General features: G+C 39.3%; 10 protein-coding genes and 1 pseudogene across 13 annotated transcripts in view; 4 read left to right on the top strand and 7 right to left on the bottom strand.

Moving 5' to 3' along the window:
- The window catches only part of LOC146486268 (MAM and LDL-receptor class A domain-containing protein 2-like), an 80,452-nt gene extending 75,043 nt beyond the window's left edge, over nucleotides 1–5,409 (top strand). For both annotated transcript variants that reach the window (XM_085099734.1, XM_085099723.1), the window contains exons 51-55: nucleotides 353–524; nucleotides 931–991; nucleotides 1,347–1,539; nucleotides 2,038–2,217; nucleotides 3,165–5,409. In XM_085099734.1, coding sequence (XP_084955860.1) covers nucleotides 353–524; nucleotides 931–991; nucleotides 1,347–1,539; nucleotides 2,038–2,217; nucleotides 3,165–3,287 — 729 coding nt within the window. In that variant the 3' untranslated portion in view covers nucleotides 3,288–5,409. The remainder of the gene's footprint in view (nucleotides 1–352; nucleotides 525–930; nucleotides 992–1,346; nucleotides 1,540–2,037; nucleotides 2,218–3,164) is intronic.
- A 10,638-nt stretch (nucleotides 5,410–16,047) lies between these two features.
- Nucleotides 16,048–17,696, bottom strand: LOC146486267 (uncharacterized). Its single transcript, XM_085096992.1, has 2 exons — nucleotides 16,993–17,696; nucleotides 16,048–16,867 (listed from the first exon to the last, which is right to left on the bottom strand). Exons 1-2 carry the CDS (start codon nucleotides 17,694–17,696, stop codon nucleotides 16,048–16,050), a joined length of 1,524 nt encoding a protein of 507 aa, XP_084953118.1.
- A 4,272-nt stretch (nucleotides 17,697–21,968) lies between these two features.
- LOC146486266 (E3 ubiquitin-protein ligase TRIM45-like) lies at nucleotides 21,969–24,636 on the bottom strand. The gene has a single exon (XM_085096021.1). It carries the CDS (start codon nucleotides 24,634–24,636, stop codon nucleotides 22,462–22,464), a length of 2,175 nt encoding a protein of 724 aa, XP_084952147.1. The 3' UTR covers nucleotides 21,969–22,461.
- A 7,658-nt stretch (nucleotides 24,637–32,294) lies between these two features.
- Nucleotides 32,295–40,994, bottom strand: LOC146486265 (E3 ubiquitin-protein ligase TRIM45-like). The gene is made up of 2 exons (XM_085099716.1): nucleotides 39,103–40,994; nucleotides 32,295–33,037 (listed from the first exon to the last, which is right to left on the bottom strand). The coding sequence occupies exons 1-2, from the start codon at nucleotides 40,952–40,954 to the stop codon at nucleotides 32,685–32,687; spliced, it is 2,205 nt and encodes a 734-aa protein (XP_084955842.1). The 5' UTR covers nucleotides 40,955–40,994; the 3' UTR covers nucleotides 32,295–32,684.
- A 2,888-nt stretch (nucleotides 40,995–43,882) lies between these two features.
- On the top strand, nucleotides 43,883–45,183 carry LOC146486264 (uncharacterized). Its single transcript, XM_085096003.1, has one exon. The coding sequence runs from the start codon at nucleotides 44,007–44,009 to the stop codon at nucleotides 45,168–45,170; it is 1,164 nt and encodes a 387-aa protein (XP_084952129.1). The 5' UTR covers nucleotides 43,883–44,006; the 3' UTR covers nucleotides 45,171–45,183.
- A 1,056-nt stretch (nucleotides 45,184–46,239) lies between these two features.
- Nucleotides 46,240–48,680, bottom strand: LOC146486263 (uncharacterized; annotated as a pseudogene). Its single transcript, XR_014859386.1, has 3 exons — nucleotides 47,992–48,680; nucleotides 47,437–47,636; nucleotides 46,240–47,325 (listed from the first exon to the last, which is right to left on the bottom strand). The product of XR_014859386.1 is annotated as an uncharacterized LOC146486263 (transcript).
- Nucleotides 48,681–70,220: 21,540 nt separating this feature from the next.
- Nucleotides 70,221–83,071, top strand: LOC146486262 (serine/threonine-protein kinase 38-like). Its single transcript, XM_085099708.1, has 15 exons — nucleotides 70,221–70,454; nucleotides 70,624–70,675; nucleotides 72,607–72,729; nucleotides 74,584–74,667; nucleotides 75,319–75,442; nucleotides 75,800–75,917; nucleotides 76,177–76,213; nucleotides 77,047–77,149; nucleotides 78,656–78,720; nucleotides 78,827–78,944; nucleotides 79,486–79,518; nucleotides 80,158–80,248; nucleotides 80,436–80,525; nucleotides 81,615–81,703; nucleotides 82,087–83,071. The coding sequence occupies exons 1-15, from the start codon at nucleotides 70,330–70,332 to the stop codon at nucleotides 82,203–82,205; spliced, it is 1,371 nt and encodes a 456-aa protein (XP_084955834.1). The 5' UTR covers nucleotides 70,221–70,329; the 3' UTR covers nucleotides 82,206–83,071.
- A 3,356-nt stretch (nucleotides 83,072–86,427) lies between these two features.
- LOC146486261 (glutamine amidotransferase-like class 1 domain-containing protein 1) lies at nucleotides 86,428–95,584 on the bottom strand. Its single transcript, XM_085099696.1, has 8 exons — nucleotides 95,536–95,584; nucleotides 95,222–95,298; nucleotides 92,017–92,122; nucleotides 91,610–91,717; nucleotides 90,687–90,784; nucleotides 89,911–90,004; nucleotides 88,149–88,260; nucleotides 86,428–87,901 (listed from the first exon to the last, which is right to left on the bottom strand). Exons 1-8 carry the CDS (start codon nucleotides 95,582–95,584, stop codon nucleotides 87,880–87,882), a joined length of 666 nt encoding a protein of 221 aa, XP_084955822.1. The 3' UTR covers nucleotides 86,428–87,879.
- Nucleotides 95,585–95,683: 99 nt separating this feature from the next.
- On the top strand, nucleotides 95,684–101,513 carry LOC146486260 (protein CFAP20DC-like). 2 transcript variants are annotated; one of them, XM_085099688.1, is made up of 6 exons: nucleotides 95,684–95,819; nucleotides 95,940–96,566; nucleotides 97,005–98,198; nucleotides 98,644–98,985; nucleotides 99,513–99,621; nucleotides 100,211–101,513. In XM_085099688.1, the coding sequence occupies exons 1-6, from the start codon at nucleotides 95,799–95,801 to the stop codon at nucleotides 100,375–100,377; spliced, it is 2,460 nt and encodes an 819-aa protein (XP_084955814.1). In that variant the 5' UTR covers nucleotides 95,684–95,798; the 3' UTR covers nucleotides 100,378–101,513. The 2 variants fall into 2 exon arrangements, with proteins under 2 accessions (XP_084955814.1, XP_084955808.1); XM_085099682.1 differs by having other exon boundaries at nucleotides 100,208–101,513.
- A 3,231-nt stretch (nucleotides 101,514–104,744) lies between these two features.
- LOC146486259 (1-aminocyclopropane-1-carboxylate synthase-like protein 1) lies at nucleotides 104,745–116,448 on the bottom strand. Its single transcript, XM_085095993.1, has 15 exons — nucleotides 116,241–116,448; nucleotides 113,877–113,936; nucleotides 112,732–112,802; nucleotides 111,991–112,060; nucleotides 111,701–111,767; nucleotides 111,329–111,426; nucleotides 110,697–110,774; nucleotides 109,969–110,069; nucleotides 109,622–109,711; nucleotides 108,739–108,784; nucleotides 108,340–108,453; nucleotides 107,948–107,978; nucleotides 107,658–107,800; nucleotides 106,483–106,636; nucleotides 104,745–105,521 (listed from the first exon to the last, which is right to left on the bottom strand). Exons 1-15 carry the CDS (start codon nucleotides 116,349–116,351, stop codon nucleotides 105,235–105,237), a joined length of 1,521 nt encoding a protein of 506 aa, XP_084952119.1. The 5' UTR covers nucleotides 116,352–116,448; the 3' UTR covers nucleotides 104,745–105,234.
- A 1,229-nt stretch (nucleotides 116,449–117,677) lies between these two features.
- On the bottom strand, nucleotides 117,678–121,409 carry LOC146486258 (uncharacterized). The gene is made up of 2 exons (XM_085095984.1): nucleotides 121,252–121,409; nucleotides 117,678–119,897 (listed from the first exon to the last, which is right to left on the bottom strand). The coding sequence occupies exons 1-2, from the start codon at nucleotides 121,267–121,269 to the stop codon at nucleotides 119,499–119,501; spliced, it is 417 nt and encodes a 138-aa protein (XP_084952110.1). The 5' UTR covers nucleotides 121,270–121,409; the 3' UTR covers nucleotides 117,678–119,498.
- Nucleotides 121,410–143,222: the final 21,813 nt, after the last annotated feature.

The raw sequence follows: 143,222 nt of genomic DNA, 5'->3' as shown, positions 1-143,222 counted from the left end.
TGCCCCATTTTCAGTTATGTACTTAGTGACCTAGCCTTTGAGTAGAAGCGAGGGTGGAGTGGGCTTGGTTTGTTACAAATTAACCTTTCAGCTTTTACGAGGAAATTTTAACAAGTTAGCTTGACTTACTAATAAAAAAGCTGGAAGGTTTGTTTCAAAACAAAACCCACCTTCAATCTCGCTTCATCTCAAAAGCTAGGTTACAAATACCTAAATGTAAAATGATGCGATGCTGTTTCCATTACTTCAGTGATTTTGTTCAAGTTAATAGAGCGCAGTATTGGACTGGATAACAATTCTTAAGTTACCTTAAGTCTGCACGATATACAATCTGTGTTCCTTGTTATTTCAGGGTTACGCTCTAGCCTGGTGCGAAGAGGAAAGTACGCTTAGTATGGTGTTATTAAAATACTTTGCGAAAGAATCCAAAGAGGACTGGAGTCGAGAGACAGAAATAGCTCAAGGCCTGACTTGTAGCGGTGGACCGCCTACCAACCTACTTCGGTACCGCTGGCACTCAAAAGGCAAGAAAGATACTTAGTGTTTTCTTCGTATGACCACCTTTTATTTTTCTATATATCCTTCATTTCTTCCTCCATGTACAAATGCAAGTTAAACCGCGTGTTGTTGTTTAACCCCTATAGACGTTCCTGGCTGTTAGGGGGCCTTCGTAAAAACATCCCTAGCGGCTAGCATCCTATTCGCAGGGTATTTTTCTATGCATTCAACTCGTAAAGTATACAGTTTTGTTATCTCTCTAATCTTTTAAAGCCTTTCGCCGCCTTCATGTAGGCCGTTTTTATAGCACTGGAGTTTCATTCTGTGACGAAAAGGTTGCAATTAAAGCGAATTTGAAATGCTTCAGTAATTGCGACGATCATGTTCATGTTAGTGAAGTAAGTTGTTTATTTTTCTGTTCTTGTTCCTCAGCTCGCGACCAAAGTATCGAACATCCAAAAAAGAAAATTCGTGATTTATACCCGAACAGTTTGTAAGTTCTTTTCAACTTTTTTTCTTACATATGTTTTCCAAGCAACTGGTTTCAAGCAGTTTCTGTTTAATATAATTATGTGTCTAATTTGGTTTTTCTTTAGCTAAGCTCTCTCAGCTCTGTAACTACCTCTCGTGTCATGTTCTCTAATTAATCAATACAATTATGCTTTTACAACCAATCGAATACATATGAAAAAATACTTGACTCAAATACCTGCTGTTTATTCTAATTTCTAATTGGTTCTTTTAGTTAATAGGGTTCGTTGTTGTTTCTAGACAGTCTTAAGACAATCGTTCATTTGTAAAAAAAAATTCGGACAACTCATTCTGTGTTTTTCTCTCTTTTTCACAAGGCTTATTTGTTATGAATTTGTGTCAAGCTCCACTTTAGAGGATTTCCTTTGCGACAAAGGAACTGTTCTTAACTTCGATACAGTCTGCGCCATAGCCAGTGACGTCATCAGCGCTGTAGAGCGACTTGAGGATATTGGGATACTTCACAACAACATCACAGCAAACAACATTCTGATTGGTCAATGCCAAAGGGTAAGTTGACTAGGTTGACTCTTTTTCACTTTAACTATTTCCTTCTGTAGTCTTATTTGAGTTCGCTACTGGGACTAATCTGTTTGGAAACTGGTAATCTGCGATTTGTGAAGGATTGTGAAGGGCGAGTTAGGCAGTAGTTACAGGAGTCCAATCCGATTTCGTATTTGCCTGTACCCGGAGACTGTTATCTACACAACAAAAGAGAACACACAAACAAAATTTCGTATCCAGAGTCCCTTTGGTCACCGGTTGGTCGCCAGGAGAGACTCTGGGGATTTATTACCGCAGGATTTCTGTGATAAAACAATGCAAGCTGTTACGAGGCAGCCAAACATTTTTTTTTTCGACTTACCAAGAGTCTCTCCTGGCGATCAACCGCTGGCCAAAGAGCTTGAGGATTCTGGGTACGAGATTGACCCAACCATCTCTCACTAAATTTACCGCTGAACTACCGCGGGTTATCATTTTACTGTTACGTTTTCTTTCTTAATTTAGCTTCCGCCTATTACAGCAGTTTTGGGTGGATTTTCTCAAGTATCTAAGGTGGATGAGCGCGGTGCTGTTACAAACTGGGCGGTTGATGCGCATTGCAACTACAGCAAGGATATTGAGCAATTCGGACAATTGCTGGCTACTTTATTAGGGCACTGCCATGGCTCTATTGAGTACACTCAGGTAAGAACATTTTGTTCTAGGCATTTTAAATGGTAGTGGTTGATACAGGGATTCCTTTCCCCCTCCTCTCTCCCCTTATTTTTCAACTAAAACCGAGGCTTGTGTCGGCGAGGTGCTGATATATTTCGTTTCAGAAGAGAATCAAGTTGAGCGTTCGGTCCTCCAATTTACCTAAAGGTGTGGATCCACCACTGAATGGTTACTATTAAACTGACTTGTCGTTTTTAAATTAAATTTTAAGTTTAATGAGTACAATTAACAATTGTTCCTCGAGCGCACGTTCGATATGAGATGATAGATAGCCAACGAGGTAGCGCAGACTTTATTAACAATCAAGAAATATTGCTAGATCTTGCTGATTTCACTTTGCAAAAACTACCAGTTACTAAATGCGTTTACAAATACACTGTTACATCGACATCATGCATTACATACATCACTGCTAGAAATTTCTTTTGAAACAGTTGAATGTACTTCAACAAAACTCTTCTTGACTGTGTGAATAAACTACACCGACGGTAAAACATTGAGAAAAACAATGAAATTAAGAAGTAAACTGTTACCAAGTTGAAAACACGAAACGCTGGGAAATTAACTAAAGCCCGAAATAAATCCTATCAATCATCAAGACATGGGATTGTCCTAGCCTAACCCTTGAGGGTCATGACACGAACTTAACAGGGAGTTCGTATAGAGTGTTTTCATTCACATGACTACCGACCATATTGGTTTACTAAAACAAAAAAAAAGTATTGCATAAAAATAGAGTTCAATTCCCAGAGGTTTACGTTGGGACACCAACATGGCCGCCGTGACGTCATGTGAAAACACTCTATAAGACCTTTTCTTATGCAGCTACAATGATATGATCCATGTTCGATACTTGAGACTAGTTGCTGATTTTCTATATCAGTTTCACTAGTTTTGAATGTTTTTTTCTCTTCCAGCTGCATGAAATTATGAACCTCTGCTTCCAGGAGACATTGCAGGAAAGACAAAAGGCGTCTTACATCCGGGAACTACTGGAAGAAGCTTGGTTCTCAGTGGGAGTCTGGGATACTTGTCTTTAAATCAACTCGTTTAAAGTCTTATTTACAAGGGACTTGTATTGCTATGCTAGTATTTCTAGCGATGCTTAGATTAATTTCTTTGGAAAATTATTTCGCATATAGCGAACACTTCAATTATAAAAGATATTTACGTGAACAAGGCCACTTTTGCAAGAGCACCTCTCTAAATCCTCAATTTTGAATTGCCTATACAACGCAACCCACTAAAATGCGAGTGAATGAATGAATGAAATATTTATTTAAAACACGGTAAAATATCAGTATAACAATAGAAAATGAAGAAATTCATCTTATGAATAATATTTCTATTTACTGGTTTACATATTTGCCGTGTGGGAGTCCGATACAGAGAGCCATTTATCAATTCTTCACTTGAAGTTGCTTAGACATGTTGTAGTGCAGATATCCTCAGGAAGATCGTTCCAAAGAGAAGCTCCGCTATAACTGAAACCACGCTTCAGGTAGTCAGTTCTCGGTTTCGGCAAGTACGATTTTTGACTTGCATCACGAAGATCAAAAGACAAAGTCCTCGGAGTAAACAAGTTACAAAGATAATTTGGGGCGAGCCTATTAACGCACTTGTACATTAAATTTGCCTTTTGCTTCGTTCTTCTAACGGATAAGTTGTCCCAGCTGAGAGAATTGAGAAGATAGCTAGAGTTCGTATTATAACTTGATTTAGTAATTACTCTGGCAGGGCGATTTTGTAGTTTTTACAGTAGTTTCTCACTCAGCTGTTGAAACAAGCCATCCCAAACAACACTGCAGTAATCAAAATGTGGTACGATAAGACCTTTGTATATTTCAATAGCGGTGTGCATTGAAATAAAAGGTCTGGCTCGCTTAAGTGCACCAATACTGGAAGCGAAATTTTTTGAAATTGCGTGCATGTGCTCCTTCCAAGATAGGTTTTCATCTATGTTCAGTCTGAGAGCTTTGCTATTATCTGTTTGGTTTATTTTGACGCCATCTACATTAATATTTATTGTTTTATCATTTAAAGACTGCAGTGTTTGACGTGAGCTAATGACCATTAACTCAGTTTTTGCCACATTGAGGCCCAACTTGTTAGCTCTGAGCCAGAGATTAATGCTTTTCAGTTCAGTATTGATTTGGGTATCAAGACTAGGCATGTCAGATGCAGCAAAAGTAACATTCGTCATCAGCGTACATTCTAGGGGAGCCAAGGCTCAAGCAAAATTGGTAAGTCATTTATATAGATCAAAAAGAGTAGAGGACCAATTATTGATCCTTGGGGAACTCCGCAGTTTAAAGGGGTTGCACTGGTAGGTGATTGTTTACATTGCATCGTTGTAAACGATTTGTTAGGTAAGACATAAACTATGTCAGTGCATCTTGATCCATCCCATATTTGGTAAGTTTTTGCAAGATGATTTCGAGATCTATAGTGTCAAAGGCGTTCTTTAAATCAATGAAAATTACACCATTGAGTAGACCTCAGTCTGTCAACATTGACACACCAGTTGTTGCTAGTCTCCAACAAGGCAGTGAGCGTACTGTGTAAAGAACGAAAGCCAAACTGGCAACTGGATAATAAATCATTTACATTTAGATAATTATATAGTTGGTCATAGATAATTTTTTCAAAGATTTTGGCCACAGCAGGTATAACTGATATAGGCCGATAGTTGTTTAAGTCAGTCTTGGATCCAGTCTTAAAGTTAGATGTTACTTTAGCCAGCTTCCAGTCGGATGGGTAGATACCAGTCAGTAGTGATTGATTAAATATACACGTTAAAGAAGGCGCGACGACATCAGCGGCTATGCGGAGTGTGCTCTTTAGAGAGCTTTACTGATTCTGTTCTATCCGTAGCTCTTAGAGAACTTAACTAGTGATTTATTGTCATTTTTCAAAGTATATGTATAAGCATCTTAATTTTAGTAGAGTAAGTACCATCAGATGTTACATTTTGAATAAACTTTAATACGACAAATGTTTGTCTAGCGTACCTGTAATCGCGTAAGGAAATCAATGGAAGTCATTAACGAAGGTGCCTCCTTTCTGCTTCCGTTTCACGGGAAAGGCCGAGAAACCGTAATATAAACTTAGTCAAAGGTTTTTTAGCACGATTTATGGCTATGCGGGAAAAGAAGATCTCAGTAAGGATTATTTAAATCGAAAAAGAAAATTGGGGGTAACCCCGAATTTTTTAGAGACAATCAAGCTTGAATTTGGAAATGAAATGTCATAAGTTGCCTCCATTTACATATGTCTTCCAAAGATCTTCTTTTCCCGCATAGTGATAAGCCGAGCAAAAAATACCTCTTTATTTGGAGGCACCGTCCTTAAGAACACTTTACCAGTTGTTCATATTATGAAGACTTTTCAAAAGGAGAACTGCAACAGGAATTTGGTGTTGTTTTAAACTTAAAAATAATGTTACATTTTTGTGATAAATTAATAATAATAATAATAATAATAATAATAATAGTAATAAAGAAGATCTTTCAACAGGGAGCCCACGTCACAAAATGTGGTTTTCAGTGAGGCCCTGCATAAATTTAACGTAAGAATACAAAAAAAGAAAATACAAATATAGCTATCTAAAAATAAAGAGTAAAAAGGGTAAGATCGATAAAAGAGTCTACATGTTTCTAATAAGACGTCTAAAAACTAAAAAATTGAGAATGTTCCTAATGCCATCTGGGAGAGCGTTCCAGTCATCTACCGCATGACAAATAAAGCGATGCTGCCCCCATGAGCGCTTTGATTGTGGTTTACAGATGTTATTACTGAAACGAGTGTTATGATCATGAATTGCCACCCTAGTGTACCAAGTATGTGGCCATAAAGTTGGCCATGAGTTGGATTGGATTGCAACTTTAAAAGTTTTAGGCAAACGTTTATTAAGTTCTCGCATTTTCGTTTCCAAAATGGTCTAGAATAGATCGCAAGTTGTTCACCGAATAACTCTCCACTACAGAAAATTCGGGGAGCTTGGTACGTGTGAGGGATTATGGGATCGTTTGAGAAGACGGATGGAAATTGCACCGACGAGTGTATTTCTCGGCAGTCAGATCTAACAACAAATACTCTTTTAAGTGAAAGCTATTTAACAAGAGCTACACTACCTCTAAAAATGTAGTTATTCGTCGATGCAATTTCAATCCATCTACCCAAACGATCTCACAATCCCTGCGCTGTAACTTAGTCTTTTCACAGATTCTGAAATAGGGAATTCAATTTCAATAATTTAGTTGGCGTCTCTCTCTATTACCCCAAAACAAGACTAGAAGAGAACAGAAGTCCATTTGCAAGGCTAGAACTGAGGCATTAGAGCTCCATTTATGTGGGGGGAGGGAACATCCGTTTTGGGGTTTAGCACTGACCAACTCTGTTTAGAGAGACAATCTACTCAAGCCCGACCATCCCTAGAAGCGGTGATCGCAACCGTATCGATGACCACGAAGTCGACGAAGAAGAAGACGGTAAGTCAGCGACGAAGTGCTCCGAAAAAAGTCGAATTGAAGCCGAAACCAGCGAAGAAAAATTTGGCCTTATTTCGACAACTGACCGAATAACCTGCAAAGGAAAAAACGGGAAGCCGGATGGGAGTCTAGGGGGAAAAAACCACCCAACCCCAGGGGACCCGTTAATTAATTTAACTACAGTTAAGTTAAGCCGAATATGAAGTCCGCTGACTTCTGGCCGAACGTGTGTGCATAAAGTGTGCTTTGTAAGGTTCATCCAGAGCTCTTATTTACCCCCTCCCCCCATTCTCAGCCCACAAGAAAAAGACTAACCATGGCCTCCTGCCCATACTGAAGATGCTTTCTTTGTCTTGAGTGGTCACGGCGAAGCTGAGAGCGGTACTGCTGGTAGTAAGGCGGTAGAAACTAACTAAACGGGGTTGCGGCGGTCTGATCTGACTGGGTACTTTGAAGCTTGAGGTAAGCTGTGGTTCTTGATTTGTGCATGGGAGCGCTGTGGTCTGAGGCTGAACACTGTGTATAGTGATTCTGATGCTGATCGTTGGGGATGCTGTGGTGCTGGCTGTTTAGATTGGACTGGAGCTACTGTGATGGAAAGTTGGTTGGGGTGAATCATCAGGAAGTCAAGGAAAGCTGAAAATAACAAAACAAAGAGACTTAAAGACTTGATACTTGATCTACCTTGGCTAGTTCGCCATTTCTGTAGAAGTTGAACGAGTTGAAATAATCTTGAAGTTGCACAAATGAAATAAAGTTTATTTTCAAGTGGCGTTTTCGTTGGCGTTGCCGTCATCGCTGTTTAAACTTCAGGGCGCATTTTGTCATCTTTTAAAAGAGTGGTTTATTTTTAGTTCTTTTTACGTTTGCCATGCAAGCAGTATGCCATATACCGTAGTTCTTCGTCAGTCAGTTTTTCTTATTAAAATCTAAAACGCACAAAATTTATGATTTCTATTTTCGAGATTTTTTCTTGTTTATAGTCGTCATCATAATTAAATATCAATCCTGACAAACTTCAACTCCAAACCAATAACTGGTGTAATTTCACGGCGATCAGTATCGGAGAATACTATGAAATAGCCGGCTGAAAAAGCGAGGTATGGTCCCTCTAAAACTGTACTGAAACACCTTTTATTAAAGAAAACATTACAAAATTTATTCTGCGATAGAAAGAAAATGGCTAGCCTGCATAACAGGTGCTTATATGAGCCCAGCGGGAAGAGAGACATTAAGCGCGAAGCGCGACTGTTATGCAGGCTAGAAAATGGCAAACTCGTTTACTCGTTTCTCCAAAATTAAAATAAACAAAAACTAAATAAGGTTAAGTTGAAGTACTTAGTTTTTTTCCCACTGAATAAAGGCAAACTTTACAAAACTATATGATGCCGAGTAGCGTTTGGTATAAAAATTGCTTTTCTTACTGCACATGTCACGTGGCTCAGCACCTTGCAACTTGCCCACGTTACCGACTTATGCAAAAATGTCGGAAGATGATACAGTTGTCGAATTTGAAGTGGAAATTTAAATCGAAAAACGTTTAGGAATTTTTACGGCAATTTTCAAAGGTCATGGTCCGTGGTTACTTATTAAAGAATTTTAAATGAACTTCTGCGAAGACAGACGCGCGAATTTTCAGCAACAAATGTCTTATAATTACCATCTATATTCCCTTAATTCACTGTGGAATACCTGCTTTTTAAGACGCAAAGTTGCATGAATGAAATAACCTTTTATATTGAAGTGAGCAAGGTTTAGAACAAGAAGTCGAATATTTCATTTTGGTCCCGTTAATCCATTCAAGACAACCCCCAGAAAACCGGGAAAAATTCCACACACAATTCGTAAACTCTGCGAACTTTGAGAGATGAATGACATAAAAGTTCAACAGAATAATGATTCATTTCTTATCTGGCATCGAATTGAGATATGACGTTTGAATAAGCCTTAAACTACATGCTACATCAACAGCCATACTTTTCACCTCGTGCACGCGGTTTGTCAAACATTTTTCGAATTAAAGAAAAAATCTTGATTCTGCGTACTCTACCCAACACTCGTCTGGTATTTTTTAGAGTAAAATGTGTATATCGTAAACGTAAAGAAAACCAATGCTCCCGAGAAATATTCCACAAAAAACAAGCTCACAGAACTTTCTCATGATGCAAATATGTTTAAACTTATGACCAAACTTCAAATGAAAGAAAAAAGATACTACATGTAGGAACTTTACCTTCCTTCCTTTCGAACTTTCCCTCCTCCATAATTGTCTTCAGGCTCCTGAGTACAGTACGGTTCTCCTTTAATACTTTTTTCGAAGAAGGAATATTGGGTTTCTGCCATTTTTCCTTGCTAAAGCGTTGAGTTGTACGGCAAATTGTAATTAAAAGTTAAGAGTTTGAAAACCGCGCTTCGACACATCACGTGCCGATCTTGATACAGTTACAACATCCTCAAGTTTGGTGTTAATCAAGCTAATATTAGGAAAGATACAGCCATTCAAAAACTCCAAATTTTACTAAGAAATCTATGGAACGCCGGACGTGACGGACGATTTGTCCGGCGTTCCATACATTTCTTAGTAAATTTTTCAAGTTTTTGAATGGCTGTATCTCGCCTAACATTTGCTTGATTAACACCAAACTTGAGGATGTTGTAAAGTTCGATGTGCTCTTTCTGGCTATGTGGGTATTGAGTCCCATATCCCATAATACACAGACTTGTACCCAGACCCCCACGGTATGAAATCTGGCAATGAAAGCAATGTTGACTAGTTTCCAGTGCTGCTCATTGAAATGTTTCCTAGCAACAAAGTCAGTTTATTATTATGCGCATGCGTGACCCTCTGTTTTCCGAAACAATGTTTCCTCGTTTAGCCACCGGGGCAGCAAAACATTTTGTTTGCTTCCCGCTAATTTGGCCACCTCGAAAACATAACAAGAAACAATGTTTCCGCAACAATGTTTCCTAGTTTAGCCAGGCCATTAGTATGCATTGTATCAGTGGTGTACCGTCATTAACGGTTGAGGGTAATCAAAATAATGCATTACGTTGTCAAAGTTAGGTAGCTTGCGCTTGGGACAAATTTCACTCCTTGCTTGTGATTTTTTTTATTTTATTTTATTCTATTTTTTTATTTTTAGTTGGAGTGTCGAACACTTTCCAATCAGGCGGCTTGTCGCTTGAGGCTGATATTTGCATTTAAAAAGTATCAGTGCTCAAATGTTACTTTACTATGAAATTATAAAAAAAAAAAAAGCTAGCTCAAATGTTTTTAAAATTATTTTTGGTAAACGTTTAACCATAGGATCAAATTCTGTTATAATAGATCTATTCACAGTGAAATATTTAACAAGTAGATTATGTCGATTATGCGTGATGAATTTTTTCTTAGTTATTTTAGCGCCTCGTTTTTTACTCAAAACATTTAACTTCCCAGGTTCAATAATATTGCAAGATAATAGATCGATTCTCCGTAAAAATCCCGTCAGGCTTTCTGAATCGTAGTGATCTTGCATTGGCGTGCGTTTCTCAAAAGTCCCGATACTCTTTCGGATCCAAAAAAACATTTTACATGCACAACGTTCATTATCAGAAATGCGAGTTTTGATAGTTTTGAGTGAGGTAAAACGTTGAAAACTTCACAAGATAAAGAAACAAATGGGGCTAGTTTACACGGAAAACTACCACCAATCCGTACAAAACTGATTTCAAAAATGCCGTGCTGAATCCCGGTGATAAGCCCACTAGGGTATAGGCTTAGCTATTTGTAAACAGAAATTTTATTCCGGTTACCGAACCTCCCGCCTCCCGTTAATAACCCTCCCCCTTCTTCCGCTTATAGCTCCATCTGTATGCAAACAGCCCCTCCCCACCCCTTTCTAAGGCCGTATCGAGGTTTTCATCCTTCACTGACTAAATCTGGTCAGTTCCCGGCCTGAATACTGCGGGGCAATCGGAGTTAAACTTAGTGTCACTCTACAAGAGGTATGTACACTTATTCTTGTTGGATGGATGGAAAATTTTGAATTCCTGTAGGCTATTTTCATCAGGAAATAATTGATTCTGCGATCTATTTTTTAACATAGCATGGGGTTGCTTTCCTTCGCTTGATAACAATCGAAGCTAATTATTTTTGAAGAGAATTTGGTACACTGAATACCAGACGAATATTGGCCTGCATGAAATAAATTCTTTGTCGACTGGGGGGTCGGTGTGCTTAGCCTTCCGGCGCCGGTACGGTACGTTTATGGCGATTACTTCAGGCCAAAAAAAATATCTTTTGCGGTAGTAATTACTTATGATCATCTCTTCCACGTGAAGGTTAAAAGCTACTGACCAAACAAAATATAGTATACTTTGATACGTAGATGCTATCAAGATTCTTCAAAAAGATTTTTTGTCCCTCAGTTTTGTTTTAGACTTTTATTTATACCATTAGCTTAAAGTTAGCTTTTAAAAACATTTTTAACCTTTAATCGTTGATAAGCGTTTTCCCGCCTTCTAACAACCGGGTGCGCGGATCCTGGGCAGCATTTCAACAAACACAGAAAGGAAGCAACTCTTATTTTACACAAACCCCTGTCTGTTTTATTAGTGAACCATTGCATGCTATAATTTCAAACTGATTGTTCACTAACTGGTAGAAAATAAGGCAATTTACTCTTCGCGAATTTCCGCATAAACTCATGACCATTTTCGCTGTTTTCTAGTACTGTACATCTAAGTTTTGACGGTCTAGAAAAATAATGCTAGACTTTCTCTCATTACTTCGCCTCTCTTTTCTGGTTTTGGAGGTCCGTTGAGGTGGGACAGTTCGTTTACCTGGTAAGAAACGTTCGAATGTTGACTTGTGACCTAAAACCTTGCACAAATCTTGCCAGTTGATACATGTCGATTTCGTGCACTATTTGTGTAATTCTTCCCCATTTTTTGACCTCTTTTTTTCCACGAACCGCATTCACGTCCCCAAGGGTCTCTCGGTTTACAGTTGTCGCTCGATTCAACCGCTGACCGAAACTCGTAATGGCACTGGTAACGAGGATCCTCAACCTTCTTGGACTGTTATTTTAACTCTCTCTGGTCGAACCGGGCTTTTTTCCTCTCTGGGGCCGGGGGAGGAGGTTACGTCCCCTCCTCCAGAACTCTGAGAATAATAAAGCTATAAACTTTTACACGTGAGTTTATATTTAGACTTTTAAGAAGCAATATGTTTTTAAGCTAAGATATTTTCTTTTCAAAGAAAATATAAACGTGATAGCTACTGTGCCTATTTATAGTATCCAGTCGGATGGAGGGATTTCACGCATTGTTTTGGCTGCCACTGCCCGGGTGAAATGGCGATGCGCATGCGTAAGGCACTGGCCAGGCCGTGGGTTGGTGTCCGAGTGTGTCACTTGCTTTAATTGATTGTCTTATTGTTTTAACCCTCTGAACTGCACGGTTAAATTTTTTATTGTCACATGAGGACCCAAGTGCGAATAATCCACTGGGTTAGGAAAGTCTGGGCCGGTATAACAATCTATTTTTCAGCCCGTCAGTCCCTCTTAAGACTGAAACGCGCAGTCTTCGGACGAAAATCTGGAACAAGCAAGGAAATAGCAGGTGAGACTGGGGAGAGGGCGCGTAAATCTTCCGCGCGAGAATTCACCCTTACGGAGTGAATAATTTAAAAAGAGGATCAACGACTGATGACAGAAGTCTTTTCACTCGAATATCCAGCTTACAAACAAAATCCAGTGCATTCTTCTGTCAATAAAATTAGAGTTGAGTTTGTGGACATAGCAAAACAAAATTGACTGACACTCCCAGTCGCTGTTTGATGTTCAATAATGTTTAAAAACGTTATTGAATGTCCTTGTCCATACCAATAATTATTCAGGACAGCTCTATCTACATGAAAGCGGCTCATAAATTTAGATATAACATTGTCGATTAAGGCGACATTTAAGGCACACGTCATTTACGTAGTTACATTCCAAATTTTCTTTCTGCTTTTCCCTAAAAGTAATAAACTGCGTAAAAATATCCAGTTTGTTTTAGTTGGTACTGTCCTTAAGAAGTTTCTTGGGCCTTCTGGAGATGCGCAGAAGGTATGCGCAGTAGTAAAAAAGGCACCGTCCATAACACTGTTTGATTTCTCACTTGCCACCCATCCCCACTGATCCCACTCCCCCCCCCCCTCCCACCCCTAAACTCTGACTGAATTACCCCAGGTCACATTTGCTAGTGCTGTAACTGTATATAGATTTATTATCTGTACTGTGCGAGGCAATGGATCAGCAGCAGGCAACTTCAGACTCTTTTTCACGACTGAAAAGAATAATCAAGCCCATACCCTATTAAAATCGCTCGCCTCCATAAAAGTGGAAAGGAGTTGGACAATGAACCTTAATTTTAACATTGCAAAACTATTAATCAAAAGTACCTTGGAAATTACAGTTTGTCTACGTTTAGTGATTTTAGAGAAATTCAGTACATTTTTTAATCTGTATAAATGATTTTACGTTAATATTTTACATTAAAATCACTGTAGCAAATGAATAATCAACTAACCAATTTGCTATCAAAGAAAACATGTTAAAATTTTATTCACACAGAAATTGATGAAAAACTACCCAGTTCATTTTCAATGCACACTTGTACTTGATAATCGTGAGCTCCCAATAGATTAATAATTAGAACTGAATTGTTCATTTTCGATTTCACTTAAATCGATCACTGGATGCAAGGTATCGTTCGCGTTCCAAGTTTAACAACTAATTTGAATCCACCATTTTGGCTGGCTTAAAATGACTCAACTTTAGTATTACGCTTTAAACAATACATTTCTTAAAGTAACACATGTAAACCAATCGGTTGAATCAAGTAAGATTCTTCAAACCATTTCTATGTTGTTATTTAGGCTCCGTAGCAGGAGGGCCTGTGAGGGAAAAGAGGAGAACTCTTTTATGTCACGTGAATTCCTCGTTCCCTAATATCGCGTCCACTATAAACGCAAGCGTCTCTGATACATGCAGGCTACTTTTTACATGCACTTTATGAAGGCGTTGTCTTCTGTAATTCACTCAAGTATATATATGGCAAAATAGTAAACTTTAGAACATATTATAAAAAATCTTCCCGCTCGAACAAAGAAAAAACCTAAGCGGCATGCTTCGTGAATATTTGAATGAATCTTTGTTTTCTGTTTTATATTTGTTGTTGTTTTTGTTTGTTTGTTCGTCTTTGTTGTTTTTGTTTTTGTTTTTTATTTTTTTCTCTTTTTCATTCCCGAGCTTTCAGTAAAATCTTTCCTTTCAACAGTGAACATCAGTTGAATTCTGCCAATCAATTTGGTCTTCAAATTCCATTATTCCTACAAAGTCATGTGACCATACCTTAAAAACCAACTCAGTGTTCGTGTACCTTTGTTACATTATTACACACATTAAGTGTAAAGTATTTTAAGTAAGTAATTACATGATTAAGTTTGAAGTAAGTATTCATTTGGAATATCCACTGTGGCTGGCTTTCCGTCGCACATGACGGGAGGAGTTGCGAACAAATCAAATAGAGGCCAAAACTCGTTTATTTACAGGTCAGGTTACAGCACATGCCGTTACAATCATGATTCCCGGGATAACAATCTGCGTGACAAAAGAATACTTGCTATAACTAATCTTGAAAACTAGTGTGAAAAATAAACCAAAAAATTTTCCGTACAACACTTCTCGAACTGCTCTTACCGTTTAGGCCGTTTGAAAGGACAGCAAACATCCGATGAACTACGATTACTGCGATTACTGCATAAATATCAAACTATATGTGAACAAAAACAAAATGGCGGGTCGCTCGCAAAGAAAAACAGACGCGGCAGCTAAGCACTTGCAAAACAAACCGCTGACTGCACAGCGCTGCAGTCACATGGCTGGCTCCCCTAATTGTTGCCTAACAATTACTTTACTTAGTGTCCACGCTAGAGAGTTCAACAAACTAAACGTTCATAGACAGTCACTCGTGTCTTCTTCACTTGTCAAAGACACCTCACTGAGTAGTTGGCTCCTCGTAGGGGAATCCCTTGGTCTCCTTGCTGCTTGTGTCAACTTCCTCTTCGCCTTCGGAGGGTACCAGTAAAACGAGTTTGTGGATTGGTCTATCCAGGAAAGTAGCAGGTTTTTGACGTCTGTTTTCGACGTCTACAGGCTGTCAAGCCCTCCATCCGCTTTGACGATTTTAAGCTTTCTGACACATCCGTCGTCACTGGGGAAGACTTGAACGACTCGTGCAAGAGGCCATCGATTACGTGGTCCTTCGTCCTCCTTAGACAAGACTACATCTCCAACTGATAAGTTCCTTCTGGGATATCTCCACTCGTTCCGCGACTGCAGACTTTGAAGAAACTCGTGGCGCCATCTAAGCTAAAACTGATTGGCGAGATACTGTGCTCTGCGCCACCATTTGCGGGACTACAAATCTGCTCTCTGGAACTTTCCAGGAGGCGGAAGTACAACCTTTGGTTTGAAAGTGAGTAGATGGCTGGGTGTAAGTGGTTCGGGTGCCTCTGGGTCATTCAGGTCATTCGTAGAGAGGGGTCTGGAGTTAACGATACATTTCGCCTCAGTCATGAAGGTTCTAAAGGCTTCATCGTCCAACCGGGTTCCGGCATTTAGAAGTAGCGTCTCCAGTGCTGTACGAACAGTACGGATTACCCTCTCCCATGTACCACCCATGTGGCTCGCATGCGGCACGTTCATCCGATATGCTATCCACTCACAACCATTTTCCACCAAGCTCTCTTGTAGTCTCTTCTGATCCAGTTCCTCTAAGGCAGCTTTCAGCTCATTCTGTGCCCTTACAAAGTTTATGCCTTGGTCACAGCGGAGCTGTCTGACTGGACCACGACGATTTAAGAAATGGCTCAGCGCGTTGATGAATGAACTGGTGCTTAACGAGTTAGCTGTTTCTAAGTGAACGCCTCTGCTGGCCATGCAGCTGAAAATAACACCGTAACTCTTAACTTCACTTCTCTTCTCCTTGATCAGGAATGGTCTAAAGAAATCTACAGCACAGTATGAGAAAAGAGCTGAAGGTTCAACTCCATCCAAAGGCAAGTCGGCCATCTTCTGAAATTGCAGGGGCCCACGTACTTTTCTGCAAGTAACACACTTGGAAATACAATTTGACCTGCGGATGATCCACCAATAATCCAGTAGCCTCTCTGACGCAGTTCATTTTGGGTGATTTTTCACCCCATGTGATTCACTTTGGCATGCCAGAATCGAATCAGCAAGTTTGTAACATGGCTTTTACATGGAAGTACCACGGGATGTTATGTCGCAAAGGGAAGGTTAGCTCGTCTGATGCGGCCACCAACGCGAACGATACCATCTTCATCAAGAAATGGATGCAAACGATACAAGCAACTAGACTTCTTGATGGCTAGATTTCTTTCTCTTGCAAGCTTTCTATCTGTTGCCTCTCTAGCTGTGTTAAGTTTCTTTAGGACTTCAATCTCTTCATGGAATTGTTCACGTTGAACAATCTTTAGAACTTCTCCTTCCGCTTCAAGCAGTTCGGTCCAGGTAACTGATACCTTTGGCAAAGGTCTAATGTTCTCACAACCAGTCTGTGTCGTCCACTTCACTTCCCTACTTGCTAATCTGCTCTTCACTCGAAGACACAAGGCTAGTAATTTAAGCAAACGCTGCCAGCTTGAAATGTGAAACAAACGACTCAACATAGACGATTCAGAAGGTTGGGTAGCTGGACTCTCTGCATGAGATGTGAACACGACAGCTTTCGTCACTTCAGGATCAGACTCGGTTACTTGAAATTCTTCTCTCTTCTCAGGCTGAAAAGTCCCATTCTTCCAAAGGAATGGTGGTCCTGCTACCCAATTGTTTCCTTGAAGCAGTTGTGATGCTTTAAGGCCACGCGAGGCATGATCTGCGGGGTTAACTTCAGTACTGACATACAACCAAGGATTCGGTTTCGTGACATCACGAATTTGCTGCACGCGACTTGCCACGTACACGTGGAACCTTTTAGCTTCATTGTTGACATAACCCAGGACAATTCTACTGTCTGTCCAGAAATGTTCTTTAATGTCCGTGTACGACAATTCTTCGCGAGGAAACTCATCATTTTCGCTGAAATAGTAGCGGTTGCCAACTCAAGCCTCGGCACAGTGATTTGTTTCAAAGGGGCCACTCGGGCATTTCCAATGACGAAAGAACAGTGTACTTTGTCCTCCACATCAATTAGTCTAACATACGAACACTGCCCATATCCCTCAAGACTGGCATCCGAGAAATGGTGTAACTCGCAGGCTTTAACACGACCAAAGTTCTCGGGCTTAAAGCAACGTTGAATTTGCAGCTGGTCAAGAGTCAGAACATCCCGACGCCATTTCTCCCACTGACTTCGAAGACTATCTGGAACTGGGCTGTCCCAATCAAGTTTGTCCCGGCACATTTGCTGTAGAACTTGCTTACCCTTCAAGGTAACTGGGGCAACGAAGCCACCAGGATCGTAAATTGAACAAACTTTGGTCTGAACACCACGTCGCGTAAAGGGAAGTTCACGCAATTCGATGCGAAATTGGAAGCTGTCAGTTTCAATACACCATACAACTCCTAAAGCACGTTCCAAAGGCAATGGATCATTCTTCAAATCCAGCTCTTTCAACCCTTTTGCATGGTCTTCAGAAGGAATCACTTCAAGAACGTCTCTTTTGTTTGACGAGATTTTGTGTAGTCTCAGACCGGCTTTGGCACAGATGCCTTGACTCGCTTTCACAAGAGTAATAGCTTGATCTGCAGTTGGGACTGACGTAAGTCCATCATCTATATAGAAATCTATTCTTATGAACTCAGCAGCTTCTTCACCATACTCTTTCTCTCCATCATCTGCCGCCCTCTTGAGACCAAAATTTGCGCAGCCAGGTGAGCTAACAGCACCGAAAAGATGAACCTTCATCCTGTATTCAACAACTTCATTGGGAGGATCCCCGTCTTTCCACCACAAAGAACGCAGGAGATCTCTGTGTTCCTTTGATACCACAAACTGATGAAACATACTTTTTTATGTCAGTCATAATGGCCACACTTTCCTGTCTGAATCTGCACAAGATCCCTAACAGGGTGTTCATGAGGTCGGGTCCTTGCAGCAAGAAATCGTTAAGAGATACTCCATCATGTTGGGCCGAGCAATCGGACACTAATCTGATCTGATTGGGTTTCCTCGGGTGATAAACACCAGTGTGGGGGATGTAGTTCACCATGCCATCCTGGATTCCAAGACGGTCTGGAGGCACCTCTTCAGCACATAGCGCAATCACATCTTTCATGAACAAGCGATAATCTTCCAAGAACTTCGGTTGTCTCTTAAATCTTGCTAAGAGCTGGCGCCATCTTTTCACAGCTAGTTCACGGTTGAAAGGGAGACAATTTATCTGACTTTAAGGGAAGCGGCATTTCGTAGTGCCCATCAGGTGTCTTAACAATACCATTTTCAAGGATGTTGAGGAACCTCCTATCTTCGGCTGAACAGGGCTTGGTTTTTGCAGAGCACTCTGCAAAGTCTGACTCTAGAACTTTAAGGATGGTCTGTGGGTTGATAAATTCTTTCACTTTTGTTGTGCACGTCACTTCTTTACTATTGCATCGCTCGCAGCCTTGCACACCTTGCCAACTATGCCCCATCCCATAAGAGATCGCTGGCCATACGGGTCATCTTCATCTCCCACTAGGACTTCTCTCGGTCTAACGATACTTGGACAGTTATTGCCGATCAGTAAAGAGATATCTACACTTGGATTGTACGGCATAAGTTCGTCAGCTATAGGGCGAAGATGGTTCCATTTCCGCGCGACGCTGACTTTAGGAATCTGTGAGCGACTGGCAGGAATAATATCACGCTTGAACATCATGGGTAGCTTCACAGCATGCTCCGTTCTAAAGTCTAACACTTCAACTCCACAAATACGATTGCTTGGTACATGCACGTTTCGCTCTGGCACTGTCGTAAGGAGTAAGTCAGTTGGTGGGCCTTGTAAGTTCAATTTCTAACACAGACTCTGTGACACGAAACTCACATTAGACTGATCATCCAGCATCGCGTATTGCAAGACTTCCTTACTCGTTTGGTCAACTTGTCTGACCCACACAGGTACAATCATAGCATGATCTGAACCCCCTTCCTGCTCTGGGATGGTACAAACATTTGTACAGTTCGCAATACTTTCTGTCGGAGTTTTCTGAACATGAAGGCATGAGGGATGATTACCAGAACAGATACGACATTTAAGTCTGTTCCTACAGGAGGCTACTTGGTGCTGACTACTTGAGGCGCATCCAAGACAAAGAAATCTTTTATAAAAGAAGTCCTTTTCCTTGTGTGGCTTTTCCGCAAAACTTCTTACACTCATCTATGTGATGTTGTTCCTTACAAACCAAACAAACTTCAGTCCTTTTCTTGTCACGTTTGGTGGTTTTCTCTTTCTCGCTCAGGGCATTTACATTCTTGTCCTGATCTGATGCTTGGGTTCCAAAGGAAATGGCCTCCTCTCCCCTCGCTAATTTTCGGAATGGTGTTCGAGGTCTCACTTCCTTGGTTTTGGACAGCTCCTCAAGTTCGGGAATGTTTGCTTTCTCTGCACACTCTTTCACAAATGAAGCAAATTCAGAGAAAGTGGGATAATCACCATCTCCCCGAGAGACCCTACACTGTTGAACCATCCCTCTCCACTTATTCTGAATTTGTAAGGCAACTTATTTAGAGTCTTAACGTTCTCCTTCGCGAAGTCCAAGACAGCCAGACTAGGAATGGTCTCTCTGGCGGCAATTTTCTTTTGCAGGAAGTCAGAAAGATCTCTTAAACTTTCAGCATCTCTTATGCCAATCTTAGGCCAGTTCTCCAGTTTGTTCATAAAGGCTGTTCCAACTACGTTGCAGTTACCGTACCTTTCCTTTAACAACGACCTTGCAGATTGATAGGTATCCTCAGTTCCAATTAACATATACTGATCAACAACTTGTTTGGGCTTTCCAGAGATATACTGATGCAGAAAATTTAGTTTAATCTGAGCGTCCATTGGTTTGGAATCAATAAGAGCACTGAAGGGACTGTTCCATGTAGGATACTCTAGAGGGTCTCCACTGAACACTGGGGTTGAAATTTTAGGCAGTTGACCAGAGATTGCTAGTTGCCTATTCACTAAGTTCTGTTCCACAGTAGCTGCCACCAACTTACTACTAGTTTCAACCAGCTTATCCATTAATCTTTCTAAAACAACAGAGTGTGGTTGAAAGGGTGTGGCATTTGGACTTAATGCACTGTACACTCCATGGTTTACAAGTGGAGAACCAGAAGTGGGTTGGGCCCCATTTATCTGAGTTGAAGAATAGATAGGTTCTTGCTGACCAGGAGAGAGATCACTTTTGCTTGCGACTAGAATTGAATTAAGAAATTTATCCATGTCCTTATCCTTATCCGCTGCGGGGACAGAGTTAAGATCTTGACCTTCAAGTACATCTTCTCTCTCTGATGAAAGACATACATTAAGCCTTGCTTGATTTTGAGCTAGTTCACTTTGTACTCTTAGTTCCTTCAATTTTCTTTCTTGTTCTAATTTGGTCAACTCAGTTTTCTTGTGTTCTAATACCAGTTTACTTTCTTTCTCTATATAAGCCAGTTTACCTTTTAGAGCAGCTTCCTCCTTTTGTAATTGAATCCTTTCATCTTCAGCATCACTGATGGAACTTAGTTTTGACTTATAACTTTTCCTGGAAACTCCACTTGATACTTTAGACGTTTCAGAACTAGAATCCTCCAAGTGCTGTTCAACAAATTCCAGGTATTTAATTTCTGACCTTATGTCACAATCAAAATTCTTCCACTTTCTTTCTAGTTGATCAATGATTCTTTCAATACCTTCCATACTCCCGCCTGGTTTCACAAAAACCTTAATCTCTTCTACCATGTCTTGAAACTCAGAGTACATAACTTGAGCTTCGCTGAATTCTTTCTTAAATTCTACAAGTTTAGTTGACTGACTTCGCTTCAACAGAGTACCTCTCATAACCTTGACCAGATCACATTTCTTGGTTCTCAAGTTGCTTGTCTTTAAGTCGACTTGGTACAAATACCTTTTTTCTGTCGGTGTTCGCTCCCTAGACTCTTCGCTTTCTTCTTCCAGTGCCACTTTGGCCTGGTCTTCGGATCCGGTGTATGACATTTGCAGACTGCAGTCTGCAGTTGCAGACTGCAGACCGCAGACTGCAGACTGCAGACCACAGACTGCTAACTGCAGACTGCAGACTGTAAATTGTTTTCACCAGTTGTAATTACTCTGTGGTAAGTGTATACATAACACTGTATACTTTCGAAAATTCTCAGACCAGTGCAATAATTTATTTAGGGGCGAGATATTATAAGCTTAACAAATCTCTACGATTTTGGTTCTCACACTGAATACGCGCATTACTCATTTCATAACCAGCATCACTTTAAGAATTATACCAAAACTACCCACTAGAGCCTTTACATGATGTTATTTCCTTCGCGAAAAAACATTGGTACGGTGCGTGTTAACACAAAATGGTTCTGCGAGCGGTGTTCATATTATTAATTGCGGATCGAGCGGATAGCGTCTATTACACATGGTTTCTCATTCACAGTATTTAGATTCCATCCACATCACAAATACGGCCGACGATTTATTTGTATTCCAGGGTTTAGTTCATTTCTGCTATATTCTATCATTCCACAGACAAATTGCTCAAACAAATCGGATGTTTATATTCTGTTTCAATATTCGCTTCCCGCGCGCCGTACAAACAACGGGTTAGACGTTCTTGTGCAATATCCCACCGCATTCCGAACTTTCTTTGCTGAAGAATTACTTAATAGACAAGTCGGCTTCTTGTTATTATCATACAACGATAAAGACAACTTGAGAACGAGGCTGTTGTAACTTGACGCGGGAAAATCAACCTCGTACCCAGGGCCCCAGGCCAAGGCTGATTTCCAATTTTTTTTGACGTTGATTTATTGATGATGACGTCACCTTTATTCTTATGTTTCAATGTGTATTATTTTACAATTAACAGTCTGCAGTCTGCAAATGTCATACACCGCTTCGGATCTTGCTTCTTTGGAAGTAGACATGACATCCATTTCTTCAAACGATTGTTATTGTGGCTGGCTTCCCGTCGCACATGACGGGAGGAGTTGCGAGCAAATCAAATAGAGGCCAAAACTCGTTTATTGACAGGTCAGGTTACAGCACATGCCGTTACAATCCTGATTCCCGGGATAACAATCTGCGTGACAAAAGAATACTCGCTATAACTAATCTTGAAAACTAGTGTGATAAATAAACCGTACAACACTTCTTAGACTGTTCTTACCCTTTAGGCCGTTTGAAAGGACAGCAAACATCCGATGAACTACGATTACTGCGATTCCTGCACAAATATCAAACTACATGTGAACAAAAACAAAATGGCGGGTCGCTCGCCAAAGAAAAACAGACGCGGCAGCTAAGCACTTGCGAAACAAACCGCTGACTGCACAGCGCTGCAGTCACATCCACTATAACTGAGCTTCTACAAACTTCCAAAGCCCGCCATAAAAGTTCCGTCCGCGGTCTTCAGATTTTGAACACGCAGTAAACACGCACATTTGAATAAAGTTTCCTAATTTAAACCATCAATAAGGTTGTCTTTAACAGTTCTAGTGCTTATTTTAAGACAGATATTTTTTTCGCGTTAATATCGGTCACTAAAATCCGTCCATCTGGTGTTGTAGCTACCCCATAGGGAAATTGTAGCTCAGTAACAGTTTTTCCACTGAAAGAACCTTCCACTGAAAACTGAACAATTCGTTTATTGACAGCATCACAAACAAGAATGTTATGATGATCGCCACATTTCTCAACGCACAGATCCAGGGGCCAGTTCAACTGTCCGTCACCTTTGCCTTTTTCTCCGATCTTGTGCAGAAACTTCCCTGAACGATCAAAGATTTTTAAACAGCTGTTTTTTGAGTCACAAGCAATGAACATGTTTTCATGAAAAATACATCCAGTGGGACAGCTTAGTTTTTCTGAGTCGCTATCTCCAAATGTAAACACTGGTTCACCATTCTTTGTGAAGACCTGAATTCTGTTGTTGTTGTAGTCGGCTACAGCGACGCGTCCTTCACCGTCCATACAAACGCCTCCTGGATGCTTCAACTCACCCTCTCCTGTCCCCTGCTTTCCAAAAGCTTTTACAAAGTTCCCAGTGTGTACATTAAACTGCTGAATGCGGTGATTGTACTCATCCGTCACTAGAATATGGTCGTCATTAAGATATGTTACACCAGCTGGGTGGTTAAACTGCCCAGCATTTCCTCCTTTGCTGCCAAATTTTCTCAGATACTTTCCTTCCTTATCGAAGGTCAGGATACAATGACCATTCCAGTCAGTTACAGCAATCAGCCCTTTACTGTTCACTGCAATCCCATATGGACTTTTAATAATTTTTCCTTTGAAATCCAACTCGCCCACAATTTCAAATCGTCGTTCCTTCACCTGTACAATGAAAGGACTCTGATGAAGATTGTTTCCGTTTATAGTCACTTTCATGTTGTACGTGCCCGGAACTTTAGGAGTAAACTTCACCAGGAAATTTCCATCTTCTCTTTGGATGGTCGTCATACTTCCTACTCGTTCAGCGGGTTCCACGAGAATTTCAACGTGAAATGTTCCTTGATCTTCATTAATTAGTTTTGGAGAGATGATCAACTCTGTTTCGACACCAGCTTGGAAATCTTGAGTCAGTCCTTCTACAATTGGTTCGCTGAATGCAATGACACCGAGGTTCAAATTCTCTGCTTCGGCAGTCGAAATAAACTTCACAAATGAGGTTACCGGAAGCGCCGGGAGCTGGATCTTGTTAAGATCTTCAAACCGCTTCTCCAGGTTTTTCTTGCTTTGCATGATATCTGAACTTGAGCTTCTTTGAACTAGGTTGCTAGCAAACTCGACTGCTTGATTCATTTGTTTGACTAACGACTGTACTTGTGCTTTAGCGGCGTTTAATTTCTCATTTCTCGACACTCGCGTGTTCTCGATGGCGGTGATGGCCTCCCGCTCGCGTTCTCGAATCTTGTTGATCATTTGTTCGGCTGTTTGGGAAACTTTCTGTTTAGCGGCCATGGAGTTAGTTTCCAGATCAACAGCTGTTTGCTCAAACTCACGAATCACATCACTGAAGACTTTGCTCTTTTCTTTGATCAGCTCTGCTCCCGTCATAATTTTGGCTTTCTCGCCATCAGCTGCTTTGTCAAGCGGATCAACAGTATGATTCTTGTGATCCGTGTTTATGCAGGTCTGGCACACACAAGTCTGGCAATCGATGCAAAAAAACCTCGTTACCTCTCGCTCATGGTACTGCTGAGAGCAAAACGATTGTCGCTTTAGAAGAGCCTCGTAGTCTTGGGCTTGAAAGTGTTTTATTGGTCTGACTTTATGTCCTTCAAACGCGACATTTCTTAGAAGTTCATGTGCGTTTACGCAGTCGGGGCACATCAATTTTCCGCATTCGAAGCAAAAGCTTGTCTCAGCGCTCTTTTTCCTGCAGTTGCCACAATTAATCTCGCTTCCATCGCCACTCTGCTGTACAGCGAGAACACCTAGCAAACTATTCTGAAGAAAGCCGGTCGGCAATTTATCGAAGCTGTCAGGGACGCCAACTTGGGCCTGGCACTCAGGACAGCGAAATTGTCCATGTTGCTGGGTTGTTAGAGCGTGCCTCTTTAAACATTCGCAACAGAAGGTGTGCAGGCATGTTATTGTCTTGGGTTCGGTGAAAGTATCCAAACAAATCGAACATGTGACGTGTTCTTTTAGGTGTTTCAAGAGAAATTCCATCGCAAATGCGAAACGAGATCGTGAAATCATACACATCCAACTATTGTTTATAATTCCGAGAAATCGGGATGTATTTGATAGCCAGACAGATCAATTTCTACCTAACCTTGTGGCCTCAAAACAGCTTTATGTGTGGAGTGCCTTGTTGCATGACAGAAGTTCTAGTTGCGTGATTTATTTATCTCTGTCTTCTTTGCAGGCCTTTCTTATTTGTGCGAGAGCGAAAAACAAGATGGAGGAATCGAGCTCAAAGCGCGAAGTGTTGTGGAAAGGGAAGTTTTATAATGCGAGTGTTTAAAATTTAGGCCCCGTTTATATGAAATAAAGTTGTCCCGGGTAGAAGGGTCACTCGTCTACCCGAGCTACCCTGGGCGAGCCAACATTTTCAACATTTCCTTACAAAACTTGGCGAACCGTTTACACGAAAAACAAAAAGTTGGCTCGGCTGGAAGGGTAACCCACCTAGCCGGGCCAACTCCATATAAGCACTAGCCGGGTCAACTCTGTCAAGGCGAGACAATCAGAGCATGCACGAGCGCTGTTAGCTCGGGAAAAGGGGTCAACTTTTTTCTCATATAAACACTCGCTGAAGTTGACTCGGTTGGGAGGCTGACCCTGTTTCCCGGGACAATTTTTCTCCATATAAACGGGGCCTTAGTGTTTGTCCTGTGTTACACTTCCTTTGTTTGCTTCAGCAGTAAAAGTGGTTACGGAATTCCCTCCAAACTTCGTTGCCAGTATCTCTCGGAAAGAACAACAACCTGGGAACGACGTTGAAGTTAACCATGTTTGACCGCTGAGTTTTAGCAGTCTTTTTTCTTTTGCCAATTCGTGTTAGAGGAAACGAACAGCGAGGTCACGTGCTCTTATCTCAATGTTCATTCTCGATAGGTATCTGAGGAAAAAAAGACCAAATGTGCAGAGTACAAAAATTTACCGAGGGAGTGGAGGTTGCAGGAGCGGGGGATAGGAACTCTCTCTTCCCATTCCACACTCAAGGCTGGGCAGGATTTTTCTCTTCTTAGGTTTCGCGCTTCGTGTCATTGAAAATTAAATTTGCCACCCTTTTCTGTCGCACTTTGTAATAATCATCGCACTTTGTAATAAAACTGTCACACTTTGTAATAACAGTTGTCGCACTTTGTAATAAAATAGCTGTCACGCTTTGTAATAACAAGTTGTCGCACTTTGTAATAAATTAAGCTGTCGCACTTTGTAATACGTTTTGCTGGGTATATGCTGCTGGCCTCTCAGAGCCCCTTCCCCATTATAGTCTATTTTGTGGCCAATTATAGACCCCGTCTTGGTCACTTTCAGTGGGAAAATGTTGCGATCCCAGCTAAGTCACTTTCTATTCATGCATCTACTTTCAAGAACGAAAAGTAATGCGAGGTGATTGTTACATTTAATAAACAACAACTTTCTGGACTTTTTAACCGAGACCATTTTCAATCCCTACTTAACAAAATTTTCTTACCCCAAAAATCCGAAAATGTGCGACGCCATTCTAGTAACTCTATTGAAAATGCAACCCCATTCTGGGAAAACCGAGCTCGCAAAGTGCCTCAAGAAATTTAACTCCCTGGTGGGCGAGTCTTCGTCTTTAAGTTAATCATACCTTGGCTGTACGATTGACGCCACTGTATGTTTAGCATAACCACGTTAGGCTGGTGATCGCAATTCTATCTCCAAAATGTTCTTGTCACCTTCTCTTCATGTACACGACCGTCCTCCTCGGTGTCTTCAAGATACTCTTCCATCTCCTCTGTTAGATCTGCAACTGTTACTTGTTGTTCCTCATTTTTAAGCAGGTATTAGACAACTTCCTTAAATGCAGAACTTTTCACTATGTCAAATGGTTGTCCTTGTGTCTTGCATAGCTTAGCGCCATTATCCAAGTCAGTACTGCACTGCTTTGGTATGTTCTTGCCTGTTCGAAAGTTGATGCTACAGGTCTGGTGGTAGACAGCATCTGCGGCGTGAAAATCCCGGAGGTATTCAAGGCGACCTAATACAGTTTGCGACCAAATCATCACTTCTTTCTCTACACGTTTTCAAAACTGTTTCTTAGAATTCCTTCGTACGGGAATAACATCAAACCCCTCCCTTTGTATTTAGCAGATTGACTACAGAAAATGCAATGTTCACTAGAATTAAATTTTAGCTCTGTTGAGCGGCGTCTTACAGTGTCCTTAGCTACCTCATCATCTGGTGTGGAGCTAGGGTTTTTAGGCCTAATAAGATTAAGAGGGCATGTCTGATGAACGTTATGGCCAGGCCAAGCGCCAAGTAAACTGTTTACTTGATTGTAAAAACCACCTTTCACAAATAAAAGGATATCAATATTATGTCCAATCAGAAGCCTGATACGACAGTTTTCACCAACGAAGAAAGTCATATCGGTTTTTCCCGCCTCTGTAGTTTGTTCATTGTGATCCCTTAAATACAAATTTGCTTTACATGATCGCATGAATGGAAGTAAAAAGGGCGGCTCCAAACAACAAAACGACTTGGATTAACCGAGAATTCCTTTAAGAACCACAAGCTACAACTCAGTAAATATTTTAAGCTTGAACAACTTCAAAATCACAAACATTTCCTGGTTGGAAAGTTCAAAGATCCAATCACCCATTTAGAACCCGAGGTACGGGTATCGAAAGATCTATTACTGAATTTTTTTAACAAGCCGAAGACTGAAAGAAAGAATAAAGGAAGCCGTAGCTCGAGAATGAAAGAAATTAATCTTTGGCGCCATCACTTTATTCACGTTAACTTCAGCTATACAGAAAAATGATAATTAGGCGATGATTCGGTACTGTTGTAATTGTTAATTTAGCTTCAAGTTTACTGAGCATATTCTTAAACTTTTCATCTGAATGGGAAATGCAAGGCCGTAGCTAGCGGAGGGGCAAGGGGGCAGTTGCCCCTAAAAAACAAATCAGAGATTGTTTTAACGTCATCTCTTTCCGGAGTGTTAAGTGTAGATAGTTTGAACTTCACTGTGATTAGTTTACCTTTGTAACTTTCCACAACTGACTCGCTCGTCTTGATGAAACAGCAAGCAAAAGGAGAGCGATTCAAAGACAAAAGACCATTTCTAGCCCCCTATATATTTTGTCCATGTGGTTGTCAAGTTTTGGGAGAGGTTATGGTTCCAGATAGAGACAATTGCTCAGGTTGTGGGAACCACAGTCATAAAACCACTCACTGCCAATAGGGTGCAGCTCTGACCAGACTACAAATAATTGCTAAAAATCGAATGTGTTCTTTCTTTCTTCTTCTTTTGTTGACCATGTAAAACAAGGAATTGAATTGATGCCAAATTCCGACGATGTCATCAAGGTTTGGTACTTACAGACAGGCTATCAATGGAAATGAGCATAGAGAACCGTGATCAAAATGAAATACTAAAATATTCAGTCCTCACCAGAAGTTTCTCACCTTTGAGGAATCAACCTATTTCTTAGTAGAGATTGCAAAGTAGAGAAAGTACTATGAAAACATAACGTTTGAAGAAAGGCTTATAAATACAAATTCAACTTTGTTTGCCTCTGACCCTCAGACATTTTCAGCCACTCACAAGATCATCGCCATTCTTCTGACTACACCCTTGGGAAATATCAGTTGTGAATGTTCATTTTCAGCTCTAAGGCGTCTTACTCCTGGCCTCCTATACACGCCTGATACTATGTGCGATGCCAAAGGGTATGTTTTTTGAGGCATTTTGATACGAAAGTCTAAAAACGGGTATGGATTCCAGATAACAGGTCTCAAGATGGGTATGCATTGTCCGGGTCTGAAAAAGGGTATCTAAAAATTACATATTTTGGTCTGAAACTGAGGCTCAGGCGAAAAAATTCCGAGGACTAGCTTCCGGGTCCATAACATGTTATGTTTTCTAGGACACTTTGCGACCATTTTGCATGAAAAAAAAAAAAATAACCTTTATTTACCCTCGGCAGTGTTTATAGCACAAGTGCTAGTGGGGCCGAGCATTAAACTTCATAAAGAAATAATAGAAAAAAAAAAAAACAGGAAAGATTTATTACTCGACGTTTCGGGGTCATCGTGAATCCATTATCAAGAAACTAGTTTAAAAAACATGCAAATAAGGAAAGGTACAAGAAAAGCATAAATTAGAATGAACGGCCTAAACAAACACCTTGGCGCGGATGGAATCCGTTTGCACGTTCAGTGTTGTTGTGATTAATTTTAGTTTATTTTAGCTTATGACGTTGTTAGCCACAAATCGCACGTAATATAGAGCAACATAGCTTCGCCCAAAACCGCATTTTAGTTAGTTGGCTTTGATCGTGTTAGCGAACAGAAGTTGCTTAAGAAGTCTTCTCGTAGAAGAACGCGGAAGTTTTGGTTTGGAATGGGCATAGCGGGACTGTTGTATAAGTCTTTTATTTCTTTTTCATTTTCTATAGGTTTTTAGCTTAGTTTCTTCGTTTGTATTATTGATTTCGGTTTACGATATGATCTTGTTTTCGTGGCTTGGATTCGTAATAAATTGATTCAAGTGATTGTCCGTAAGGTATTTTCCTGTGATATTGGTGTGTCGTAATTCCAGCGAAGTTAGGTCAAGTTAGTCTTCGAATAGCTTTGAGTGCCGGCTGCTACAAAACCTCTTAAAATTCCATTCAATTTCACGTGTATCCCCACCTTAAATGGACGGAGAAAAGAAAACTGCCACTTACCGTCTAACATTTATTAATGTATACTGACTAAAGATGGCCGAAATCTATTATGGCAGGAGTATCCGGCATTCTCATGTACTACACAGTTACTGAAAGACAAAGACTCGCTCCACGCTTTTGAAGCGCTGTCAGACTTTATTTTAAAACTGTAAGGTGAAAAAATGGTCTAATTCTCAAAAACAGTACTTGTTGATTCCAGTAAGGGTAAATTAACCTATAAATTATCCAATATTCGTGGATTATAAACTGGAGATACGAAGGAAAGAAGGAATTGTGGTGTCTATTTTGAGGGTGCACCGAGATACTCGGTAAATGCGTTTGAGGTGATTTGCTGTCAAACAGCTTGATTACTCTATTACTAAAACTGAAAATATTCAGCTTCAGTCCAAAAATTACTTTACAGTCGACTCCCGATAACTCGAACCTTCCAGAGAAATTGAAAAAGGTTCGAGTTATCGGGAGTTCAAGTTATCGAGGGTAAAATTGTATTGAAAATAACCTGAAAGGGAAGGAAAATTTGTTTGAATTAGGGCGAGGTTCGAGTTAGCGAGGGTTGGAGTTATCGGGAGTCGACTGTATTTAAGAAAAGTGTACGTTTCTACAAAATAAAACCAACAACAATATAAGTTGAGGATAACTTTCGTAGATTTTTTTTTTAACTATTACACGTGAGTTTATATTTAGACTTTTAAGAAGTCATACGTTTTTAAGCTGAGATTATTTCTTTTCAAAGAAAATATAAACATGATAGCTACTGTGCCTATTTATAGTATCCAGTCGGATGGAGGGATTTCAGGCATTGTTTTAACTGCCACTGCCCATTCTCGTCCCCAGAGCCCCAACGTTTTATTTATTTATTTATTTCTTTTTTTAATTAATGAGCGAGTGGCTCTGGGTCCATCCAAAAATATCTTTTTTTTTATTGGCTGTCGAAAACCTGATGCGCTAAAAGGTGAAAAATGCTATGCTTCTGCGCATTTGTCTTTACTTCCTAATACTGAGCAGTACTAAGCAATAATAATACTGAGCAAGCGCAATGGTAATTTATCACACTGAGCGTGCGCTACCGGATGTCGTGAAATTCACGACATCCGGTAACGGCTGTTACTAGGGCCTACGATCCAACCGCTGACCAAAAGATCGTAGGCTCTGGGAACGTGGATGGCCACTGCCTGGGGGATATGGCTGTGCGCATGCGTAAGATACTGGCCAGGTCGTGGGTTGGTGTCCGAGTGTGTCACTTGCTTTAATTGATTGTCTTATTGTTTTAACCCTCTGAACTGCCAGGTTAACATTTTTATTGTCACATGAGGACCCAAGTGAGAATAATCCACTGGGTTAGGAAAGTCTGGGCTGGTATGACAATATTTTTTTCAGCCCGTCAGTCCCTCTTAAGACTGAAACGCGCGGTCTTCGGACGAAAAATCTGGAACAAGAGAGGAAATAGCAGTTGAGACTGGGGAGAGGGCGCGTAAAGTTTCTGCTCGAGAATTCACCCTTACGGAGTGAATAAATTAAAAAAAGAGGATCAACGACTGATGACAGAAGTCCTTTCACTGGAACGTCCGGCTTACAAACAAAATCCAGTGCATTCTTCAGTGATAATATTAGAGTTGATTTTGTGGACATAGAAAAACAGAATTGACTGATACCCCAAGTCGCTGTTTGATGTTCAATAATGTTTAAAAACCTTATTGAATATCCTTGTCCATACCAGTAATTATTCAGGGTAGCTCTATCTACTTAAAAGCGGCTCATAAATTTAGATATAACATTGTCGATTTAGGCGACATTTAAGGCACACGTCATTTACGTAGGTACATTCCAAACCTTGTTTCTGCTTTTCCCGCGAAGTAATAAACTGCGCCAAAACATCCAGTTTGTTTTAGTAGATAGTGTCCTTAAGAAGTTTCTTGGGCCTTCTGGAGATGCGCAGAAGGTATGCGCAGTAGCAAAAAAAGGCACCGTCCATAACACTGTTTGATTTCTCACCTGCTAACCATCCCCACTGATCCCACTCCCCCCCCCCCCCCCCCACCCCTAAACTCTGACTGAATTACCCCAGGTCACATTTGCTAGTGCTGTAACTGTATATGGGATTTATTATCTGTACTGTGCGAGGCAATGGGTCAACAGCAAGCAAGTTCAGTCTCTTTTTCACAACTTAAAAGAATAATCAAGCCCATACCCTTTTAAAACCGCTCCCCTGGATAAAACTGGAAATGAGTTGGACAATGAACCCTAATTTAACATTGCAAACATTTTAATCAAAAGTGTCTTGAAAATAACAGTTTTTTTTTTTTCAAATCATACTTGTACTTGGTAATCGTGATCTCCCAATAGATTAGTAATTAGAACTGAACTGTTCATTTTCACTTAAATTGATCACTGGATGCAAGATATCGTTCCAATTTTAAGAACTAATATGAATCTATCATTTTGACGGACTTGGAGTGACTCAACTTTAGTATTGCGCTTTAAGCAATACATTTCTTAAAATAACACATGTAAACCAATCGGTATAAACATTTAAGATTCTTCAAACCATTTCTATGTTGTTATGTAGGCTCCATAGCAGGAAGGCCTGTGAGGGAAAAGAGGAGAACTCTTTCATGTCACGTCTATTCCTCGTTCCTTAATATGGCGTCCATTATAAACGCAAGCGTCTCTGATACATGAAGGTTGCTTTTTACACTGTATAAAAGCGTTGTCTTCTATGATGCACTCAAGTATGTATATGGCAAAATAGTAAACTTTAGAAGATATTAAAATCTCCCTGCTCGAATTATAGAACAAAGAAAAAACTAAGGCGCATGCTTCGTGAATATTGGAATGTATTTTTGTTTTCTGTTTTATTTTTGTTGTTGTTGTTTGTTTTTTTTTTGTTTTGTTTTTTTGATCGTTTTTTGTTTTTTGTTCTTTTTGTTTGTTTGTTTGTTTGTTTTTTCTCTTTTTCATGCCCGAGCTTTAAATTTTTTCCTTTTGGCAGTTAAAATCAGTTGACCTTATCTTAAGAATTCTGCCAATCAATTTGGCTTTCAAATTCCATTATTCCTACAAAGTCCTGAGACCAAACCTTAAAAACCAACTCAGTACTCGTGCACCTTTGTTACATTATTATACACATTAAGTGTAAAGTATTTTAAGTAAGCAATTACATGATTAATTTTGAAGTAAGTATTGGAATATCGACAAAGCTGAGCTTCTACAAACTTTCAAAGCCCGCCATAAAGGTTTCGTCCGCCGTCTTCAGATTTTCAACACGCACGGCTAAACAAGCGCCATTTGAATAAAGTTTCTCCTAATTTAAAGCATCAACAAGGTTGTCTTAAACGGTTCTAGTGCTTATTTTAAGACATATACTTTTTTGGCGTCATCATCGAGCACTAAAATCCGTCCATCTGGTGTTGCAGCTATCCCACAGGGACTTAGTAGCTGAGTAACAGTTTTTCCACTGAAAGAACCTTCCACTGAAAACTGAACAATTCGATTATTGACAGTATCACAAACAAGAATGTTATGATGATCGCCACATTTCTCAACGCACAAACCACAGGGCCAGTTCAACTGTCCGTCACCTTTGCCTTTTTCTCCAATCTTGCGCAGAAACGTCCCTGAACGATTGAAGAATTTTAAACAGTTGTTTATTAAGTCACAAACAATGAACATGTTTTGATGGAAAATACATCCAATGGGACCTGTTGGAAACGAGTAGGGACTGGAACTAGTCAAATTCGCACGTGATCATTTGTATCAGATTTCTCGGATAGATTCTTGTTTTGAGTGTGACTCTCGAAGGAACTCTGGAACATTATACTTCTAAATGTAGCGGAATTTATCTTGTACGTCGGAAATAGCGGAATTCTTTCTCAAGGAATGTTATCATGTAATCTTCGAGTTTATCAAGTATTAAAGAGTTTGGTCGAATACAACATTTTGGTGCCGGAGACCCGGGAGTGAAAGCAAGGAGAACAGAGCACGTGTTTTGTGACCTTCGCCATGTCGGATGTCAAAAAGAAAATTCTGGAGCGCTCAGGGTTCAGAGTTCACGTTCGTAAAGTTATGAACGATGTCAAGGAGTTAATCAACAACGGTGATGTGGAAAGCGTCCGACTGAAGCTGAAATCGCAAAAGATTAACCTGGAAAAACATCAGAAGGAAATTGCATCGCTTGATCAAGAAATCGCAGAATTATTGCAAGCCGACGCAATCGAAAAGGAAATCCTGGAGCGCTGCGATTTTAATGCGTCGTTACAAGAAACGATCTTATTGATAACCTCATGTTTGTCGTCTCCTAAGCAGGAAGCGAATGATGTCGAAGAAACGGTAACATTGCCATCGGCGAGTCCGCATGGATCTTTCCCTGCTCAAAATGGCGCGAAGGGCACAAACAAGGCAAAGCTACCGAAGCTCACGTTACCTAAGTTTACCGGGGATGCCACAAAATGGACAACATTTTGGGACAGCTTCTCATCTGCAATTCACACGAGTGAGGATCTGAATGAAGTCGACAAATTTCAGTATTTGAAATCATTATTGGAGGGCGCTGCAGCCGAAACCATTTCTGGTTTACCTCTCACAAGCTCAAATTACAACCATGCGGTCGATCTCCTAAACAAGCGGTTCGGAAGCAAACAAGTTATCATATCTAAACACATCGAGATGTTAATGCAGCTACCAAAAGTGAGTGATACTGGTGATCTTAAACAATTGCGGCAATTGTTGGACAAAACAGAGTCGGCTGTTCGAAGTTTGCAAGGAATTGGAATTTCCATTGACACGTACGGAACATTCCTAACCCCTGTGATCATGGCGAAAATTCCTCAAGTGTTGCGTTTAATTTTGAGTCGTGGTATGAGCGACGAGTGGGACCTCGATACAATAATAAAGTCGTTTGCAGAGGAGTTACAGATACGAGAAAGGTGTGCTCTGGGTCCAGTGACAGATCAGTCGAAAATGAGAGAAAAACGAGAGTTTGGATATGGATTACGGTTCGGTCAAAACAAGAGACCCCCCACGTCGTCGACACTTGTTTCATACAACGACAGACCTCAACAAAATAAGGAAATGTGGTGTACTTTCTGCAGTGGACCGCACCCTTCGGCGAGATGCGCTGTTGTTACGGAGCCAGAAGCGAAGAAAAGAATTCTCCGCCAAAAGGGGCGATGTTTTGGTTGTTTGAGGAGTGGTCATGTGAGCCGAGATTGCCAAGCGAGATGTTATCGTTGTGGCGGGAAACATCATGTATCGCTATGCGGCGTGCGAAACTCTTCACCACAATTCACGCAAGCAAGAAGAACCAATCAGGAACAAACTGTGAGTACAAATTTGTATTTCACCCAAGATGTTAAGAATAATTCTGTTTTGCTGCAAACTGCCAGAGCCAGGGTTGGAAATCCTAATGGAGGAAATTCTTGCCATGTGAGGGTTTTATTTGATTCATGTTCTCAAAGGTCTTACATAAGTACACGGTTGAGGAGCAAGTTAGGCCTGCCCTCATTTGGAAGTGAAACTGTTCTGATTAAAACGTTTGGAAACAATGAAGCCTCGTTGAAGAAATGTGACATTGTTCAATTTGCACTGGAATGCCAAGATCAGTTGAAAGTGTTTGTCAATGCTTATGAAGTTGAACTGATTTGTGGACCCATAGCCAACCAGACCATTGAGATTGCACAGCAAAGTTACCCTCATCTACAAGGCTTACCCCTTGCTGACTATTCCCGTGGCGATGAAGATCTTGCAGTAGATATTATGATTGGTGCTGATTATTACTGGTCCATTGTCCAGAACCATGTGGTACGGGGGGAGTCGCATGGACCTGTAGCGGGTTCGTACAAGGCTGGGTTATGTTTTGAGTGGTCCTATTAACATAGCAGGTGCATTGCAGAGCTCATCAAGTGTTAACATGTCGCATGTTATGAAGACAGAGTGTCAAGTAGTTGAAGAAGACTTAAAGTCAGTTGATGTCTCTCTGAAAGAAGAACTGAACAAATTCTGGGACTATGATACTCTGGGAGTGAAGAATAGAGAAGAAGAATTCTATGAAGATTATCTTGCCAAAGTAAAGTTCAATGGTAGCCGTTATGAAGTTTCTCTTCCCTTTAAGGAAGAACATCCTACAATTCCAGACAACTACTTGGTAGCACAGAAACGCCTCAGCTCCTCATTAGCAAGATTGAAGTCCAAGCCTGACATTCTACAACAGTATGATGACGTCATTAAGGACCAACTGAACTCTGGTGTTATAGAATTAGTTGACAAGAAGCGTGATCAAGAAGTCATACCAGGAACTGTGCATTACATTCCTCATAAGGAAGTCGTGAAGGAAGACAGAACCACTACCAAACTACGAGTAGTGTATGATGCTAGTGCTAAATCTCAGAATGAACCAAGTCTGAATGACTGTCTGCTCCCTGGTCCAGCCTTAACACCATTGATCTTTGACATTCTCCTACGATTTCGTCTCCACAGAGTTGCACTGATTGGTGACTTGGAGAAAGCATTTTTAAATGTTGAAGTGGATCCTGAACAGAGGAATTTGTTAAGGTTCTTGTGGATAAATGACATCAGTTCCTCGAATCCGGAAGTCATCATCCTTAGATTCACACGGCTTGTGTTTGGCCTTGTCTGTTCACCGTTCATTTTGAATGTAACCCTGAGAAATCACTTAAGCAAGTATGAGAACATTGATCCAGACTTTGTGAACACTGTTGTCAGAGCTTTGTATGTGGATGACTTTGCATCTGGAAAGGATTCGGTAAAGGACTGCTTCGAACTTTACGGAAAATTGAAGTTGCGATTCAGAGAAGGAGGTTTCAACATGCGAAAATGGGCATCGAACAGCGAAGAGCTAAATCAGTTGATTGAGAAGGAGGAAGCTAACCTGTCATCATCAACTCAGACACCTTCAGAAACCAGTCCTTCTTTGACAAAGTCTAGTGTTCTCGAAGAAGACCTCATCAAAGTGATGGGAGTTCCATGGGATAGGATAGAAGACAGCTTCAAGTTTGATCTCGCAACCTTTGCTACACAAGCATTGGATGGAACACTGACAAAGCGGAAACTGTTGAGCATCACTGCTCGATTTTATGATCCATTAGGCTTGCTGTCACCAGTTATGTTGCCCTTGAAGTGTATGTTTCAAGAGATATGTCAGCTCAAGATTGGCTGGGATGAGGCCCTGCCAGAAGAACTCTGTTTAAAGTGGAAAGAAGTAGCAGAAGACATGTTGAGAGTTTCAGTGATCAGTGTACCTCGCTGTGTCCTAGCTGGGATAGAAGCAGAAGATGTCAAGTCTATTCAACTACACGGTTTTGCAGACGCGAGTAAGATTGCTTATGGTGCAAACATCTACATTCAGGTGACAACCTCTAATGTCAGCTATTCGCAGCTGTTAGCCTCTAAAACTAGGGTGGCACCCTTGAAGGGAGAGACAATTCCTAGGTTGGAATTGATGGCAGCATTGACTCTAGCAAACCTGATGACAGCTGTGTACAAGGCATTGGCTTGTACTGTCAAGGTTGATTCTGTGTTCAATTGGATTGATTCTCAGATTGTATGGTGGTGGATTAATGGAGAGTCAAAACAATTCAAGCAGTTTGTGCAGAATCGAGTAACAAAGATTCGAAGTCTCTGGAGTAAAGAACATTGGGGATATTGCCCTTCTGAACTTAACCCAAGTGACATTGCCTCGCGAGGAGCCAAGAGTTCCGATCTTGTTTCCAATGATCTATGGTGGAAAGGAGCACCGTTTCTAGAGAAGGAGAAGGATCAATGGCCAAGCCCACCTAATTGTCCTGTTGGTGAAGGCACCCTCTCAGAAGAAACTACAAAGAAATTGAAGAAAGAAGATGTAGATGGAGTCTCACAAGTAATGACTGTATTGGTCCAAGCCCCTGAAAACATCTCTGAAGTTGTCCAACCAGAGAGATTTAGCAGTCTCAGCAAGCTTATTAGAGTAACTGCCCTTGTATTGAAGTTCATCAGACGGATTAAAAGAGTTCCAGAAATGCATTCACATGTTAGTTCACAGGAAATGAATGCTGCAAAAATTCTCTGGTACAAGGACGTTCAAGGGAAACTTGATGAAAGGGAGAGATCAAGTTCGACTTGGGAACAGTTAGGAGTCTTTAAAGATGAAGATGGAGTATTGCGATGCAAGGGAAGGATTCAGAATTCCTCACTTCCATACTCAGCCAAGTTTCCAATCCTGTTACCGAGAAAGCAGCACTTCACAAGATTAGTGATTGCACAAAGTCATGAAAACGTGAAACACAATGGGGTTAGAGAAACTCTCACTGAAACTCGGTCACAGTTCTGGATAATCAACGGACGACAAGCTGTCAAGGATGTACTCTCTAAGTGCATTACATGTAAGAAGATACAAGGGAGAGCTTTCAGTAGCCCACCTCCTCCTCCATTACCTTCATTTCGAGTCTCAGATGATCTGGCCTTCTCCAAAGTTGGTGTAGACTTTGCTGGCCCCCTTTATGTTAAGAATATCTACCAGTCCAAGGGAGACATGTTCAAGTGTTACATTGCTCTATTTTCATGTGCAAGTACCAGAGCTGTGCACCTTGAACTCACACCCGATTTGACCGCCAAGTCATTTCTAAGAGTGCTTAAACGTTTCTTTGGAAGACGAGGGATACCCAACCTGTTCATCTCAGATAACGGGAAAACTTTCAAAGATTCAGAAGTTCAGAAGTTCGTTCTTAATAAGAACATTGACTGGAATTTCAATGTGCCCACTGCAAGCTGGTGGGGCGGTTTTTTCGAAATCTGCGTCAAACTTGTGAAAAGGTGTCTGAAGAAAGTACTGGGAAATGCAAAGCTTAGTTATGAAGAACTGGAATCAGCCCTGATTGAAACTGAAGGAGTGTTAAATTCCAGGCCGTTAACCTATGTGTACAATGAGTTGTCAGAAGCTCCACTAACACCTTCTCATCTCGTAATTGGTCGACGTCTCTTGGAGCAACCTTCTGCTACCAGTGTACCTCTGAGCACTCTAGCCCGACGGGAACGATATTTGGAGAGTCTCCTCGCCCACTTCAGAAATCGTTGGAGGAAAGAATACCTGACTGGCATCAGAGAGTATCAGAAACTTAAGGGAGAACCGAGAAGAAGCATTCAAATTGGTGACCTTGTGCACATATATGCAGACAAAACACCTAGACAGCAGTGGAGAATGGGCAAAGTAGAGAAGCTGTTGCGAGGAAGAGACAACGTTGTTCGTTCCGCCGAAGTGGCTACAGTAGACAAATCTCTGCGCAGGATTCGCATCAAGCGTCCAATTCAGAAGCTCTATCCTCTTGAAGTTAATGTGTTTGATGAAGGAGCAGCTGATATGGGAGCTGTCCAGTGTCACAGAGCAAGGAACATTTGTGTAGTCAGAGATGAAGATATTCCAATTGTGGTTACTGCATCTTAACTTTCAGATCTAAAACTTTGAACATTGAACTGAGTTTAAAGAGTTATCTTTACAGTTTCGCCTTATGATTGACTCCGTCAATCAGGGGGGAGTGTGTTGGAAACGAGTAGGGACTGGAACTAGTCAAATTCGCACGTGATCATTTGTATCAGATTTCTCGGATAGATTCTTGTTTTGAGTGTGACTCTCGAAGGAACTCTGGAACATTATACTTCTAAATGTAGCGGAATTTATCTTGTACGTCGGAAATAGCGGAATTCTTTCTCAAGGAATGTTATCATGTAATCTTCGAGTTTATCAAGTATTAAAGAGTTTGGTCGAATACAACAGGACCGCTTAGTTTTTGTGAGCCGCTCTCTCCAAATTTAAACACTGGTTCACCATCCGTTGTGAAGACCTGAATTTTGTTGTTGTAGTAGTCGGCTACAGCAACACGTCTTTCACCGTCCATACAAACGCCTACTGGCTTCCTCAACTCGCCATCTCCTGTCCCGTATTTTCCAAAAGCTTTCACAAAGTTCCCCGTGTGTACATTAAACTGCTGAATGCGGTGATTGAACTGATCCGCCACTAGAATATGGTCGTCATTAAGATATGTTAAACCAGCTGGATGGTTAAGCTGCCCTGCATTTCCTCCTTTGCCGCCAAATTTTCTCAGATATTTTCCTTCCTTATCGAAGGTCAGGATACAATGACCACCACAGTCAGTTACAGCAATCAGCCCTTTACTGTTCACGGCAATTCTATTTGCACTTTGAAGATTTTCTCGTTTTAAATCCACTTCGCCCACAATTTCAAGTTGTCGTTCCTTCACCTGTGCAGTGAAAGGACTCTGGTGAAGATTGTCCCCGTTACAAGTCACTTTAATGTTGTACCTGCCTGGCACTTTAGGAGTAAACTTCGCCAGGAAATGTCCATCTTCTCTTTTCAAAGTCGTCATACTTCCTACTTGTTCAGTGGGTTCCACGAGAACTTCAACGTGAAATGTTCCTTGACCTTCATTAATCAGATTTGGAGAAATGACTAACTCTGTTTCGACACCAGCTTGGAAATCTTGAGTCAACCCTTCTACAATTGGTTCGCTGATTGCAGTGACACCGAGGTTCAAATTCTCTGGTTCGGCAGTCGAAATAAACCTCACAAATGAGCTAACCGGAAGAGCCGGGGACTGGATCTGGTTAAGATCTTCAAACCGCTTGTCCAGGTTTTTCTTGCTTTGCATGATATCTGAACTTGAGCTTCTTTGAACTAGGTTGCTAGCAAACTCGACTGCTTGATTCATTTGTTTGACCAACGACTGTACTTGTGCTTTAGCGGCGTTTAATTTCTCATTTCTCGACACGCGCGTGTTCTCGATGGCGGTGATGGCCTCCCGCTCGCGTTCTCGAATCTTGTTGATCATTTGTTCGGCTGTTTGGGAAACTTTCTGTTTAGCGGCCATGGAGTTAGTTTCCAGATCAACAGCTGTTTGCTCAAACTCACGAATCACATCACTGAAGTCTTTGCTCTTTTCTTTGATCAGCTTTGCTCCCGTCATAATTTTGGGTTTCTCGTTATCAGCTGCTTTATCAAGCGGATCAACAGTATGATTTTTGTGATCTGTCACAACACAAACCTGGCAAACACAAGTCTGGCAATCGATGCAAAAAAACCTCGTTACCTCTCGTTCGTGGTACGGCTGAGAGCAAAAGGATTGTCGCTTTAGCAAAGCTTCGTAGTCTGCTGCTTGAAAGTGTTTTATTGGTCTGACTTTGTGTCCTTCAAATGCGACATTTCTTAGAAGTTCATGTGCGTTTACACAGTCAGGGCACATGAATTTTCCGCATTCGAAGCAAAAGCTTGTCTCAGCGCTCTTTTTCCTGCAGTTGCCGCAATTAATCTCGCTTCCATCGCCACTCTGCTGTACAGCGAGAACACCTAGCAGACTATTCTGTAGAAAACCGGTCGGCAATTTATCGAAGCTGTCAGGGACGCCAACTTGGGCCTGGCACTCAGGACAGCGAAATTGTCCATGTTGCTGGGTTGTTAGAGCGTGCCTTTTCAAACACTCGCAACAGAAGGTGTGCAGGCATGTTATTGTCTTGGGTTCGGTGAAAGTATCCAAACAAATCGAACATGTAACGTGTTCTTTTACGTTTTTCAAGAGAAATTCCATCGCAAATGCGAAACGAGATCGTGAAATCATGCACACCCAACTATTGTTTATAATTCCGAGAAATCGGGATCTATTTGACAGCCGAACAGATCAATTTCTACCTAACCTTGTGGCCTCAAAACAGCGTTATCTGTGGAGTGCCTTGTTGCATGACAGAAGTTCTAGTTGCGTGATTTATTTATCTCTGCCTTCTTCGCAGGAGGAATCGAGCTCAAAGTGCGAAATATTGTGGAAAGGGAAGGTATATAATGCGAGTGTTTAATTTAGGCCCCGTTCATATGGAATAAAGTTGTCCCGGGTAGCCCGAGCTACCCTGGGCGAGCCAACATTTCCTACATTTCCTTACAAAACTTGGCGAACCGTTTACACGAGAAACAAAAAGTTGGCTCGGCTGGAAGGGTAACCCACCTAACCGGGCCAACTTTTCTCCATATAAACACTAGCCGGGTCAACTCTGTCAAGGCGAGACAATCAGAGCATGCGCGAGCGCTGTTAGCTCGGTCAAAGGGGTCAACTTTTTTCTCATATAAACACTCGCTGAAGTTGACTCGGCTGGGAGGGTGACCCTCTTTCCCGGGACAACTTTTCTCCATATAAACGGGCCTTAGTGTTTGTCCTGTGTGACACTTCCTTTGTTTGCTTCAGCAGTAAAAGTGGTTACGGAATTCCCTCCAAACTTCGTTGCCAGTATCTCTCGGAATAAAACAACAACCTGGGAACGAGGTTGAAGTTAACCGTGTTTGCTGAGTTTTAGCAGTCTTTTTTCTTTTGCCAATTCGTCTTAAGAGGAAACGAACAGCGAAGTCACGTGCTCTTATCTCAATGTTCACTCTCGATTGGTATCTGAGGAAAAAAGACCAAATGTGCAGATTGCAAAAAATTATCGTGGGAGTGGAGGTTGTAGGAGCGGGGGATAGGAACTCTCTCTTCCCATTCCACACTCAAGGCTGGGCAGGATTTTTCTCTTCTTAGGTTTCGCGCTTCGTGTCATTGAAAATTAAATTTTCCACCCTGTTCTGTCGCACTTTGTAATACCTGTCGCATTTTGTAATAAAACTATCAAACTTTGTGATAACACTTGTCGCACTTTGTAATAAAATAGTTGTCACACTTTGTAATAACAAGTTGTCGCACTTTGTAATAAATTAAGCTGTCGCACTTTGTAATAACAAATTGTCGCACTTTGTAATAAGCTTTTAAATTACTTTTGAATACGATGTTCTGTGGAAAAGCAAGTGAATTCACTGATCACCCAGGGCACAGATACGTTCTTCTTTGATAATTTACTTTGCATACTAAACTGAGGGTATGAAAAAGAAACGCGTTCCCCTACACACTTCTCGCAATTGTTATTTGTCTTGACTACGATGTATCTTGACAGAAACACTTTGTCACCTGACCATTGACCACCTAACCACCTTACCTTTGTTGCCTGACCATTGCCTTAAATGCTACCGAATTTACTAACCGGCTGAAGTACTCGAAGCAGCCCCTGGCCAGAGCACGTAATCAAAACACAGGAGGAAAATACTAAGCTCCCGCAACACAAACCTCACAGTTACAGAGCCAGTTAGCGGAGTGATAACAAAACACACAGCCGTAACTTAAGCGGCCTTTAGCCCTCAATTTAACGCATTGCATAGCTTTCAAAGAAGCTACAATGCTAAAAAAAGAGAGACTATACGGTCACCAGACGTTCTGAAATGAGCCATACCAAGCCTAAACTAAATGCCACAAACGGCATAAGAACGACAGTCGCTAAACAGAAACAACAAGAGGTCTAAATGACCTTTGAGAGCAATTACAACACATGCGAAATTTAAAAGCTTATTACAAGTGCGACAGTTTGTTATTACAAAGTGCGACAGCTTAATTTATTACAAAGTGCGACAATTTGTTATTACAAAGTATGACAGCTTTTTAATTACAAAGTGCGACAGGTATTACAAAGTGTGACAGTTTTATTAAAAAGTGCGACAGGTATTACAAAGTGCGATGATTGTTACAAAGTGCGACAGAACACACCATGGTGAACGGTCGATTGACAATTTTAAACTGATAAATTTTGATATTTATTCCCGCGCTGCTTCTTAACCGTCACAAAGAATTTCACGTTCAAGTTTCGTTTAATCTAATCGGAATTTAATCGAAATCATAAATTATTCATGAGTCTACGTATAGTGCATGTATTCACCATCAGCCGCCATTACGGGACGAAAAACAAGGACGTAAAATCAACTCAACGAAGGGACAACCTCTTATTTTGGTGACTGAAACGCCGCGTTGAAAGCCGCTCAAGACCGAGATTGTCGTCCAAGTCAACAGGGATTTCGCGCAAAATGGAAGCAGAAAATATGATGGAGAAACGTCTGACGGCCGTTCCCTGCTCATTAGTGTTTTCTTTTTTGGCGGTCCGAAGAAATTTGATCGTTAAAATCGTAGCGCGAAAGGTGTCGATAGTATAACTCAAAACCCTCAAAAACTTTAAATACAAAAACTTAAAATCTCTCCTTCAGGGCCCAGTTGTTCAAAGTCCGATTAAGCTAATCCTGGATTAACCCGAACTTTGATTCGAGTTTAATCACTAACCAATAAAGATTTTTCGAAAAGATTTTTGTCCTTCAGTTTTGACTTAGCCTTTTCTTTGCCTTAAGCTTAAAATTTGCTATCTACGACATTTTTAACGAGCGAATGAATACGGTGGCCCACAGGGGCAAAACATAACTCAATTTCTCTTCTGAAACACAACAATCTTCTCGAGAACACAACAAAATTTTCCAGAACACAACAATCTTTTTTAAAACACAACAAAATTTTCCAGAACACAAAAATCTTTTTCAAAACACAACGAAATTTTGTGACCCACAACAATCTTTTTCAAAACACAACGAAATTTTGTGATACACAACAATCTTTACAAAACACAACAAAATTTTCTGATACACAAAGGCAAACTGAAACACAACAAAATTTCAAGGTAATGGTAACTAACGCTGACGCTGAAAGCGACCGGAACCTGGGACTAGCTCTGGTCAACGTTACTGCAAAGGCGCCATTTTTGTACCGTTCATGTTGATCTGAAATGGCTTCTTCAAGTTCAGTAAGCGATCATCCAGAAGAGAAAAACATAATTACATATTACTTTTCAAGAGGATATACGTATGAAGTTATCACCGAATTTTTAGCTAAGTTTCATGGCATTACTATGTGTGTACGAACATTGAAAAATAGGTTGAAGCAATTGAACTTAAGGAGAAGATTGCCATCTTTTGACATGGACGTTGTCCGAGAACAAATCATGAATGAGCTTAGTGGCCCAGGCTGCCAAGATGGATATAGAAGTATGTGGCATACCTTACGACTAAAAAATATTCAAGTTCCTAGACATGTCGTAGCTGAACTTATGAGGGAATTGGATCCAGAAGGATGTGAACAGAGAAAGGCAAAAAGCCTTAAAAGAAGAAGTTACTTCTCGTCTGGTCCAAACTACACATGGCATGTCGACGGATACGATAAATTAAAACCTTATGGATTTCCAGTACATGGGTGTATTGATGGCTGGAGTCGAAAAATAATGTGGCTAACAGTCACAAGGTCAAACAACCATCCAGAAATTATTGCCAATTTCTATTTGAACTGTGTTGCAGAGCTAGGGGGCTGTCCAGTGAAACTGAGGACTGACTGTGGAACAGAAAATGGTGTAATGGCAGCGATGCAATGTACATTTCAACAAGATGCAGAAGCGCACAAGTATGGGTCATCTCCGGCCAACCAAAGGATTGAGGGCTGGTGGGCGTTTTACAGAAGAAACAGGTCTGATTGGCGGATTAACTTCTTTAAAAACCTTATGGAACAGGAAGTCTTTAACCCTGGAGATGAGATTCAAATGGCATGCCTCTGGTTCTGCTTTGCTCAATTAATTCAAGATGACCTGGACAAAGTTAAAGAACACTGGAACACACATTTAATAAGAGGCTCTAGGCATGACACTATCAGTGGGAGACCTGATGAACTATTCTTTCTCCCAGAGCTGCATGAAGGAGTAGATGGTCTACCTCACCCGATCTTGGATGATGAAATCCAATCTATGAGGGAAAACCTTACCTATGAAGAGGAGAAAAGCATCTACCAAGAGTACTTTGAATATGTACTAGAAAACACTGAGTTGCAGCTACCCCACAGTATTGAAGAGGGGCTCTCTCTGTATAAAGAACTCCTTGAAATAGCTAACATAGGTAATGTTTAACGAACAAGAAAGAGCTGTGCGATATCAGTAGGGGCAGGGTCAAACATTAAGTGTTTACTCTGATATAGGCCCATTACACCCATATAACCATACCATGACCATATGACCGTGACTGATTAATGCCTTGTATTATCCATTTCACTACTGTGCAAATAAAACTAAAAAGGTACCCATCAGACTCAATGTTAAAATCTTTTAATAGAATTATCCATCATCAGTGGTTACAAGTACATCTCAAAAAGCAGTTGTCTTTTAACAGCAAGTGTTGTTTTCTTGGAAGTACTCATACATGTAAGAACAAGAACATGATCAGTAAATTTCAACTAGACAATGTCATCAAGATTCAAGGAAATGAGCAACTTGGGAATTTGCTTTCTCTCTGTGATCTTACTGAAGCAATGATATCCAGCAATGAAATAAGAACCAAAACAATACCAACAAGGGGCTTTCATTACAAATGACCAGGGGAGAAGGGTTGGCAAAATCTGTTGTTATCTCTTCCGAACAATAATTATTGTTATTTCTTAGGCTCGCCAAAACAAACAAACAGACTAACCCCCAACAGGGCTTCCCCCAAAAACCTAAAACGCCCCATAATTTTACAGACCACCTGGTCATAACAAATGAAAACCCCCTTATTATGGAACGAGATGCAACAATATCTTTGTTTGATGATTTATGAGAATGTCAACAATCTTAATCCTTCAAGCCCCAGACTCCACATACAAACACTTCTTGCTGATCTCCATGCATTTTCTTATAGCATAGATGGAGAATTTATTAAAAGATCGTGTGATCACTATTTTACTCATTCTCATAACCTTCTCCATTGATCAAGTATTGAATATTCTGGGGAGAAATTTTATATTGGCCACTCCTGGGACTTAAAGGGTCAACAATTAAAAGTATTCTTATCTTAGTTTGTAATACTGGATGTTTTACATACTTGTATTAACTTGTACTAATGGTCCTCAACAATTACCTGAAATATCAACTATGCTATCGTCATTATTTAGTGCACAGGTGCAGACTCTAAACAAATAACTGGATCATCATGTATATGAAAGGCTCAAACTATTGTAAAGCCCCACGCTTCTTTATTTGAAATCAAATTTGCAAATTCCTCTGCTAGCTCATTATAGGACTGATAAGTTGTAGGTACTTCCAAAACAGGTCCACAAGTACGTGCTATGGGGCTGCGATGTGCCCCATCAAGTGAATTAAAGGAAACAGTTATTTCGGTCATTGCAATTACATCACTACCTGTGGTAAACTGAAGAAATGCTTTCAAAGCAACCTCACCAAGAGATTTTATGTAATGCTTCAAGTGATCAAAACTGTTCCGTTCGGACTCGTTTTGCGGGTTTGCCGCTAATAACTTGATAACCTTTTTTCCTGTAGGCTTCTTTGTCTCATACATTTCTGTCATAGAGTCTAGTGATTTGAACTGTGAAAAACTCTTAAGAGAAGAAATAATTGGTTTCCAACAATTTGAAATATACTTGGGCTTCTGTACCAGTTCTTGATGAGCTAGTTGGGTGATAATAAGTTCTATATTCTCCTTTGTTGGGTTTTTGTAACATTTATAGCTACTTAGTACTTCAAGTACATCATCATCATTAGCTTCTAACTTGCCCTCCTTACACTGTTTCAATGTTTCTGCCTCATCTTTGCTTATGTATAAGGAAAATGCTTCAAGAAGAAAACTGTCAGAAATATCCCTTTCCTCAAACAAACAACTCCCCATGAAAACACCTGAAAGAGTTACTGGGAAATACTTAATTTCACAATACCCATACACCAATATTTTACCTATGGCTTCCCATTCTTGGCGCTGGTAATCATGCCTCACTGATGGCACTTTTTCTGTTGCACCAGTCTACAAAGACATAAAAAATTGGTGCCAAAACATTGTGATTACTTCTCGCACTACACCAAGACCTCTCCCTTCTTCAATCTCACCACGCTCATTAATTATAACTAGATTTAGGTGATAACTGCAGGAAGGGATGTCCAAAGCTTTGAATTCTTCTATCAAGTCTTTGAGAACTTGGAATCGGTGTACAAGCACATCCTTGACTAATACAAGAGCAGTACCTGAAAAAAAAAACAAACACAAGATTCAATTATAAACAAATCGGTTAGTTACCAGTAACTAATCTAAATAAACATGGTAAATATTAAACAACAGAATGTAGCCACACAGTGTATAAATACGGGTTACCACGCATTATTTTTTGTGGCAAAGAATATAATATTAGCACACACCAACAGAAACAGGGCATCCACTTGAGGAGGCATGTTCACTGACATCATCAGAGATAAAACCATCATTACTATCTGATATGGCAGCTTGGCCAGCATCACAGTGAGAAGCAACTTGGTTGGCATTTGATGTAACACTAGGGATATCATCTGCTCTGGTAACTGATCCAATACTTTGACTTACGTTCACAGGGACAGAACCTACAAAAGCAGCAATATTTATTTAAACGTGACCGTCATTTACATCTAATCTGGGTGGGAAAGATGGCTGAAGCAGAAAGCAACCTAACTTAGAGGACACTTCAGTGACAACAAAATGAATTATGAAATAAACTCCAAAGCATATTATTTCTTTTAATTGAAATACAGAAATGAATACAGAGCTCGACATTGCAGTTACTTCTAGTCAAAGGGAACGTTAATATGAAAGTGTCATAAATTATACACGCAATCCGATCAAATAACCATAAAGCATATACACCAAGAAGTGACAAATCTACAAAATGAAATCAAAACATGATATGCATGGACAAATTCAAAACTTAGGAACACATACCAGAAGAACTGCACTGGATTCCAGTCGAAGTTGTAGACGTAAAAGATCCACTGGTTGTGGCACAAGCCGTGGTGCTGGATGCAGTGATAAGAGAGCGCTGAAAAATGTCAAATGCTGGGAATAAATCGGCGTCATCATTAGTTAGGTCTACGTCATTCAACCATTCATCACTTAAGCTCTCTAATTCTGACGTGCAAGCCCGCTCGGGTTCAGAGTCCGAAGCATCTTCTAATGGGCATAAGAACAACGTAATACTTTTCCAATGTAAATGGCTCTTTTGTTCCAGGAAGAGTGGTCACTTCGCTTCCATCCGGGAAGCACAGTTTATAAGTCTTGTCATTTCTGAAAGTACGGTCGTAAGAACTTCGTTTCTTCAAGGCTTCGTCAAGTATGGTCTCGGCTGAGACATGTTTCTTGACTTTTAGGGGAAGGGACTTGCCTCTCACGGGCTTGAAAACGCCGCTCGATGCAGAACCAATTCCGATGGTTATGGTTGCAAATTCGTCCATCTTCGCTTTCTTGGACTTGGAATTAAAGGTGGTTTGCCTCTCTTTCGACTTTTGAGATAGAAAGTTCTTGAAATTGGACACTTGACTAGCTGAAGATGAAGATGAAGATAAACTTATACCGCACTTTGGGTCAAACTTGTGATCTGCCCTTCTCCAACCACCACAACTATGACAAAACATGGCGGGGTAGAGGAGAGCGCGAAGGTCTCGGGCTAGTCCCAGTTTCCGGTCGCTTTCAGCGTCAGGGTTAGTTACCAGTACCTTGAAATTTTGTTGTGTTTCACTTAATTTTGTTGTGTTTCAGTTCGCTTTTGTGTATCAGAAAATTTCGTTGTGTTTTGAAAAAGATTGTTGTGTATCAGAAAATTTCGTTGTGTTTTGAAAAAGATTGTTGCGTATCACAAAATTTCGTTGTGTTTTGAAAAAGATTGTTGTGTGTCACAAAATTTCGTTGTGTTTTGAAAAAGATTTTAGTGTTCTGGAAAATTTTGTTGTGTTCTCGAAAAGATTGTTGTGTTTCAGAAGAGCAATTGAGTTGTGTTTTGCCCCTGTGGGCCACCGTAAATGAAAACCTCGGTTAACTTTTAATCGGGGATTAGCGTTAATCGGCTTTCTAACAACCGGGCCAGATGTGTAACTCTACAGTATTTAAGGACTGATTCGAAAACGGTTCCGAACAAAAAGCGGCTTTCGTTTATTGACCTTTATTGTGATGGATAAATATATAAATATGTTGTTACGTCATGGTTATGGATAGAAGAAATGAAGCAAGCTACTCGGGTTTCGAAACTTGTCTTTATTTTTTCCTTTTTTTCCCCTTAAGTTTGAAATAAGTTTCGCTTCATGTAATTTTACGTCAATGTCCAGGTCATTTGGAGAGATGGAAATGAGTGCTAACTTGATAACGGAAAAGTATCATATTGACTTAGAAATATAAACAAACAAACAAACAAACAAACAAACAAACCCGGTCTCCTGAACAGCCGGTGTCACCCTCACCTCCTTGGTCTCCTTTAGGACCCTCTGAAGTAACAAGTCAGTAAATAAGAGCTTATTTGCTCAAACAGTAAATACAGCTGGATATTAGTTACTTGCAAAATCCTGGAGATGACAGTTCACACGTTTCACTGTGCAGTGCAAAACAAGATGTAGGTACATGTGTTAATGCAGTGTTCACAAACACAAACCCAATAAAATCTGTCACGAGATTAAAATGGGCGTAGATAGCCTACTATGCTGACTATGGAATGTATGTTTATTCGTATTTGGTGATGCTTCTTGAAACTGTATTTTATTTTCAGTGCAAAGATATCTTTAATTGTTAACTGTCACATACACATACAAACGTCAGTCATGAAACTGTATTTATAAACAACCGATGGATAAAACACTCTCGGCTACAAAATATGAGCCCGGGGAGGGGGGGGGGGGGGGGAACTTGGGTCCCGTTTTGCTGGGTATGTGCCGCTGGCCTCTCAGAGCCCCTGCCCCATTATAGTCTATTTTGTGGCCAATTATAGACCCCATCTTAGTCACTTTTTGGGAAAATGTAATTTTCGCGATCCCAGCTAAGTCACTTTCTATTTATGCATCTACCTTCAAGAACGATTAGTAAAGCGAGGTGATTGTTACATTTAATAAACAACAACTTTCTGAACTTTTTAACCGAGACCATTTTCAATCCTTACTTAACAAAATTTTCTTACCCCAAAAATCCGAAAATGTGCGATGCCATTCTAGTAACTCTATTGAAAATTCAACCCCACTCTGGGAAAACCGAGCTCGCAAAGTGCCTTGAGAAATTAACTCCCTGGTAGGCGAGTCTTCTTCTTTAAGATCATCACACCTTGGCTGTACCATTGACGCCACAGTATGTTTAAACATAACCACGTTAGGCCTTTTCTTGGTGCTGGTGATCGCAATTCTATCTCCAAAATGTTCTTGTAACCTTCTCTCCATGTACACGACACTATAAGCGTCCTCCTCGGTGTCTTCAAGATACTCTTCTATCTCCTCTGTTAGATCTACAACTGTTACTTTTTCTTCCTCATTTTCAAGCAGGTATTTGGCAACTTCCTTAAATGCAGAACTTTTCACTATGTCAAAGGGTCGTCCTTATGTCTTGCATAGCTTAGCGCTATTATCCAAGTCAGTACTGCGCTGCTTTGGTATGTTAGTTGCCTGTTCGAAAGTTAATGCTACAGGTCTGGTGGTAGACAGTATCTGCACGGCGTAAAAATCCCGGACGTATTTAAGGCGACCTAATATAGTTTGCGGCCGCAATCATCATTCCTTTGTCTACACGTTTTCAAAATTGTTTCTTAGAATTCCATCGTTCGTACGGGAATAACATCAAGCCCCTCCCTTTTCCCTTTGTATTTAGCAGATTGACCACAGAAAACGTAATGTTCACTAGAATTAAGTTTTAGCTCTGTTGAGCGGCGTCTTACATTGTCCTTAGATACCTTACTATCTGGTGTGGAACTCGGTTTGTTAAGGCCTTATAAGATTAAGACGGCATTTCCGATGAACTTTATGGCCAGGCCAAGCGCCAAGTGAACTGTTTACTTGATTGTAAAAAGTGCCTTTCACAAATAAAAGGATATCACTGTCCAGTCAGAAGCCTGATACGAAATTTTTCACCAACGAAGAAAATCATATCGGCTTTTCCCGCCTCTGTAGATTGTTCATTGTGATCTCTTAAATACAAATTTGCTTTACATGATAGCATGAATGGAGGTAAAAAAAGGCGGTTCCAGACAACAAACGACTTGGATTAACCGAGAATTCCTTTAAGGACCACAAGCTACAACTCAGTAAATATTTTAAGCTTGAACAACTTCAAAATCACAAACATTTCCTGGTTGGAAAGTTCAAAGATCCAATCAACCATTTAGAACCCGAGATACGGGTGTCGAAAGATATATTACTGAATTTTTTAAACAAGCCGAAGACTGAAAGAAAGAATAAAAGACGCCGTAGCCCGAGAATGAAAGAAATTCATCTTTGGCGCCATCATTTCATTCATGTTAACTTCAGCTATACAGAAAATGATAATTAGGCGATGATTCGCTACTGTTGTAATTGTTAATTTATAGCTTCAAGTTGACTGAGCATATTCTTAAACTTTGCATCTGAATGAGAAATGCAAGGCCGTAGCTAGCGGAGGGGCAAGAGGGGGGAGGGGGGGGGGGGGAGGCAGTTACCCCTAAAAAACAAATCAGAGATTGTTTTAACGTCTTCTCTTTCTGGAATGTTAAGTGTAGATAGTTTGAACTTCACTGTGATTAGTTTACCTTTGTAACTTTCCACAACTGACTCTCTCGTCTTGATGAAACAGCAAGCAAAAGGAAAGCGGTTCAAAGACAAAAGACCATTTCTAGCCCCCTATATATTTTGTCCATGTGGTTGTCAAGTTTTGGGAGAGGTTATGGTTCCAGATAGAGACAATTGCTCAGGCCGTGGGAACCACAGTCATAAAACCACGCACTGCCAACATCCAGCATCATCGCTGTGCTAATGCAGGGTGGAGCTCTGACCAGACTACAAATAATTTCTTCTTTCTTCTCCTTTTGTTGACCATTTAAAACAAGAAATTGAATTGATGCCAAATTCTGACGATGTCATCAAGGTATGGTGCTTGCAGACAGGCTATCAATGGCAACTGAATGAGCATAGAGAACCGTGATCAAAATGAAATACTAAAATATTTCCCACCAGAAGTTTCTCGCCTTTGAGGAATCAACCTATTTCTTAGTAGAGATTGCAAAGTGGAAAAAGTACTATGAAAACATAACGTTTGAAGAAAGGCTTGTAAATACAAATTCAACTTTGTTTGCCTCTGACCCTCAGACTTTTTCAGCCATTCACAAGATCCTCGCCATTCTTCTGACCACACCCTTGGGAAGTCACGATCAGTTGTAAATGTTCATTTTCAGCTCTAAGGCGTCTTAAATTGTGCCGGAACCGTTCCACAATGAATAAGGAACGATTAAGTGGCCTAGGGATGCATCTTATTCATCGTTGGACGGACTACATTCCTGAACTTCATGTCATTTATCATATGAAACAAAACTGGTGTATAAGTGATAGAACCTTGCGTTTCGCCTGAGTGAGGTCATGTAAAGTTATATTTTGTTCGGTATAAGCCTAACTTGAAAATTAACGATGGATTAAAAAATAACTTTTTGATCAAAATCCAACTGAAGACATTTTTTACACACGAATTAGACTAATCCGGTTAGTTAGCGATACCTGATTAGTGTACTAAGGCCGAGATATGTGTATCAACTTAACAAAACCTCGGAAATATTGCTGTGAGCTCTAAAAATACCTGCCATTTTACACTTGATTGAGATTGATTTTTTTACGAAATATCTCGTGGAGAATGCTGAAAATAGCTCTACTGAGCACCTAGATTCCAAAATTTTCTGGGGGAGCATACCCCCAGAAGCTCGCGCCTCCGGCGCTCGCCTCATTGTCTCCCCTTTACGAAAAGTCTAGCTACGACCTTAGAAATCTCTTTCATTGTAAATGGCATTCTAGTTAGTTTGAAGTGAAGATGTTTTGAAATGCTTTGAAAACTTTAAAACTTTGAAAACTTAGTAAAGCATCTAGATCAGTGAATTAAGTTGCTCCATTCGTTGAGTAACTGACTGGCAAACTTCTCGATCTGTACAAGTTCCAAGATACTGTTATGTAACGCAATCTAGCATACCATAGATTCCTCGAGAATGTTCCACTTAAGAGCCTCTCACATGTTTCTAATGCAGAGATCAATGACACAGATTAGTTGATTAAACTACTTGAATGGAATACATGTTTTGCTGCATGTTCTTAACTTGCCGCTCAGTTAGAGAACACAACATGGTGTCAGAAGTGGGATTGAAATCAGCTGTCTCTTGATCTCTTCGAACGCTTCCTTCTGTGCTGTGTCCCAGAGCCAAGCGCTATCTTTGGTAAGCAGTTCTCTTAGGGGTTTACTGGTCTGAGCTAAGTTGGGTAGGTACTTGCCCATTTGGTTGACCATTCCTAGAAATCTTCTCAAGTCTGAGACATCAGATGGGGCCTTCATCCGCTTGATCGCTTCAACTTTCGAAGGGTCAGCTTGAATCCCGTCTTTGCCGATCACGTGACCCAGGAACTCAACGTTTTCCTTGGCAAATTCACATTTCTCGAGGTTGAGGGTTACTCCATGCTCTTCAAGGCGTCGTAAGACTGCTTCTAAACGCTCGTCGTGCTGTTCATAAGAGTTTCCGAACACTAGGATGTCATCCATTTGACATTCCACTCCTTCCAGTCCAGCCAGGATGTGCTGCATGGTTTTCTGGAAGTGTTCTGGGGCGGATGAGATTCTGAACGGGAGTCGTTTGTAGCAGTACCGTCCCCAGGGCGTAATGAAGGTAGTAAGCAGCTTAGACTTGGGGCTGAGTTTCCTCTGCCAAAACCCAGAGTTCGCGTCCAGTTTTGACACGATCTTGGCACCTGTGAGTTTGGCGAGTGTCTGCTCTGTGGTGGGCATGGGATGGTTCTCTCGTTGAACTGCTTTGTTAAGCTGGATAAAGTCTCCGCATATCCGTACTTTTCCATTTTTCTTGGGAACGACTACCACTGGAGAACACCATTCTGTGGGTTGATCCACCCGCTCGATGACTTCCATGTCTTCCATACGCTTTATTTCGGCTTTCACATTGTCCAGCAGTGGTATTGGAATTCTGCGGGGCGTAGTAAGGTTGAACGGTTTGGCTCCGTCGCTAAGCTTGATCTCATATTCGCCTGGCATACAGCCAAGTCCTTTGAAGAGGTTTGGGTGTGTCTTCTTCATGCGATCTGGGCTTCTCTCAGGTGAAACGACGTCGTCTATTTTCTTGATAATTCCAAGCTTGTGACAGGCTGTGCGGCCAAGTAGTGGGCGATCCAGATTATCCAGGACATAAATCTGCTCCTTGCATGACTTGTTTTCATACTTCAAAGAGGCTTCAAACTCTCCTTTACACTTGAGCTCGTACCGGCAAGGGCCATACAGCTTCTTGGACGTTTTCAACAGGATCGGTTTGTCAGTTATTTCGGTGAAAATCTTGCTGGGAAGTACTGTGACATCTGCACCGCAGTCTAGTTTGAATGTCACGCGATGGCTGTTGATTGTCACGTCAGCTGTCCATGGTTTCTCTTGCTTGGATACGACTTCGCCAAGAAAGATGTCTGAATCTGAGCTAGAGCTCTCGGCTGCTTCAACTTCATAGACTTTACTCGGTGGTACGCTCGCGTGGCACCATTTGGCGAAATGGCCTTGTTTTGAGCACTTGTGACACTTCGCATCTTTTGCAGGGCACGACTGCCTGTTGTGATTTCTAGGGTTTCCACACCTTTCACATCCGGTAGTCCGTCTTTTAAACTTGCTGTTGTTTCCATCTCCGCTTTACTTGCTGGGTTGTTTCGGTTTATGTGACCCTCGAGGCCTTCCTGATTTTGCTTGTTTTTCTTCCAGGGTTTCAACATTGCTTGACGGAATGTGGCTTGATCTTATCACTCCCTGCTGCTTTTTGACAGACTCACTTTGTCTGGCTTGTTGAACGGCTTTTTCTAGCGTTAAACTTGCGTCAATCTGCAGTTTTTCGCTGAGTTTCTCGTTCCTAAGTCCGACAACTAAGCGGTCACGAATCATCTCATCCTTCAATGATCCATACTCGCAGAATTCGGCCAGACTATGAAGGGCAGTGATGAAATTTTTCACCGACTCATCTTGACCCTGTGCCCGTTGATTAAATTTTGCTCGCTCGTAGATTACGTTTTTCTTCGCGACAAAATGACTGTTGAATTTTGCTTTCACAGCATCATATTTGTGTGCATCTGACTCATCTGCGAAGACAAAACTGGCCATGATGTCTTCTGCATCACCACCCATGGCGTAAATAAGGGCATTTACTTGAAGGTCTTCTGCTTGGCTTTGTAAGCCTGAGACGATGCGGTACCGATCAAAGCGTTTTAACCACCGTGGCCATTCTTCGTAATTTGAAAAGTCGAAGGATTTTGGCGGTTTAACTGGTAATAACTGCTGAGAAGTTGTCCCTTCTGCACCTCTGTCTGCATTCGAGGTTTCCCCTTCTGTTCCCGGCATCCTGGTAACAGGCTGAAGGAGGGCTAAATCGAACACTGCCACGAAGAAATACAGTTACGGTGAATGGTTTAGGCCGTTTATAACGGTTCTGACACCATGTTCAACCCCAGTTCTGGCGATTTACGACCCACAGTTGGAGACGACAGTTTCAGCAGACGCCTCGTCATATGGAATTGGAGCCGTTTTGACCCAAAAGCAGTCAGAGGGTTACTGGAAACCAGTGGCGTTCATCTCACGAGCCTTGACAAGCACTGAGCAAAGATACGCCCAAATTGAGAAAGAGGCACTAGCTACTACATGGGCGTGCGAGAGATTGGCCGATTACTTAGTTGGCAAAACGTTTCACGTCGAAACAGACCACAAACCTCTCGTACCGCTACTAGGATCAAAGAATCTTGACGAGATGCCGCCAAGAATTCAGAGATTGAGAATGCGACTCCTGCGATTCCACTTTACAATCTCCCATGTTCCGGGTAAAAACCTGGTAACTGCCGATGCGTTGTCACGAGCACCTTTACAGCCAACGCCTAGCCACGCGAAAGAAGAAGAGATTGACCTCTATGTTGACAGTGTTCTGCTTCAACTACCCGCCACGGACAAGCGTCTTGAAGAGATCTCTGCTAAGCAGCAAGAAGATCCGGTGTGTAAGAAGCTTCTTGAATACTGCGAAGAAGGTTGGCCTGATTTCCACAAGATCCCAAGTTCACTGAGTCCGTACTGGAGCTCAAGAGGCGAGATTTCCCAAGTACGTGGACTACTCCTCAAGGGCTCTAGACTCATTATCCCCTCAAGTATGCTCCTGGAGATCCTAGAACAAATTCACGAAGGACACCAAGGAATTGTCAAGTGTCGACGACGAGCCAAGGTCTCAGTCTGGTGACCTGGGTTGAGCAATCAAGTACAAGATATGGTCACGAGCTGCCGAAAATGCATCGAGTATAGGAAGCCAAACCGAGAACCGATGATACCGACAGCAGTTCCTGAAAGACCATGGCAGATTCTGGGTACTGACCTGTTCAGCCTGAACGGACGAGCCTACCTGGTAGTGGTGGACTACTTCTCACGCTACGTAGAAGTCTCACTTCTGACGGCGTCTCAGAAGTCTAGCGACACCATCCGTGCACTTAAATCCATCTTTGCAAGACACGGAGTCCCTGAGATCCTGAGATCTGATAACGGACCGCAGTTTGCTTCAACTGAGTTTGACCAGTTTTCAAAGGATTACTCCTTCACGCACATCACTTCAAGCCCGAAGTTGCCTCAGGGCAATGGAGAAGCTGAGCGTGCAGTGCAAACGGTGAAGAATACACTAAAGAAGGGAAAAGATCCAGCCAAAGCTCTGATGTCATACAGAGCAACACCATTGGAGAACGGATACAGCCCAGCAGAAATGCTCTTTGGCAGAAAGATCCGAACAACTGTTCCGGTGTTCCCTGACCAACTGAAACCATCATGGCCTGACCTAGAGAAAGTCCGGACGCATGAACAAGAAGGCAAACTAACCCAAACAAGCCGTTACAATTCAAGCCATCGATGCACTGAACTTCCCAAATTAAGTACTGGAGACCGCGTATGGGTTACCGACCAGAAGACACCAGCAATGGTCACAGAGAAAGCCCCAACGCCAAGATCTTACATGGTTGAAACTGAAGCCCGACGTAATCGTCGACATCTCGTTGCCATGCCAGAAAGTACTATCAAGGACACTCCCTTAAAACGAGTGGAAAGTTCACCAACCAAACCTTTGGATGTGAGTCCACAAAAGATGACCTCATCAGATGTTAAAACCTCAAGATCTGGACGAGTCATTAAACCCCCAGATAGACTCGACCTATAGACTATGAACATGGACATGACGGAACTTTGAAAAGAATAGGACCTGTCGTAAATCATGATTAAGATTTTCATCCAATGGACTAAAATAGACTGGTTGATTTAGAACCTCTTTTAGATTGAGGTTACTTTGATGTCATTTGTTTTGTGTTAACATTTTGATGTTATTTTATACTCGAAAGGGGAGATGTTATGTAACGCAATCTAGCATACCATAGATTCCTCTAGAATGTTCCACTTAAGAGCAAATGTTGCCAAAAATCAAACATTTTTGAAATATCGTGGCAACGGCTCAAAAATCGATTCGGCCCATTTTCTCAAGTTAGGTAGACCTTAATGTGAAACAAGTGACTGCATACTTTGTTTAGTTAAATATCGATTCATTTTCGAGAAAATCGATAATAACCGAATTCTCTGAAAATACCGCCGTTTGAGTATAAAATTTAGGGCGATTTACGAAGCTTCGTGTTACAAAATAAAACACTCCAGAGAAATAGAAACTATCATATCTTGTGGAAAGATGTCGAAAGTGTATGTTACAAACAATTTGAGGAATTTTTGACCATTTACTTTTAAAATGTAAAAGTATTTGTCCGACCTACTTTTTCCAAGATGAAAAGATGGCCCAAATTATCCTATTATTTAAGCATGTGGTACCGAATGTAATTACCTAATAATCTGTGTTTTTTAAGGGAAAGAGTTGGTCTTTTACGTCCCCAAAGGATTTTTTGGGGAAATGATTCAGTGCGATGAAATTGAATTTTAAAGTTATATAAATAGCGCTGTTTCAACTGATCCGGTGAATTACCTCAACGGTACACATACACGACCAACTTATATCATTTCGCAGCTTACGCTCATTCGAAATCTAATTTACAATGTAGCATACAAACTCCTCCTTGTTTACAAATCAAATATAAAGACTGCAGTCCTGCAATTGCCATTTCCTTCGTGAAAAAATTGAACCAACCTGCAGGATCACTTCCCACGAAATGGCCGCACTGTACCATTGTTGTTTACTTCCTCACGTTTTTGATGCAAACATTCTCTGTCTTCATTTTTCTCAAAAATGGCCTTCAAACGTCTTTCGTAAATCGTCTTTGCTAAAACATCAGCGTTGAACAGAACAGCGAGCGAAAAAAAGGACCAAACGTCCTTAAATTAAAACACATGTGTTTCCGTGTTTCTTGAATTGTGAAATACAACTAATTAATTCAGAGGGAGTTCAAGTGATATTTACAAGCATCGGAAAATTTAAAAATTGGAACATGGAACACATAGTAGGCGGACCACAGGTCGAGCTTTTGTATTTAAAATATCAACGATAAAAAAAGGCAAAAAGTAGAAGCAATCAAAAGAAGCCAAAAAGGCAATAAATCATAAAATAGGATCACTGTAGAAAACACTACTTCGCGACACTGCTACCGTGAAACCGGGAAAAACAATAAATCATTTTAATTGTTTTTTCGGGAGTTTTAAGCACCCTTTTTAACGTTTTTAAAATAATAAAATTTTAAGTCAAATTCGACAGGGCGGTCCGCATTTTAAGACATCCGTCAATTTTGTTTGCTTCTAATTGATTAATCTAAAGTAACTGGTTTAGTGAAACGTTTGTAAACACCGAGAACGGCGCGTGTTATTGCGCGAATGTGCAGGTGTGTTGCTCTTATAAGTCTCTCGAGGGAGGAATTTTTGGATTTGACACGAGAGACAGGAAAATAGAAATACAAATCATCCCTTCGCTGGCATATTCAAAAGACATTTTCAATCATATGGCTAGTCTTGGTTTTTTGGGTCCAAAGTACGAAGTTGACCTTATTCTCAGCCGAGTAGAGATATTTACTCATCCTGGAAACATAAATTCTATGACCATTTGTCCCTTGCATCGCGAGAAGCTTGGTTTTGGCTGAAGAAGGGGATCAAATGCGAGGTGCAGAATGCCAGAGGTATTGTCCACTCATGACAAAAGGGGCAAAAAGTGGCCAAAATGCGACCGAGGAATCGGGAAAATTGTTACGCAAATAATAATAAAGAAAACTGGCCGGAGTATTTCTTCAAGTAGGCTCAGGTAAGTTGACTTTTTGCATACCTTGCCTTTTTTCTCGAACTCGCTTGTCTTAGCACGGAGCACTAGATTTCCTATAGGTATTTGTGCAACATGTCGGAAAACCCTCAGGGTGCTTGTAGCAGACTGAAGGAGAGACAGCCACTGTCACTTTACAGTCTCGACCTATTAAAGCAAGTTTACTGAGACAAATGAGTAAATTAAACTTGGTAAGCTTTAAACCACATTACTTATTATCAGCTTGCCGCCAGTCAGTCAGTTAGTATTATGTGGAGATGAATAAAGAATAAAGAGATAGGTAACTCTCCCCACACCATGGCACACCCTGCAATCTTTATGATCCGTGTAAAAGTCTAACTAGGGGATTGGTGACTAAACGCAACGCTGCTACTTTTTTTGCAATTATTATATGTGTAGCACATTGAAATGACTTGTCTCCGCACATTGTCGTTGGGACCAGTTTCGTTGTGGTGGCTACGTTACGTATTCCGGCATTCGCAATGCAAAGGACAGTTGCGTGATTTTAGCCCATTTTTACTCAAAAAAATTCCCTTGTTCACGCCGGCGAAAAGTTACCTACTAAGACACTGGGTTTAATGCTTCCGATTGTCAGTTGACCCCTCTTCGTTATATTGTTATAGATATTTAAAATTCTTTCTTTTTCTCTCTTTCTCTTTCCTTCCTTCCCTACTTCTTTCCCGCCCTTTTCCCTTCTGTGTCTTTCTTTCTTTCTTTCTTTCTTTCTTTCTTTCTTTCTTTCTTTCTTTCTTTCTTTCTTTCTTTCTTTCTTTCTTTCTTTCGTTCCTTCCTTCCTTCCTTCCTTCCTTCCTTCCTTCCTTCCTTCTTTCTTTCTTCCTTTCTTTTTTTGTGGCTCAAAAAGAATAATTTGACGAGGAGGGAAAGAGGAGGAGGAACAGGAAGAGGTTGAAGTCTCTTTTACGCTAGTATCAAGTCCTATGTTATTAATTAGAAAGAAGCCGTTATGAACCATCTTTTGTTGAAGAAAAAAACTTAACACCAAGGAAAAAGCTGAACGAGTTCCTGATTTCAAACAACGTCATTATCTGGAAAAAACAATGGGAAGAAGCTTCCGAGAGGAAAAAAGGCTTTATACTAGAAAAGCGCGACAAACTCTTAATGCATGCTTGGATGAGATTGCTCCAGGGGAAGCTGAAACGATACTCGCTGGTTAAATCAAAGCTTGAAAAAATACTATCGATTCCTCACTGATGGAATGTCTTGCCGAATGTTCTAACAATGAGGAACACTGGAGCAGCAGAAGGCAGATTTTGTCCATCATGGCAGACATGTGAATTTCGAAGATCTGCTAAAATGGATACCTAACTTGTCCAGGTATCACTTTAACATAGCTAAACATCATCTCTTGCTTCACAGCAGCGGCTCAAAAGCTTCTATGACTGGCAAAGGTAAGCAGCGCTATGTATAAATTATCAAAGGCGTAGTTGCCAGTTGTGGTTGCACATGTAAAACTTGAACGGTTGATCAAAATGTCTAGAACAGAGCAGTAGCCTACAAAACGTTCAGTAATTTTCGAAAGTGCCTGACCGTTGTCAACAACATTTCCGACACCAGCATGATTTTGATCGCTGCGTCTGTTGCCATTTAAATCGCCTGAATCCGGAAGAGACTCCCAATTTAAAGTGATGGGGTTCAATTTTGTAATTAACACTGCCAATTGCATTCAAATCTGAACCGGTTAACGTGAAAATTATCCTGATACTTTTTAGGGTGTAAGCTAGGAAAAACAAATATGTGATGGGAAAAATAACTAGTTGTCAAAATTGGCGAAAAAAGGAATAAGAGCCACGCCCACAAAAGGAGAATTGAGGCACACCCTGTGACGTTTATGATTTCTAGCAGGAAGTCCCCCATCCCAGCGTGCACTGGTAATTTATAATTAGTTTATGGACAATAGTATGTCGTTCTGGTGACCATACGCGTTAAACTGCTTGAACGTTTTTACTTCAAGGTGAAGTATAAGCAAATAAAGTGTTAAATCATGTTTTCTTTCTTTCTGTTTCCTGCTATAAACCTCCGAGAACTCTAAATAAAACCTGCAGTAGCTAGAAGTTACAGCACCTCATTAATTCTTAAGTGTCTTGGCCATACTTAGATCACCAACGAATGGTGGGTTTGGCTAACTGTTTTCACAGATTGAAGTTAATTCAGTAAACAATTTACGTAAAGCGGTAAATTTGCATAAGTTTTAGCTTGCGTGGCCGGTACGCGATTCTGTTCCATTGCTGGCACAGATGTTGCTCTATCGGCTCCTCTCATTCACTCTTTTTTGAATAGCATTTAACGCAAGAGCGTGTTTTCGAATATCAGTAGGTAAGATGAGTTCGACAGTTTTCTTTTTGGCATAACGTGTGTATTGGCCTTTCTGACCGCGTGCAAAACAATGACCTAGGTTTTGGGACTGTAAAGGCTCGGATGCTCTGTGCTTTGGGGACCGAACAACTCGAGTGATTGATGGCTGTGATTAGTATTATATTCCAAGACTACTGGTCAGGTGTGATCTGTTAGAATGATTATCAACACTGAGATGCATTTAAGTTAAATTGAAATATAGCTAGTTTTGAATGACTGGCTACAAGGGGTGAGGGTTAAAAGTGACTTCCCTTAGCCTAGGAACTTCCGGCCCGAATCCCGGAAGTAGGAATTTGTCACGCAACGATTGAGCGTGTTTCCTTCGCTTACCTTATTGACGAATCCAACTTAAGAAAGCACGAGGAAAATGTAAGTGGATGTATATATTATTTAAAAGTGAAATCCTTTAATTATAATTCATGATCAAGGAATTCAACAGACCGTTTGTTTCATGATCCAACGTTGGAAATTGCTCCGGCTTGACGGATTATTTGCCTTTCAAATAAACTTCAAGAGAGCTGAAACAAATAGCTTGCTGTTGGCCTTTGGTTTGCTGTTCACTTTAAAACTGGGTTTAACGGAAAGGCTTACGAAAATCATTTTTAAAAGCTACTCGTTTCTCGAAAACAACATCGGAAAAGTTTCCCATCTAAACCGGCACGTCCGCATTTCAAAACAAACATGACACTTTGCATTTTATTGTCTTAACAAGTTATCTGGCGGTGTGTATTTGGTATCGAACGGTGAGACAGCACTACTATAGCCTTCATCTTTGATTTTTACAACATAAAGGTAACTTATTATGTCAAATTAGCTTAAGGTTAAACGTAATCATCGAAACATTAATAGTTGCGTGCGTTCAGGTGACTTCACGGGATCAGTTGAAATAGTGCAACTTATCCAAATTCAAAATTTGATTACATCGCACTGAATCATTTCCCCCAAAAGTCCGTCGGAAATCTAAAAGAACAAGTCTTCGGCTCTCAAAATCCAATTTTTTGAGGCATTCTATTCAGTACCACATGCTGAAATAATAGATTATTTTTGGCCCATTTTTCATCTTGATAAAAGTAGGTCGGACAAATTTATTCACATTATGAAAGTAAATTGTCGAGAATTGCTGAAATTGCTTGTAACACACATTTCGGTATCATTGTACAAAATTTGATGGATTTTATTTCTCTAAAGTGTTTTAATTCGTTACGCGAAGCTTCCTAAATCGCCCCAAAATACAAGCTCAAGAAGCGGCATTTTCACAGAATTTGATTATTATCGATTTTCTCGAAAATGAATCGATATTTAGCTAAACAAACTATGCAGTGATTGGTTTCACATTGAGGTCTACCTTACTTGAGAATATGGGCCGAATTGATTTTTGAGCTGTTGCCACCAAATGTTTGACCGATGGTAACATTTGCTCTTAAGAGCCTCTCACATGTTTGTAATGCAGAGATCAATGACACAGATTAGTTCATTAAACTACTTGAATGGAATACATGTTTTGCTGCATGTTCTTAACTTGCCGCTCAGTTAGAGAACACAACAGATACGATATCGATTTTAGTTTTAAATACAACGTGCAGTTACGTATCTTGTTTACAGTCCTGTGAAATTTGTACTTAATCCTTTTTTGTAAAACACAACTGTCATAATATGTTAATAATTATATGATTAACATACTTAGTTGTCTCGCTTGTACAATTTTTATTCAGATGCTGTGAAGAATCGCCAACACACTCGTTCGTTTGTGCTTCTTCGGGATTTTTGAATGAATTTTCGACTATTAGTTTATCTATACTTCTAAAATATAAGTAACTTATCTTGTTACAGAACATTCTCTGGAAAAAAAACAAACAATTTGTATTTGACGAAAACAGCTTGAACTTGCATACAATGCAGTAATGTATATATCTACAAGGCATTCCTTGCAGAAAACGAGAGGCCCTGGCAATTAAACAAGGAGCTTCTTTTGTTATTTTTTAATAGCTACTGTAATTTTCGAACACATCTTGTGCTTTTTTTGTTTTATTACTTTGATATGGTATCGCTGAAAGACTAATAGTATGAAAGAAGCATACTTTATTGTCAAAACATAATTTTAAACATATATATTTATTTTTATTAGGAAACACCATTTGTATATGACTCTATATAAATACTCAAAGCAGTTTTTTTTTTCTGATGTGTATCTATTACAAAAAGACAAAAACAAAAGAAAAACAATACGAAAATTCAAACTGACCAGAATTCTGACAACTTTTCATTTTTATTTTGCTTAGGTGCCCTGTGGTAAAAGTGAGTCACTTTTTCAGGCTAATTTTAACTATGTTTGGGAGCCCATTAAGAGCCGATTTCTGAAATTATCAAAAATCGGGCGTCAATCGTGAAATTTCGAATTCCTTCATATTTTGCCCATATCATCTCTATAGTGAGGTATTTTCAAAAATAATGTTAAAAGTTTCGTCAGCCTGTTATTTTTTTTGAAATCGGGCAAAGTTTGAAATACGGCAAATTAGCGTCCTTTCGGTCACGAAACTTACTAAAAATTACCCATTTTCATCTCGCTCGTAGAAAGAAACGCGATGTCCTCCATTAATGAAATGTTTACAAAATATAAACACATCCCTCTTCTTCATAATGCACTAGTTAAATTTAGATAAGCTTGAAAATTGGAAATGCTTCGGCCGTTAGCAGAAACCCCATTTCGGCAGTTTAAAAATTTAGCAAATTTCATCCAATTTCAACACAAAAGAAACCCAATTGGTACGTCAAGTTTGAATTTAAAATGAGACATTGTTGAAGTACAACCTTTGTAGTTTACCGTGTTAAAATATTTCCGGCGGCAATGCAAAAGTACCCCGTCGAAAGACCAAAATGTGAAGGGTACTTTGACACGAGGAGGGCCTGTGAAACGAACAACGGCCGTCACGCCGAAATCAAGTCCTTTGTTAAATTATTACTTGCAACAAAGAATATGTTTTCTATAAGCTGTACAGAAATTGCTAATAGTAGCTTATTTTCTGTTGTACTTAGTAGGATAACATTTTGTATGATTTTGTCAACTCATGTATTTTAACACATGTAGAAGTCAGGATTAGGCACATTTTGCTGTTGGTAACGTGTAATAGGAAACTGTTTACATTATTCTGCTTCGGCTACTTTCAAAAATACAACAGTCAGGAAATACCAATTAAAGTCAGAGTATTTCTAAGCTTTAATTCATCTATTGATTGAGTTTTTAAGACAGGAAAGGCAATTACTTTCGAATTATCAAGCCAAGATGGTATAAATTCACTTAGAAGAGTCAAAGTTAACAGCAGAGATCCGGCTGTGATTGTCGCATCGCAACATAAATATTTATGAAATTGCTATAAACTGGCAGTTTATTCTAGCCCTGAAATCGAAAAAACTCGCTAAGGAGGACTTACCACAGTGATCTGATCTGCAGCGCCAGCAACTCTTTTTAAACGGAAAAAGTTGAAATCCTTGTAACTGCGTGACTCTGACAAAGGCGTGATCAAAACCGCGTGGGACCTGGTAACCGAACTATCTTCCCGCGCGCTACGAAGGCGAACAAGTAACAAACGACAAACAATTCCGTATTTTACCTCCGTAAATATGCAGTTCTTCAAGTTCCTAAACCAGCCGTCTAGCCAAATATACTCTCCCTGTGCTTGAAAAACGTGTTTTTTTTTTTTTGGCGGGGGTGTGGGTTGCAGGCTTGCGCGTGAGAACTAGCGGACGTTTAGAACACAGTGCCCTCTTTTCAACAGTCACTTTATATTTCCTACTGTATGGCACTTATCTTTGCAAATATCAAGAACGAAGTGGACAGTTACTATAGTGTTTTCTAACTACAGCAAAAGGCTAACATTAATGGTTGGAGGTTCCATCTATGATACAGTAGCAAGTAGAGTAGACATTGCAAGCTTTATGGGGCCACACCTGCATTTTATGTCTACACGTAGCATCTTCCTTGACTGCTAAATAGTCAAATTTTTGTCTTTCAAGTGCAGATACGGAACTCGGAGAAACACAAAAAGCATGGAATGTCATTGGAGTTCTCTTTTCCTACTGGCTAATGTTCATGTGGCATAATTAAAATTATGCATAGACACTAGCTTGTTGAACATTAGCCAGTTCAAAGCTCTCAGTTAGTGAGAACGCCCAAATTTCCATCGCGCAGAATGCCTATTGTTTGGGGGACATTTACTTACTGCACGGCAAAAGTTATAGATCTGGGTCCAGTTGTTCAAAGGCCGGATAACTTTATCCAGTGGATAAGTCGCTATCCGTCAGTTTCAATCTGTGCAAAGATTTCAGTATTTCCTCTTGTACAAGCGAATATGCACACTCTAACCACAGTTAAGTTTGGGAGTGCACGAAAACCTTGGACAACGTTTTATGTGAAATATATTTTAGACCCTGAATAGTGCCTTATCCAGCGGATAAAGTTATCCGGCCTTTGAACAACTGGGGCCTGTATTATTAGCGGTGAAGCGTAAACTGAGTGACTGTCATTGGTCCAAATCTACGCGCGCCGTGCTCCGCAGGGAATACCGCTTAGCTCATTAACTTGTCAGGTCGGAGCTTAAAGACAATGGCCACATGAGCTATTGTTCATTCTATTGTTTCCTAATATCGCACCTTTGCAGTGTGGCTGAATGAGTGCGCACCGGCAGCAAGTGTATTAACGTTCAATAGTATAACAGATCAAATGTTTTGAAAGGCCGTTTGGCCTGCTTTATACTAATTGTGAATAGGGCAAGTCTTATCTTCCGCCAAACCTACGGCAACAAATGTGGCGCCTTCGCAGGCATTCAAACCTACGAAAACTTAACTGTCGATTTTCAAATAAAGCGAATATACTTGTCGCGCTTGAATCTTGAGTAGCTTATGCTCGAAAAAACTCGCGCGCGCGTGCCTTTTCTTTGTTGCGAAAAAAGAGAAGCTTTAACTAGAACATTCGCGCTCGCAACCAGATTCCTCTAATTTGTAGGCGAAGGAAAGGATGGTCGAACAAATTGGCCGGTTTCCCGCAAACGTCCCTCCACAATGATTTCCATATACCTTCTCCGTTCAGTTGAAAATCGTATGCAGAGTTTATAACATAAACGTATGGCGGCACGATGTGAATTAACAACGGACGGAGCGGGTTTTCGAAGAGCTCTGAAAAGAGCTCCCGATCACTATTGTATTTATTGGTCGCGCACGCTGTCATCTTTGTTTTGTCCGTAGAGCGTGAGTAAAACAGCTGATGCATATGGCAATTTTAAAATTCGCGGTAGTTGAGAATATTTTTTTCATGCAGAGTGGTTTTCAACAATAGGCATTGCTTCATTTGCCATGTATTGTTATTCATGTCTGGGCTGAAAACAATAGCTCGCCAGCTCTGAACGTGCCATTTTCAAATAAAACTACGACCAACAATTTTCAAACTGAAAAACATAAAGGTTCCTCGTGACCAATTTTCGAAATTAAAACGGATTCTTTTCAAGGAAAGATTCGTCTGCCATTTGCCGTGCGTGAAAGTCTAGTAGGTATGTTAGTTTTCCCAAAACAGTTCTCCAAAATGACTGTCTATACGAAAATTTGCAAAATTTACTGTATATTCAAGTGAAAAAACATAAAACTTCTACTTTCTCAATTTCATTCTTTTTTAGTGCAAATTGTAGACTAATCCTTGATTTTCAAGAAGCCGTGCGTGAACCTTGAGATTATCATTTCTGAGACTCGGGAAAGTGAATTGTGTGAACCCTAGTTGCCTAGGTTTGGCCCATTCTTCTCTAATTTATAGCTCTTCAAAGCGCGATCGCATTCGAATTTGCCGCTTCAGTGGCTATGAATTATTCATGATGTCCAGGCATTCTGCGCGAGTCAAACCAAAACCCGAGGAAACAAAATGAGTGGAATTGTGCAGAGAGAGGGTGCTTTTAAATTCGGGTTCATGTTTTCGCGGTTCTCACTATTCTGGAACTTGAAACAGGCTAGGCTGCAAAACAGTATTTTTGTGCGCTGGTCCGTCGTAGGATCATGTGCGGTCGTTTCTTGTAGGAAAATGTCTACTCTCATCTTGCTACTGTATCATAGATGGAACCCCCACCCAATAATGTTAGCCTTTGCTGTAGTTAGGAAACACTATAGCAACTCTCCACTTCGTTCTTGATATTTGCAAAGATAAGTGCCATACAGTAGAATTTATAGAATGACTGTTGAAAAAAGGGCACTAAGCTGTGTTCTAAACGTCCGCTAGTTCTCACGCGCAAGGAACCTCCCTCCCCCTCCCCCCCCACCCCCTCCCGGCCAAGAAAAAAAAGGAGCGTTTTTAAGCACGGGGAGTGTATATTTGGCTAGACGGCTGGTTTAGGAACTTGAAGAACTACATATTTACAGAGGTAAAATACGGAATTGTTCGTCGTTTGTTACTTGTTCGCCTTCGTAGCGCGTGGGAAGATAGTTCGGTTACCAGGTCCCACGCGGTTTTGATCACGCCTTTGTCAGAGTCACGCAGTTACAAGGATTTCAACTTTTTCCGTTTAAAAAGAGTTGCTGGCGCTGCAGATCAGATCACTGTGGTAAGTCCTCCTTAGCGAGTTTTTTTGAATTCAGGGCTAGAATAAACTGCCAGTTTATAGCAATTTCATAAATATTTATGTTGCGATGCGACAATCACAGCCAATCTGCTGTTAACTTTGACCTCTTCTAAGTGAATTTATACCATCTTGGCTTGATAATCCTAAAGTAATTGCCTTTCCTGTCTTAAAAACTCAATCAGTAGATGAATTAAAGCTTAGAAATACTCTGACTTTTGGTATTTCCTGACTGTTGTATTTTTGAAAGTAGCCGAAGCAGAATAATGTAAACAGTTTCCAATTACACAATTAACAGCAAAATGTGCCTAATCCTGACTTCTACATGTGTAAAAATACATGAGTTGACAAAATCATACAAAATGTTATCCTACTAAGTTCAACAGAAAATAAGCTACTATTAGCAATTTCTGTACAGCTTATAGAAAACATATTCTTTGTCGCAGGTGATAATTTAACGAAGGACTTGATTTGTAGCGTGACGGCCGTTGTTCGTTTCACAGGCCCTCCTCGTGTCAAAGTACCCTTCACATTTTGGTCTCTCGACGGGGTACTATTGCATTGCCGCCGGAAATATTTTAACACAGTAAACTACAAAGGTTGTGCTTCAACAATGTCTTCATTTTAAATTCAAACTTGACGTACCAATTGGGTTTCTTTTGTGTTGAAATGGAATGAAATTTGCTAAATTTTTAAACTGCCGAAATGGGGTTTCTTCTAACGGTCGAAGCACTTCCAATTTTCAAGCTTATCTAAATTTAACTAGTGCATTATGAAGAAGAGGGATGTGTTTATATTTTGTAAACATTTCATTAATGGAGGACATCGCGTTTCTTTCTACGAGCGAGATGAAAATGGGTAATTTTTAGTAAGTTTCGTGACCGAAAGGACGCTAATTTGCCGTATTTCAAACTTTGCCCGATTTCAAAAATAATAACACGCTGATGAAACTTTTAACATTATTTTTGAAAATACTCCACTATAGAGATTATATGGGCAAAAAATGAAGGAATTCGAAATTTCACGACTGACGCCCAATTTTTGATAATTTCAGAAATCGGCTCTTAAGGGCTCCTGCCATGTTCAACTTCGCGAATCTTGGGGAACTTTTAGTATGTTGTTTAACTAGCTACTTTCAGCCGCAGAAAAGTGAAAAAAAAATCTGTTGCAGATTAGTTTGATCTTCCCCAGAAAATTTTCATAGATTGACTGGACACTCGGGTCCAAACTTTCGCCCACGAAAATTCCTACTACCCGACTAACTGCCCCTGGGTTTCCGAGGATCCCCATATAGAGCTATCAAGAAAGACGTATCACAAAATTTACACACGAGCACGGACACACTGTCGAAAATTCGTCAATGAAAGCTTGTTCGTTTGCAACTCTGTACAAGTGTTGCGGTCACTAAGGAAACAGTGACTTGTTTGTCATTCTTGCTTGTTTGAATTGCACATCAAAGATATCACGGAAAATTCAAGTAAAAATTGTCGGAAAACTTGCTTACGTATAGTACCATGGACTACCCAGATCTTTCTCTCTTTAGGTTCTAAGACACTCCTATGTGAAGTTCCCGCCAAAACGTCAAACCCAACAACCAATCAAAGCTGTCGTTGTAAAATCATTGCATAAGAAACAGATTTCACAGCGGCCAATAATCATTCACTTTAGAAAATGAACACTGTGCACGTCAGAGGAGAACTGGTGACGAATTTGTAACACTTGACTCCGGTCACGTCAGGCGAGAGATTGTGCGGTGGAAAGGCAAGTGGTTCGTCTCTAAAGCTGTGAAACTTCTCCTGTTTTTAAGGCCAGGAATTCCATTCGGCCTCAACAATGAGTGCAAATGGAGCACCTTGTTCATACTCCAACCACACTCTTGAAAAGGTAGCAAAAGCCAAGGCAACGCTTGAAAATTTCTACGCTAACTTGATCACTCAACACCAAGAACGACAAAACAGGTTTGATCGAAAAATAGTGTAGAACTTTTAATTATCAGTTTATCGTAACGTTTTTTTGAATTCCCATTGAAAAGAAATAACCTTAGGTGATTCAGAGCCTGTTTTTACGAGAAAGCGCCATAAAATGTCTCTCTCTTGGAGTGATCAGTGCTGGATATTTTCTTTGCAGATGGAGAGTTTTGGAAATGAATATGGAACAACAAGGTCTCACAGAAGAAGAGGTTTGCGTTTGTTTTCTGCGTAGCGACTGTGTAGCTGTTACGAAATTATTTTACTCGATACATTCGCTAGCGTTTCTTCAATACGATTGGCTTCAAGAAGGTTTTCGCCGCTGTGAATAAAACGGTTCAGTACGTACCTTCGCAAATGTTGAGATTTCTGCGAGCAAAATATTCTGGCGTATTTATTGGTTCAAGTTGCGTATAAGGTTTAGACGGTGAACAATTCCAAGCTATTTTTGCCATTAAAATCTCGACAAATAAATTGAATTCCCTTCACAGAGAAGAATATTCTCTTTTGCAAATACGTCAAACTCTTCAAAATCCCAATATTTAAGCTTATTGAATTGCAAGAAATGTCTTTCGATCTATTTTGTTAGATCATAGATTTTGCATACATGTCATGAAGTGTTTTTCGTATCTGTGGCGACTGTCGCCTTTAGAACATTTTCGACAGCAACTGGTGTGCTCGTTAATCATAAGTTTAAAATTAATCGTGCGTTGTATTTACATTTGTGTTATGTTATTTTAGACATGATACGAACAGAAACCATGGTCTTTAATTAAAGAACCATTACATATATTGCGAAAGCAAACGGAAATGTTGTACGTAATATATAGCGGAAAATTAATTCTCAGCATCATGCATATCAACAATTTCGGTGACGATCGACGATCGTTTTACATAACAATAATGGCACAGCATGGATACCTGAGGCTGGTGGAAAAATGAATTTTGATGAGAAGCAATGTCTGGTGTTTCATCTCGAATTAAATTTTCAATATAGACAGTATGGATGAAACAGATTTCAGTGGCTGTAGGTGAATAAAAGTTTTTCTTTTTCTATCCTGATGGAAAAATAATGCATAATTATATTGCAAGTTGTTATTGAAAACAAAAATGCAAAAAAACAAAGCAAAACAAAACAATGTTACAGTCAAGTGTTTTTGTTTTCTTGTTGTGAGATTGATTTTCTAATTCACTTTTAGCATACAATAAAGATCATGATATAATATCCTGAACATGGACTTTTCACCCCTGCTTTCCTTCCCAGTATGTGTGCATGTTGTTCCATCAACAAAATGGAGTGTTCTGAATGATCACTGCAACCTTCAAAACAAATAAGTGAGGGAACGAAGAGGAAGGAAGGTTGTCTATGATTTCATCTGAGTGTGTTTTTCGTCCAGGGAGAAGTTGTTTAAGTTAGTCTTGCTGCAGATAGGTGATGCATATTACGAAGGGCATTTGATCATTTTTCTATCCCCAACAAACTTAACAATTATTTTGATACCAAATAAGGGGAAAGTGAACACAAAATGTATATTACTCTGCCCCTCCCCCAGTCCACCCACCTCCCACCCCTTCGTGTATCAAGTTTCCCTTTTATAACAAGTGTAGGAAGTTTTACCCTGTGTTGGCATTGCCTTCCAACAAGTATCCCTGCCGGTCAGTAAGGTCCGAGGCTCTGGAATTTCCCCTAGCTAAGTATAAGTTTGACCCCCAGAAGCTTTGAGTGAAAAATGAAGTATTGGAGTAGCACTAGAAAAATGACCCTGGCGATGTTTATTATTCATTTTACTGGCCACCTACCTCAAAAGTTATGCCTCATTCTCACCAAGGCTTAAACACGTTTAAAAGCTGTTCAGTTAAACACAGTTTAAAATTGTTCCCTTCATAAAAGCTGCTTTCGGATTTTTGTCGACCACAGATTTTGCCCAAGTGAAAGCATAAGTTAAAGTTTACTTGAATCCTATGTCAAAGCCGATGGTTCAGGTTTCTGTTACCAATTTTCATTTTGTTAAACCTAGTTTAATTAAACATGTTTTGTTGGTGTGAACTGGACTTTAGTCACAGCTTTGGGTCCAGCTATTCAAAAGCTTATTAATGTTTTAATTATGTGATTTAAAAATATAAGAGTTTTCTTTTTAACCAGAAACAAGAGTCAAGAAGCCACCTTGCTCGAAAAGAAACAGAGTTTTTGAGGTTGAAACGATCAAGAATTGGGAAGGAAGATTTTGAATCTGTGAAAGTTATAGGAAGAGGAGCTTTTGGTGAGGTAAGATGTAGTAAGTAGCATAACTTTATTTGTTGGATTCCAGATTTAGCTCCTTAGAATTTTATTGCTGTGCTACAACCAGTTTCAAAAGTGTTGAGATAGTGAGATAGTCCAATGGAAAATCGGCCTTTTTTACCTAAAATTGCTGCCGATCATACATCTTTTAGCTGTGACAGCACCCCTGTCCCTCTCCTTCATTCAAAGTTGTTCCTCTAAGTTTGGAGCATAGTCTTGTATTGCTAACAACATTGATAAGAAGCGGGGGGGGGGGGGGGGGATTGCTAGCACTTGATCACAAACACTTCATTGAAGCGGAAATGAGGTATAGTGTCTCAAGTATTTTTGCAGTTGGTTGTAACTTAGGTAATCTACTTTCAGAGACTCTTCCAGAAATGGTGAGCTGGTCACAGCATGGCCAGAGTTTTGGTAAAAATCTGAAGTGAAACATAAGTTACAGTTAAAATATCCATTGTTTTTCTTGATAGATTTCAACCCCATAATTGCCGCTTGTTTTGCTTGTTGTCATGGAAATGGCATTAATGAAAACGGATTCATTGCATTCTATCATGTCTCTTGTGTATTCAAACAAAATTTGGTTCACATAGAGCTTTTTTTCAACGAGATTGACCTGCCCCAAACTTGTAACCATAGCTTTGCTTTAGGGGTTCTAGTCAACACCCCTTAGCTTGGCCAGCGTTTGACAACATCTCTTAAGGTGTCTCCCGAGGGTTTTAAGTTCACGCGCGCACTTAATGATGCGAACTTTAGTAATGTGCGCGCGCTAGCTGAGGCAAGCTCAAACAAAACAGCAAACAAGTCAATTGTACAGCTCAAATTATAGTCCTGGGGTAGTAAAACAAAAGCATTTCAAAGAAAACACTCTCTGTCATAGTTCTATAAACCAAAGTATTGTTATTTGTGTCTTCAAAGATAACCGAGGTTGCAAATTTCATCCAATTCGCTCGCGAAAACAAGTCCATTGCTGTAAAGTTCACGCATGCCCATCCGATGATGTAATTGCCATTGAGGTGAAAAAATAGAAAGTTCCCCCTCAGAGTTCTTGAATTTCTTTCGGTGAAATTTTTTAAAATTTGGCAGAGATGTTATACCTTTTTAGCTTTCCTTGCTGTCAATTTATCAGAAAAATTTGTAAGACAAGGTTTTCGCTCAGCCAAAAAAACACAAAAATTCTAAAAACGAAAAATACAGCCTTGACAACTCCTACCTATTTCGATTTTAAAAGTTTCTTCTTGTCAGACTCTACCCGGTCAGAGCATTTCAGAAAATTTTACTAATGGAAATTGAAGAAAAATTGAAATCAAAGCCAAACAGACGTTAAAAAATGGCGATGTTGTAGTAGTTTTAATTTGAGACTAAATGCCTTGATTTCAGAGGTGACTGTTGAACAGCAAATTTTGGCCCTTGCTAGTTATGTTTCAGTAGCTCTGATTTGGAAAATAGCAAAAAGAATGAGAATGTTAACTTTTGATTGATGTTACTGGTGCACGCTTCGTGATCTTGCATAACCATATTGAGCCACCTTAAAACTCATTGTCAGAAGTGCGCTGTAGCTGAAGATTTATAGTCTTAATTAAGTATAAGCTAATATGTTTAGTTATGGTTTTAGTCATTATACTTTCTGGACTTCAATTTTGACACAATTTGACTGTTTTATGGGTATCTACTTTGGTTAACCTTTCGACATTAGTTAAATTTTAATGATGACAAGTTTGTACATGTACCCATCTTTTGTAAGTCCACCCATACTCAAAAATATTCTTTTTCTGCCAAAGGTAATTTTTTAGGTCTCTATAATTATTATTATTACTCAGACAAGGTGTTGATTTTCTTTAGGTACGTTTAGTTCAAAAGCTTGACACAGGCCATGTGTATGCTATGAAGATCCTTAGAAATGCAGATATGCTGGAAAAAGAACAGGTGACTGCAAGCTGAGCATTTTGTTGAGGACCCTGTGTCTGCCTAGGAATCTTGTGGATATCCACAGAAAAATAAATCCAAGCTGGATCCAAGCTTTCACAATAAAATTTTACAATAATAAGTTTTTATTTAAAAATTATTTTAGTTGTTGAGCACATAATACCCATTTTCACTGTAATTTGATTTCTGGATATAACCCTGGTTGGAAATTTGGAAAAATGGTACTCAGGCGAATGAGGAAAAACCTTTTAAATGTTTAGGTCAGTTATTTTCACCTCCGTTTGAGTTATTTGTGATATGTGCTATCAGTTTTGAAAAGGTCTGTAAAACTAGCAAGTGTGTCCTTTTGCCAGTGGTGTCTGTTGGCTCAACAGGGCTTACATGTTGTAAATTTAAAATCTAGCTTTACTGTGAGCATGAAGTTCTTAACCATCCATTATCCCTTTAACCCCTAATATCAAAAAAACATTCCTCTCGTCTTGTCCCCACACTTTTCTTATAAAAGTACTGGGGAGAAGTTGATGAATAAATTATCCTTAATTAACATGACCTCAGGGGTTGAAGAAGCATTGATGTTGCAAGGAGAAATTTGATGCTGATTACTGTCAGGGCTTAAAAGGGTTAATGATGTTTTTGTAAATTCCCATAAAGGTTGCCCATGCTCGAGCTGAGCGAGACATACTTGCTGAAGCAGAAAATCCATGGGTGGTGAAGATGTTCTACTCCTTCCAGGATGGACTTTTTCTTTATTTAGTCATGGAGTTTCTTCCTGGTGGTGAGTACTTTTTAAACAGCAACAACAATAATTTTTTTTGAAAAAAAAAAAAAAAAACAACAACAACAACAACAACAGAATGAATGGCTTGTCCCGCAAATAGTTACATAATTAATCGAGGCGGGACATTAGATGAATACAGGAATACTTTACAAAAACTAAGAAAACTAGAGAGAATGGCAAAGTTGTTATGCAAGGCTTGTACTCTGATCCCTCAGCAATACTGTGGTAAATAGCATGCGATTGACTGTGTTGTATGTTGTATTCAAATGAAGGTACTCAAAAAATGGGTTTTCACAAGGTCTGAGGCAAGATGGGGTTTTCAATAGGCTGCAACAAAATCTCATTGTTTTCCAGGTGATCTTATGACTATGCTAATGAAGAAAGACACTTTTACTGATAGTCAGACACAGTTCTACATTGCTGAATCAGTTCTTGCAATTGACTCCATCCACCAAGTTGGATTTATTCACAGGTAAAAATAGTTTGTCATGTTTGCTACAATGTACAAGTATATGTTAATTTGAAAAAATTCATTGTAAATTTTGATGCTGATTAAAATTTTTACTTTAATAGTTGAAGACAGTTTGACGTTAAGTAGCCAATAAATGCTCTTGACTTTTAAAAGCTTTTGTCAATAGCTAATAAGTTTAGAATTTCAGAAAATATTTATAAACTTAAGTTAGTACCAGTACTCGGTTAATTAAAAGTGCATGTTGGTATTCTTCGTACAGGGATATCAAGCCTGACAATTTACTCTTGGATAGCAAGGTATGTGCTTCTGAATCTTTGTTTATCTACACATTCTGAAGTCTTCCATAACCGTTCTAAGGTGCTATACAATGTAGTTCAGTTTCAGGTAGGCTACCTCACCTCTGTACTGGAAGCTTAACCTCCTATTCTTTACTAGGTTGCTGCTTTAGATGACCACATGCAAGTTCTGGTCTGTTTTGTATTTAACAGAGGGGGAGGGGTGGGGTGTAAGTACTATACTGAGAAGCACTGAGAGTGGTCAAGTTCATTTATTAATATATTTAATAATCCACAATCGTGGACAAAACTGTTAAGAAACTTTTTATTCGATCTCCAAATTCGACTGCTACTGACAATGATATGTCAACAATGCAGCCCCCCCCCCCACATTCCCTTATCAATGTTGCTCACCGCTGAAAAAAAGGCTGGGACATCGTCCAGCCTTCTAAGCAACATTCAGTTAGGGGTAGTGGGGAGTGAAGGTTTGGTACTCTCCAGGTGGTGTTTTCTGTCAGGTAGATTGATATACATGTATATGCACAAACTTTGCAGCTTTCTTAACAAGTTTTGTCCACGATTGTACGTGTAGGTTTGAATCAATTGATTTCTTTTTAAATCTAGCTTTCTAGGTCTAGTGCATTATGTAATCTTTTTAATATGTAGTTGTAAATAAAGGTAAGATGGTTATGTATTTTTATTTTTCGACTGAATTAAGACATTTCCTTTCATTTTGGTTTTTTTTTTTTGCCATTACTTTTTAACCTTGTCCATGTCCAAACATTTTTCCCACATAAGTGTTGAAGTTTACACAAATTACATTATGCTCATTTGGTTTTCTCTTGCCTACTCAGGGTCACATCAAGTTAGCGGATTTTGGTCTTTGTACAGGTCTTAAAAAAGCACACAGAACAGATTTCTACAGAGAAATATCACCTAGTGATATGAAAGATTTCAGTAAGGAGAAATATTTTTTTCATTAATAATTAATTCAAACAATTTTAAATTACATAAGTGTACTTTATTTACTGGTACCGGTAACTGTCACATATACATGTACAATTGTACAGGTTGTGGTTCTTGATGATTGACATTCCTGCAGTTAATAAACTATTAGGTCTACAGTAAAATTATGGGGAACAAATTCATCCCACCTCTAAAATCATGTCAGTGTTCACTTGATAATTCATTACCAGCGATCTAGCCTTTTTTAGAAGATTCTAATTTACCACTAAATTAACTGGAGTTTTGTCTTCAATCTAACTCTTGCTGCCTACCACATCATGCCATAATTATTTTCCCCACAAACCTTAAACCCATGTAATGAGACTTGAAAGGGGTCTTAGATTCACAAGCACTAAAACTCACACGTCATACCTAAGATACATGTTTTAGCTGAGTGAATCAATATTCCCATCAAAAGTTGTGCTCACGTTGCAGCAGAAGTGAAACTACAGTTTAAAATTGCACATATTGAATAATATAAAGCCCCCAAGGAACCTTTCCCTTTAAATGACACAGAATTCTTCGTGGTGACATTGGATAACTTTTTCCTATACCACCACAAAAGTCATAGAATGTAGCAAGCTTTCCAAATTAAAAGAGCAATAAAAACGGTAGGTCGCAGACTTAGTTTTTCAGATAATCTGCAAAATCTGAACTTTAGGGAGTTCTTTTTATGGACTTGAAATGTTACATGTACCTTTGTAACCACTATGCGCGGCCGTACCTAGGATTTTTTGGGGGGATGCAAACTCCGCACACCCCACTGGCAGGAGTCTCCTGTGTACAGACAGGTTTTCTAGTAGGAAGTTTTCGTTTCAACCCCTACACAGAAAGTTGCCTCTAAGACCTTTAAAGAAAACAAAACACTGAATTCACATCGAAGGGAAATTTTTTCAGTCAATCAGTTGATTTTCTTGTGATTTTGGACCAATATGGATACAAGAAATAGCACAGCAAAGTTAAACACTATCAATGTTAGAAAAAAAAATCAGTTTTCCTGGTGGGGGCAGCTGCCCCCATTGCCCCAATTGCTATGTACGGCCCTGCTATGACATAACAATTGGTATAATTATTAAAAGAGTTGCCCAATGGCTGTGTTGTAGTATCAGATTATATCATTCTATAGGTTACCTACATTACTGGAAGTGCATTTTTGTAATCTTTCGTTTTGTCACATGTACTATTAATGACAGCATGAAACCCTTTTGAGCTGCATTAAAACAAAATAATGTTGAGAGGGGTGGATGTTTTTTGAAAACCGTATTGTCTGTATATTTTTAGACATAGAAGAAATAAGAGTGTAAAAAAATACATTAACAATTGCATTAAATTGCATCACTATAAACTGCTTTCTCTTGGAAAGAAAACATCCATGTGCAAGGAAAGCCTGTACATTAACTGTGAAAAGCTTGTAATAAGACGTTAGACAAGACTATGATTTTGAAATTCTTTCTACAGCATCAGCTGAACCACTAGATACCAAAGGCAGAGCGGCAACATGGAAAAGGAACAGACGACAGTTGGTAAATGCAAATTGTACTTTATTGTTGTGAAAGTTACAGATTATTGTGTTCAGTCACTGGCTCAGTTGTCAATTAGCCATTTTGATAAATTTCAATTTTCTTGTAGGCATATTCTACTGTAGGGACACCAGACTATATTGCACCAGAGGTGTTTCACCAAACAGGTTATACTAAAAGCTGTGACTGGTGGTCACTGGGAGTCATCATGTATGAAATGCTTATAGGTAAGCAATAAAAAAAAAATAGTAATACTTAATTTATACACGTGGCACCAAGGAGCTCCTATTAGTGCTCGTTAAAAACGTGTACGTGTGTACAAATGTAAAATAATAAAATTGTACAAATGTAAAATAATAAAATTAATCAGTTAATTAATAAACACTATCGAAATACAAACTAGTAATTAATCTATAATACAAAATTTACAAACTTCAAGAATTTCCAATTCTCCACGCTTCAAGTCATATGAACTTTAAGAGCCCGCTTAAAAAATACAATTTAGTTTCTCTAACCTTTGGAGGCAGCGCATTCCACAGTTTACTGACCAAAAAGGTAAAAGATCGATGCATACACTCCAGTGATGGCCACTGAATGGCAATTGTTTTGCTGTAATCAAATTTGTTGAGTACTAGATATTCCAGACACCTCAGAGTCCATCTGAGCTTTAATTTGTTGCTTTGGAATTTTGAAGGCTGGTTGTTGTTACACAACGATTCAATCATTTTCTGACACTCGAGAACTTATTGATTTTTTTTACAATTTCAGGTTATCCTCCTTTTTGCTCAGAAAGTCCTCAAGGTGAGTGCAACGTACAACTAACAGTAGGTATTCTGGGGACTGGGGAGAACTCTGAGTGAGAGCTTGTAATCCAAACAATATTGCTGTTCCTTAGGACCAGGACAAGTTAACGTTGCACTTTACATGAGACCAACTAAACTGGGTGAATTAAGTTCATGATGAGTTCAACGTTTGACTCTTGAAATTGAGTTCGTCAAACTCAATTTGGAGATTAACAAGGCATTCTATCCGTCTGAATGAAGATCGACTGTGGGACAAACGTCGATCTTTTTATGAATCAAACTTGTTGAGTAAATTAAAAATTTGTATGGTAATGTCTATAATTAGGATGTAGGTCTTCTGTATTTCAAACTTAAAACCACGTGTTATTTAAAGATTGTTTATTGCCTGCTGTTATTCCATAAATTTAATGTATACAGTGTAATATTATTTTAGCATCGATATCAAAACATTTATGACTTAATTTGGTTCGACAAATAATTTTTATGGTTGATGTTTGACGCAACGTTTGAGCTCTACCCATGTGGGTCGACCCAAATTGCAATGTTAAGTTTGACGTTTGTGCGGCAGTCCTTAGAGATTCAATACAAGCCAAAAGTTTTAATTGTACTACTGATTCTCACTTGCTTCCCCCTAAAGAAACATATAAAAAAGTAATGAACTGGAGGGAAACGTTGATCTTCCCACCCGAGATGCCCATTTCAGACAATGGAAGAGACTTGATTCAGAGGTACGGTATCTGTTGTAGTTACAAGCACCAGTACCATTAATTTGTTAGTTCAATACTCTATTTAAATTATTGGTCATTTTGATTTGAAGCTGTATGGAAGAGGAAAATGATTACTACAAGAACTCTTTAACAGCCTTGAAGTACAGTTATATTAGTTTATTTTTAACTTTGTATGATGTTATACCAGATGGTGCTGTGATCCAGATAAGAGGCTTCATAACATCGATGAAATCAAAGCGCACCCATTTTTCAATGGTGTTGATTGGCAAAACATCAGGTAAGAATTAACAGAAGTTAAATTTTGTTTAGCCTAATTTATTACTTCCTGAGTTTGTAATAATGTACATGTACATTCACAAAAGCATCATTGTTATATGAACTCTCTTGACACACGCTTTTCCAGGAATGTTTTGACGCCAAAATTACAGAGAGATTTAAGGCTTGACGTTTCGGAGTCATCTTGACTCCATTATCAAGAGAAAAAATCAGAAAACTCGTATTCAAACTTCGCCATTCAAAAAACTCGTAGCACGTGTTTTATTGGGTCTAAAACCACTCGGCTGCACCTTGTGGGTTTAACCTGATAAAACACTCCTACTCGTTTTTTAAACATTACATCTATAGCACCTCCTCAACACGGAAATTAGTTTTCAAATGAATGAAAAAGACTTGGCTGCCATAATATATTTTTATGTCTTCAGTTTATCTTTCTGATATAATTAAAATAATTGAATGGTTTTAGGCAAGACAGGCATAAAATAATGACTTACTGTATTTAATGCCTTAGAATCTAAATTGCTCCAAATAAGCTTGATGTCCACAGAGACTGGTTGTTATGTAACAAACTTAGATGCGTATTTTATTTTTGAGCAAAACGATGAATAAATGAGAAATTATAACTTAATATTACTAATCTATAAAGCACTAGCGACCTACACAAAGGAAATACGGACCCTTGCTAAATTTTTCTTGTTCACAACTACCGCATGCTTCACTTCACTTGGTTCAGTCTCGTTTACAAAAGAAATCAGTCAAGCATGGTTATCTCTTTTGTGTTCGTCACTTGGGTTTTCTAGAAAAGTAATATGTACACAGCTATTAGTTTCTTATGGCAACTGTGCCAGTTAGAGCCCATTAATTTTGGAGAAATTTCGATTTTAAGGCCAATGAAGGTCATTTACATGTACACTTAGAGCTCTCGCCTAAAACCCTCAACCCTAGCTTAAACGTGTAGGAAATACGGTCAATCTAGAGTGTGGGTGTGCCTGGATAGTGATGACGCAGTTGTGTTGCATCATTATGAAGTTTAAAATATGGAGGAATGATGTTCTTACATTTTATGGATTGACTGTTTCTGCATATACAGGGAAAGACCTGCTGCCATTCCAATTTATGTGAAATCCATTGATGACACGTCCAATTTTGATGAATTTCCAGAGTCAGAATTGGATTCAAGTAAGCTTAGTCAAGAAATATTTTTTGCTTGAACCTTGTAAAGAAGAGATTATCAAATACCATTGAATTGGTTGCAGCTACAAAATGTTTAGACATTTCCGATAAAAAAAAAAAAACATATATCAAGCATGCATGCATGTCTTGACTGTGTTTGTCATGAGACATAACTTTAATTTGAAGTTTTCAGCTTGTTACACACGCTGCCCCATCGAGCTAGTCGTTAATTATGTTTACTGCTAATAGTGAAGCTTGATTGAAGTTTATGACCTCGCCACTACTTTTCTTGTTGAGCTGAATTTCTATTTATTTATTTATTTATTTATTTATTTATTTATCTATCTATTTTTATTTGCTGAATCTACTGACCATTCCTTTCTCTTCAGACTGGTGTAGAGACACTAAACCAGATGCAGCCGGAGGAAAGGACTGGGTTTTCCTGAATTACACATTCAAACGATTTGAAGGACTCACTCAACGAGGTGTCAAGATGCCAGTTCTTTGAAGAGGAATATTTTCCTATCATTTTTACAAGTAGAAAGAAACGACATGGTAACTCTAAATTCATTGTGCCTTCCTTTTTGGGCTGGTACAAGAATTTAAAGAATATCGTTTACTCTTCTTGCTCGTATGCAGTACTCCTAAAGATGCACAATAATTTTCCTTCTCTGGGGTGTGTTGATAGTTTTGCTGTCCGAAGAAGTAAATCCATTGTTAATAATTTTCTATGGTCAATGGCACAGGATTTTGTAAATATTTATTAATACTCTCACAAAAGGTGGTACATGTCAATTGCTTGGAAAATTTATCTTTCAATTGAAAGCTATTTTCGTTACTTAAATTTTTTGCAAACTAGATTTCTATTGCAGCATGTTTCATATTTGGTCCGAGCAGACCAACTGTAAACTGCGTAAATTTGCAAGCAACCTCGAGTTATTCCCTGTATTGATGTAGATAAGCAGTGAGGTTTATATTATAGAATTTGTTTATAAAATGCAAAATCATTGGCTCGAAAAAGATAGTTTTTAAATTACATATCAAGGACTGAAGGTTTTATACAGTTGATAACAAATAGTATTCAGCGTAGGGTTATGAATTTCTCTGTTCCTTTCAACAGCTGGACAAGTAAAAGAAAAATGGTAAAGCAAGGCGCAGGCCATAAAATTATTTAGAAAATGGGGCGTCATTCTGTTTGTGCTGCATTATTCGGTACAAAAGGGGAGACAAGTTGTGTGTTAATGTTGTAACAATATTGTGTAAATAGGTTGTAATTGTGTGCCAAAACTAGGCCAAGGTTTCACTTTATGCATATTTCCAATTTAAGACTTAACTCAAGCAGTGAACCAGATTAAAAGATTATATTGTGATTGAGATAACAGCTGAATGTCTTGCAGCAAATAACCGTGGTTAAGGACGGTGCCTACTTTTGTTACTGCGCATACGTTCTGTGCATATTGAGATACTCGGGTTTCTTATGGGTTGTGCCTACTAATACAGGGATATTTTTTTGCGCGGTTTAAAACTATGCGGAGAAAGCAGAACTTAGCAAGTGCTCTTGGTATCAAAAAAGAAAATTTGGGGTAACCATGCATTTTTCAGAGATAACAAAGCTTCAATTTGGTAAATAATGCCATATATTGCATTGTATTCTACAGCTTTTTGGAATTATTGTCGCTTAATTATCGCTAAGAAATACGTGGTACCTCCAATTTTCTTTTTGGATTTCAATAGCCCTTGCTAAGATCTATTTTTACCGCAGTCATAAACTGCGCAAAAATACTCCTGTATTGGTAGCCACCGTCCTTAAATTTATTTTTTTTTTTTTGTTTGCTTGTTTGTTTGTTTGTTTAAGGAAAAATGCTTCACGTACATTCTGCGTCGTGGTTTGTTTGGGTTGGGGAGGGTGAAGGCAATAGTTGAAATATTTGGTGTTTGTGGTAGAAAATGCCTTCAATGTCTAGTGTTAAAATACCAGCATTCTTTTTCTTTCTTTGTTCCACATTATTTTGTGAAAAAAAAAAAAAAAAAAATGGGGCAAACCAGTGCAAATCACTTTTAAATTATTTTCTTGGGAAGAACAGCAATTTTGCCAGTTCAACAAAACATTTTTTGCATCGAGTGTTTTCTACAGTGAGGTGATTATTAATTTAAAAAAAAAATAGTTTAGTTATTAAGGTAGTATTAAATGCTAAAATTTGTAGATCGAGTTAAGCCAGTAAGCACAGTCTGATAAAAGTGAAAAAAAAAAAAATGGATAAATAAAATTCTAAGCGTTTTTTCGTAGTAAGTGGTGTTTAATTTATTTTTCTTGTCTTGTTGTCTGGCAAAACAGAAGCGTGGCTTACGGTAAATTTGAGCCTTTGCAAGATGGTGAAAAAAAAAATGGTGAAGTTCCACTGCTTGCCTAAGTGGCTCACACGGCCGGAGCTTAGCCCGGTTTCTGTAGCATGGCAACTAGGAGTATTGCTACTCCCCCCTGGATGGGATGCTAGTCCATCGCAGGGTTACCCCCAGCAGTATGTCGCCGGTACCCATTTAGAGACCTGGGAGAAGAGAGACAATGTGGAGCAAAGTTTCTTGTCTAAGGGACTGACAACTCAGCAATAAAGAGACCAAGCTGGCCTCGAACCACAGACCGTCCGATCGAAAGTCCGACGCGCTAACCACTACACCACCACGCCTCCAATTCTGGGAGCTTGAGCAACGACGACGGCAACGTCAACGAAAAAGTCACCCTAAAATATATCTTTATTTCATTTGTGCTACTTCGCGATTATTTCAATTAACTCGCTCAACTTTTACAAAAATGGGAAACTACCCAGGAACCAAATTGGTAGGAGTGGCGTACAAGTTAAGAAAGAAAATGAAAAATTTACCGTCATGCGTTCACATTCTCCACGAAACCTTAAATCTGGTCATTTCACGTTGTTGTTTTGCAGAGGACGGCAAAGAAATGTACCAAAATGTAAAACGCACGTGTAGAGCGATTGTTTTTGCTCATTTAACCTATTGTTTTGCGACTTTCTTAGCCTTCAAAGACCCTGAGGCAGCTCCCGCGAAAGCCATTTGCCACCATTGCAGAGGCGCAGTCGAGATATTTTCACAGCTAGGTACACACAATGATTGAAATCCAACCCCTCTCCCCATCACCAATCTCCTTCCCCAAATGGCTACCACCGACATCAGTATTTAAATTTCCTTTTCTTATCTGCATCGCATCGCGAGGCATAAGAGAGTTCATTGTATCTCAGTTAGTATTCGGTGTGACTGGTCAATTTTGCGGACCGTATTTCACTGTACGGATACTCTGGATTAAAAGTAACGGGGAGGTGCGATTGGCGGATTTGAAGTGAAACCCCCAAAAATTCCATGAACCAAAATTCACCGTAAGAAAATGCCATGCTGAATTTTCGAACCGCAGAAACACTCAGAAAAGCTTAAGGACAATTAAACGAAGGGCAACAGTAAAACTTCAAATGGATTGTTCGTGTCTCTTTATTTATCATACTATCCAGCCAATAAACGTTCAAGGAAAAAATAGTCGTTCCAACATACGGCATCCAAAGTTTTGGGAAAAGGTCGCTGGCACATTAGGGGAGGAATTAATGTTCCTCTGAATGTCACATTCCAAGACCCGAGCAAGAGATCTCTTTCGCACACCGCAGCTAAAGAGACTTCAAGTGGAGGTTGACGACGCACTGGAAATATAAAAAGTGTTGTATAAATAAATATCGTAGCGACAGAGTCAGGACTTTTGTCCTTGACTATTGCGTAGCTGGTTGATGTTTAAGTGGTGATCGGTTTCAAGAACGGAAGCAATGTAACGCAAGTCAGCCAGTGAATATTAAAACGACTGGTTATTTAATTGTTTGTTTGTTTTTGTTTTCATTTCTTTTTAACGTCCGCTTAACGTACCATATTAACTACTCTTTACCGCGAATATTCAATGTTTTTTAATACCCAAGAATATCGTTGGCAAAAGGAAAAAAAATTTCCAGCGAAAATTTTCTCACCAAAAAGAATCCCGAAATCGTGAATCCCAGAAAAAAAATCATCCAAACCTGCTACTTTTTAAAACTCGGAGTAACCCCCCCTCCCCCTGGGAGTTGTACCCAAGGGAGCAAAGAATTGGCTTTAGTTTGCAGGAGTTTCGGGTAATTGTAGGTTCGAGAAATCAGGGGTATTATTGTTAATAGTGGTTGAGTGAAGCAAATCCAATGGAAACAGCCTCTCATTCAAGTTATCTGGAGTTCAGGCTAACCGAGGGTTCGAAAAATCGGGATTGCATTCTTTTTGTCTGGTGTTTTTCGTTTGTTTTTATATCCTCTATATTTTTTTTCTGATGTACCGGCGTACAAGTCCAAGTTGTTCAAAGAGCGGATAACCTTATCCAGCGGATAAATCGTCATCGAGCGGGTGAAATGTATTAGTTGAAGTACATTTTTTTTTTGCTTTGGATAGCGATTTATTCACTGGATAGAGTTTTCCGTTCTTTGAACAACCGGGACCAGATAGCCTTGTTGCAGTTACACCACCACATACCAACAAAAGAACAGCTTCCACAACGATGAATATTAAGTTAACTCTTTTATTAAGAAGTGGCCACCAAAATTAGCCTGCGGTGGACCCGTTTCCCGAGAACTGAATGGCCATTTAACAGAGTTTCAAATGTAACTCAACACATACCATTTCCGAAATAGAAAGTAAACATAAGCCATTACAAAATGTACTGTTTTGTGTAATTCCTTTATTTAGTAGGTGACACTGAAAAATGTAAAATAAATTGGTTAGGTTAGGTTTTCTTATTATTATTAATAGCATTATTATGTAACTGTTCATTTATATAGTGCTTTTCAAACTTTTCAGTGCTTTTAAAAAATGTAACTCAACACGTACCACTTCAGACTTTTTCTCAATGAATCCAAATAAGTGACGAAATTTACCAGCTCTAAGTCAGCTGACGTGGAAAATCAAGGTTCAGTGTCTCTATAAATTATTATATTCTTATGTGTAAGAAATGTAAAATTTAAAGTCATAAAACACACGTTTGTTCCTTTCACTCTTTTCTCTGGGTCCCTGTTGTCTTTCAACAAAATGCATGGTCATTATTAGGGAATTTAAGCAGCTGCAACGGCAATGAAAACGCCACAAAACAACCGCCCAGCTGTATGCGTGTTATAAATTTTGCTACATTTCTTTTCCGTCCTCGGCCAAACAATAACGTGAAATGGCCAAATCCAAAGTTGTGTGGAGAATGTGAGCACGTGACGGTAAAAATCTCATTCATTAAAAGCTCAGCTTTGTTGTAACTTGAACGCCGTTCTCGTCAGTTCTGTTACTGGATAGTTTATTTTAATAAGTACATTGTACAAGTTGAACGAAGTAGAATAATTGCCAATTAGTGCAATAACGTGAGTGTGAATTTATCTTTTCAAGTGACGTTTTCACTGGCTTTGCCGTCGTGGTTTCTTAAAATCCCTAGTATCAATACAATGACTACCACTACCTCGTAATTAAATTCTAAGCTGATACAAATAAATACTTCTGCATGACTTGTATAGTGGACTCTCTCAAAGCAGATACCCCAGCAAGGAGGGCATCTCTGTAAGGTGGACCCAATCAGGCTGACTGGCTCAGACCAAAATTCCGTGTCTTCATTTGTCTGTATGCAAGTACACTCACACAAGGGTGGATACCTAGACAGCACTGAGGGTGTGAAACTTTTGAGAGAGGTTGAGAGTGCCAGTTAAAAAAAGAGTGTTGAACGTCTTTGAGTAGATCCTAAACAAATCCTGCATGTTACTGACACTGAAAAGCACTGCAAGTTTGCAATTGGAAAACGTTGTGTCATTGCAAATTCTCACACATTTTCTCTTAAGACCGATAAAAAGTCATGTCTGAATATCTACAAACAAGACATTCCTTGCTTTTGCCAAAACCAGGTCCTTGGATTGCAGACTGTGGTAAAAGTGGCATACACGTAAAGCCTAAAAAACATTGTCTCATTTCATAATGTTTATTTTTCCTGTTTGTATGCTCATCTGCATCTTCATACAACAATGTCCAGCGACAGGCATTTACATAATTTATATAAAATCTATATTGCAGCTATGATTAACCATAGATCCTAAAATATATAATTATCCAGATAATTCAGCGATGTACATTAAGATCATTCTTCAACTCTTGGTCTTTCCTTGTCTGAAAAAAACGAAAGAGTTGTAGACAGTATTAATAGAACAAAGGTCTGGGCAAATGCAATTTAAGTTTAATAAATAAAACTGATTGCAGAATAGTACTTGCTTACTAATAATTTATAAATTATAATGAGCTTACTACAGTCTTTCAACTGTGGACCTGTATTTAGACTTTGTTTAAAGGAAATAGTTCATCCTGGATAAAACTTGCGACAAGGTAAAATTAACTCAGCTGTTCAGTCTTTACTTACCTTGCATTACACAAAAGAATGAGATTCTGCACAGCAGAGAGTGTTGATGTGTCATTTTGTCCTGTTATAAGGTGCCTGTCAATAATTACATGCATTCCATCGGGTTCACTAGCTGAAAAAATGAAAATATGTTCTACTCAGAAATAGTTTCACTTTCTGGGCCTATCTAAAACCCTGTATTTAGAATAGTAAAATTTAATTGATTTCTTTACATAATAATTGTTGTGAGATATTTCCCAGACTTAGACTATCAGATTTATTTGGGGATTCCCCTTGATTGAACACAAATTTCCAGGGTTAGATGGGGATTTACTGAGCCTTACTGATTACTTTGGGCTTATTAGACATTCCTTTCTAAAGTATAGATTCCATCTAGTTTTTATAGTGGGGATTCCCTGGATTTAGTGGGGATTACCCAGGTCTAGTGAAGATTGGGTGGAGATTCCCTGAGTTGAGCGGGGATTCCAACAACAACAACAACAACAACAACAACAACAACTGAACAACAACAACAATCTTTATTCGTGCCCAAAATTATACAGTGTTAACATAAATGCAAGAGAGAAAAATTACTAAGGAAGAGAGCACAGCCACTTAGAAATAGCAAGCTGATTGAGCTAAGTGGCTGGGCCAAGTGGAAAAATTTGCAAATACCCTACATTAACATAGAACTAAGGACACAATTTACCATTCACACACACACGCACACACAAAGATAAAAATAAACAAGGGGAAGTGCACACGCAAAAACTGGAAAATAATGTACATCAATGAGCCAGTCAGTAGTTGGAGATAAGCAATTCTTTTAAGAGGATTTTGATTCAAACAGGTACGACTCTTGGATTCCCTGACTTGAGTGGTGATTTTATCCATTTAGTGGGAATTCCCTAAGTCGAGAGGAGAATCTCTGGATTTAGTGGAGATTCTCTGGGTTTTAAGTGGAGATTCCCCGAGTTAAGTGAGAGTCTCTGGCTTTGGTGTGGATTCCCAAAGTGAGTGGTGATTCCATGAGTTTAGTGCAGATTCCCTGAGTTGAGAGGGGATTCTTTGGATTTAGTGGAGATTCCCCAAGGGGAACTGGATTCCTTGGGTTTAGGAGGATTCTCTAAGTTGAGTGGTGATTACCTGGATTTAGTGAAGATTCCCTGAGTTGAGTAGAGATTCCCTAGCTTTAGTGGAGATTCCCTGGGTTTAGTGGAGATTCCCTTAGCTGAGTAGGGATACCCTGAGTTGAGAGGAGATTCTTTAGATTTAGTGACATTCCCTGAGTTGAGTGGAGATTCCCTGGCTTTAGTGGAGATTCCATGAGTTAAGTAGAGATTCCCTAGCTTTAGTGGAGATTCCCTCAATTTAGTGGAGATTTCCAGGTTTAGTGGGGATTCCCTCAGTGGAGTGGAGATTCCCTGGATTTTAGTGGAATTTCCCAAGTTGAGTGGGGATTCCTTGGGTTTTGCATAGATTCCCTGGGTTTAGTGAAGATTCCCTGGTTTCAGTGGAGATTCCCTTAGCTGAGTAGAGATTCTCTGGCTTTAGTGGGGATTCACTGGGTTTAGTGGTGATTCCATGGGTTTAGTGGAGATTCCCAGGTTTAGACTTAGTGGAGATTCCGTGAGTTGAGTGGAAATTCCCTAGGTTAAGTAGGGATCCCCTGACATGAATGGAGAATACACATGTTAAGGAGGCATTTCTTGGTTAATTGGGGTTTCTTGAGTTTGAAAATGTTGTGTTTTTAACAAGTTATAAGATTTTGCAGTTAACTCACCACTGTATGTACCACCATTATCCTTGATCCAGTCTTCAATGATTATGGGAAGACTTGAAAAGTCAGATGAACGAGCTGATTCAAAGACCGAAGGCTGCATGAACACAAAAACTATTAATCAGTGATGCTTTACATTAAAGAAAAAAAACATATATATATATGATGATCATTATCATTATCATTACCATTATCATTATTCAGGATTTTCACAGCAACAGGTCTTAAACCTTGTATTTACTAGGGTGCTACAACTCATTACTGACAACAACTTTTCTAATACTCCAAGCTGATCCCATCAGCATTGATTTCTGAATTTGCCCAATTGGCGTGTTCATTCCGATGGCATTCAGGGTTTCTTTCAGCCTTCTTCGATTGGTTCCTAATGCACACTACCTGTACTGCAATAATCTCCTGTGTCTTAATAGGTCACACATTAGTCAGACCTCTTAGGCCCATTCTAGTTTTTTCCACTTTTTCCTCCCTTTTCATTTTTACTCTAGAATCTTCAGGGATTGTCACAGCTTTTATTTTGGCAGTTCTTGTCATTCTCATTCATGACTACCAAATCTGGCCTTCATTCTTCAATTTTCTGATCAGTCTGGATGCTAAATTAAAGTTTATTGTTATTTTTATTATTATAGTGATTATTTTGAATCCTGGCAAAAAAAAAAAAAAAAAAAACTTTAATTTATTTTTAAAAAAGATTTTTTTTTAATGTATGACAAGAGCAATATAGCACATTGACTGAGCCTTAGTAATAAATAAATATTATTTACCCCTGTCACACTATAACTCTTGAAACTCCAGGATTTTCCTCCTTCCCTTTTTGCTGAGCAAAGTCCAGCAACACCATGTCCAATAGCACAGATAGGCTCTAAATGAAAGATAAAAAACAAAGGGAAAAAATTAATTAATATCTTATTGTGTTTACTAAGTTACTACTGACAGTGTGCATGAAAAACTAGTGATTGAAAAAACTACCAAGTTCAAGTTAGCTGTCAAGATCCAAAAATACATTGACCAAAGTGTACATTAGCTTTTGAGTCATTTATGGAATCTTTGTCAAGTACTAGTGAGATGTTAATTTTTATCACATAGGGGTAACTTAAGGTGGTGTGAGTCACACGACAAAAAGTCCAAAACGACTGCTGGTACATGTAGTTCATAACTGCTGCCATTCAAGATAACATGTTTTTCTTTTCATGTGAGGTGTGTGTCAAAAGTCATTGTACACACGTCAGTTTACTGTGAAATACCCAGGGGGGTTACTCGGGTATAAACGTGACGGGGGGGGGGGGGGGTAATATTTTGCACCCAAAAAAATACATGGACCTTATATTATGCACCCAAAAGAATACAAGTCTGGAAATCATGCTTTCGGATCTTGCGGGAACTTTGGTTTGAATTGCGTAAGAACTATAAGCCTGGTGGAAATTTGAACCAAAAAAAATATGTGCAGATTTTTCAGACCCCCAAAAAATACGTGGTTAAATCGTCAACCCAAAAAAATACAGGAAATGAAAATTTTAGACCCAAAGAAATATGTTGGACCCCCCCGTCACGTTTATACCTGAGTATCCCCCCTGGGGTGAAATATTCACTTGCACTAGGACTTTCTTTGCCTTAGAATATTCCTTCAGAAGTTAAAATGATGTGCACGCCATATGTACAACACATCATACAGTGTACGGGTACTCACTCTTTTCTTGGATGAAAGCATTAAGAAGTTTAGCAAGCTCATTGTCTTTAGCAAGATCATGAAGAGCTCCTGGAGAACTAGGAATGAGTACTGCACTATATCTGGAGGCTGCAGAAAAATATAAACTTAGTGATAAATTATTGAGTAACATTAATTAAGCAATTTCTTATACATGTACGTATATACTCAGATTAATACACACAGCTAACCTGTGTGGCTGATTGGGGGAGGGGTGGGGGGATATCAGTCAGTCAGTCAGAAACAAGTATTAAAGAATGAATGTACATACTAGTTTTATTAATAGATCATATAACAAAATAATTAAAAATGAATACAAAGCCATGTACTATATCATACAAAAAAATAATTAAGGGAAAGGATATTCTGGGTAGGCAAACTGTTTTTACCATCGACATCCTCAAGTTTTCCTGGAACCGAAAATGGTTTGGTTCTAAATTCATTTAACCACTTCCTGCTGTTTTCATCTGACTTCACAAAATCTATTTGTTGCCCCTGAGGTTAAAAAACAGAAAACAAATTTAAACACACTTGTAGATTATCACAATATTGTAATTACTGAAGATACACTTTCACTGACATTTCAAAAGGCCTAATAATTTAAGTGTAATAATTATTATTACAATTAGAAATAAGATGTCACTAATTTATTGAATCCAGATGCAGTGTTTCAGATAACTTGCAAAGTCAGGTACTGGTAGTTAATAATTATTTCAAGGGATCAAAAGGTGTGGTTCTCTCAAATCTTTTTAAGTTTTCCATTATGTTTGCTGGGTCAGGAAACCAGTTTTGCAGGTTTTTAACCTGAGACCCTTATCTAGAACACTGCAGATGTTGACTGTTGAGTGGACAGCGAGTTTCTGGCAGGTTTTATTTGTCTTTAATAATTATCAACACTATTTTGTAAACACTTCTGCCCAAAGGTACTTTTAAAAAAGGTAACGTCACACAAGAGCCACAGGCTCCCACTCAGCCACAGCTTCACCTGTGTCTATTACTAGCATAAAAATTAGGGGTACTAGTGTAGTCTGTTATGACAATTTGAGTCTACTGCTTCTGGCAGGATTAACTGGTGTGCCCTGATTAGAAAGGCAATAATCAATGTCAAGGAAGTCGCTGACTTAATTCCCAGCGTCTCGCAGCTACACAAAATTGCTGTCAAAGAGCTGCCTCAGTACCTGTCCCAACAACTACATGTAGTGTTTCATGCTCTGCCTGTAACTGCCGCCTCACTCCAACAGATCCAGTCCAGCACAAAAAATTGGAAGGAGGCATGTAGTGATGCATCTGTCTCATATTTGGTGCAAAACAGATCAGCACAAGAGAGAGCCATATAGCAGTTCTGTGTATCTGTTTATAGCGTTTGTCATTGAATGTGAAATTGTTCATGGTAGACTTGGGCTGTGCAACAACTTGTGGACCCTGCGACCCTCCAAAAACTAAACATGTTGTCTTGCTTGGTTTCAGGGAGACTACAAACACATGGCTTCTTTTATTTATAGCTCAGTCACCGATTGCTTTTTAAGCGTGAGTGTACTCACCCCCCTGGATACTGATAAGGACATTATATTACCATTCATGCCAACTCTCCCGGATTATCCGGGAGTCTCCCGGATACGGAACGAATCTCCCGGTCTCCCGTACGGGTGACTAAACTTCCCAGATAAAAGCGACTTGGCATTTTATTTGCATAATGTGTAGTTCCAGAAAATATCCATACCCCCACCACGGAGGGAATTTCACATAGGACCCCCCCACCCCCCAGGATTTTCCATTTTTGAGGTATTTTTTTAACCCCCCCACCCCTTCGGAAATTCCTCAAATACAGGGTACACCCCCACCCCCCTCTGGAAAAGTTTTATTTCAAAAGAAGGCCTCAAAAATCAGTTTAATGTAAACATTTTAGAAATATCAAGAACTGCCTACACGAGGAGAAAATATGCATTATCGAAGAGCGTGCGCGCTGTTCAATTTCACCGGTAGAGTTTGCCAAAAAGCTCTTGATCCTGAAATAATTGTTGTGTTTTATATTTACATGTGGTCATTGACATCAAACTTTACCATTAGCTTCGCTGAAGATTTTAAATCTAAATTGTTGGAATAAGTCCGGCAATGCAAAAATGTGTTTTTATTTAATTTGCATATGTCATGTTTACGTTCCTATGCAAATTTGTAGGAGATCAAAACTGAAAAGGATTATCGCTTTAGTTCTGCGTAATCAATATTTCTCATGGTAATCATTCAGTCTAGTTATTTTAGTCAATAGTTTTCTTATTGAATCGGAATAGCTTGGACAAAATAAGCATTAGGCTTTAGCAGAGCAGGGAGACAAATTGACCTTTCAGATCGTAACTTGAAACTGCAGACGAAATGGAGCCGCAAAACGAAATTAGCATGTTCACGTTCTTATGCAAATTTTGTATGAGATCAATAACGCATTAAAAGAATGTTGAATTGGCTCTATTTTGCTGAATTTTGACATAGAAATTAAGTTAATGGTTTTGGACTTTGAATCAAAATACTTTGGACAAAATAAGTTTTAACACGGGTCAGTTTTGACAAACTGATCAATTGACCCCGGGAATTGACTTTTGCCCGTAACTTAATATACAAAAATAACAAACAAATATTTCAATGTTTTATGTAAAATTGGGGCTTTCACTTTATAGCCATACAAAATTTTCCCTTAAAAACACTGGTACAAATTCAATTGTAGCCAGTGAACAATATTTTTCTACGCAAGAAAGTTTCACAAACAACAGTTTTATAACAACTGAGTCACGCAACGCAGACAAAGATTTCTTGTCTCACTTGGACTACTTTGCTTACAAAGGCTTATCGGAGAAAGGAAACATGTTTTTAATGTAACAAGGGTTTCTTTGAAACTGTTAAGCAAAGTTGCGTCTTCAAGAAAGATCTACGAAGTTGCTAAGTTGGTAAGTTACAATTTTCAACAATTATGTCTGACACGAATGTGAAGTTGACCCTCTGGAAACTTATCCCACCATTCACCCCTCCTCCCCTCTGGAATTTCCTGGGCCATTGACCCCCCCACCCCTCTGGAATTTCCAATTCCCTCCGTGGTGGGGGTATGGATATTTTCTTGAACCACACAATAGGCTAGTATTTCAACTCAAATGTTCCATAAATTTAAGAAATATTGTGTCATGGCTGCATTTGCAATACCAGTCTGCCACAAACTTTGACGGAAACCAAAGAAAATAGGGCTTAACTAGGGAATACCCCGCCACTCCAAAATTAATCATCACACATCACTGTATGACTATACCTCGTTCTTTGTGTGAGATCCCCGGGGACCACACAATAATGGAGTAGCGGGGTAAATACGCTTTTGTCATCATTGCAAGATAAACGACTTTCTGATTGGACAAACATTCAACCAATTAAAATGCAAGATAGATAAAGCTCTAGTGCTGGGGGGGTAAGTACATCAATTTTGTTTAGGGGGTAGGGTAGGGTGATAAGGGGGGGGGGGGGTGCTCAGAAGAAAAAATCTCCAGATTTCAGATCTTCAGAGGTTGGCATCTCTGTATTACCAGGTTGTTCAAGAAGCTAGGCAAAGAGATGTCTTACCTGAGGTGTTGCAATCTGCACATTGAACACAGAGTGCGTCAGTGTAAATGCGTGGATAAATGATTGAGCCGAGACACCTACAGAACAAAATTGCAAGAAATTCACTTCACTTAAGAAAATTTGAACTTGTAAAATTTATAAGCTTGAGTTTGACGTTTGAGAGGCAACAGAAGGTGGCATTCATGACAATGAAATAAAGACTATCTTCACTGAATAAGAAAACCTTGAAATTATTTTCAAATTGACAAGGATAATCTTTCTCCCTTATGCTCTTCCTATCTTACTCAAGAGATTATCACTGACACGATTCTTACCTTGAGATGCTGAGCTACAAACTATCAAACAGCTTGGTTTCCCCGCCATCTTGGATTCTTTACCCGTCCCAGACTCCCTCCCTTCAAGAAAAGGTAACGTCCACGCATGCGTTCATTTTGAATATGGCACTGGTCGGCGACGCAAGAATTAGGCCTTTTTCTAATTTGAACACTTCGATGTTTCGTGTGTTTAACATGTATCTGCAAACTTGAGGACATTTTGGATAAACCTAGCTTCATGAGCACTCATTTGCCGGGAAATAATGTTTAAACATGAGTTTCAAGTAAGTGAACTAGTCGATCCATTTATCACGCTCTGCGATAAATCGGTAACCTGTGGTTACACTTTTGCAAATTGCTACTAACCGACTATTTCTATCTTTTCTTATGACTTGTGGTGGCAGGGAGGCCCTTATGTGGAAGTATTCAGCGTCCAAGGCCGCGAACCTGTGGCAAAATGGAGACTGAGTGGAAGTGCATCGGCGAAAAACAAAGTTTACGACAAGGACGTTAAGAGCTTTGTTTACATTTTGGAGGGCGAGACAACCACTACGAAAATGAGCCTTCCTAAGGATGAGAAACAATCTTTAGGGCTTTTACAGCGGTTTTTGGTGCTCCAGTTGTATGTGCCGCTAGGACATTCGTTTTCTCTCGAGTTTGGGATCACGGACTCGGGTAATAACAAACGGCGGATTCTGTTGTCGTCAAACCACAGAGACGTTACCATCACTCAGTTACACGCGCGATTTCCGCTCAATATTCTTCGCCTTGGCGTATGGTTGAATCTTTGCATGGATCTGCAATCGCTAGTTGGTGAGACATTCAAGGGACAATCCTTTAAGGCTCTAGAAAACTTGACAATATCAGCAAGTTGCCGTTTGCGAAAAATATTTACTATGAAATTGCAGCCTTATGATACTACTGACGATGATGAAATTTACTGCTGTGAAAGCACAAACTGCGGTGAACTGGATAACATTCCTAAAGCACTTCAGCTGTCAACTTCACCAGATGTACAATATTATACTCAGGTATCGTTAACGTTTTTATTTGTATAAACACGCGCAAAACAAATGTTTATATAAATACCCTACAGCTGGGTACTAATAACAATTTTAGCAATAAATTATGCGTATTTTGCAAACCTATTCTAGTTAGTCTGTTTTATTTATTTACTTTTGTTGAAAGGTTAGAAAATTTAATTATGAAGGTTAATTACTGTAACTTGTGATGAAAACTTTGTTGATTTTTTTATCAGCTTTTATTGACATCAGTCCTGTCAAAATGAAAGGGAACAGGTGATTTTAATACCTCCTACATGTATAGTTGGTGATTCAGTTGTCTCTTATTTCACACAATTTTCCTCAAGAACCCTTTGGATTTACCACCTCCTGTTGTATTGACTACTACCACAAATAATTGTGAGTAGGCTGCATATATTCATATGTCATGTTTTGCCTTCCTTCAAGGTCATCAACATGGCTAAACTCTGGCGGTCAGAATTCAAATCAAAGGAAAAAGCCGGCCTCCCACCGCCCTCTACACCCATCCAAACTGATTCAGATCCTGGGAGCAGGCAAGAAGAGGAGCCAACACATATTGCATTTGGTTCAAAAATCGTTATTCCTAAACATGCCCGCAAGTCCTCGCGCGAAGGGGGTACGTCATCTGCAAGTGGGCGTTCTTCATCTGGACTAAATCGTAGTGGTTCAATACCACCATTAGGAACTGTTTCACCTGCTGTGGAGCCTGATAGTGGGCGCGAAAGTAGCAGACAAACTCACAGACTTTCGTACCAAAGGTCTTTCTCGGATGCAACCTGTTTAAGTAGTGCAGAGTTATCTAATTCACAGCTAGGAATCGAAGCTACACAATCCATGATGCAGCCACGACCTCCAAGGACTGGATCAGGAGGAAAGACTCGACGAAGACCTTTTAGGGTCAAACATCCAGGAAGTGGAAATGTAATTTCACGCAGTGTTGATTGTAAGGATCCCACCAATAATTCAGTTAAGAACGAGGTGAATGGTTCTTTGTCAAAAGACATTGTCTCTGAGGATAGAGATTTGGACAGCAACCCAGAATCAATTTCTAGATCACAAAGCGAGAGTTCTTTGAAAATGTCTGGCAATGATAGTAGCCTAGCAGAAAGTTTTAACAAACTGGAAATAAAAATTCCAGACAAGGAACAAAATGGTCACAACAATAATTATGGCATCACTTCAAAAGAACAGCTGCCACAAACAACAGAAGTTGAGAAAAGTTCTCCACCAATTTTCACCTTTTCTTCGAGACCTCGATCAGCACCGAGATCACCAAGAAGTCGTCAGAGAAAGCAACATGATTCTAACCCAGGAACAGCTCCTCTGGAAGAGAAACCTGCTCTCCAAACACTTGATGTCAAAGATTCCAGGAGTAAGACACAGAACCGGGCAAGGAAAGATAGCAATAGATCTGAATATGACAGTGACTTTTACAAAGCTTCAGGGGAAAGTTCTGCTGAAGAAGATGACCTTCAGAACTTTTTGAAGACAAGTGGAAACTCAAGGTGTAGTTCAAGTGGTTCTAAGTTGAGCCCCTTAGCCAGCCCAAGCCCCGAACCGGATCCACTGTCTAACTCACAGATTTTAAGGATGAGTATCAGAAGTAGTCTGTTAAAAGAGGTGAGAGCATTATTAACAATGCATCCATGGTAGCTTCCTTCATTGTCTGTCATGCAATAATTTAGGAATGAGATTTGAAACTGGTACAAGGATTCCTGAGTACCAACTGAAGTTATACCCTAATAGACTTGAGTATATGCTGTCACATACACTGTACATGTGTAAATAAATAATTATTATACATTTTGGCTAATCCATAGTAGATTGTGGCACGGTCTAATAATAGCACGGCCAGAAAAACAAGATGTTTCATCAACAGCCAAGTTGTAGTTTCATTAATAATTATGTAGTAAATTTAGAAATCAAGTAACCTTCGCATATTAATTTCCGGAGATCCCAAAAGCACCGGTTAACCCTCTCTCAAACTTATTGTTGCATAATTTATTCTTATTTGATTTGTATTTGTCTCTTTTTAAGCACTTGTATATTTTCCTTCTCTTGACAGATTCCTTCACCTCGCAAAAACAACACTAAAACTTATGATGCAAAAAACTATCAATCTGATGCTAGCTCGTGGAGGAACTATCAATCAAACGCCAGTTCATGGCGATTTGACACTTCTGTTATGAGTAACAACTTGTTGGATAAGTCGCTTGATCAATCCTTTAACAGCTCTTTTGGTCAAGAACACATAATTCGTGAAGAAACATCGGAATCAGAGGAAGCGATTGTTAATAATGACGGAGGGGATTCCCTGAGTGATGACAGTGATGATACAAGTTACTCAACGTGGAAACGCCCACCTCCCCCTGATAAGAGGATACATCGCTATTTGGATGAAATGAGGGTACGTGGGAATTCCCGAGGGGGGGGGAGGGGAGTGGGGGTGGTTGGCATTGTTTAGCTACTGGTAAATGTTGTGAGCATAAAAGTAAACATGTATCTTGTGGTTCAAATTATTTTAGGTTGAAAATTTTTCAAACCAGTTTGATTTTTATTTCCCTTTGTCTCAGGTTGTGGTAATGAATACTGCATGGAAAATAAAAATAAAACTGGTTTGGAAAAGCACAACATGTACAAGCATGTAGTATCATGAATGATCCAGCTGCAGTACAGTTTATTTTACATTTTACATTCATTGTCAGTATCTGCAGTAAGATTGGATGTCAGCATTCATTGTATAGGAAGTGCTTCTGGCTGCTGCTATCAGCCCAGTTTTGACCTCACTGTTACCCGCCCAACCAATGACGTGAAGTGAATGAAGGAAGTAGAAACATACACACAGAGCCCATGCACATGAAGTGCTCTGATTTTAAGCACCCCCCACCCAATTTTCTTTTAAATTATTAAATTATAACATGTTGTTACTAACAGCATCCTGGACCAGAACCTGACCTGACAGCCACCCTGCCAATGGACCCGAGGGAGTACACTGATGTATTCAGTCCACCTATTGTACTACCTAGTCAAAAGATGAGCTCAGGTGAGTGCACAGATACTTGTTACATTACCACACACCAGCCTTGTAAGAGAGAAGTCATAACTTAAAAGCTCTTTACATGATAGGCTGTAAATTCAGTAACCTGTGATCAGGCATTCTTTTTGTCTGGGGAGCGCGAAAGTGTGGCTCTCACGCTGTCACACTTTCATGCTCCCCCGAAAAAAGGAACAACTGACCGCAAGTTACAAATTCAGCTGCCTCTTGTTCCTGCTGCAGGATAAAGGAGTAGTCAGAGAGGGCTGTCAGCCATGTCACTGTCACTGGGCTCATTCTCATCAGCTATCATCATTTTGCAGGGCCTGGTTGTTTGAATGCTTACCCACAAATTATTAAAAGTTAGCCAAGGCTTTCATCTCACTCATTGAAAATGTTTTCCAAAGGTAAAATAATTTTAAGCTAAAGCCTCCCATACCACCTCCTTTGAACAACTGGGGCCAGGTTTGGAAAGTGCTCAATAGAGTCTGGCTACAGAAGTGCATTTCATAACGTTTAGTTTTATTCTTGTCGTTCACTACCCTCAAATTTCACTTGCTAATTTAAGCAATGCAAAATTTTCTTTTTTTTTTAGCAGGTCAAAATGACGCTCTTTCAGCAGCTTTATCACCGCCAAGAAGTCGTAATCCAAGCAATAGTGTGGATCATGATGCGGCAAATGAAGAGGAGCTGGATTTGTTGTATGATCCATGCTTGAACTGTTATTTTGATCCCAGAACTCACAAGTATTATGAGCTAGCCTAAAAGGAATTAAATAAATATAAAAAATAGGCCATACAGTATGTTTAATTTTATTATTATAATTATTATTATTATTATTATTATTATTATAATTATTATTATTATTATTATTAATTATTATTATTATTATTATTATTATTATTATTATTATTATTAATTTGTTGGCTGAGATAGGATTTAGAAAACATGTTATTGATACTATGTGAAATGACAGCACTTTTTTTATATTTATTTAATAACATCTGAGTTTTTTATTTAGCTCATTGAATTTCATTTTTTTTTTAAATGTCATGTAGATGTTTTTTATGGCTCAGGGGTCTGGAAATCTAAGAAATGCCACCCACAATTGGATTGACTGCAAAATTCCCAACATTTTTTGATGTAATATATCAAACACGAGAAGGCGTGTTAACTGATGAAACACACTTTCAAGTGTTTGATATGGCTTCTTAAATGATCAATAATTCTTGGAGAAATTCAAGGCTAAAGTTTGCAAACTTTAATGGTAATTAGGAACACATACCCAAACCACGGCCACAGTGGTGATTTTCTTTGTTTTCTCTTGATGAATTATTGAGTTTGAGAACAATTATTGTTCAGCAATAGCTCGCTTTGCGTCTAGCAAAGCTACTGCAGTCAAAGATAAAACTTTTGTTAATTTTATGGCGTATTGCAGTGGCAACAGTTATTTTCTTGTCTCAGCCAACGTGTGAAATTTAGGAAAACTTTGAGATGTCTTTCAGGCAGATGGGGTGTTGTTTTAGCTACCCCTCTGTGATATTTATTTCGTTCTGATTTACCAAAGTTCCTTTTCGTCTGTCAATAATTGATTGTCAGTACCGGAGAGGCTGAACCATTAAGAACTTCATCTACAGGTATACTAGTGAAACTAGTTTTATTAAATTCCTTTATTTATACTGATATTCATTCTGGTGCAAACTAGGTTTCACTTATTTGACAGTCCAACAGAAAACTTCTTGTTTGTGTGAGCTTTTGAGTGGATTTTCCAAATCGCTTGTGAAAAGATCAGCAACAAAAATTGTTGATCAAACTTTTCTCATAGTTTGTAAATTTAAAATACATATAATGTGAAAACGTTTACCATCTTGTGTGAAAGAATAAAAGATCAACTATTGAAACTCCCTCATGTAAAAATATTTTAGATCAAATTTATATTGCTATGGGGCTTCGTCCTGAGTGGCCTTCTGGTGCCTGCGCTACTCGTGGCTTTGCCGCTCGCTCTTTCATGCGCGCACCTCGCCCCTCGGATATCTTTTGTTCTACTTTTTTGCGTCATTCTGATCCTTTTCGGGCCAAAAACAACTATGCTTTGGTGTCATTTCATGAAAGTGCTCAAGTTTTCATCTGCCGTCTTTTAAAAAATCAAGGACAATGGCTCTGCGTGTGTTTAAGAATTGTACATTTCTTTGGCGTCTTCTGCAAAAACAACATTGTGAAATGACCAAATCCAAGGTTTTAAGGAAAATATGGACACGCGACAGTTAGCTTTGCTTTGTTTTCCTGAAATTGAACGCTATAGCTGCTCAGTGTGTTTCTCGATAATCCAGCCACATTGCGCAAGTTGAAGAGGTTGGAATAATCAGAAAGTACATGAGAGACGTGAACATGTATTTTTAAGTGACGTTTTCTTTAATATTTGCCAAATAACTTAAGCCGCCGTTACACGTTGAAACTTTTAGCTGAAACGTGTGTTTCACGAAGTGGTGTTACACGATGAAACTCTTGTTTTTTCACCACTGCGACCGTTGCGAGCCGTTGCAGAAGTAGAAAGCGGTTCTACTTTTCGTGGAACTTGTCTCGCAACGGAAGTTCGACAAAGTTTCACAAAACCGACCATGTTACACGGTGCAAAGCCTCCTGAAACTTGTTTCGCAGCGCCGTTGCACACAAGTTTTTAGTTCAATAAAGACCTTGTTGCCACCGCAACTTCAGAAAATTTTCCGACAGTGTCACATTCTCGACTGCCAGAGCATTTGGCTTGAGTGCACATGCCCTAAGAGAAGAGCTTGACCCCTTTTGGCTTGAGTGTGCACACCCCAAAACAGGCCCGTAACCAGGATTTTATGTGTGTGTGTGTGTGTGGGGGGGGGGGGGGGGGGGTGCTAACGAGGCCAAAGTGGACCGAAATACCGAAATGTATTTTTTATTGTCTGATCCGTTCATTTAGGAAAGTAGCAATACATGAGAAATTGTGACGGCAAAGTACACGGTAGGAACTGAATATTACGTTTGTCGAATACAATTGTTTGAATTAAGTTATAAAGGACTAATTTTACGATGTAAAATGATACATCAAAATACTGCGGAACTAATCCCTCAGAATTGTCCCGAGCTCCAGCCTCCGTGGGTGTTTGGTGGCAAACAGATTAAGACTTCATCAAAAACAATTTTAACTTGATAATGAATGTGCATTAGTGCGAGGGACGATAGCCTTTCCTGGCCCATGCATGCCCTGTTATATGTATGCAGCCGCCTTAAACAACTCGCACTTCTATCGCATTCACAGCTCGTTGCAGGGATTGTGGCGCATATCTTGAGGAGCACATATATATTTGGAAAGAGATCATTATCGCACTCCTAAAGAGCTTTGGCTGCTGTATTTGGCCTGTCTTCCTTCGGTTTTGAGGAGTATCTGAAAGAAATAAACAATATGTACTGTTATCTCTCACTTACCCATTTGTGTAATTTGTTGTTGTAAGCCTTGATTTTCGTCATCTATTCGGTTGTTCACGTTTTGCTCTGGGTTTTCAACCGAATTAAGGAGGGATTCGATAGCGATCATTGCGTCGTGATGGTACTTCATTTGCTCATGTCTTTTTGTCTTTTCTTGAATCTTATGCCATTTTATGAAAGCGCCCTTGTCTTTCCTGCAATGCATAGGTGTCATCAAAAGCACAGTGTTCACAGAATACTCCATCTACTGAAGGGCTGTAGACCATCCACGAGTACTTCCTGAGGTATCGTGACTGAAACCGTCTTCGCCACTAATGAAGAAGTCGCGTTGGCGGGAAACTTGTAGTTAATCGGTGGCACAAATTGACTTTTAATCAAGTGATACTTCTGACCAACTGGCAGCTTATTTGCGGAAGAACCAAATTTCTCAGAGGTCGCCTAAAACTTCCCGATGTCATTTATTTCTTGTTGCATCATTGGTTCTAAGTGATGGCGCGTTAGATTGTCATCAGTATTTTCAGTTACTGCAGGAGCTTGCGAAGTCTCTACAATTTTATAAATAATGCAGAATTTTTAAGAAAGTACACATCGGCTTTTCATAGAATATTGACATGCATTAGGAAATGACGATAAAAGATCAAGAGAAACATAAAATGTATTTTCCCTCTTTGTGTCTCGAAAACTTTTATTTGGATGGTTTGTGATGCCTGTGGATTTCCAGAAGGTGCTGCTTTATCCCCAAGTCCTTCTCCGAACTGTTACGCTGTGTTGCCTCACTGACTTTTTATTAAGCGATGTAAGTTTGATTCATATTGAGGTATAGCGACTAAATCTCAGAACATAATAATGGGATCAAGACTGGTGAACATTGCGAAAACAAGTGTGATTTACCTTCTATATCTCGCTGTAAAACTGTAGTTTACTGAGATAGATCTGAAGTCGTGGTTTCAGCTGGGCTGTCGTCGTAGACTGCACTGTCATTGTCAGCATCTGATGGCTATTGACGGGGTACTTAACTGACCATGAATAGAGAGACTGGCAAGATTTAGCTGCAGCCTTCCTCTTTCCATTTTCCTGTTCTCTCCTATCCATAACTTCATTATTCATTTAGAAAAGCTCGGACATCTGTGCGCTTATTGAAATGTTCTGAATGGCTCGGGCTACTAGAGTGCAGCTGGTTTTAGTTTCCCAGTGAATACATTACTACTTTTTCCACTCTTTGGCTTTGTTTAAATATCACTGTAGAGTTTTAAACTTCAGGTTGACCGACTACACTCCTTAACTTGGATATTGACTATCAAAAATGCGGACCTTTGGAGCCCGTCGGGGGGGAGGGGGGGGAGGGGGGGTGCGAACGCACCCCGTGCACCCCCCCCCCCCCCCCGGTTACGGGCCTGCAAAAAGGAATAGCTCGATCCCTTTTGGCTTGACTGCGCACGCCCAAAAGGGAAGAGCTCAACCCCTTTTGGCTTGATTGCAGTTCTTGACTGCGCAAAGAGAAGACCTCTGGGGCCGAGAATGATAGTGTCACATTGTTATCAGCAAATGTGTGCGCAACAATGCCGAGGGTTAGCCCGTACAAGTCACGGTGGATTTCTTTTTTTAATATTTATTTTCCTGTTACATTCCCATAACGTCCGCCAAACCTTTTTTTAGGCCAGATACCAGATAGTTCTTCCTTCCGTTTGCTTCTCTGTATCTCTCTACTCCGCAGAGGTTCGATGGGGTGTTATGTGTATCCGCTGACCGAAGTGAGTGCAGGCGCAAAAGCTGAGAGGGTTGACCCTCCGTCGCCTTCCACGGAATTTTACGCCTGCACTCACTTTTCTCAGAGGAGCCTCTGCAGAGGAGAGTCTCTGTATAAAAAATTTTTTAAACACTATTATTTCGTGAGCGCTCCATATTGCATACCGCTCAGACAACCAGAAATCTCATTGAGTCCAGTTCAGATTGGATAATGCAATCCCAGAATTTTGATTGGCTTAGAGACCATGCTGGGATATCAGCCATGATTATACCATGCCCACGAAATGAAAGACTATTGTAATGGATCCGGAATAATATACTTCATAAATACACCCTTGCGGGGAGTCATGGATGGTGATGAGGCTAACTAAGGTTACTTTAATAATTGCACGCAGTCTTTGAGTATTTTAAGGAATGAGATCATTTCTCGGTACATTTTGTCTCTTGATGTAAAAATGCTTTCGCCAGTTCTGGGTTTTCTGCAGCCCATTTTTCTGCAGTATTTTCCTTTAACCAATCGCTGTCCTTTATCTGACAGTGCAAGGTGCGTACTAAATCCTCAAGCGATTCATCATCGGTATTTATTGAACAGCCAACGCTGTCTTTATTATGATCAACAAGCTCATGTGTGTCTCGTGTTCCTCCATCCAGCCTTGTCGCATTGTCAGCACGCACGCTCTTGACTGTTTTCTGTAACCTTGTCAACCCTAGGACAAAACAGGACATGTTAAAAAGAGATAATGAAAGTACTTCAACTCGTGCAGGGCAAGCTACAACTAGGTCATCGGTAGCTGCCCCCCCCCCCCCCCCGGGACTATACGAGGAGGATCTGTCCAAAAGCACCTTTTTCAGGAGGTATATAAAGGGTAGGTATTTCACGCGCCAAAGTGTAGAAGAGGGTAGGGAAAACTGTCATTTAGGCATTTAAGGTGACTCTATACCATTTCAGTTTTTGCTGGTAGTGATATATATTTTTCTTGATGTTCTGGTTCTTTCAGCCCTGTGAAAATATCTGGGTTCAAACATAGTTTCGAGTATCTGAGACGTTATGCTTTGCCAAAAACACTGTTACAACTGGTAAACCCCGTTTCTATGGGAACTAGCAGACGATACCTCTCTTGAGTCCTTTACTCCTAGCTAGTTCCAAAACGGGTTTGTCTGAATTTCGTGCGGTAAAATTTCGCTACTTTTTGTGTAAAGAAAAAAGATAGTGTTTGTGCTGTAGGTATGTGAAAGGGGGACCATTTCCTATGTAAATCATACGAAAGGGTCACCTTTCCTATCAAAAATAGTATATAAAAGAGTAAGGGTACGGAGCTCGGAGGGGAACCACCCTGTATAAAAACTTTGTTGAGTAACCCTACCCCCGGGTAGCTGCATTATAAAAACTGGACACAATGGATAAACGAAATATGGTTCAGTTTACTACATCATCAAGAGCGGCATTTACCATCCTTAAGTTCTCCAACACCCTCAGTGTCAGCAAAGCCTTTAGCCCTTGCATGATTCCTAAGAGGCTCTGTTTGCAGGGTGGTTCTCAAGTTAGGCAGTATCATTTTTTTTATCTTCAAAGGATATTTTAAGAATTCACAAAACAGACTAGCTTTTATTGTTATTATGAGTCGTAGCCTGTTCAGCAAGCCGCAACCAAATTCAAGGTTCACTTACCAAGTTGAAGAGTTTCCGCATCCATGGCGAATACGAGTCTAAACCAGCCGGGTTCGGGACAACAAAAATATGATCCAGGGAAAATAAACACGCCGTTAGCTACCATACGATCCAAAAGTTGCGTTTCTTCTTCAAATGTCGATGATGGAACAAGCTAAAAGAGAACAACTGATAAGTAATGTTTAAGTAATGAGCAGGAGTGCTTTTTAAAGTTAAAACAAGTTGCCCCTCGTGTTTTAGACTTGATAAAGCATGGACTACAGGTTTAATGAACGGCTCCAAAACGTCAAGCCGTAGAGATTTAGATAAGTGACTTGAATGCATTTATAAAATAATTATTTCTCCAGGGAATGACAGTTGTGCGGTAATCAAAGTATACTATATTTAGCGTGGCTGCTATTTTGTTGTCGTTGACGTTTAAATAACTGAGCTAAAATGCCTCCAAAATGAGCCTTTTGCAAACCAAATAATAATAATAATAATAATAATAATAATAATAACTTAATTGAAGTGTCAAAAAATTTAGTCCTGTGGACTAATTGGGCACACAAATCAAAACGAACTCAAATAACAGATAAAACTATGTACAATCAAGCTAAAACTACGTTAAAATTCGCCCCCATTGACAAATCCATACATCCTAAATTTATTATTAAAATAAAATTCAAGTGGAACAAAGAAGCACCAAAAAGTGCACAGCAGGAAAAAAATCATTTGGATAGTTGTATTTTGTAACGTAAAACTGGCCAATATAGAGTTGAACCAAGGAACTTTTGACTTTTTCCTGTCAAATGCTTCCCAATTATAAGCTCACTGAAAACGTGACAATATTAAGAAAGACCAAAATGCTCTTAGCAAAACCCGCCGCTTGAAAAAGGATGTATGGAAACAGATGGAAAACATGCTACGAAGATTTATGCGCTACAGGAAACATGGGTTTCGACTAAATAAAGATTACATTTATCTCAAATAACGTTGAGTTACTCACAATGAAGTAGTATTTTGTCTTTTCTGGTCGTTTCTCCCAATTTATTTCTTGTAGAATAGCCCTAACAACGCGCCGTTTGACTCAGAGCTGAGACCACTTCATTGTGAGTAATTCAACTCTATTTGAGATAAATGTAGTCTTTACTTAGTCGAAACCCATGTTTCCTATAGCCCATGGTAGGTCTCACCTCTCTGAAGTCAATCCAGATAAAAAGGCCGCATTCTCCTTGAAGGAACGGAATATCAACTTCACGGAGAGCATTGCAAGTCATCTTGTGAGCGTTTCGAAGCCGCTGCTGGTTTATTGGTATATAGACACTGTCTAACCATTCTGCGAAAAGAAAGAAGAAAGAATTCTGATATACTGTCACATTTTTTAAATTTAAAGTCCAAATGAAAAAGATAGGTACTAATCCAAAATCGCGGTCTGGCCAGGAATTCAAACCTTTGTATCGTGGGAGCAGGGCTTCCAACTAACCTCTATCCTTTATGAGATTCGTCAAGAGAACCTGAAGAGAAACGTTGATAGTCAGCTCATTAAGCAAAGAGCGGAAAACTTTTAGGCAGCGCACTTCGTTGGTCCCAGGAGCTGCTTAGGCTCGATTTCTGCCGCTCCCTCCGGTCCGGCTTTCCTCCCTCGAGACAGGTCTTTTTTTTTTTTTTTTTTTTTTTGGGGGGGGGGGGGGGGGCTCATTTTCCCGAACAGCAGTTGGTAATCGAGCCTAGGAGTTGGTCCGATAACGACAAACGTCAGAAATGACGTTAGCATGAAAGGCCAGCATTATTTTGCAATACTCTCATCTATGCGAAGTCTAAATCTCCTTTAATATGCCGAAATTTCATTAAGTGCAGTATTAAGGTGTATCATGCCTGTGTTGGTGTGGGGACATCGTGGAATCGTGTGTAGCCACATGAAAGGGCGCGATAAACTTCTTTGTTTCTTGTGTGAAGAACACCACAACGGAACCCAGATATACCAAAGTCCTACAACAACGAAAGATAAGAAGGGATTAGCTCATTAGCTCAAATATAATATTCACTTCCGTTACTTTTCTACAAGAGATGCTTTCCAATTTCTTTTGTTTACTTTAGTTTTAAATTTTGTCACTGGCTGAATAAAAATCTATCAAAACGCAGGGACGTTAAGTCCTTCCTGCAACAAAAGGTGTCAATAGACGGAGTAAGTTAAATACAACAAATGAAAACATAGTCCAGCTCTAATGCTCTCTCCAAACATGCGTACACAAAGTGAAGCCTATGTTTAAATACCTTGCTGAAGCCCCATATTACATGTAGTCTTTCCTTATCAGGGATACTGTAAGCAACAAAATGGAAGGTTAAGATAAAAAAATGCAACACGAGAAATTATTCAATAAGTACATTTATAGTTAGACTGCGAGCTGTGCCTTATTTTTTCTCAGGGGTAGTAAAGCCAGCGAGTCACGCCAGTGTGTGTGAAAAGTGCCGCCCACGAGGATACACGTTTCATTTCCCTCCGCGTGTCGCGTCTCCTTACGGGAAGAACTTTCCACGCGCGCTCGTGTGGTTCGCTCTCTTTACTTCAAAATAAGAACGCTAAGAATCTAAACATGTTGCCTCTTCCTGGCCCTCAGATGAAGAGAAAACAAACCTGGAGTAGACTACTAATTATTTATATATGATCATTACTTCTTTTTTTCGTGAAACGTGAAATGACTATTTTTTTCCCGTGAATCCTGATCAGTTTGGTCAGTAGTCCCAAGCTGTGGAACGTGATTTTCTTTTAAATTGTCTCATCACTTAGCCTAACAGACAATTATTTTGATGATCGACACGGATCCTTCCCCGCCTTGAAGCCTTCAATCCTTTTGCTAACCTTTGGTCAGCTTACAATCTATCGTCATTTATGAGAATTTATTATTAAAAAAAAAAAACAACACTTGGCACCCGCAGTTACATGTATTTACTTGAAATTGCCATTGGTTTAAAATTCATTGGGTTGTGTACATCTCAACCTCGTTCTCAGGGTCTGTCATCTCAGTCCCCACTCCAAATGTAGCAAGTTGCGAGGAGACGAAAGACGCTGGAAATAAGGTTGTGTGCCTCTCGGTATTATGATTAACCCAAGCACTATAGTTTAGGTTTTGCAACCATCCGTTGAAAAGTGACTCACTTGTTTAAACTCAGTACATTTGTCACAGAGCAGCCCTCTTTGAAACCACACAGCATGTAAATTTCATCCATGACAACATGCAAAGAATGCCTGCAAGAGTAATGTGTACTTTACATTAGAAAAATGCCAATGCAGCATGATAATTAACAATATAAATGATCTTTGCTACATCCTGAAAGGCAAATATGACAAAAAGTACAAACTGGCATTCCAACCATTCCAGGACAACAAGGGAGGGATACGCCTCATTTTTTGTTTGTTTTGTTTTGTTGTTGTTGTTATTTATTTATTTTTTTATTGAAACAAAGGGACTTTTCACTATGTCACAAGCAAAACTGAAGGCTCACCTTGCAGCAAACTGTAGACAAGTTTCCAAGAGTTCTCTAGAATAGACAACTCCAAGAGGGTTGTTAGGGTTGCATAACAACAAACCACGGATTTTCACCCCCTGTGAAAAGAACAAAAGGGGAAAAATCATGATCTTAATTTGAACTATTAAAAAAACAGGTTGCTTTCTCCGGCCAACAAGCCTAATGAAAATGGCTTTCCTTGCATTGACAGTCTTGTAGCTTTACGGGGGGTGACAACTCTAATAAACGCTGTTTGAGCATTTATACTAGGTCTTAACCTTAGTCGTCCCGGAAATTTGGATCATCCTCCCGAATTTCTGGGATACATCTCCTTTGACGTCCCGATTTTTTTCTGCAACGTCCCGGAATTATAGCGTGTTTCCCGGAAGAATTTCTAAGTGTCCCGATTCCCAGAAAAATCTCCAGATTCCCGGAACAATTTTGGCTTTGTCCCGAAACAGCGTTTGTTAGCCTTGTCACCCACCCCGTTAGCTTTAATATATTACTGCTGAGAGCTTCCAAGTTAGGAGAAAGGCTTTCACAGATTGTTAGCTAAGTGTAAGTCTGACCTTTGGCTATTTTTTTTTCTTGGGAAATATTTGTAGTAAAGGTGATGGTCATGGTCGAAGCTCACATTTCTAAAAAATAAATAATAATAATTACCCTTGAGTTTTGCTCATCCTTTGTTAAACCACCTTTTGTTAGCAATTTAAAGTTATTAATACCTGTTCTTGAGCTTTTTTCAATGCAGTTTCTAGTCTTGCTTCAGAAAGTTCAAATGGCTGACTTTCACCTGGACCAACCTAAAAATGGGAGATGAAAACACTAAAAATTTTTGTACCAAAAACATGGGGAGCAAGCTACGTTTACAAAATAAACATAACATAATTTCTGTTTAAAGTTTAAACGAATTTTAGAAAAAAAATGATACAAGTTCTAACAATTTTTATTTCTCTTTGTTCCTGATGATTTTCAATCATTTTGATCCATCCTTGGAGACCCACGGGCAGAGCCGGATAGTGGGGATGAGGAAAAAGTCAAAACGGGCAGAGAAAAATTGGGCAAAGAAAAGTGGAGTCCAATTTTTTCAGCCCGTTTCAACTTTTTTCCTCCCTCCCATTCATGTCTGTCCCTGGGTCTTCGAGGATTATTTGACCGAAAAATTCCTTATAAACCACTAACAAGATACAGCTGTATTCACACATAGCTTTTAATATTATTGTTTTCTCCACGCCGAAGAAGGGTTATGTATATTGTTACCCGAAACGTCTGTGTTTCTTTCAAAACCATTTTTGACACTTTTTTTATATTTATTTATATTATTCCTATCCAGTAATAATATTATTCCCTTACTAACCTTACTGGACAGTTCAACTGGAAAAGGTACCACCCTTGATCTTGATCGCAGATCCAGTAAAAATGATCCATAATATGGAGCAGGAACTAACAGACCCTCTATCAGGAGAAAGATAATCAGTAAAGGCCAGTGATGCATTGATCAGTACTCAGTTGACAGGCAAGGCAGGTAAAGTCAAACACAAAACACAGATAGATCTGATGTCCAATGCACTGACCACTTAATCACCACACAGCCTGCTCAACACTCATCTATGGCTCACAGTGACACTTCCAAAACATATTTTCATTCTTCCAAACTCCAGTGTACATACTTTTTTACTTTTGTGAAGATGCCTACTTTTTGTTAAGTATCATGGATATCAATCTTTACCTCCCTCATCTGCCAAAGTATACGCCACTGAATCCACCAATGGTGTACATCCATTCGACACAATCAGCTGAAATAAAAAAAAATATTGTAGATGTACTGTAAATTTGTCTTATTCGATAAAAATACATTTACATGTAACATTTTCCTATTCGCAGCCACTCTTTTACATCATTTCCCAGTTTTGAAATAGATCTTTAGTTCACTGCAAAACAGAAATTATAATAACCAAGCTCAGGCAAGTGCCTGGCTGTGGGCAGATTGAGACCAAAAATTAAAAACCACTTACGTACTTCTTCGGGAAATATAGGTTCCACTGGCCTCATGTAGTGATTGAGAAAATCAGCAATGGTTTGTCTAAAACTAGTTAAGAAAATGGAAAGAAATAATATGTAATTAACTATGTCAACTTCATAATGCAATAATTTTATTGACAATAACCTGCAAGAGGGCTCTATTATTTTTTGTTTCACATGGTAAACTTTCCCCATGAAAACACCAATGTATTGGAATAACAATAACACATGTGGAGCATAAATATTCACAAGAATTGTTCTTCTTCATTGAGTGTTCAGCTTCACACTGAGTTGAACATTAATATTTTGGACAAATTAATACCTCCAAAAAAGTAATGCAACGTATGTTTGTACTCCAATCCACGAGTGCGAGCACTTAACCTTTAGTTATTGACACTGTTGATAAACCAAACGTTTGTTTCTTAACTCCCCACTGGTGTAGCATCGCAGTTTCTTTAGAAGTAACCTCCTTATCCATAGAGTAATGCAATATGTAGTGTGTAAAATTGTGTAAATTAAAATTGTAACTAAAATGTTTTTCATCAAAGTGATATGAAAAATTTATCTAGTAAGGAGCTCTGTCAATAGCCAACCATTTTTCATTTTTTATTTATCCCATAGACAAACTGTAGAACCTTCAAATGCTACCCAAGGTTATGCAGTTATTCTTTAGAACAATGTCAAGCAAGAGACCAAGAGAGCATGAATTAATCAATTAAATTATTCAACATCGCTTACCTCTGTAATCCCTCGCAGCAGAAATACTGTGTGTGCTCTTCAAGTATAGCATTGGATTCTTTTTCCTCAAACTTAAGACAAAAAGGTTTATTAAAACTAAAATATTCATAAGCCTGAGAATTTAACCTAGAACAGAGCTTACATTTCAGTAGCACCACAATTCCCTGTTAATTATTGTTTAAATTGAAAAAGCCACCAATGATAACTGATTGAGCAAAGACTTCAGAAAACAGTTTTATTCATTTTGAACTTAAGTTTCAGTTCAGATGTTAAATAATTAATTCTAGAAGTGGAATATACGAAATGCATAATTTTTTTTATTATTGTAATATTATTTGAACTGTGGATGAAAGAATGAATAAATGAGTGACTATCGCAGTTATATGTACATGTACGGATTTATTTAACTTATGCAGTTCCGAAGAGAATATCATTCTCAGTACACAGTTGATTTTATTGTACGCTTATACATGTAAGTCTATATGACAATATTCTGAAAGCCTGCTTAATAATTGGACGCCCAGAAAATCTTACGGAGACTAATTTTGTATGACCCTTTGGTGTCCATATTAACTGGGTTCCACTGCATATTTCTGCCACTCTGTTGACAGTCCAGGCTGGTCACTGCAAACCAAGATTATAAATATTACTGCACCTTTCAAGAACAAACAAACTCTGAACTTCAACTCAAACTAATGATTTGCATGTTTACTGTGGCTGTCAATCATAATTACGGTGATAACTGGCGCGGCCAGACTGCAAAAATACAGAAACCTACAAAGTGGATTGAAATAAACCGCCAATCGCAAAGCACAAAAATGACCTTTTGAACCTGTTGTGCTAAACGTTTATGTCTTTTTGGAAGTCCACTGCAGTGATCAACGGCAGTCAAAAGCAAAACAATTGGTTGAATCTTGAACTTTAGAGTCCACAATCATGTTATTGAAAGGTGCTGTAACAGACTTAATAGTGGAGCAACTGGCAGCTGGCTATCACAGGTAGCAAAGTTTAAAAGAAATTATCCAGTTACAAGTGCATAGGCACCATCTTTCTCTATCTAGAGTGACTTATCAGATTGGGTGCACAGAGAACTGACCAGAGTTGACCAGTTTGTTTTAATTTTAATACATTAGGCGAGTTGTTACCTTAGTTTTGAGCAAATCAAATGATAACTTGTTTTCACTGGTTCCCATGTTGATGATTCCCTGAAGAAGGATTCAATATCACTGTTTACTTATTACATGTATAAAGTTAATATAAGAAAGAAAATGTCTGACATATCCCCCCAATAGAAAGGATTGGAAGTTCCAGAGGGGTGGAAGAGGGGGGGGGGGGGTGGGGGGGCGCTGTCTCAGAGAAAAATTTTGAAAAAAAAAAACATGAAGCTAAATAATTAGAATTTCCACAGGGGTGGGGGGTCTTCGAGAGCATCCCTCCCTTGGGGAGGGGGGAGGGATGGATATTATCTGGAACTACACATAATTTACGGCTACAAGGACAGACTTCCAGACAGCTCCATATACTAACTAATAGTATACATGCACTACAGTAAATTACTAAACCCTCTCCCAAAAACAGTGAGCATTGCAATAGAGTTTGAGTCAGAAACTGTACATGCATAATTTATAATGTATGGGGCTGTGTGGAAATCTTACCTGGTGAAAAATATAACATAATAATGACATGGTCAGGCAAAGACGTTAAATGAGCAACAGACTTTTCAACTGGTGTAATTTAATTAAATGAGTTCAATAAAAATCAACAAACCCAGTTTAACTTTGAGATACATGTATTTAGATTCCAGAAGGATCTGTACAGGTCCCAAAATGATCCCTGATCCCAAATTAACCCCAAAATGGTCCCCACGTTTTTTTCCACTGACCCCAAAATGATCCCCATTGTAATTTTTGGGATGGAATGGCGTGTTTCACTGTGGAATATTTGTAAACCGACAGGTCTCTCAGGTTTTACAACTGATAGACATTCTGGACATATGCAACTTAATTCTTCAGTCTTTTATTTGTTTTTGTTTACAATTCATAATTAAAACTGTAACTGGCTTTTATTATATGATGTTCAGACAAACATTTTATCTTCTCACAGTGGGTATTAAAAATTGTCCTTTTTGTTTTGGCTGTTTTCTAGAAAGTCTGTCAGAAATTATTCAAAATAATTTCAATGGCTTTTCTTTTGATTGACGTCCACTTTCTCAACTTAGTCCACCTCAGTTACTTGAAGGCAGAGACTCAGATATTGGACAACCGCCACAAATATCTTATCTTGTTCCGACCTTCCACTTCCTTTGGCTCATAGTTCGGCTAAACACGATGTACAGTAGCTAGCAAAACCGTGGTTCTCAATTCTTCATTATAATTTGATTCTTTATTCATTTCTTTCATTATAATTTTTGCCAACAAATGTGCTATGTAATCTTGCATTGTATCGGTAAAATTCGACATATATATGGACGCATAATTTCAGAAAAAATCACTGAATCAAAGTTAATAACAGCAGTTACCTTAAGATAGTCATTTTACACAGTACTCGTAAGAAGTCATACTTTGCTATCTTCCTATTTTCCAAAAGGTAAGCCATGTTTTACACTGTAATATGATAAGTGCGTCAGGTTGTTTAGCCACATAATATGATTACTATTTTTTAACACCTCGTCCCAAATCTTGGAAGAGATCAAAACAGTTCTTCTAATTTTTACTCTATTTATTTTGTTGAAGTTGGCCTTTAAAAATTATTCTGTGCAAGTCACTTTTACTTTTAAAAGCTTGTGTTTTGTCAATCCACAATCGCCTGTTTGCTTTCCGACCTTCCCGTTCCGAAAATTAGTTGGGGGTCATTTCGGGCCAGGTCAGCATGAATGATGATCATTTCGGGGTCAATTTTCAGTTCAGGGTCGGGATCATTTCGCCACTCGATAGCGCGCGAATATCATGTCAAGCATACCATACCTGAGTTTTACGCTTTTAGAAATGAGTTACAGTCGAAGTGACTGTCGTACCCCAACAGAGATGTATTTTGTATATTTGCAAATGATTAAGGACGATGCCTACTATTGTTACTGCGCATACGTTCTGCGCATCGCGAGATACTCGGGTCTCCTTCGGGTGCTGCCTACTAAATACAGGAATATTTTTGCGCGGTTTAAAAGTATAAGGAGAAAGCAGAACTTGGCAATGCAAATGCTATTGGTATCTCAAAAGAAAATTGAGGGTAACCATGCATTTTTCAGAGATAACTAAGCTTCAATTTAGGAAAAAATCCCATACATTGCTTTATATTTTGGAGCTTTTTAGAGATATTGTTGCTTAATTATCTCTGAAAGATGCGCGGTTACCCCGAATTTTCTTTTTGGATTCCAATAGGCCTTGCTAAGATCTGCTTTTCCCACATAGTCATAAGCCGCACAAAAATACTTCCCCGGTATTAGTAGGCACCGTCCTTAAATGGTAAGCTTATTTAATCATCAAACGACTTGGTAATTAATTTTGACCAACCTGTGGATTTCTTGTTTTGTGGAATGGATTTTGTTTCTGTTTCCCCACGTACTTAGCCTCATGGTTGAAATATCCAGTCATTGCTTTTGCACGGGACGAAATGTACGACATTTTGTCAGGATTTATAAATGATAGAAAAGGAGATTACTTAATTTATCAGCGAGAGAGTGCAATTATCCTTGAGTGCGAAATTGACCAGCGGAAGAAGTCCATTTGGTGACTTCGTACTTGACGTACTTGCTTGGTCGAATGCGTTTCCACCGCGAAAACTCGCTCCACCTCTACCCCTGGGTTGGCCTTAGTCCCAAGGGGAAGGGGAGGGGGGGGGGGGGGTACTCAACAGATGCTTGGGTAGGGAGGTGCGGCCCGGGCGTTCAAACCCTCCCAATCCCGTTTAAGACAATTCAACATTTTCAGACCCTATAAGACATTTCAAACTATACCCTGTTTAAGACTAGAATGAAATAAGAATACACTAGTTTCTTACTATATTTTAATACATTGGCAATCAATAAATAACAATGAATTACAATAGCGTCCATTAGCGGTCCTATGCAGATTACTTTTACTGCATTGAAATATGCCTCGTTCTTCAAATAGCCTGTGAACAGGCTCCCAAGTGCTCGATTCTTGTCTTCGCCCTATACCCCACTTGGGAGCCTGTTCACAGGCTATCTTCAAAAAACCAGTCGCTCGCGTTTCGCGCTCGCCTTTGACCAAAATGCGAAACGAAGCACCTGAGGAGGAGGCTGTAAACTTATCCTGTTTAAGCCATTAGGGCATGTAGCAATACCCTGTTTAAGACAGAAAGTGATGAAATAGATACCCCGTTCAAGACAAAACATCCTGACAACCATACCCTATTGGGCCGCACGTCCCCGTTAAGGTCACATAAGGGAGTACCCTCACCCCCGGGGGGCCTTAGCCTGTGTTGTAGCCTGAATTGTCACTCGAGACGCTGACCTGTCACTTAAGACCTAAATACCAAATCAGGGAATTGTGTATTAAACAGGGTCAGGGGTAGCCTACGTAGCTGGCGGTTTTTGTTGGTGGGCTCGTGGAGAGCCGGGCCAAAACAGGCCCGTAGCGGGGGGAGGGGCAGGGGGGGCTTGAGCCCCCCCCCCCCCCCAGAACTTTTGGAAGTTAAAAAGCAATGTGCCCAAAAGTATATAATTAAAACAAATTAATGTTGAATTCTGACGCTGCAAGTGCCTTTTCACTACCTGTCAGTTTCCTTCGCTAACAGGCACTCCTATCTTGTGAATCGGAAATAAGAATCAAAATGGATTGAAATCAACCAATCTGAAGCCGTGAAAGCTGTCGAAATAAACTACAGTCGAACCTGTATATAACGGCCACCCTCGGGACTTCAAGAACTGGCTGCTTAATACAGGTGGCCGCTTAATACAGGATCACTAAAAATACTCACTGGGTGTTGTCCAATGTCAATTTTAATGGTGTATCATACATAAACATTTCATGCAAGGAAACAATAGGACAATCAACACTCTTTCAAGAGATCAATACTTTAAACAAAGTTCAGTGCCAACTGGTAACTTTAATGGTATAATATACGTAACATTGTGTAAAAGCACTGTGCAATAAATTGTCCTCTACTCTTGTACGGTATACAGTACTGTATTTCTAACTCACTTACGTGACTTACAGTTCACAACAAAATATCTCATTCCGTCATTTCATAGTTGTTACGATCGAAGTGGAGTTATAACGGTAATGTTGCTAATTAAAAGTAACACAATATATAACAAAATTCTTCAAGTTAAAATAGGAATAGGGTAAGAATTACAGCGACTTAAACAAGTGGGACACGTGCGTTTGGCACCTCGGAATTTGAAACTTTTGTTTGTAGAGCAAGTCGTTGACTGCCGGCACTCCCAGCGACAATTCCTGTTATCCATGGTACTGTGTATATGGCTTTTCCATTCAAGGGTGGCCGCTTAATACAGGTAAAAATAACAAAGAAAGACAAACATGGGACTGCTACAGGGTGGCCGTGGCCGCTTAATAGAGGTGGCCGCCTAATACAGGTAACAAATACAGCGTTTGTAGGAGCAAACAATCGGGACTTTGAAAACTGGCCGCTTAATACAGGGCCGTTATATGCAGGTTCGACTGTACTTGTTTGCTAAGACATCCGCCCATTTTGAGCAATACAAATGTCCTTAGTTTATAACAATTTAGTGTTCCCCCGTTGTCACACAAAAAAGCCACACAAATATGTCCTCAAGACCAGAGAAAAAAAATCCTCCTGCAGTCGGATTCTTACTTCCCGATTCCAAATTAAAAAAGAGAAAGAAAAATTTGTCGTCGTTTGTCTACGTCCTCCTTCAAACGTGAAATTAGTAAACTTCACGTAGTAGTCCACGCTAAAGAAAAGGCAAAAACATGTACCTAAGAGTGTGATGCAGGTGCAAAGTTCTTTTCCAGAGAAATTCAAGTTTTTGTTCAAGAATTGGTGACGTCACAAATCGTTTCACAATGAAGGTAAATCACAAAACAAGAATATTTCTGGAAATATTGGAGTGATCCCATTCAAAATTGGCACCAATAATAATGGTACGCCAGGTAAGACACAAAATGACACCCATTTTGATGTTGCCATGGCATTACTCTCGGCCCCAGTCCTTTCCTGCTATGAATCAAATATCTCCATTTTCGACTAGGAAAGGAGAGGCAGAGAGTCCTACTTGAAACGCACGAAGTGCCCGTATTGCCTACGTAACCTCACCAGCTCGTTGAAAGTAAACGATATCTGATTAAGACAGACATTACAATGAGAACGTCAATCGAGCATGAAATAGACCTGAACGCAAAATTGCTGCCATGGCAACAGCACAGAAGCCGTCATTTTGTGTCCTGCATGAGGAGCATTACTGGTGCCAAGTTTGAGCAGCATCACTCCAATATTTCCCGAGATATTCTTGACATGTGATTTTGTGATTTATCTCTGTACTGAGACGTCATTTAACGTCATCAGTTTTTGAACAAAAACTAAAATATCTCCAGAAACAAGAGAAGATATTTCAGAAAAGAAAAAGACATAATTTATCATTTTGAAAATCTCTTCAAATTTTTAGATAAGGATCGTTTTTTTTTTACCTCAGATAGGCACTTTCAAGAGAGGATGAGGTGCACTTTAAATGCTTTCCTATGGCGGGAGGTGAACAGTTCTTGGTTAAATAACAATAGCTGAGTTTATTCTAGCCGGTATGTTTGACATTTTATTTTTGAACAGATTCAATCAGCACATTGACAGTTTATTGGTAGCTTTGGACAATTTTTCTTGGACTGATCTCCCCGTGGGTAGCCATAAACTGGTTCACACTTGGGTGGAACTTTCTTTAGAATACAGCCAACGTGTTGACTTTTACAACGGGTCGAAGTGACATGACGATTTCTACAAGAATCCCAGTGACGAACAAGACGTGCAACACAAAACCAGTCATCGCTATCACCGCTGGTGCCATTTTGTGGAAATGGATCGTCGACACTGCTTGTCATTTCATTCTCTTTTCGTGTGATCTGGGTCCCTTGATCACGTGACTGCCGATAGAACTCCTGTTTCTCCCGGGAAGGGGGAGATTTGGTACAACTTAGGCTTGACCAGGTCAAGATGACAGCTATATGCAAAATTATCTGCAGAAACAAGGTTGTTCAATTTATTCATTTTTTATTTATTTATTTATTTATTTATTTATTTATTTGTTTATTTATTTATCTTGCTTTGCAACCTAGAGTATAGAGTGTTTTTACATGACGTCACGGTGGACATGTTGGTGTCCCAAACTAAACCTCTGGGAATTGAACTCTACTGATTTTTATGCAAATATTTTCTTTTGTTTCAGTAAACCAATATGGCTGATAGTCACGTGGATGAAAACGCTCTATATAACTATGTTCAAGAACTACTGAGAAAGAATATTATAGGTGCTGTTACAGTTGCAATGTGTAACTGCGTAAATGTATGGGAAGTATAAGAAAATCAACTTGTAACAGTACAAAAAAGAGGGACTAAAACGGTAGCATAGTTGGTTACAGTAATATTGAATTACTTTATTTCAGCTAAGCGTGAAAATTATAAGGAATTGTTAGGGTTAGATTAGTGATTATTAGTTTTACATCCTGATTCAGAAAAAACGGATACGAAATGTTGATCAGTTACTATTATGAGACCTTTTTCAGTACAGACATAGATTTCACTCAGTTTAGGAAATATCAGAGCCTTTGTAACCGTCAAGTAAAACACAGAAGTTCAATATCCGCTGTTCTTTCGAAAAAGAAATGAGCGTCAGTTTGTAAAGGCGCGAAAAGTAATTTCCTCCATTTGTTAAGCTTACGGAAGTGAAATTGAGTTGTCGAAATACTAATGGCTACGGCTGTTATAGGTCAACTGTTCTTCGGTAAAAGCTCCTGAGTTCTGCCTGTAAGAGAATGAATCAAGATCTGCAATAAACGCTATGTTGACTTCCTGTGAAGAAGATCTGATCCACTTGATGTTAAAGAGATCTCGGTAGGTAGCAGGGCACCTCTCGCTTAGCCACAGAACTAAAATGCCCCAAAAGCCCCTGTTACATTACCAGCTTCTAAAAAGTTTTGACGTTAAAATGAATTTCTTTCTATTGCGAAGAGGATTTTAAAACTGTTGATCGGAGGATGTGGCTATTCGATTATTATAATTTTATCACTGACGTAGTAGTACGCCAGAACCGATCAGAGATATGCTTTGACGTCTCCACAAAAACGTCATTGAAAACAGTGGTATGAAGTAGGCTTTGTGTAATCATTTCTTATTTCCTCAGATAATGCAATTGCAAGTGCGTGTATAGCAAAGTAAAACAAAGCACATATAGCAAAGGTTACTGTTAATTAACTCAGTAAGGTAGTTTACTAGCTGATTGAATCCACTTAAAGTTGATGAAAGGTGAAGTTAAAATATGAAATAAAGAAGCGTTTTCTTGTATCAGTTACAAATGTGTTACAGGTTACTCACTTGTGTAGAGGATTTCATTTTGAAATTCACCTTTCTGCAAATCCTGTCATTAGCGATTATTCACTCTGTCCAATCGTAGATTACCCCCATAAAAATAAAGAGAAAAATCCTGCTTATATATCACTTACGCAGGTTTTCAATTTACGCTGCTAAATTTGGTTACCCGTGATTTTCCCGTTGAACCCTTGTACCCATGCATGGTAGGTTTCGATGAATTCTGCCAGCAGAATTTTATTTATTCACTACCTGCCGGGCAGTGAGCTTTCTGCTGACATAATATATACCCCATTTCCGAGCAGAATTTTAGCAAACATTACGGGAAAAATACAGAAACAGAACCCGATATAACAGCTGAAATAAAAATTCTAAAGCAAATCGAAATTGTCTACTAGTTATTTTGTATTGTGTTTGAACAAGAGAGGTTTGCTGAGAGTAGCTATAACACGCCCGCAATTACAAACGCCCGCTGCATAACCAAAATGCGAATAAATAGCCAATCCAGGATGCTTATTTCCGAAGTTATCGGAAATACTGGCCACACGTGACGTAGACTGACTGTAAAAGATCTAAGTCTAGCACAGTTTGGTCTGTACCAAATTATTTTTTGGACAGACATGAAAGTTAATTCATAGGCAGCATTGGACAGTTTTTCTCGGCTACTGCGGGTGGGTAAGCTTATGGGTGCCATCTTAGTTCTTGAAAATCCGACATCGAAGTCTTTAATTTGAAAATCCGAGATCTGAATTGTAAAAATCCGACATCTGAGTTCTTAATATCCGACATCCGAGTTGTAAAAAACCGACATCCGAGTTGTAAAAATCCGACATCTGAGTTGTAAAATCCGACATCTGAGTTGTAAAAATCCGACATCCTAGTTGCTAAAATCTGACATCCTAGTAGTAAAAATCCGACATTCGAGTTGTGAAAATCCGACATCCCAGTCACGGTAAAAATCCGACATCCGTGATGAAAATCCGACATCCGAGTTGTAAAGATCCGACATCTGAGGTGTAAAAATGAGGGCAAGGAACAATTGGATGATAGAAATAACCTTCAGCCACTAAACAAACCAATGGTTAGAGACATCCCAGAGAGTTAAACACCAAGCCCTGTGCACAGATGAAATGATGGTTAAATAGTTTAACCAAATACGTACCATATCCCCCTCGAATTCCAGTGTTTTATACCCTCACAAAAATTCACAAACCGACATTAGTCGGAAGACCTATCATATCTGGGTGTGATGGTCCAACAGAACGTCCATAATCATTCGTAGACAAACTACTTCAGCCAATAGCACAGATACAGGACGACTCGTATCTTAAAGATACGACACAAAGCACTAGAGCGCCTAGAAACGCTTTTCTAGTCTCAATTGCTGTCACTAGCCTTTACACGAATATCCCACAGGAGGAAGTAATCACTATAGTATGCAACGCATAAGAAAACGTCCATTACAAATTAAAAAACATCTATAGCTACAAAGTTTCTCAGAGAAATGCTCAATCTTATATTCAAGGAGACCTCCTTCCAATTTAACGGAAAAGACTATCTCCAAACACACGGCACTGCCATGGGCACGAAAACTGCAGTAGCTTTTGCCAACATCTTTATGCCATCAATAGAAAAGGAGATGTTAAGGCAGAGCATTAACAAACCACTAATGCGGAAAAGGTTCATTTACGATTATTTTGTTTTCCTTGTGGGATGAAAAAAAAGAAGAAATAGAACAATTCGTTAAGCACGCAAATTCTTACCACCCTACTACAACTTTCCCGCTGAAGTCTCACAATTAGGAACAACTTTCTTGGATACAACAGTCTATAAGGGAGAGAGATTCGAGAAAGAATCTATTCTCGACGTGCGCACGCATTACAAACCTACTGAAACATTTCAGTACACAAATTACAACGGTTGCCACCCAGCAGGCAAAACAAAGGCTTCGTGAAAGGAGAAGCTCATAGGATTCTAAGGACAAACTCTTCTAGAGTTACGTTTGCCAGAGGAGAACATTAAAAAATTTAGAACACGCCTGAACTCAAGAGGTTATCCCAATAGTCTGGGCTGAGTTGCTCGAAGCTTGGCTAGCGCTAACCATTGGTTAAGAGGTATTAAAACCTATAGGTTGTCATGGTATTTAACTCGGGTTAGCGCTAACCATGTTTCGAGCAACTGGGCCCTGGTCGACAAAATCCTCTCAGAAGTACACTTCGCAGGTAGAAAAAAAGCTCTAACACAAAAACAGAGAGTGCACAAGAAAATTCTACCCTTTGAGACACAATTTCAATCATCACTGCTATGTTTGAAAAACATTCTAATGGGCAAATGGCATTTAATATAAAACCAGCCATTACTGAGAGAGATATATAAGGAACCTCCCTTGATCTTATATAGAAAAGGAAAATCGCTTAAAGACATGCTTGTATAAAAAAAACTGTCTGAAGGCTTTTATCAACACAATGGACACCCCGCGGGAGTCGCGCATGTCTGTCAACCCAACATGCCAGCTCTGAATGAAGTAACTACTCGGATGTCAGATTTTAACAACTCGGATGTCGGATTCTCACAACTCGGATTTTTTACAACTCGGATGTCGGATTTTCATAACGCGGATGTCGGATTTTTAAACTCAGATGGCACCTATAAGCTTCCGTAGGGTAGCCATACACTGGTGTAAATTTGTCCCACATTTGGGCGCGAGTCACGCGCGACGCCCCGAGCTCGACTCGAGCTTGTCCCCGCTTGCCTTCAAAAAAAATAATAATAAAAATTATCGCCTGTTCTGCAGGCTATCGTTTTGAAGGGTTTCGGCGGACAACGTGTTAACAGGGGCTTTGTTTTCTACGTTATTTGGGTGCTTTTTATGTAATGTTTCTGCACGATTTCAAAGCGGGACCTACTCTATCACAGACTTAGCAATAAAACGAAAGCACACTCAACGAAACGAAAAACGCAAACAGTAAACGCCGAGGAAATTGCAACTTTCACTGATCTTTAGGAACGTAAAAGAACCACTAGGGACGTAACAAATCAGTGACCACCCCTGGTGTCTTTCTCAAGTTCATTCATTCACTTCATGTTTCACAGTCGTAAAAAGGGTGGGATCAACAAATGAACTAACAGCGGCATCCATCGGCGCCTATATAAGATGACTGGCGTCCCGTCCTATTTCCCAGCAAAAATAAACGTCTGTTGCCTTTTAGTCCAGACCATCATCATCATCATCATCATCATCATTAACAACATTAACAACAAGTGTGTACTGTTCATAGTTTATACGTCATCATCGCGATCCGAACATATGAAGTGCTAAAAACTCGGAATTTAGTTAAAAAAGGACGAAGAGGGGCCATGCAGCAGCTCTCATAAGGTCTCACGTGACTGGCTTGCAATCTTTCTGGAAAACAACAGAGCAAACATCAGAACAATACCCCCAACCCTATAAAAACAATAGCAGCTGCTACACAATTAGAACAATTACAAGAGCTGATACACTACTGTCGAAGAAGGGCAGATACTTTTCCTCTCTATAGCTACCGAAGAAATTTATCTCCGAACTATCTTGTAGCACATTTAAATGGAAACTGTTACCTAGTTCTGTCACTTTGGATATCCAAAAAAACACATTTGTGTCAATGGCAACATTAAACTTTTCAGCAGTTTGGTACGTGGTTGAGCGATTAATTCGCGGAGGCTTGCGGGTACGGATGGCCATGACGGCAGCCGGATCGATTCCAACATAAAAGATTGTCCACGGTTTCAAGTTCTTCTCGCGTGTAGGCTAATTGCTAATAGCTGGTTATACTGTGCTCTTCCTTGATTTTATTTTCTAACACTCTAGGAGCAATTTCATTTCGGTAAAGGTACTTCAGTCAAGAATTTGTACAGTTTTGACCAGAAAAAAAAAGCAAAATTCCTGTGGTAGAGACCCCTTGTACCGACCGGTCCCGACCCCGACCCAGACCCCAACCATAACCCCCCCCCCCCCCCTCCCTCCTCGGCCTCGCGTTTAAATTTTATGTATCGCAGTCACCTATGAACTTTGGGCAGATTCTAACGAAAAATGCCAGTGGTAATTTTGTGCCGTTTATGATTATTTGGGAAAAGGAGATCTTAGCGAGGGTTGTTGGAAAAGATTAATTACCTCCGAAAAATGCGTGGTTACCCCCAATTTTCTTTTTCGATCCCAGCAGCCCCTGCTAAGAGCTGCTTTTCCCGTGTAGTCATAAACCGCATAAAAAATACCTTTGTATTAGTAGCCACCTTCCTTAAGAAACCCGAGTTCCTATCAACATTTCAAGATGCACAGAACATATGCGCAGTAACAAAAAGGCAGCACCGTCGCAAATAACTCCACACTTGCCAGGCTAGCTGCACCCGAACTGCTCGGAGGATCTAAGGCTCTCTCTTAAGGCTGGTTTCCATATGATCGCAGATCGCAATAAAGTCTGCGATCGTCTGCGATCCTGCGATCGTGATCGCAGACGATCGCAGAAGATAGAACCATGTTCTATCTAAAGGCTGGTTTCCATATGATCGCGGATCGCAGATCGCAGATCGCAGATCGCAATAAGGTCTGCGATCGTCTGCGATCATATGGAAACTACTTCTGCGATCGTCTGCGATCCTGCGATCGTGATCGCAGACGATCGCAGAAGATAGAACCATGTTCTATCTCCTGCGATCGTCTGCGATCAATTTGCGATTGTTTGCGATCTGCGATCTGCGATCTGCGATCCGCGATCATATGGAAACCAGCCTTTAAATAGAACATGGTTCTATCTTCTGCGATCGTCTGCGATCACGATCGCAGGATCGCAGACGATCGCAGACCTTATTGCGATCTGCGATCATATGGAAACCAGCCTTTAGTCCTTTGAGCCCCCAGTGGGGCATAGGGCCGCACATAATTTTGCGGTTTCCGTAACTAGGTATTTTTTACGGGGTGGAGTTGTTGGCCCCACGCCCAACCCCCAACCTGGAGGGCCAGTGGTTTTCTGTAGGGGTTTTCCTTCCCTTAGCACACGGGTTCTGGTTATTTTAAGGCGCCGGACACTCGCCTCTCGGCGCTGTCACTCGGCTGCCGAAGCATTCCCGGGGGCTACGATGACGGGGACGAGGATATAAGGCTGGTCGTCATGTTTTTTTTTTTTTATAACGGCAACTTGACAATCTGAATTTATATGTCATTTATATATTCATTCAGTGTGTATTCCTACTTTGTCGGGTTCGAGTCTTTTCATATCATGATAAGCAGGCATTTTTAGCTAACAGAAAGAAATCTTATTTTGCTTCTAAGCTTTTTTGAATCCGAATTTAATCTCCATAAACACAGTTTGCGGTTGAACATAAACGAAAACGAAACGACTAAATTTTGATTAAGTATAAGTCTGCCTTGAATCAGAAATAACTCGGTTTCAAAAAAGCAAAAACTCGACATTGAATGCCCTTTGCATATAATTACTAAACTGTGTGTCGTCTTGTCAATAGATTTACATCCTGTTGCTTTCAGTGACATCACCTAGCTGGAGTCAGTGAAGAAATTGAGCAACAATGACTTTAATGAAATAGACGAGAATTGTTGGCTTTATTTTCAAAATTTTATCCTCACACATTCCATAATATTTATTCTCTTTCTGATTAAGGTGCACTGGAATGTTGAGAGATCTGCAGATGCTTTCGTTTTTAGGTTTTTAGTTTACAAATTTCTCCTTTTTTCTTCCTTAACTAGCTTGTCTTCCTACAAAAAAGGACGTTTTGCTTCTTCACTCACAATGCGGACACATGCTTTAGTGTTTGTTTATACAACCTGTTTGTAGACATTGCAATTAACCCACACAATAGAGAAAATGGCTGGTAACTTGATCTACGGGGAAAAGAAAACTTTTTAAGGCATTTAGGATTCGTACAGGAATTAACTTGCGAACTTTCCTCTATCGGAAATTTCTGTGCCAGGTTATCCCAGGATAAAAATTTTTCCTAGAAGTTGGCTGTCTGAGAAAATCCTCTTTCCCTTAAACACACTCTTAAAGAGTTGGCAAAGACAAACAGTTTATTTTATTGAGCAAAGATGGAAAGAAATTGTATTTGACTCAAGAGATTCGTTATTCTATTTATCAAAGAATTTCTATGATAATTTAAATGATTTCTTTTCTTTAATGTTTGTTCGAGGAAGTTCTTTTAATGCTACGAACATGAATATCTAAAATTAGCAGATGAATTACAACATCTCAAACGCGTTAAATTGAACAAACAAACTATCAGATAAAACCACGTATTTGAATATATGGGCATATAAAATAAACACAAACAGGTTGCGTTCGATTGGCCCTTTTCCGGAGTCGGAATATAAGAATTCCTCATGAGAGGCTTTTGAAGTTACTGGAATACAAAACACAGGCTCTTAAATTATCATGTTTTAGCGAAAGGTTGCAGACATGTCTTCCCAAATTTACTTAAAAGATGAAATCTTACGGCCATTTTGCTTATTCGTATTCCGGCCGAATACGGTCAATCGAACGCAACCTTATAGGTGCCAAGGCTAAACTAAGAAATTAGTTCCACGCACGCGCAGTTTACTCTGGAGATGACTTAAAAGATTTAATACCACGTTAACGACTTCGTTTTACATATTTCAGTTTCTATGAACTAGCATGTGTGGTCTAAAGTCAGGTTTTGAAGATCATCAACGTTAACAGCTATCTGCATATGACGTCATATTTTCTATTTTTACTCGGCTATTGCGCCAATACTCACACCAAATCCTATTTTTGGAAAAATGAAGTCAAGCGGCAAAACCTACCGGAACTCTATATGAGCTCAGTTTGTATTTTTATCTCAACCATTTCGTTACCAGCTAGAAAAGAAACGTAAGGTATTAAGCTTTTATCTGCTGGCACAAACTTGTGGATGTTTTCAACCTTGACTTAATAAAACAACAAACATGATTGTTACCTAGAACAGTTCCCTAAACATCCTTGATAATAACAGTAATATTAAAGAGTTAAAATGTCAAAAAATGAGTGTAATATCGTTTGAGGAAACACACACGAAAAGAGACATTTAGTATACGCCTGCGCATTAGTCATTGCATGCAACAGCGGAGGGCCTGGCTCTAGTTCGTTTGAACTGTGGGCCGTCGCATTTTTCGCCGCCCACAGTATCTTTTTATAGCATCACAACCAAACTAACAGGGGAAGAAGATGGAACTAGAAGTAATCCAAGATTTTAGTTTTTGCTTGTTGAATTTGTTTCGCCCACAAAGGAAAAAGATAGAAATGTGTTTAGCAAAAGACTTTCTTTCTTAATTGTATACGTTGTACTTTAACATAATTGAAAACCCCATTTTTAAAAAATAGCATTGGCACGGAACTTATTTTTTCTCACTGGTGTTGTTGTTTGCCGTTGTTGTTGTTTTCCCCTTCCGATTCAACCGAAGCAACAAGAAACTTTCTTGATTAGTGATAACACTTAACCATTGAACTGCAAAGCCTTTTCTTTTAGTCTGAGGTGCAACTGAGATTTAACGTCCGAGGCACAGAATTCTACAGTGACCGAAAAACTGTGATTTAATTTTAAAGTAAAATTTCTTTCTTCATCAAAGAAAGAAACTATATTGAAGTTATCTAGTCTCACGACTTGAATGACAGGCTCCTCATCTCATAATGCTACGATTCAAAAGGATGAAAAAAATTACTAATGATATGAGTGGATATTTCCCGAGTGGAGAGGGTAAATATCGACAATTGCTCAATAACTAGCTAGTTCACTAAATAGCTAGTTTTTTTCTGTGAAACTGGCAAAAAACTTCGCGCACGTGAACAGCAAATACTATTCAAAGTTTGAGTAGCCAGACAGAACTGGCGAAAAACATTATCATTGGTGTAATGTTACTATACTAAATATGACATTTCCAATGATGTCATGAAACTTGCTGTCACACAGTCAGATTGTTCGGTGTGCTTCTCACCAAAGCAATGTGCAGTGAACAAATCAAATTAATAATAGAACAGAAGTGATTAAACTTCCGTTCATGTAGGTGGAAATTGCTAACACACGTTTTGCCCAGTTGGGAAGATTTTCCTTGTAGATTACGGAATTAATTAGAGGAAAAAAAGTATAAAAACCTTGGTAAAGCTGACTGAAAGCTATTATGAGTTCAATTCTTCAAGGTGAACTGAGCAAGTTGACTTCAAAGGTAAGCAAAACCATCATGACTTGTTGAATATTGACCGAGAAGACTGGAGACAATTGGCTTAATACAGTAGGTCAATTTATGTCAAACAGTACGTCTTTTGTGAAGTACAATGTGCTTTCAGAACTTATTACTCCAGTAGGAATTGTGGAAAAGCTCCAAGCAAAGCCGTTTTAAAATTTGGTTAACTCAGTATTAGTAAAATAATTTGTATGTAAAATCGGGAGTGTCACAAATGGCATACAAGAGTTCTTAAGATTAAGAAGTGTCTGTAATACTAAGCCGCTTATAGCGGCGGTTTGAAACTGCTCGAAGTTGCGCTGCAGCGGCAGCGCAACTTCGAGCAGTTCCAAACCGCTATTTTTCCATAGGGAAAGCATGTTCAGTCACAGAAAAAAACAGTGCAATAACAAAACATAGTAAAAAAAATTTAAATACATCAAAATCACCTTTTCAGACATTACTCTTTAAAATATCACCTAAACGCTTTTTATCTGCGTCTAACTGCGTAGGTTTAAGAAGAGTTAAGGAGAATGTCTTTCTTTCAAACATGTCCCTTGCGCCAATCTAATGAAATGCACTCGTAAGGACTGAAAAGCTATTAGGAAACACAAACGATGAAGTCTAAAATGAATTGTGTTCCCTTTTTTGATTGACTACAGTATTCTAAGTGGCACCATTACCAGAGGGAAATTCATTATTCAGAGACGAACACCTTAGTCAGATAGGATGAATACTACAGCGAAAGTAAGTACGATCCACCAAAGTATATGTCAAGAATTACTATTGCTTCGTGAAAATTTGTAACTTTGATATGCAGAATGTAGTCCGTGCGAGCAGTACCAATGTAGTTGCCCTTAATCAAGTAACAGCATTGCTGATGTTAATATGATAGAAAACTATTTCCTGGATTGTGTAAAAGTACAAGTCCTTTGTCGAACTTTGCTTTCTATTTCTAAGTCACCTCACCTCATTTTAACTTACCTTGATCCCACTGCACGTACAGTTTAGCAGCGCGTTTGTTTGTCCAAACTGACTACACACAGCCTTTAAAAGAGCCAAGTTTTGAAAAAGGTTTTGAGATTCATCTCATCATGAAATGACTGAAACGTGAAGTAAAAGTCACCCGCACAGCTACTAGAAATGAAATGGAATTTAACATGTCAACAAATAAGAAGCACACATAACCTGCCTAATCACATGTCAAAATGCGAGGATTGGTAGACAATCACTGAATGTAGAACTGACTGCGGAGAAACTTTGTTCATCCCCATATTTTCTTCTGCTCGTATTCTACACCTGGAGATCTTCTTCTTTTTCGAGGTAGTAGCTAATTGTCGCTGGTCGCGGGTAAATTGTCGCTTACCCTAACCCTAACCCTAATCCTCGACCCGCGACAATTAGATTCTCCCTTTTTAGAGTACGATGCGAAACTTCAGTGCATCAAGTGTGAATCCTTCCTGAGTGAACAAGCTTGTTTTTTGTTTCCATACGAATCTCAGCAGCACTTATATATGATTATACAAGATGCTTTCAAAGAATCGTAAAACCGTTCCAGAAGCAACACGAAATAAAATACAATTTGAAAATTGTTATTTTGATGGCAATACTTGGCAGTTCAATAATCGTTTTCCAACATTGTAAATTATTGTAAAGTGCTGCAGCTTGTAGCTTTTTGTATAGTGCTTTAAGCGTTGCAACGTTTCTTCGTTAAAAGATATTGTAAGTGAAAAAGAGAGAGAGAGAGAGAGAGAGAGAGAGAGAGAGAGAGAGAGAGAGAGAGAGAGATAGGGAGAGAGAGATGGATTCCTTGCATTGTTTCCAACTAATTTCTTCATTTTGTTTCAAACAGATAATGTTATCAACAATTGTCATTTTGAGCTGCTCCAGCCTAAGTTTTACAAAACCTCTTTTCCTGGATATGTCATTACCCCTGGATCAGATCTTCAATCAACAGACACCTGGACAAGAGACCCAGCCACAAGACAATGGCCTCCAATCAGAGGAAAGCATCCACCAATGGGATGACGTCACAAGTGGCATGAACCTAGAGATCCAGCTTGAAGACGATGCTTTTCAACCAGAGGAGGGCATCAACCAAGAGAATGATGTCACAAGTGGTATGGACCAAGAGACCCATCCACAAGGCAATGCTTTCCAATCAGAGAAGAACATCAACCAATGGGTTGACGTCACAAGTGAGATGGACAATGAGAGCCAGCCAAAAGGCAATGCCTTCCAATCAGAAGAGAGCAACAAACAGGAGAACAACGTGACAAGCGATATGGACCATGAGAACCAGTCACAAGGCAATGCCTTTCAATCAGAGGAGAGCATTAACCAAGGGAATGATGTCGCAAGTCGTACCGACACATCGCTTGACAAGCCATCTGCGCACAATCGCACTGTCAGAAATGTCCGTAATCCGTGCATTTCAAATATTGTGAGAAAGTTCGATAGGTGTAGAAAAAAATTCGTCAATCAAGTACAATGTTTAAATAGACACGTTGCGTGTTATGAAGCCATTAATAGATATCATTATCCTAAGTGTAAAACAGTGATCGGCTTCCGACAGGCCAAGTTTATGGAAAAATGTGCTCCATTAACCGTCGGTTGCCAGTGTGCTGTTTGAAGAAAATAATATTACTATGACAATGTTTGTTTTTGAATCACAGCTTATATATTTTTTCAAGTAAAAGAGTAAAAACTCTTTTCAGAAATGAGGAATAAAAAACAGCTGGACTGTTGTAATATTGCAGGCAATATGGTTGAAAATAAACATGATTCAGAGTAAGAAGAATTGAGGGTGGATTTATTTCCGTTGAAGACGATGGTAATTCTGTAACTGGAATCAAAATCAGAAGCAAATTACTAAAAGCTCTCCGGACGATTTTAAGTGCACACTCAAATAAGTGGTCTTTAAAATACCTCGTGTTCCCTGGAATTTTTTTTCATTCCAATAGTTTGCATCCAGCAACTTTGTCTTGCCACATTCTATACTACTAGCTCTCTTCCTTAGAAAGTGCAATGAGATGGCAAGAGATCTGTAGATGTAGTCGGGTACAGTTTGCAAATCCCTACGCTCTTCTTCCTTAATTTGTTTGTCTTTTCTAAAAAGGACATTTTGCTTCTTCTACCTTCACAATGCGAACACATGCTTGGGCGTCTGTTTATCTAACCTGCTGGTAGACATTGTAATTCACCAAGACAATTGAGATAATGGCAGTTAGTGGGCGGTATCCTGGAAACCCTACAATCTCATTGGCTCCTTACTTGGAGCAGGCAGAATTTTCCTCTTGGCCACGGTCACGGTAACCGGTATCCGCCGGAAATCTTGAAGTGAAATCATTTTACTCCGATCCGGCGCGGCGAAACGTTGGATTTTTTCCTATTAAAATGAAAATTTTCGCTCACTAAACGTTGCAAAACGAACGAATTAAGGCCTGGTTATTGTCCAAAGAGGCGAGTATTCATGATTTTGTTCACACGCCGTGCAGTGCAGTCTTTTGAGCTCATTTTTTTTCGGTCTATGTTCGTTATTTTCCTTAGAGTTATATTTTCTTATCTCGTCCCATTTTTTCCTTCACTTAATAAAATTTGATTCTTAGCTAAAACAGTCAAACAAACGCCTCGCAACACCGTTGGGGCGGGCTTTTCTTATGTTAGCATTATGAAATTTGTGACGATCTTGGCTGAATACATACACAAATACTTAAACTAATAAGATAAAAAGGTAGAGAGTAAGATGTCTCAGTATATTTCACTGAAAGTCTGTTAGCCTGCGTAGCTGGCGGTATTGTAGGCGCGCGCGAAATAAAGTTTTGGCGGCGGAGCCGATAGAAGCGAGCGGCAAAGCCGCGAGGAGAATGGGGAGGGGGACTTTTGGCTTCGCCGCTCGCTTCTATCAGCTTCGCCGCCAAAACTTTATTTCGCGCGCGCCTACAATACAGCCAGCTACGCAGGCTAAAAGTCTGTTTGAAGAACTTTCGTAGTATTAAAGGCAATTTTAAAATCAAAGTGTGATTTTCTTTTCAAAGCAATGTTTACGCAGAACATTTCTTCGCTTATTTGTTCATCAAACAACGATCGGATCGTTGTGTAGTTTCTTTGTATACTGCTTGCTATGAAATGTCATAGCTTTTTCTTCATTTACTGCACCAGGATGCATTTGAACTCTGTTTTATCGTTAGTCTCAGACCGTTTTTCTCTGAGGTCTACGCACGGCTTTCTTGATAAACAAAATAAATTTAACTAGAGAATGACAGTGCGACGTAACGCGAGTAGACTGTTCGCTAACAAATTGCTCATCTTAAAAATAAAAAACGCTGAGAAAAGGTTGGCAAAAGACAAACAGTTTATTTTATTAAGGAAGGAGAGAATTCAAAGTAGCTTTATTTCTGATCAGACTCAAGAGATTTGCTATTTTATTTATCAAAGAATTTCTACGAAAATAACTTACGCCGTACATGACGCATTCATGATGAGTGTGATTTTCCCAACAAATCGAATGAAATGCTCCAATTCTTCAAAACACGTGGCTATCCCAACTATATTTTCAATTCATGTCAACACCGCGCTGCAAACCGTCACAGAAGGAAAAGAATGAGAGACTTCCATTCACAATTACTTTCCATCCTCCAAAATGACCCTGAAACTGCCACAATCTTTTCCCGGCCTCCACTAATTTCACAAACTCAAACACGAACAATCAAACTGGTCGTTGAATGCTTGCGCGCACGGTGTAAAATTTGCCTTTTCAGTCACAACGTCGACAAAATTTCCACTTGAAATCGCCAGTTTTGTCATGGTTAAAAAGAAGTAAACAATTAAAGTGTGAATCCTCCAACATTGACAGCGGCACTTTTCTTGATGGTCGTAAGAGTGAACGACACACGTGAACAAGCAAAGTTAGAAAACAAGGACGGCCGACAGAAAACCGGGAAGAGTTGGAGGTGGACAGTCTTTGTTCCTGCCTCTCCCCAGTTCCTGCCTCAGGCAGTTCGCTCATGCACGTGAAATTGTTCGTGTAATAATACGAGAGACAATCGTTTAGAAACTAAATCTTTGCTCTCCAAACCTACATTGTAACTGACAAAGTAGCAAGCACTAAACGAATGTTTAATTAAAAGGGAATAGCGGGATATACATCTGGGTCTCCAGAGAATGCGTACTGAACAACAGGCATAATAGTTCTCATGCGCTAATTTCACAGCGTCTTATTATAACTGCAGTTTCGTCTCCCTCTCACTGAGTCCATCAGTGTCCCTGTTTTTTCCGCGTCGATAAAACGTAACCGGGCCAAGCTCGGGAAGAAGAATGCCGAGCTATCAAAACGGCAGTCTTACAATTTCCCAATAAGTTTGCCCAATATGTCTTCGCTATAAACACCGGCCTATGGTTGCAGCTCTCATCAAAAGAATGCTATTGTTTCATGTTCTTTCTAGCGACATATAAGTTTTTCTGTCATCAGTTTTCCCCTAGCGAATCTCTTCTTGGGTTATGACAGTAGAGTGAAAGTTTTCGGAAATAAATTACTGGCATACGCAAGATTCTTTTTGGTTCATCTTTCACTGAAATGCCTAGGGGCCCGTTGATGATCCTTCTGTAATGGAAAAACACATTTGATTTCCTGGTGTATTATGACGGCTCAAAATAAAACCAGGCTGAATTTGTTTGTTTTTATTCTATTTGAAAATTTTATCGACTTTACCGGAATTTGGAACAACCACAAAATATATACTAAAAGCTTATTCTGACGAACGATCTTTTAGAAGCAATAATTTGACGATTGAACCTGAGCTACCACAAGAATCTCAAGTACGCCAGTTGCATAAGGAAAAGCAATCATCTTACCGAAGGAAGTTAAACCCAAGCTAGTTAGTGTTGTTTCGAAAGTGATTATACTGGCCGGCAGTATTTAACTTAGCGATAATTTACTTGTCGGGTATTTGTCTTTATCATGTGAGAAAGCTCCTGTAAAAATAAACTTCTGTTCACCGCAACAACTCTGCGGATGTCACCAGAGTGTTATTTCTGACTGCAACTAAATAAATGACATTTATTTGACCTGTTGGTTCGTTTCAGCCTCTAGCTGGAAAAAAAACTTGCAGTTCCTTTCATTGTATGGGTTAATTGTTGTACAAAATCCACGACAAGGTAATTCAGTTTCCAACTGAGTTAAAATTACTCTGGAAAGAGCCGATAAATGTTGTTTCGAAAGTGATTATACTAGCCGGCAGTAATTGACCTAGCGATAATTTACTTAATGAGTATTTGTCATGTGAGAAAGCTCCTGCAAAAATAAACTTCTGTTCACCGGAACAACTCTGCGGATGTCACCGGAGTGTTATTGGTGACTGCAACTAAATTAATGACATTTATTTGACCTGTGTGTTCATTTCAGCTTCTAGCTGGCAAAAAAACTTGCAGGTATTTTTTTTATGGGTTAGATGTTTTACAAAATCCATGACGAGATAATTCAGTTCCAAATGAGTTAAAATTACTCTGGAAAGAGCAATAAATGTTGTAGTAGGAGCTTAATTCTGGCTGGTAGTTTACTAAAAAGAAAAACGTTATTGAAAATAATAATAATATATAATATAATAATAATAATAATAATAATAATAATAATAATAATAATAATAATATAAATAATAAAAATGATACTTATCTTTATTAACATATTTCAAGCAAATTGCTATTCACAAGTTAAAAGTAGAAAAAAGAACTATTAAAAACTATTTACAATTCATTTTGATGAAAAAAGGGACAACTTTCAAGCCGATTTTTTTCCCATAAAGTTACTATGCTATTCTTATTAAAAAAAAAAGCAATGATATATACAAAGTTAAAAATCTTATAAAAAGGGAATAAAAACCGACATCAAATGGAAGGCTACCAAGAAAAATAAGAAAAACTAAGAAATAAAATTATGTTCCCAATGTTTTTAGCGAATGTTTGCATGTCCTTTCTCGATGTCAAAGTCAATGTCCGTCAATTCTAATAATAATAATAATAATAATAATAAAAATAATAATAATAATAATAATAATAATAATAATAATAATAATAATAATAATAATAATAATAATGATAATAATAATAGTACAAACTCAAAAGGAAATCATACCTAAAATTCTATGAATTATCCTACAACTTTAATCCTAAGTAATAGGCCAATAATGTACTGGGAATTCCCCAGTTTTAAATATGGAGAATAAAATGTTTCCATTTTGAGTGTTTTTGCGAAGCTTCCGATATGACACAATTTTGGTTAAAATTGCGTTGGTATCTGGCACGCAAATTAAAGACTTTGTAGCTGACAGCTTACGTTCTGTAGGATTCACTGCAGGCAGAGCTCAGCCGTCCATTGATTTTTGCAAAATTGAAATCCCAATTTTCGAAGTCAGCTTTGACATACTGATACCAGTATATAGCGCTATAGTTTGCGCTCATGTGTCTCAACAATCTAAGCGCTTTCTCATATTTTTGTCAGCGACAGCAATCAGCTATAAGTGACTCTTATTCTCAATCTATTAACGGTTGAGAATGTGATGGGAATCTGATTGATTTTCCTTGGGGAGACAAAGGAAGCAGCGATTAAAAATGATAACAAAAATATTTAACAATAATAGGCAATAAAACTATTACAAATAAGCAAGTCGAAAACAGACGATCGACATGGATGACGGAAGACAAACCTTTAAACTGACTCATGACAAAAAAAAAAACAATTATTTTTGTTTAGTCCTGTTTACTTGTAAGAAGATTACCACCAATTAACAGATTACGTCAATATTGAACTGAGGGTCACAGAATGAATGCAATACTTTCCATCGCCGTCTAGTAAGATGGAACTTGGAATTAATATGTATACGTCTTTGTACTGAGCGCCGAACTGAAAATATATGGTTCACAAGCCATACTGGTGATGTTTATTCTAGCTTTCAACTCTCTACTGGGAAGAAATTCTAAAATGTAAACATTTGAAACGCTACTTTTCAGAAATACTTTCTACAGAAAAACTTTTTTTTTCTCAGGATGTTTAGCACAAAAACGTTAATTTTGACTATTTTCCGCTTTCGAACTTAGCCCAGTCAGCTTACGTATATACCCAGCTGATTAAACGTTTTTGATGTAATGATGGTATCTGCTAAATCTGTATTTTTCCGACTTGAATCGAACTTTCCCCTTAAATTAGCCGCTGTTTTTCGACTATAAAAGACGGATGAGTTTGCTGTGGAGATAACGCTTTACCTTCAGACGAAGAAGACAAATCACAAGTACTATCTTCAGACTGAGCTAAACCCTCACAGCTGAAACACCACCGTCCAACATGTCCAGAATGGTAAAAGTAAGTACAAATCTTTTCCCAGAAGCAGTGGAAAATACAAATCTTTTCCCAGAAGCAGTACAAAATGACTCTCTCTCTCTCTCTCTCTCTCTCTCTCTCTCTCTCTCTCTCTCTCTCTCTCTCGATGCATGATATTTTTACTTCCATATCATCTGTAATAATTACCACAACTTAGTGTAACGTCTTCATAAAGGTGTTAGTCATCGTAATTTGAAATGATAACTCAGATTGATCGTTTGTCCATTTCAGCTGTAAAAATTACTACACCTTCCGCAAAGAAAGGTGTTAGCCAACGTAGTTTGAAATGATAGCTCAAATTCATTTAATATTTTGTTCACTAAAACATGTAAGTTCTAGTTTTGAAAAGAAGATTGATAAATTTTTGGCCCATGCAATTGTAAAATAAAAAGGCGAACAAGATACCCAAAAAAGGTAAAAATAATGGCCCCATTATTGATGTTCACTTACCACTTGCCTCCTCTTGCACTAAATTCCTTGTTCGTTTATTCCAATAGATATTTTTGTCTATAATTATCGTTGTGAGCTGTTCAAGCCTTGGTTTCACCAAAACTCTTGACCTGAAGGACCAGCCTTCCGAACAGCAGCCAGTCGACCAAGAGACAAAGGTTCTATCATGGGAGAGCAAGTACTCGGAGAGTAACGTCACAAGTGCAGCGGACAGGTTGCTGAAAAGGTCAACTGCGCATAATCGCACTGCCAGGGATGCTGGTCACATGTGCATTTTTAAAATTGAAAGGACGTGGGATTATTGTCGAGGAAAGTTAGTAAAGAGAGTTCATTGTAAAAGTGAACATGTAGCTTGTTTTCATGCGATTCCCAAACACAACAAACCACTGTGCCAGACAGTGTACGGCTATCGACAGGCCAAGTACAGTTCAAATTGTCCCAGTTTACCGATAGACTGACAATGCGCTACCTGAATATTTGCTTAAAGAGAAAATTGTATTCATGCTAACTGTACGGTAGGTCGTATGTATGCAAAGTTGTCATTCTGTAAAGTGGATACATTCTCGCTGTAAATAGTGGTATACTTAAATTATATTTTTAACAGAGCCTGTACAACAGCTGGTCTGTCTAAATGATGTAGAACAAAGTGCAATTTAAAACAAGGGTTAGAAGATGAATTGAGTGTCAACTTCTGAATGCTGTAGTCTAGAACAAAAAAGTCAAATTAAAAGAAATGATAAAATCAATAAAAAGACTTCATTCTATGCAGACGAAGCTGGTGCTTGTCCCAGATACTAAATGGGTGCAGAAAAGGGGTGGGGGTGGAGGAGAGGGAGGGGGAAGGGGAGGAAGTGGAAGTTTGGAGCCCCGTAACCACAACATTTTTGCTGTGACGCTCGGAGTCAAAAGCCTATCTCTGGCTGGAGTCGGAAAAATGTTGATTCTGGTTAAATGGGTCCTAGGAGCACTTAACCCTTAAGGTCCCTGTCTGATATAAAAGCAGAATCATAAGGCTACTGGCAGGCGCTATTATCCTACCGTAAGGGGACCTCAGAGGCTTCCGCAAATCCTGAGCTAACAAGCATCTCTGTAGATGTTTTTTACAGAAGAAAGTAGGGTTGAATTGCTTTATATTCAGTATTGATCAGACACTGGAAAGATTCACGGCTACGGCGTTCCTCATCGTTTAAGCGACCTCTACGATGATTTTCACAAAAGTAAATTTAAAGTGAAAGTAAAAGTTCATACACAGAGCTACCCTCCTTGCAACTGCCAAGATTTTAATGGAGGTGAAATAGACCGCTGAATAGGTAACTTGTTGTTGCCTGGCACCAATGGAGATGACTCGGTTAATTCCAGGCCCCAGTTGTTCAAAGAGCGGATAACTTTATCCAGTGGGTAAGTCGCTATCCAGCAGTGCAAATGTACTCCAGTCAACGCTTTTGACAAGTTTTTTCAAACAATCCCATACTTAAACTAGACGTACGCTTCTACTCTATTCACAAATTGTAGGGCTATAGGGGAACTGTTTCACGCTTTTTATCTGCTGCGTGGTGACCTATCCATTGGATAAAATTATCCGTTCTTTGAACAACTGGGGGCAGAAGGCTACAAGAGGTGGCCAGTGTTAAAATAACATCAAAGGACAGAAGGTGCGGAGCCATAGTGGGTGGCCTGATGTTCTGCAATACTTCCAGCCTAGACAGTAACTGAGCAACATCATCATCACTCCATCATTATGATTATGATCATGATCATGATCATGATTGATTCGCTAGCTGTAGTTTTCTACCTTTGCACCGTTATCAAAGACTCGTTGTTGTGATCCAAAACTCTCGATTCGAAACCTACAATAATTAGAAAACAGTAAACGATTGCAAAATGGGAAAAAGCAGTTCTAAGCACGTAGCGACAGTTCAGTAAACGATATTTACCCGGTGGCGCTTGTAATACAGCTAAGAATCTCGTCGTTACAACATTGAAGCTGAACAGCTAAACCGTATGCAACATGCTAATTGTGACTGATACACACGTTCGTGATCGCGCGAAACAATGATGATGATGATGATCATCATCATCATCATCATGGCGATTACCATCATCATCATTATCATCATCATCATCATCATCATCATCATCATCATCATCATTGTAGTCATCATCGTCGTCGTCGCGTCGTCGTTGTTATCATCATCAATATCATCATCATGACGATTACCATCATCATCATTATCATCATCATCATCATCATCATCATTATCATCATCGTCATCATTGTGGTCGTCGCGTCGTCGTCGTTATCATCATCAATATCATCATTAGCAAAAATATTATAAAAAACTGACTCATTTGCTGCTCCTTTTTCTTAGATGTTTTGAGACTTTTGTTATTTGCTTTACACATTACACTGAATCAGTAGTAGTTACTGCCTTAGTTTCAGTGCAAAAATAGCAATTCTCTTCCTGTGACGGGCAGTCCGATAAGATATTATGCCCAATATCATTAAATCTTATGATCAAATTATACTGTCAATATCCATAGAATAGAGCTACAAAAATGCTTTAATACACTGTATTCATACATAGATGTTAAGCAGCAGTGTTCGTGAGAAGACTGCAAGGAAGTGCAATGTCTTAAATCTTGGCATACTAGACAGCTAAACAATTGAAATTGTTCAAAGCCATACTTATTTTTATTTTAATACGCCGGTGGCTTTGTGGATTTCAGGAAAGCATTACTCACGTTGCTTCATGGCATGAGGGGATTTGTCATAAATCGATCACGTTGATGTTGGAGGACGCATCTATAATTTGTTCAATATTTTCGCTATGCGAGAGGTGTTTGCCAAGATTGTATTTTAAGTTCACTACTTTTCAACGTACATGTTTACAACATGTTCTTGTCTTTGAAAACAGGACTTTATATCTGGCTCGTTTTTGCTTCATGATAGCACAAAATTAAATTCACTTTTGTATGCTGAAGCTCTAAATGTACTGTCAAGATAAGGAAAAGGCCGCAACATTGTTCTAATAGGTAACTTATCTGTAATCTTCTTTAGTGCTAAAATTGACACAATTCGTAGATATTAAGCTCGATGTTTCACTCATTAAGAAACTACGGTTGAGATTTCTCACATTTCTTGCCTTGTAGAATTTTGGTATTAATGAAGGGCAAAGGAAGTATTATTTAAAAATAATTTTATGCTCTGCTGGAAGGGAAAATAGCTTTTAGCCTCCAAGGTGAACTGTCTAATTAACTGGATATTAGATTTCTTTGACTTTAATGTAATCATTTTTGACCAAATTCCACTGTTCAGCTCATTCATTTTATGCGAGAGTGCAGTCGCCATTTTGTTTTCAAAAAAAATTCCTCAGAATTATAATTGAAGTATTTGTGATTATTCTTTGCGTGGTTTTAATCTAAAATAGGGTGTGCGTGAGAAAAAACATTTGTTCAAATAAAATTCTGATTTTAAATGACTTTGCTATCATCTCAAACCGAAACAATGATGTTTTACATCAGTAATATAGGTTACGAACCGGTTTCGATCGTCATTAATTCAGTGTGTAAGGGACTAAATACAGCAAAGTGTGTTTGTTTCTCAATGTAAATGCTTGTTACAAATTTATTAAAAAGCACATAAAGTACCCCCAACTTTGAACGTTTTTCGCCTTTTGTCAGTTGACGTAATTGCTTAAAGCCCTCATTTACCTTTTCGTTTTTTTTTCTTTTCAAAATAGCATGGACTCAAATGATACAAAATTAAATTATTTGTTAAGAGCGTCAGTTTTCGTGTTCTTTTAATATTTAATATTGCTCACCTTTAGAGCTTACTGTTGTAGTTACTTATGCAGTTTTTTTTCTGTAAGATCTTTGATACTCCAGACACCTTTTATGTGAGCTGTATTTTCTTACAGCTAAAATGATTTTTGACAAAACAAGAACACGTTTGGTTCAGTGACATCACTCGATTGGGTAAAATCGTGGTTTCTTAAAATACTTCAGTTCCTTTCTGCTACCTGTGTCTCCAACAATCTTAAACAACTATATTTCAGAAATATCAATGCACAATCATAAAATGCGGCCGGGAAAGGAATCTGAAGAGTGATATATAAGCAGGATTTTTGTCTTACATTGAGTTAATCGACGAGTGGCCAGAGAAGGTAATCACCAAGGACTAGAATTGCAGAAAGTTGAATTTCAAAATGAACTTTAAAGCACAAGTGAGTGGTCTGTAACAGTATTTCAACAATACACGGCAATATAATGGTTTGTTCTTTCTTATTTCATACAAGATTCGTAAACTATATAATTATCCTAACTAGTTTCATTTGATTTAGGTTATATATTAACCTATCTGCTTACATTGCCTACGGCAAACTTAGAATGCAATGTTGAGGAAGTTAGAAGTAAATCTTCTATTCTGTATATGTTGTTAGTTAGAAATTAACGAGTTTTTTAAAACTTTAAGAAAAAGTATTGACTCACTTAATCGTGTCAGCAATATAATTAACGCTTAACTGCTATAGAACTTATTTCAGTTCAGCTTAACGAGAATCATGATTCAGTACTGTAATGTTTGTCTTAAAAACGTCTAAACTGATTTCTGTTGCCCTCTCGATTCATTTTCTTATCACGATGTCACAAACTTCGCATGAAGATAGAGTGTTGGAAAGAAACAGGAGATTAATTGAAGTTAAAAAATGATCATTACTATTTAGCTAGTTATTTAACTTTTTTAATATAACATTAATGTCTCAACAGGTAATTTTATATGCAATTGTCGTCTTGAATTGTTCAAGCCTGAGTATTGCCAAACCTTTCACCCTGGAGAGTCCATTACTTCGCAACCAGGCCTTCATACAGCAGTCACGTGAGCAAGAGACTGCTACTTTTCAACAAGAGGAGAACAGAAACCAAGAAAGTGATGTCACCAGAGGCTTGGTTGGATTTCTA

This window comes from Pavona decussata, unplaced genomic scaffold (genome assembly GCF_977016875.1).
Source record: "Pavona decussata unplaced genomic scaffold, jaPavDecu1.1 SCAFFOLD_21, whole genome shotgun sequence".
In the NCBI taxonomy this organism is placed as follows: Eukaryota; Metazoa; Cnidaria; class Anthozoa; order Scleractinia; family Agariciidae; genus Pavona; species Pavona decussata.
The sequence above is the reverse complement of the archived record's forward strand: the minus strand, read 5'-3'. Positions and strand labels throughout refer to the sequence as shown.

Bases quoted from the DNA above. Each gene is read 5' to 3' on its own strand.
- LOC146486261 (XM_085099696.1), bottom strand. From the start codon at position 95,584: ATGGCGGGGAAACCAAGCTGTTTGATAGTTTGTAGCTCAGCATCTCAA. The intron at 95,299-95,535 runs GTAAGAATCGTG...TTTGTTCTGTAG, and splicing joins TTGTAGCTCAGCATCTCAAG to GTGTCTCGGCTCAATCATTT. The intron at 92,123-95,221 runs GTAAGACATCTC...TTTTAACCTCAG, and splicing joins TGCAGATTGCAACACCTCAG to GGGCAACAAATAGATTTTGT.
- LOC146486260 (XM_085099682.1), top strand. From the start codon at position 95,799: ATGTTTAAACATGAGTTTCAA. The intron at 95,820-95,939 runs GTAAGTGAACTA...TTGTGGTGGCAG, and splicing joins TGTTTAAACATGAGTTTCAA to GGAGGCCCTTATGTGGAAGT. The intron at 96,567-97,004 runs GTATCGTTAACG...CCTTCCTTCAAG, and splicing joins ATGTACAATATTATACTCAG to GTCATCAACATGGCTAAACT.
- LOC146486262 (XM_085099708.1), top strand. From the start codon at position 70,330: ATGAGTGCAAATGGAGCACCTTGTTCATACTCCAACCACACTCTTGAA. The intron at 72,730-74,583 runs GTAAGATGTAGT...GATTTTCTTTAG, and splicing joins GAAGAGGAGCTTTTGGTGAG to GTACGTTTAGTTCAAAAGCT. The intron at 78,721-78,826 runs GTAAATGCAAAT...ATTTTCTTGTAG, and splicing joins AAAGGAACAGACGACAGTTG to GCATATTCTACTGTAGGGAC.
- LOC146486264 (XM_085096003.1), top strand. From the start codon at position 44,007: ATGGCTTCTTCAAGTTCAGTAAGCGATCATCCAGAAGAGAAAAACATA.
- LOC146486265 (XM_085099716.1), bottom strand. From the start codon at position 40,954: ATGATTTCACGATCTCGTTTCGCATTTGCGATGGAATTTCTCTTGAAA. The intron at 33,038-39,102 runs GTCCTGTTGTAT...CGTTTCCAACAG, and splicing joins CGGCTCACAAAAACTAAGCG to GTCCCATTGGATGTATTTTC.
- LOC146486259 (XM_085095993.1), bottom strand. From the start codon at position 116,351: ATGTCGTACATTTCGTCCCGTGCAAAAGCAATGACTGGATATTTCAAC. The intron at 108,785-109,621 runs GTGAGTCACTTT...TGTTGCTTACAG, and splicing joins AATGTACTGAGTTTAAACAA to TATCCCTGATAAGGAAAGAC. The intron at 105,522-106,482 runs GTAAGTGAACCT...GTTTTGTCCTAG, and splicing joins TGCGGAAACTCTTCAACTTG to GGTTGACAAGGTTACAGAAA.
- LOC146486267 (XM_085096992.1), bottom strand. From the start codon at position 17,696: ATGAAGGTTCATCTTTTCGGTGCTGTTAGCTCACCTGGCTGCGCAAAT. The intron at 16,868-16,992 runs GTATGTTAGACT...CTACTATTTCAG, and splicing joins GAGGGATATGGGCAGTGTTC to CGAAAATGATGAGTTTCCTC.
- LOC146486266 (XM_085096021.1), bottom strand. From the start codon at position 24,636: ATGGAATTTCTCTTGAAACACCTAAAAGAACACGTCACATGTTCGATT.